General features: G+C 38.4%; 1 protein-coding gene and 1 pseudogene across 1 annotated transcript; one reads left to right on the forward strand and one right to left on the reverse strand.

Annotated features, from left to right (window-relative positions):
• Positions 1 to 20273: 20273 nt before the first annotated feature.
• CALCR (calcitonin receptor) lies at positions 20274 to 86628 on the reverse strand. The gene is made up of 12 exons (XM_022586040.3): positions 86554 to 86628; positions 80526 to 80682; positions 77070 to 77180; positions 72034 to 72146; positions 66281 to 66372; positions 58252 to 58378; positions 39710 to 39863; positions 33589 to 33649; positions 33443 to 33509; positions 30973 to 31191; positions 28511 to 28552; positions 20274 to 20972 (listed from the first exon to the last, which is right to left on the reverse strand). Exons 1-12 carry the CDS (start codon positions 86602 to 86604, stop codon positions 20652 to 20654), a joined length of 1515 nt encoding a protein of 504 aa, XP_022441748.2. The 5' UTR covers positions 86605 to 86628; the 3' UTR covers positions 20274 to 20651.
• On the forward strand, positions 36511 to 38929 carry LOC149748415 (ragulator complex protein LAMTOR3 pseudogene; annotated as a pseudogene).
• Positions 86629 to 144179: the final 57551 nt, after the last annotated feature.

Raw genomic sequence — 144179 nt, forward strand, 5'->3', positions numbered from 1 at the left:
GGATAGGGAGGGTGAGAGGGAGACGCAAGAGGGAGGAGATATGGGGATATATGTTTATGTATAGCTGATTCACTTTGTTATACAGCAGAATCTAACACACCGTTGTAAAGCAATTATACTCCAATAAAGATGTTAAAAAAATAAAGTGATCAAAGTGGAGAAAGACACTAGTACTCTTAATTCTCTATAAATTGGTCCAGATAAGCATGGGACACAGTAGACAATAAAAACCCAGTTATCCTCCTTTTATACTCCTTGGAATTTAGGAGATTTCAGAAAATAACTTCATTCACCAGAAGTATATACCAACTAATAACAGACTCTGGGCTTGATGCAATTTCTTTTCCTTATTGATTACTGGATCTGTTAGGAAATGCTCAAGATATATTGCATTCTTACCCTTACCTAGAGGGAGAAATTTTATCTGCCTGGTATCTATGACTTTAGTTACAATGTCATGTCACAACTAAAAGTTGACTATATGGACAGAAAGCTTAGTATTTTGATCATTATCTTAGAGGGATTTCTGACTGATTGAAAAGTCTTTAAGGAACTCTCTAAGGAATGTTAAATTAGAGGTCTTTTCTTTTTTATAAATTATTTATTTTTGGCTGCATTGGGTCTTCGTTGCTGCGCGCAGCTTTCTCTAGTTGAGGCGAGCGGGGGCTACTCTTCGTTGTGGTGCGCGGGCTTCTCATTGTGGTGGTTTCTCTTGTTGCAGAGCTCGGGCTCTAGGCACATGGGCTTCAGTAGTTGTGGCACGTGGGCTCAGTAGTTGTGGCTTGCGGGCTTTAGAGAGCAGGCTCAGTAGTTGTGGTGCACGGGCTTAGCTGCTCCGCGGCATGTGGGATCTTCCCGGACCAGGGCTCGAACCCGTGTCCCCTGCATTGGCAGGCGGATTCTTAACCACTGCACCACCAGGGAAGCCCTAGAGGTCTTTTTAAGCAACATAATTTGTCTTACTGTAGTTTCTTTGCTCTCTCCCTCTAAGATAAAAACGGGATGAAAGTGTGAGGAGTCAAAAGTCAGTGGTTTGGGGAAGGTGTGACACTTTATTTGGGGGAAATCTGTTCACTGATTAGCTGGAAACATACCCACCTAGGAAGTGGAACCTCCTGGGGGTAAAATTCTTCTTACAGAGTATGCAGGAAATTGCAGACTTTGGAACATTCTTGCAGATGTGCAGATCCAGTCACATTTATTGTCTGATCTCTTATGAACAATTTTTAGAAATACAATTGACCCTTGACATGTTAGATTTTAAAATGTGCCATTTGGACCACTCGCAAGCAACCCAAAGGATCAAAAATGTGTGGTTTGCTGAGGTACAAATTTGAGTGATTTTCCAAACAAAACATTTAGTGAGAAGGATGGCATTATTTTACATGTTTGCATATCTCTTTAGTGACTGGCTTAATGAAGGCAACTGGATTCTTATATCTGCCTCTGCCTTCAGTCTGTTGAAATATATTGCTTTCGATTGAAGTATGTAAAGAAAATCTAGTCTCACAGATATGTACTAGAACATGGAATAGTGTTTTAGTAACTCTTTTGGATGGTTGTAGATTGTTTTCTTTGATTCATAACCTCTGGAAGGTTAAGTGTAATGCAGTCATTGTATTTATAGTTTTTGATGTTTCATCATTGCTAAGAAAATTCTTCATATGGTCTTAGAATTATAAAGCCAGAAAGAGCTTCATTTCAGATGTGGAAATCAAGACATAGCATGTGACAGAGATAGGATTCAGACTCCAAATTCATGATCATTACAGCAGGCTACACCTCACCTCAGGTTTACCCGTCATTGTTTTTTGTTGAAAGATACCCTTGTTTTTCAAGAAAGTGAAAATGTTACTTGTCAATTGTAATTTTAAGAATAATAGATACAAAATTTTATTTTTCCTCTCTGTTTCCCCCAGGTGGTTTCATGTTTTTGAAGAAAGTGAGTAAGAGATTCGGTTGGCTATTGCAGAATGGAGCATGCAGGACCCTCCATTTCTCTAACAGATAAGAGGTGCAGTACCACCCTTTAACCCCTAGTAAGCACTCAAATATTCGCCAAGCTTAGTAAGACTTGCCATAAATACCTAACAGACTGAAATTACCATCTGCAAAATGTTTTCCTGTGAGAGTGCATTATGCAGTTAAATTTATTCTGTGAAATTCTGTCAACTAGTAATTAATGTAACTAAAGTAGAAAATTTTTGTGGAATCGAAAATTGCTTTTAGTTGTACTATTGTTCGGGAAGAACAATTTAAGAACATCTGGATTCTGTGTTCTTAGCTCATCGTCCTAGTTTATTGTGTTGCTTTTATTCTCCTGTAGGTGGTAAAATAGTGATTCAAAGACTAAGGTAAAAATATAAATGTGACTCTCCTTTTTAGGTCCTTACTAGTAGAGAGGGGTATCTTTTGGAGATATTTAAAGGGCTGGATTATCAGCAACTTTGTAAATGTTTAGGATTCAGTACAACTCAATTTGGGTTTGGCTGTTTACTTACATCTGTAATTTTTGACATCGCATCCATTTTAGGGCTAACATAATGTGTTGATTTATGAGCACTCAAAAATCCACAAACATTATAAATGAATAAATAAGACAGAATATCAAGCGTGAAAAGTGTTTCTATTAATAAGGATAAGAATTTTGCTTTCAGCAAATGAAGTATGGCATGGGTTTACTTCCCCCAGCATCTGTTCAGAAGTCTCAGAATTTGAACACTTTGTGCATTCTCTCTTTTGCTCTGTGTTCCTCTTGGGAAAATTCCTTGAACTGTGACCTAGAGAAGGTGAGAGGTGGACTGGTCTTCTATTCAGACTAGTACATTTCCTTCTACTTAGCTGATATTTAAAATCTTAACTGGAAATAAGAATAGCTGCCTTCTCCTAGTCGGAATGCCTTTTGCCACCTACTAGTTGTGTGACACTGAGCAAGTTAGCTGTCTGAGCCTTACTTTTGTGATCCATAAAGTGGGAATAATATCTTCCTTGATAACGGTGTTTAAGGGGACTAGAAGAAATAGTGTATGTAAAGTACTTAGCATAATGTATGACCAAAGTAAAACCTCATTTATCATTACTGAAGAAAATTCTCCAGATGAAGCCATGTTCCTCCTTCCCTCCAGAAAGCATTCTGGCAGATGCCCATGGAATGCTGAATGCTCAGGGCTAGAAGCTACTCAAGAAGGTGTGGTCGAGGACCAACAGCATTGGCATCACCTGGGTGATCACCTGGTATCACCTTGGTAGAAATGCAGATTTTTAGGTCTCAACCCCAGACCTACTGAATAGGAGTCTGTATTTCAGTGATCCCCAGGTGATTCGTAAACACATTAAAGTTTAAACAGCACTGTGACAAGTACACCTGCTTAACAAGTGTTTGCTCCAAAACCATTTGATACCAGTTGCTCTTGCTTTTGTAATTACATAATTTAACTATCACATAAAGCTAAATAAGAGTGTGAAAAGGGCGAGTTGTTGTTTTTAAGAAAACTAAGTTAAATGCTTTAGAACAATAATAGTGAAGTAAGTGTGGGTGAGGCAACCATAAAGATTGGAAAAATGGTAAAGATCTGTAAGATTGTGAGCTCTGAGTTCTTCTCTTGCATGTTTTAGTTTCTAGATTTCACTGTAAAGAAGTTTAATACCACTTAGTCAGTGGCTGGGGCCACCCAGAAAAGAGTGTGTGCTCAGCCCAAAAGATGAGGGGGACCTGGAATTGACAGCTGCCAGCTAACTGCACATCTGGGCAGCCAGTCCTTTCTTACAGGGGAGAATCAAGGGGCACTCACGATGTCTGCCAGCATCTCCATCTGTTTCTTAAAAATGCAAACCTATGAATACTTGCATGGTATAAATAAATAAGCCTACGAGACCAATTTCTTATTTACTTTATTGAATGAAAACACCTACAAATGTGAAGACTTCGAACATCCCAAGTGCAAAAATTTATACACTTTAATGATGGCGTTTGAAACTTGACAAATAATCGTGCTCTATGCACACCAGTCTATAAATATAGTCAACAGTCGTCCCCAGAGCTGTGAAGTGACTCTTGACTGATTTTCAAATTATTGTGAATTTGCTAACTAATCAAAATTCTGAACACAAATTGGCTCGGTCAGGATGCATGATGCACGGTGCACATCTAAACCACCAAGGAAATATCCGAGCGGCTTTAGGAATTCGTCTTCCATCATCTCTAGTACGTTTTACAGACCACAAATAACCAATGGAGAAGGGTGTTTCTCTGTAGCATCTATCACAATCTCAAGCTTTCTTACATAAAGGCAAACTGATGTGGTAAAAAAGAGTGATGCTTGAAGTGAGAAGGCCTGTGTTTGAGAATGGCCTCTGTCATTCAGTTCCTGAGTTAATGTCATTGGGGATTGGTGGTCACAACGTCTACCTCACAGAAACTTGGGAGGGATTAAGGAAGTGGATTTGTTGACTCCCTACAATAAGTCAGTAATGTTATTACATTTACTTATCATCTGGTTTAATTCTTGAAATGCTGTGAAGTTAGATATCTACATTTAATAGAAGAGGAATATGACACAGAGTTGCTAAGTGGCAGAGGTCAAATTTGAACCAGATTCTCTCCAATACTAGAAGGTGTGTTCTTTTCTTTATACCAGCCTGCCTCCAAATAAGTTTGTGAAATTCATGTACATATATGTTAGTTAGTATTATAAATTGAATGTCAAAATAGCACTCTTTATGTCTCAGTTTTGAGACAAGAACAATATGATAGGTGTCCAGTAACCCTACAGAATATCCTAAAGCACAAGGTTAGCTCACACTGGAGGTCCCAAGAGATTATAAATTAGTTTTCCAACAAGATAGTTTCTGTCACTTACTTTGAGAGTTTAAAAGAGTTGTGGTAGAGAGACCTTGGGAGAAAGGATTTATTTGGAGAGTTGTAAATATTCAAGACCCCCAGCTTCCCCCTGCCCGCCCCCACCAATGGCAGAAGGAAGATGGTTGTTTCCTCCCCATCAAAACCAAATTAGAAATGCTGAAAGGAGAACCATTCAGAGAAGAAAACTTGGTATGCTTAAAGAAGCTTAAGGAAAGAAGACTGAAGTCTGACCTTCACCAAAAATCCTATCATTGCGTGACTGCTTGAAGCTGTCCTGCCTGATGGCGGCAAAGAGGTTTCTGTGCTTTCACTTTTTTTTTTTTTTTTTTTTGCGGTACGCCGGCCTCTCACTGTTGTGGCCTCTCCCGTTGCGGAGCACAGGCTCTGGACGCGCAGGCCCAGCGGCCATGGCTCACGGGCCCAGCCGCTCTGCGGCATGTGGGATCTTCCCGGACCGGGGCACGAACCCGTGTCCCCTGCATCGGCAGGCGGACTCTCAACCACTGCGCCACCAGGGAAGCCTGTGCTTTCACTTTTAGTGGTGTGTGTTCTCCAGGAACCAATATGGACCTATATGGAAGGGAACCAGCCTGGGGTGAAGAAGTGACCCTACCAGAGGGAGTGGATGATGGGAGAATATCCATAAGCTGAGAGAATGTCAACCACTAAGAGAATGAATCCTCCAAGCCTTCCTCAACCCCCTGGTCCAGTAAAGGGAACCTCCAATAGAGGGTAGGGCCTCTGAGGAATCTGCACTAGAAATAACCAGAAAACTGTAGGCCCCACACATCCAGAGGCAATAAAGACAGATCACAGATGTGCCTACCATGAAAACCTCTTTTCACCAAACTCTGCCCTCCCTGGGCTCACAAACATCAGCTAGTGTGATGGTGGGGGAGAGATACTGATCAACAGCTGCCATGCCTTTGCTGTAATCTGCTCTGCCAGATTCCAGGACCGAGGGACTGTGATTATTACACTGTCCTGAACATTTTAATTCCTTAAATGTGATTACTCTTGTGAATGAAAAGGTACTTTCCTAAAGCATCATCCAGCAGTGGGGAAGAACCAGTTTAAAGAATGAGTTTAAAGGAAATGATAAGAAGGAGTGAAAGTGCTTGTGATTTTTCCCTACAGAGGGCAATTCATTCACATACAGGCTTTATTATTATCTAAATAATAGTGGACTATATAATATAGATCTCTATATAATAATAGTGGTCTAAATAAAAGTGGACTTGGTGCCGTTCCTCATTCATATTCAGCATGTTTGGGTGATGTAAAGGCCAGCTGATTGAGACTTCCTGGTGTGAAATTAGAGACCTGGAAAGAATGTTTATGATGACCCAGTGTCTAAGACCTAGCCCAGCGCCTGGCATCTTACAAATATCAAACATTCAATAAACACTTGTTGAATTGAATGTAGTCCAAGATCCTCGTTTTACAGTTTCAGAAAGGGATGTTCAGAGAGGTGAGGTGACAAGGTCAGATAACTAGTCAGGGACAGAACCGAGACCTTCTATCAAACAATGGCCCTCTTGTTGCTTCTCCCCTCTGGGGTAAGCTCCTTCAGAAAACTCAATTATAAGTCCAGGTAGATAATAAGCCTCCAAAACTTGGACTTAACAAAGTTTTATTTCTTGCATGTGCTACAGGGATGATGTGGGCTAGGTGGGGGCTGTGCTGTGGGGACACCAGGTTGTCAGAGGTTCCACCATATTAGGTTGCTGCCATCTCAACATGCTACTTCTAGAATTGCTGCAGCAGAGGAAGAGAGCAATGGAGAAGGCACACTGTCATTTAACCCTCTTGAACTGAAAGTGACACATGTCATTTTCCACTCTTAGGGCATTGGCCAGAATTAGCACATGGTCCCACTTTCCTACAAGAGTACTGGGAAATCTTCCAATGTACCCATAACAGAGAGGAGAAATTAATATGATGACATAGTAATTGTTACCACATCCAGAAGTGGAAACTCACTTTAACTTTTGTTCTCCTATCTAAAGTTTGTTTTCCTGTCAAAACTGAGAAATGATCTCTGTCAATTGCAAGGCCACAAGGGAGAATGGTTGCTGAATGGTGAAGTCAAAATATCTCTTTAGAAGGTTTCTGTGTGCTGTGTATAAGTTCATTCCTGCTGAAGAAATTGCTGCAAAAGACACATTGCAGCCACATACTAGAGCAATCTATTAGAGCAGTCTATAGTGCTGATCTGGCAAAAGGAAGTCCTGTGGTGAGACGTTTTGTTGACAGGTGTTATATCTTATTTGGAATGGAGGTTTTCCAGCCAAAAATAGGCCCAGTATTCTGATAACCAAATTGCCTCCCAGAAGGAAGAATGCATTTATTTTAACAAATAATATAGTCTCACAATGAATGGCTTCATTTCAAAACTTTCAAAATGTGGATCTTATTTATTTTTCTAAGGAAGAAACTTTCTGTAAAACAAACTCCTACTGCTTCAGTTACAATGACTAAACACTTTTGTTGTTTGAAAGTGTCATAGAGAGACATGAGACAAGAAATTAGGGGCTGAATGGAAATGTGATATGAATAAAATGGGGATGAGGATTGGGTTTTTCTCTTGCAATCTCTTTGAATCACAAACAGCTCAATATTTTTATTACAAACATCTTTTGGTGCTTATAAATATTTTTGATAAAGTGAAAAATAGAAACTTATCAATAGGAGCACCTAAATATGTAAAGCAAATATTAACACACCTCAAGGGAGAAATAGACAGCAATATAATAGTAGTGTGGGACTTTGATACCTCACTTAACTGATGGATAGACCATCCAGACAGAAAATCAATAAGGAAACATTGGACTTAAATGACAGGTAGATTTAACAGGCATATACAGACCATTCCATCCAAAAGCAACAGGACACATTCTTCTCAAGTGCACATGGAACATTCCCCAAGATAGATCATATGTTAGGCCACAAAACAAGTCTTAATAAATTTAAGAAGATTGAAATCATATCAAATATCTGTTCTGAACACAATGGTATGAAAATAGAAATCCATTAGAAAAAGAAAACTAGAAAATTCACAAATATATGGAGGTTAAACAATGTATTATGAACATATTACTGATCAAAGGATCAAAGAAGAAATCAAAAGAGAAATAAAAAATACTTTGAGACAAATGAAAATGGAAATACAGCATACCAAAACTTATGGGGTGCAGCAAAAGCAGTTCTAAGAGGGAATTTCATAGTGATAAATGCCTGCCTCAAGAAACAAAGATCTCAAGGAGCCTAACTTTACACCTTATGGAACTAGAAATATAAGAACAAATGAAGCCCAAAATTAGTAAAAGGAAGGAAATAGCAAAGATCAGAGCAGAATTAAATGAGATAGAGACTAAAAAGACAATAGAAAAGATCAATGAAACTAGGAGCTGTTTTGAAAAGATAAAGGAAATTGACAAAACTTTTGCTAGACCCATTAAGTAAAAAAGAGAGGATTTAAACAATCAGAAATAAAAGTGGAGTTATTACAATTGATACTACAGAAATACAAAGGATCATAAGAAACTAGTATGAACAATTATATGCCAACAAATTGGACAACCTGGGAAAAATGGATAAATTGCTAGAAACATACAACCTACCAAGACTGAATCAAGAAATAGAAAATCTGGACAGACTAATTACTAGTAAGAAGACTGAATCACTATCAAAAACCTTCAAAACAAAACAAACAAACAAAAAGGAAACAAAGTCCAGGACCAGAAGGCTTCACTGGTGAATTCTACCAAACATTTAAAGAAGAATTAATACCAATCTTTCTCAAACTCTTCCAAAAATAGAAGAGGAGGAAACACTTCCAAACTCATTTTACAAGGCCAGCATTACCCTGATACCAAAATCAGACAAGGATGCTGTAAGAAAAGAAAATTACAGACCAATATCTTTGATGAATATAGATGAAAAAATCCTCAACAAAATATTGACAAACTGAATCTAACAATACATTAAAAGGCTTCTACTCCAAAGAATAGTGAAGATGTGGAAATTGATTCTATTTTTTTTTCATTCTGTAGTATCCATGTATAGTTGAAGGTTCCTGAGGAATAATTAAATAATAATTGGGACTGTCATAATAGCTACAATAGAAAGCTTTATCACTGGGTTCCCTATATCTATTTTGAAGAAGAAGAAATCCTTGCCCATCAGATATCTGTACTTGCATAGTTTGTTAGAGATATTTGAGTTGCATTTCTTTTTTAGAGCAAAAAGAGTTGACAAGTCAAACTCATAGAAACAGTAGAATGGTGATTGCTGGGGACTGGGGGATGAAGGAAATGGGGAGATGTTGGTCAAAGGGTACAAACGTCCACCTATAAGATGAATAAATTCTAGTGTACAGCATGGTGGCTATAGTTAACCAACTATATTATGTACTTGAAAGTTGCTAAGTCTATGTGACTCTGCGAATTTCTTTTTATTTACTCTTCTTGGCTTTGTTGGGCTCCTTGTGTCTGTGGATTGATGTGTTTCAAGTTTATGGAAAATTCTAAGCCATTATCTCTTGAGATATTACTTGCAACCCATTCTCTTTCTCCATTTTGTTTGGTGGAGCTCTGGTTAAATATGTATTAGACCTTCTCACATTGCTTAGCTTCTCTTCTACCTGTTTCTTCTATCTATGTGTGAACTCTGGATATTTTCTTCTCACTTTTCTTTCAGTCCATGAATCCTCTATATCTATGCCTAATCTATCAAACTCATCTACTGTCTCTCAGATATTATTATCTTTTTTATCATAGAAATTATATTTGATTCTTTTTAAGAGGTAGAGATAAAGGCTTACCTTTATTTTTCTTCCAGTTTTATTGAGATATAATTGACATACAGCACTATAATTTTAAGGAGTATGCTTTTAATAATTTTTATTCCTTGCAGATATCTTCAACCTTTTATATACGTTTAAACAATGTCAGCGAAGTTGTTTTATAATCTACATAGCAAGTTCAACATCTAATGTCTTGGCAAGTCTGTTTTTTTCCCAGCTCTTCATGAAGTCTAGTCCCTACGTGCCTAGTCATCTTTGACTATGTGCTGTACAGCATATTTGATTTTTTTTTTTTGACTACTGACAAAGTTTGCACTTACACTTTTTAAAAATAGAACACTTGAGATTGCTTTTGCCAGGCACATGTGCATAAGTAAGGAACTCAAATATTTCTGGAGAACTAGGTTCAGGAGTTGAAATTCCCTAGTTTATCCTGATGAGTGGAATGGGATATAATTCCATAAGAGTTACTTTAATTCACCCTCATCCTGAATCCTGATGGTGTAGCCTTTTGGGGATGTCAGATCATTGTGGGGAGGGGTTTTTTCCTAATTATTAGTAATCTCTCTTCTTTGTATGTCAGAATTGAGGTTCACGTTGACAAATGCCCTCAGTGTGCAAGTGCCTTATTATCTTTCTGGGTTATTATTTTCCCTTCGCTTTTGATTTTGTGTTTTGTTTCTTTCTTGTTTTCACTTTTATGTTTTTAACAGATAATTTTAATATTTTATCAAGATTTTTATCTGTTTTCTGAGATAGACTTAACCTGAATTATCTAATCAACTATTAACAGAAATAAGAATTCCAGCTGTGCATATTTCTTCAAAATGTGCAGCATCTTGCTCAGAGAGCTTCATGGATACCAGGCTGATTTCTTTAGATGCTCTTTTTTCCCTTCCTCATGAGGTCCATTATTGGTTTTACAGGCAGATCAGTGATTTTTTCATACATTCTCAACATACAATTCTGGTCTTCCACTGCTTCAGTAGTTGAGCTTTTTAAAAAATATATATGAGGCATCACATCTTTCTATTGCTCTGGTCTCTCCAACTTTCTGTAACATCCATGTGACAGTACTTCTCTATTTGTGTTAATATTTCGATTCACTTTGTTACTCTTACACTTCACATCCTTGTAGGATATAAGAATTGTTTCTTTCTTCCCAGATAATTTCCCATGAAACATGGGAAACGTGTCCTCTTCTTCTCTTATGGTCTTGCTTTATCTGTCAGCCTGGGGTCCTCTGGAGAAAGTTTTGGAGCTGTATCTGGGCACTATTATCCCTCTCTTCCTCATTTTTCAGTTCAAAGATTTCTTGGTTTTGCCAGTAGGTTTTCTGCCCAATAGAATCCTCTCAGCCTTTAGGATGGGCAGGCAGGCCCTCAGTAGGGACCCAGTGTACTGATGCATTGATAATAAGATTCAGAAAACCAAATTCTATTTTTCATGGATATCCTCAAATTGAACTCTTCTCATTCTACCTTCTTTCTCTGAGAAAGCTACTACCATCATTTGGAAGAAGAAATGAAAATCACCAGTGCTTCCATGACCCTCAGCCTCTTACCTAAAACCTTCTGACAGGGAACATTTTTTATGACATTAGTATTCATTCCTATGGGAGTATGAGTATGTCTGATGCATTTAATGAGCCTTAGCAAGATTTTCTTCAGGGCTTAGACATATGCTCTAAGAAGCCAATTATCTTAGGGCACATTGCGATGTCAGGAAAGAAATCTACTGCAACTATTGCAAGGAAAAGAGGGATTAATTGTAAGAATACAAGGCAGTATTATAGAATCCAATCGGAAAAACAGCCAGGTCACTTGGAAGATAGAAAGTAACCAGGCGGCTACTTTTTCCATCTCTGTCTTGCTCTCTCTCATCATGGTCCCCTGTCTCCATTCTCTCAGCTTCTCTATTCTCCTGATGTTCTTTCTTATTTATCAGTGCATATATGGCTAAAAATGGCGGCTTAGTTTAGGTGTCTGCCTGCGTTTCTTTATTTTATTTTGTAATTAAAATTTTTAATTGAAGTATAGTTGCTGTACAATATTATATAAGTTACAGGTGTACAATATAGTGATTCACAAGTTTTAAAGGTTATACTCCATTTATAGTTATTATATAATATTGGCTATATTCCTTCTGTTGTACAATGTATCCTTGTAGCTTATTTTATACCTAATATTGATAGCTTGTACTTCTTAAACCCCCATAATGGCCCTCCCCTTTTCCCTCTCCCCACTGGTAACCACTAGTTTGTTCTCTATATCTGTGAATCTGCTTTTTTGTTGTATTCACTAGTTTGTTGTATTTTTTTAGATTCCACATATAAGTGATATGTGACTTATATTCCACATATGTCAGACAGAAAGACTTTGTCTTACTTATTTCACTTAGCATTATGCCCTCCAAGTCTACCCATGTTGCTGCAAATGGCCAAATTTCATTCCTTTTTATGGCTGAGTAATATTCGATTGTATACATATATACCACATCTTCTTTATCCATTCATCTGTTGATGGACACATAGGTTGCTTCCATATCTTGGCAATTGTAAATAGTACTGCTATGAACATTGGGGTGCATGTATCTTTTCGTATTAGTGTTTGGAGGGGGGGTGGATATAAACCCAGGAGTGGAATTGCTCAGTCATGTGGTAGTTCTATTTTTAGTTTTTTGAGAAACCTCCATACTGTTTTCCACAGTGACTGCACCAATTTACATTCCCACCAACAGTGTAGGAGGGTTCCCTTTTCTCCACATCCTTGCCAACATTTGTTATTTGTGTTCTTTTTGATGACAGCCATTCTCACAGAATGTGCTGTGGCAAAGACAGTGAGATCATCTGGTCTAAACATAGAAGACAGATTCTCTTAGATGGTAGTATAGATGAAGAGGTAGTGATTGGTTTATCAGTAGATCAACATATTCACTGTTATGGAATGTAGAGACACTTATCCACTTTTTAAATGCATGAAGTGTCTTCCTTGATTCAGTTATTTTAACACATATACTAAGGGCAGAGATAGGCAGGTTATTTCTTGTTATTAATTGACTTGTAGATTTGTGCGTTTTTAGGTTGTTGTCATTGCTGACTAAATGCTTCAGTTTCACCCTCCCTGACCACATGGCTATCACACAAATCAGATCAAGAGTTACCTTTTCTATGTGTGTTTTTCTAGTCACTAAGTTCTAAACTTTGTCTTTGCTTCCATTCTGAACTTTCAGGATTATTTTCTTCTTTCTAGTCTTCCAATGAACTGGAAGAGGGTTGCCTTCTCCCAAATAGGGGTACCTGCTTGCTCCTAAAATATATATTATCTGTGAGACTTTTGAATCAGACAAACCTAACACCCACTTTTCAGGTTCCCCTCTCACAAGATGCGGTGTGGATCCTGATGGTTCTCCCTGGAAACAGTCTTATTCCCATGTCTAATAGTGTCATTGTTCTAGTAACTACTTCTCTGCTAACTAAAGAGTCTGTGGATATCTTCATATGCTTTTTAACTTTTTGGATGACTTCTTCTATAACCTGCCTTTGCATAGCCCATGTCAATATTTTTCTTATTGATTTACTGGAGTTCTTTCTATGTTCTAGACATTAACTCACTATTAGTTTTATCTTCATTCTAACATTTGTCTGTTTAACAAGGGACACTATTCCTTATTGATCAGGTGTCTATTTTGATGTAAACAAATTCTTTTTTTTTGGTCTTTTGGTTTATGTTATTTGTTTAAGAAATCTTTTCTGCCCTCAAGCTATTTGTTTGTACATTGTTTTTGTAAATGCATGTATTTATCTTTCACAATTAGCTCTTGATCTCCCTGGAATCTACCTTTTTATGTAGGATTAGTAAGAGATCCAGTTTTATTTTTCTCCATGTTGTGAGCCAGTTTTTCCAACATTGTCAAGGTAATTTCTCACGCAACATTTTTCTTCGTGTGTGTGCGTGTGTGTGTCTGTGTGTGTATGCTTGCTTTTACTCCATTGCTCACCTTCTGTTTCTTGTAGAATAAACATATCTAAAGTTTAAGTATCCTTCAAGGAACAGCTTTCGGTGTGTCCCATAAAATTAGAGATGTAATGCTTTCCTTATCTAAATAGCATTAATAGTTAAAAACTAACATGGCACTAATATAAGACAGTCAACATTCTATAATCTTTATTTATTTATTTTGGCCACACCGTATGGCTTGCGGGATCTCAGTTCCCCAACCAGGGACTGAACCCAGGCCATGAAAGTGAAAGTCCGGAATCCTAACCACTAGGCCAGCAGGGAACTCTCTATAATCTTTAATATCCTTTTGAAAGTCAATATTGTACAGAAATATTTATTGTTTCCAACATCAGATTGTTTAACTTACAATTTTGTTATTAATTTTTAATTTTATTGCATTATGGTCAGAGATCCTCTGAGTGATGTTAATCCTTTGGAATTAATAGAGGTTTCCTTTGTAGTCTTAAATATGGCTGTTTTTGTAAGTATTCTGTGTGTACTCAAAAAAGAATGCATGTTTCCTGTTTGCTGAGCATATAGTTTGATATCTTTAATAGTTTGAGTTTGGTGATTGTATTTTCCAGATATTTTATAACACTTCTAATATTTTATTTGCATGATCTATTAGATTCTGAAACAAGGATGTTAAAATATTCAGCTACAATTGATAAGTCATCTATTTCTTCCTGAAGTTGTCTTAGTGTTGTTTGGTGTATTTTGCAGCTGTATTTTAAGGTGCATATGAGTTTATAATGGTTATAATCTTCTTGTTTGATTATCCCTTTTTCTAATACATAATTTTCTTTCTGTTCTTTATGCTTTTTTGCCTTATTAAATTCTACTTCGTCATATATATATATTTATCATTTAATATTTATATTTTAGTTCCTTTCATATTAGGCTCTTTAACCTTGTGATTTTTTTTTTTTTTTTTTTTGAGCAGCACTGTGCAGCATGTGGTATCTTAGTTCCCCGATCAGGGATGGAACCCGTGACCCCTGCAGTGGAAGCGTGCAGTCCTAACCACTGCGGAATGCCAGGGGATTCCGTTAGTCAGATATTGAGAGGATCTCACATTTCTTTTGGTTCATGTTTCCCTAGCATAACTTTCCCATCTATGTTTAATATTTAATTTTCTTTTTGTCTTAGGTGTGTCTCTTGTTGCCTGTACATTGTGGGGCTTTAGTTTTTCACTCCAATATGGGACTATCTGTTTTTAATTGGTGACCAAGCCCACTGTATTATAATTAATCTTATATTAAGATATTTCACACATTTTATGGCCCATAGTCATGTTTACTCACCCATATTGCTTTCTTAGCTATCCAGATCTCTATTTCCTCCCCTAAAAGAGAAAGCTTTAGGCTGCTCTCTTGTCATGTTGATCTTGCCCCAGTCTTGTCAATATTAATAAGATTTTAGTTTGGGGTATTTATTTGGCAATCTTTGAGTTTTTCTTATTTGAGGTCTTTTAATCTTTCTTTAATCCTGGAGGATTTAAACAGTATTTTTTCAAATATTCCCCCTCTCTATTTTCATTTTTTGGTCTCCTTTTGGGACTCCTTTTGTCCAGGTGTTGGATAGAGACACTTTCATAGCCACTTTGTAGAATTATGAGCCTACAGATCCATCTTACTGGCTTTGATTTCCCCTTTGGGCTATTCTAAATAATGCCCATTCTTTTTTTTGAGAACTACTAACTAGGTTTTACAAGTCATGCAGCAACATGTCAGGGGAAATCTTTGCCTGACTAATAGAGTAATGGTGGCTATAGCCTGTTTTGATTTACAAAAAGCTGTTGAAGATTCCAACTGAGCCTATTGGGAAAAAAAAATACTGGCTTATGTGGCTCTGGATGAAGGGAAGGAACTGACAGCTGTCTTACTCTGGGTATAGAATGTCCACCATTGAGGACAGGTCTTATTTAGCATTTTGCAGTAGAAAATTATTCCTGGTTTTCAGACTTAGTTTTTTAAAAAAATGAGTCACCTCTATCCCTTTCAGTGGGACCAGCCTCCCAACCCTGCACACCCTTTCACTAGGTGCCTGAGTGAAAGCTCAGCTGCAGGGTGAAGTCTCTTATCTCTGCTCCCAGTTAGATGACCCCTATCTGGCCAGTCTCCTCAGCTCTGACTCATTTGCTTGAGCAGGAAACAGTAATCAAGAATGAACTTGACAGATTTGACTTGGGCTCTGATGCTCACTTTGACCCTCCTTATTCCCAAGCCCCTTTGATACCAGCTTCTATGGCTTGGAGTACTATCCTCCTGACTCTGTAGTTCACCTAGGCCTCATTGCACCTACTATTCCAGGTACAAGTGCTCCTTGGGTCCCCTCTGGTGCACTGCGGCCAGGATCTAAACCAATCTGGTTAGCCCGGTTTGCATCTCCACCAGGGAAGGGCATCCTACAAAATGTGGCAACACTCTTAGTAGGAAACAAAAAGTACTGAACAAGAGCTTTTGCCAGTCCTGCAAGGTGGCAATTTAAAAAGCCAGAGGCATTGGGCACTCTTGATTCAAACCCTAGCTCAGCCACTTACTAGCTGTGTGACTGTGGTGGGCATGTTATTCGACTTGGCTTCCACTTAGTTTTCTCATACCTAAAATGGGGGTAAAATCAGGTTTGGCTGTTATAAAGAAGGGGTAAGCTAATGTCCATAGGTTTAATTGACTATGGTGTTTCAATGATTGGTGTTCTTGTTTTCTTCTCAAATCATCTCCATTTGAGGGATGTTCTTCATAAATTCTCTGTAACTTCATATTAAGCCTCACAATATCCCCCTTGTGACGAGCAGCATACAGAAGCTATAATGCTGCGTGCAGTGGAGAAGTGCTATATCCAGAGAAATGCTTGCTGCCCTGAGAATTAACCACCTATCCTGCTGGGTGAAGATTTCGAGGGCTTGCAGCTGGATGTCTGTTTCAGCCTGAGAGACCAATGTCCTAGTTTTGATTAGCCAGTCTGGCAGGGTTGGATGGAAACAGATGTCCTGACCTATTCTAAATGTTTTTTTTTTTCATTAGAGACTTCTCCGTTGGTTTTTATTGAATATGTACTTAGCACTTCACCAGTAACACTCTGAGATTTTATTTGGAGGTGATTTCTCCAAATTAAAATGAGATATTAAGTCTCTCAAGTAAAGGAGACTGCAGTGACATGCAGTGGCATTGCTGGTCAATCAGTGAAGAGTGAGACAGTTTTGAGTGTCAGTGGAAGGGTTTCTAGGTAGAATGCATTGGATGTCTGTGAATGGAAAATGGACATGGATTAGTGACCTAAGAGACTGGCTGGTCAATGCTGAAGATAATGGAAAATCTCTGAAATCTTTCAGAGGTGTTTGCTAATCCAAATGAAGGAAGATATGATATTAGAATCGCTTCCTGACCTAAGTTAGCTTAGTTTCAATGGCCATGTTTTCCCTCCTTCAATGCTTATTTTTCACAGATATTAAACATGTTAATTCTATGTCCAGAAGAACAAAAACCATCAAAAATACTGTTTTAAATTTTCAAATGTGGTTTCTTTCTTAGTCTTCACACGCACGTATTATCATCCTTTTTCTTTATGCTTCCAGCTAATTCCCCACCCTCCCTCCCCACCTCATACAAATTATCTATGGATTGGTTCAGTAAAATTAATTTTCCTAAGCTTAAGTTAGGAGCGAGGCACCTGTTTCCATTCTCAAAATAACAAATGACCATTTCTTTCTGAGCTTTCTAAATATGCTTTTCTAAATATGTCTTCTGATCCATCCTCTTCATGAATAACCTTATTTTAAACTCTAAGTGTTAACTCCAACCATAAGATGTTGAACTGTAACCTAGCCAATGAAAGAATTACTACTTTAGACCTTATCATCAAGAAAATGAGTCCTTGCTAAGGCTTTATGCAGAGATCTTGTTCTGAGAATACTACTTATAACTTAGCTGTCCCACCCAGCACTAATGTGGAGAAAAGGTCACACGCAGCTACCACCTCCAACCCCATGTGTGTGTGCTTCCGCTCCAAAGATATCAGTGGCTATGGTTTAAGGGTATGGGTTCACTTGGCAGGTTTGACACAAAGAACTCTGTCATGATGACTTATTGTATAGCCGAATGAAAGGTGTATGAAACATCTGTTGCATCAATGACAATGAATGCAGGAATGAATGAGAAGGGTTGGAGATCCATGATGACAGCATTTCTATCATTTCTTTTCCAACATCTTTCCCTCCTCCAGGAACCATGATATCCACGTGTATCCAAAGGCCAGTCTTGGATCAAAGCAGGTGGGCAGCTGACCCTCTGAGTTCCAGTTACCCTGTGGAAGAATCAGATTTTACGGTATGACGGGAAATTATTTTTGTTCTTCAGTATCACGAGGGTAAGGATATTTGTTTCTCCCAGTGGAACACAAAGGGAAAAATGTAGCCCTGATGTATCCTTTCTGAAAAAGTTCCCCAGATCTCCTGAGGCCAACAATTCTGGTTGCTGTCACGTAGTATGAAGACCCTACAAATTGCTCCTGTCCCCCTGTATTAATTCATCATAGTTCTCATTTATTCCTCATTTCCAGACCTGAAAATCTTTCCAGTAGTGGCCTTTATGCATTCTAATGATATTTAATTAGTTGCCTTTAATCCAGCCAAAACGATCTTAAAAATCAATGATTGTAACGATTCTAATGATCTGATGTGATGTTGAACAGTTCATGTCTGGTCCCACAATAGTGGAAAAAAAAAACCCAAACAAACAAAAACCCCAAGAATGATAAAAGAATGTGATATTTTCTTACCCTAGCTTTCTTTGCTGTGCTGCCCAAACTTATACAATATAGATTGCCACTTGCGTGTGGTTTTGCTTTAGCAAGGGTATGAGAACTGTGCTTTGGAGGGTCTAGTCAAATTGAAGACGGAAGATGGTTGCACTGACAAAGATAATAACCCTGATGTTTCGCATATGGTTTTCTAACCTATATTTTTGGATTATCTTGCCTTCTCCTGTAATACAAGCAGGATGTGATGTCAGCATCCCACGGCTGAAATGAAACAGAATATGGAATGAGTTTAAGAGATGAGATGAATGAATGAAAAGATGAAGAATGTTTCTTTAGAAAAATATGCACATATACAACTTTTTGCTTATCACATACTCTGTATTAATTCATACATGGATGTAGCATAAGCATTTCACATAATTTTGGCACTGTGCACATTTCTATAGTAAGCTGTTTGATTTTCTTCAGCCACTACTATATTAGCACAATAGCATCTAGAATATTTCAGCAAAATATTATCACATTTGTGCTAGAGCTGCCAAAAATACTCTGTTTTCCATGTTTGTAAACAAAAATAGGAACGCTATTACATAAACACTGTGATTGGAAAAATACCCTCTTTTCAAATCCTCCCTTACATTCAAAAGTAAAGGAGACTTAAGCTACTTTAGTATCCAAAATACATTTTCTGTGAAAGAATATAATTTTCTTTGGGTGCATTAAATATGCAACCAGAACAAATCAACTTTTTGTCTTTCCAAAACTATATCATTTCTGAAAGGCAGTGGCACAAGATGATGTACATGAGAGGAGGTTTGGAAGGCTTCAATGTATCCCTTCATTTAGCATACAAATTAACTAACATAACTGATTACTGTTGCAAATTCACAAATTAATTTCAGGTGCTAGTAATGATACTGGTTTACTCAGGGATTTTTGAAGATTTTATATTGCAGGAAGTAAAGAGAGGTATGGGAGTATAATATTGGATTTTAATGAGAAAGTCTATTTTTATTTTAAGTGAGTTGGTATATAGTTAAACTTGTAGCAGTAATTTTTTCCCCCTCCTGTTTCACTAATAGCAGCAAACAAGAGGTCAACTACAAACTGATATCTAATTAGTCCTACTGAATCTTCCTGGAAAAGGCTGAGATCTTGTTAAGTTTAGAAGCTGGGTGTAAAGCAGTTAATGGACTTGTATGGAGTCTTTTAATTACCAGTGTTAAACAAATTTATCTTTTACTGCTAGATAGCACCCAAGGGCAAGAGGTAATCTGCTTTATAAACCTTGGAATGATTTGCTTTATAAATCCTGGAGTTTAGGAAAGTGGAAAACTCTCTTTAAAGAGTATTCTCTTCCACTAGGAATTATATTTTTGGCAGTTTTGTGAAAAATTTAGTGATGGATTCTTTGTGACCTCCCAATTTATAAATGTTAGCAACATGAAGGCCAATTCCTCACAGCAGTTAGGGCCTGCGCAACAGATAGGATTATCCAAAACCAAGATGAGCGTCAGTATTAGTAAACCAATTAACAAATTGACCCATCTAAGGTTTAGAGCAAACTGACTCTAAATTTCTTTTTCACTTAAAGCATTACATTTTCCTGCCAAATGCAAATCTTTTCCCCCCCACACACTTGGTCATCTCATCTCTATATTAGAAAGCCACATTGTCTTGTGGAGGTCACATTGTAATTTGTGCAGTTTACATTGTGTGGATGGTAAAACATCTGAGTAACATCAGAATTGATAGAAATTAAAAAAAAATTAAGTCAGATCCATAGCCAAATACAGAAGTATCCTAATTCAAAGTTTAGAGTTAAAAAGAAAAACATTGACAGTGATTTTAATTTTTCAAAGGTATAAATGGCTCAAGATTAACAAGGAGCACCCTGTATCTGAACTAGGTCAATTTAACTGTGTTTTACTTGGACACTTTGCTTGCATTACTGTGACATTTTTATCTCAGTCCTGGATGAAAGATGGAATTCACAGGAGTTCACAAGTGTTACAGAGGGAGACTCCATTCTGAGACTGTCTCCCGGTAGCAACAGTACCAAGTAAAACTTTCTTCAGGTTCACTATGGACAAATGCACTTAATAATTCTCACAAATGAGATGTTTGCTCCTGGGAGGATGGAAATCACTTTAAAAGCATGGTTGGTCTTTCTCCCAGGAAATGAGGGCTCAGTGATCACGATGCTGTATTTGCGTCAGATTCAAGCGGATGACTCTTGCTCGATGATTTCCATGGCGATGACCTCAGCACCCTCCATAACGATGACCTCATCACCCTCCATAGCGATGACCTCAGCCCCCTCCATAGCGGTGACCTCAGCCCCCTCCTCGCCTAGGTTGTTGGTGGGCTCGTTCCTTGGCTCCTGATGGCAGATGTAGACAGGCATCTGAGGAGCCTCAGCCAGGGCGGCAGCGGCAGCAGCAGTGGCGGCGGCAGCGTTGGCGGCACGGGTGGCGCGGCGGCGGCCACTCCAGCGCTGGGCTTGGTATTGGTTCCATTGACGCTTCAGAGCAGCTTGGACCTGGAAGAGAAGAGAGAACCTTGTGTTCATACAATGGTCGGAAATGATCTGAGCCAAGTTCATGAGCACAGGTCTTGGAGCTTCTCAGAGGTTAGGGGAGGTTGAATTGTAATTCTCATCTAAAGGGCCGTGTGGTAAATGCTCTGCCTGTGGAATACACCATCTTGGAAGAAGAATTTGCGAACTGGAGAACTGAGTTACTTGCCTCAACTACCACTGCCAAGGTTATTTGCTGTTTTGAGCAAAGGTTTCTTCATTAGCTCTTACAGTCAATGAATGAAAATATGACTTGGTTTCACATTCAATATGGCATCCACGCCATATTAGGGAGACAATTTGAAACCCTTTTATCTGCTACAACCGCTGATACAGCAGAAGCTTTTATCTATACATTATTGGTCATGAAAAAAATATATGGAAACCATTGCACAGTTTTGGATTTTATGATAATGGCCTCATACTGTTGATTTTCCTTTATCCAATGTGGCTTGAGATGGGGTGTGCCCGATAAAGCTCTGGTTAGTGGTTAACTAACCATGTCTTATTCATTTTTGTATTACCACATGTCGTGGTGTTTGGCATAGAGCAGTTATTCAACAAATGTTTGTTGAATGGTTGTCAACATCCATTCTAGAATGATTTTCTCCCTCTTTAAGCCAAGAAAATGATCATCCATGACCGTATGGTAATTAGTGCCTTAGCGTCTGGTGGTATTAGGGTGGGATGCTAAAACTGGCTAGAGTGAATTTGAGGAAGAGACTTGAATTCCTCCCTGAGGTGAACTGTAAACCACTAGGTCATCTACAGTTGTGATTAGGTCTTCTCTCTCACGCCATGGTGTATGCTTTGGGGAATTACTCTTGAGCTCCAATGGGTTGCAATTTTGGAAATTATCAGAAGCAACCACTTGTAATATTGTACCAGCAACAAGCTGCGTGGGAGGCAATGGTTGTCACTGGGTAACATCACATCACCTTTCCTTTCCTTTTCCACTGATAAGGCCATTTCACTGGGTCTCATTTGATGCCATGAAAAAGTATTGAACTTTGGGTCAAGAAACTGATTCTGCCCACATTAGCCATGAAATCTTGGGTAGGATAGTTAACCCCTCCGAGACTCCTTTCTTCAGTACAACTCTTCTACCTCACCTAGCTGTTTGAAGGATTAAATTGTTGCACTATGAATCAAAGTGGCTTCTAAGATGTAAGTACCATACAAGGAGGCTATTATTCCTATTATTGTACTCTTATTATGGCAGGATGGTGGCCTCAGGTCTTTAGACTAAAGGAAACTCTTACGTCATATGTGTGGAGATATATATATATACATGTACATATATATATATATATTTGGAGGGTGGTGGTGTTAAGAAAATAAAAAAGAGCTCTTTATTACATAGTTTCTGATCTCATGTTCAGTTCTCTCTCATATATTCCAAGCTAGGTCTCCACAAAGAGTACTCTACAGCCTGGTAAAATATCTGATGCTAATGCAAATGAAAGTTTTCTTCACATTGTGATTTGCACTGGCAAAAGGGTGTTGTTGGATCTTTTGGGAAAAGGAAAGAAAATACTCTTGGTGGGAAGATCACCCTAGGAATATATTTTCAAATACAAAGGTGTTTATTAAAGGTATTAATGAATAAATAGTTCAGACTCTCCCCTTCCATCACTCACTTTGTCCTTCACTTCACTCCCCAAGAAGACAACTATGTTTCCCTATCAGTTTCTGGGCTTTTGCTTTGCAATCTGTGCAGTAGGGAGAGCTACAGAAGTGAAGAGAGACTAGACTGATTATATCAGAAAGGATTGATATGAAACCATAGCTGAATATATCTGGGAAAGAGCATCCCTACTGAGTTATACTTTCAGATAAAACATGAGTAAATTTTACTTTTTGCCATGCAATGAAATTTCTCTTTTAGTACCTCTTCATGAATCTAGTAAATATTTAAATTGCTTTCCAATTCTCTTTTGAACTTTGGATTTCTTTACAATGTATTTTCCTGTTGAGACTAACAAAGAGATAGTGATGCTTTATTTGGGTTGTACCGTCTATTAAACAGGTCCTTAAATGCCAGGTTTATATAATCTAGGAACTATCAAGTGCCCTGTTGAGGAATTAGGAAATACACTGGCTCAGCATAATTTTGGAGAAGCAGTGTCCCCAGACAAAGGGAACTGATAGTTTCAGTGGATTCAGCATCTCTTAAATACCAACATTGTCTTTATAGCTAAAATGCAACACAGATATTTAGAGGTATCCGAGGCAGACAGTGCCCAGCAGGGAAAAAAAAGGAAGTTTTTGTTTTGCCTCATCTGTCCTTTTAAAACAATCTCCATTGGATTATCCATGCATACTACTGAAGTACCCAGCATGAGGCCAAAGAGTTTGAAGTCTATTTCAGTTTTTAAAAATTGTTACAGAAATGTTCATAGCCTCCTATAATTGTATTCCAAAGTTATAACCTATCCTTTTGTGTGGAGATGGCAGTCTGCTTCCATTTGTAAACCACACATGTAAGAATAGGCCCTTAGCAGCATGTGAAAGACACTTCAATTTAATACAGTTTAATAAGGGCAATTATCTCCTGCAATACCACAGGTTGAGCCTAACGCTGCTTTGATCACAAGAATGTGGGCATTGAAACTGAAAAATACAGGGGAGACTCTGGTTGTTCCTGAAAAGCATCAGAAATGTAAGGAGTTGCCCATGGGGTAAGTATAATATACAAAGTTTTGAATTACATAAATTCATTGCTCGTTATAAAAGCAATTAACACAGATCACTTCACATTTCCTCGATTATGTCAATTTATTGCCAACTTTAAAAAATAGAGCCCTGGTCTGATGGCTTGAAGACATAATTATTACACCTGGCTCTATTATTAACTAACTGTATAAGGTTGGTAACATTTGGGGCCTCCATTTCTATATTTGTAAAAAAGAAACTCAGGTTGGAACGTTCGTGGTTGAATTTGGATGTTTTTATCTTTGGCCTTTGTTTTCCCGTTAAGTTCATTATGAGCACTTGCAGTTTCGTGCTGCTGAATGGAAAGTGGGATTTATCCTAGCAGTTCTGATTTTTTTTTCCTTTGTCTAGGACAAAGAAATCCTTGTTTAGCTTTGAGTCCCAAAGCTTTCTTGAGTCTTAGACAATATTTTTGAAAATTAAGTTTTATTGAGAGAAAAAATTTCTAAATAGAAAAACTTATTTTTGCATATGAAGTGGTCTGAAAATAGAACTTTACTAAAAGCAATAGTGTACAGCCACTATGGAGAACAGTATGGAAGTTCCTTAAAAAACTAAAAATAGAACTACCATACGACCCAGCAATCCCACTACTGGGCATTTACCCAGAGAAAACCATAATTCAAAAAGAGTCATGTACCACAATGTTCATTGCAGCACTATTTACAATAGCCAGGAGATGGAAACAACCTAAGTGTCCATCATCGGATGAATGGATAAAGAAGATGTGGCACATATATACAATGGAATATTACTCAGCCATAAAAAGAAACGAAATTGAGTTATTTGTAGTGAGGTGGATAGACCTAGAGTCTGTCATACAGAGTGAAGTAAGTCAGAAAGAGAAAGACAAATACCGTATGCTAATGCATGTATATGGAATCTAAAAAAAAAAAAAGGTTCTGAAGAACCTAGGGGCAGGACAGGAATAAAGACGCAGACCTACTAGAGAATGGACTTGAGGACACGGGGAGGGGGAAGGGTAAGTTGGGACGAAGTGAGAGAGTGGCATGGACATATGTACACTACCAAATGTAAAATCGATAGCTAGTGGGAAGCAGCCGCATAGCACAGGGAGATCAGCTCAGTGCTTTGTGACCACCTAAAGGGGTGGGATAGGGAGGGTGGGAGGGAGACGCAAGAGGGAGGAGATATGGGGATATATATATATATGTGTAGCTGATTCACTTTGTTTTAAAGCAGAAACTAACACACCATTTAAAAGCCATTATACGCCAATAAAAATGTTAAAGAAATAAAAGCAATAGTATAGCGAACATGCAGGATATGACATAGGGAGAGTCCCTTATAGACAGGAAGGGGAAGTGGTGAGTACAGAGCCCTTCCAGTCCCCCCCCACCAGAGGAAGAGGAGAGAGAGTTATAAAGAGACACAAATGACTTTGCATTTCCACTTCATGGAGGGGATACTTGAAAAAATGGAGAGAAGAAAGCAAGGAATAACAGAAACATTCCTGTATAGCAGGTCTGTTTCTCTTTGCTTCTGAGAGCACAGTCCTGAAAATTGATAGCCTTGTAAAGAAGTCCCACTCTTGGCCTGGTACCAGGTCCAACATGGTGCTTGAGCAGTGGAGTGGCAGTGACTATGGCACATACTAAAGACAGGTTCACAGGCCCTTCACAAAGGTGAAGAAAGGGGCCTGAGTTTCCAGGCTCCTCAGGTGGCCTGGAAGGGAGGACTGGTGTCTCAGGATAGGGCTGGGGCCCGCAGAGTGAAAGGATCTCTAGGGTCCTCAGAAGTGAGGGGAGCCACCATGAACTTCAACAGGGGGTGCCAGCATAATACTTGGAAACCAGCTGCCCATTTGTTCAAAGGCTTTTGAACTAAATATTTTCTAGAAAGAGACTGTTGTAAACTATTAGAGGCCTGGTGGAATGAGCTCTTCAAAGCAAGCTAAGTTATAGCAAATAAACAAAATTTTAGGCTTCACACATTTCAATTTGTGACTATTAAATTGAGATCCTTCTAGACCTTGCTGCTTTGATCCACAAACTATTTTATCCACAGTACATGGGCAAGAAAAATGAAAAAGGGAAAACCTGCACTGTGTTGTCAGTACTCCCAATTTTTAAATGAGCTACTGCTTAGAAAAACGGGGCCTTTCCATAGGTGTAACCATCTTTTTGTGGTCTCTTAGATACTTAATTAACAATTTACTGAAATGACTGGGTGGTCAATGTCCACACTCTTGGAAAAGTTGTGGGAAATGTCTGTTACATAAGCGTGCTCTCATGCTCATCTCCTGATTCCTTGTACTGTAATCCTCAAAATTCCTTTCCTGCTTTTAACCTACCCATTGACTATCTGATCCATTTCCATAGCAGGAGTCACTGATAACATATGGATAACAAACAAAAATTAAAACCTGTATCTTCATTGTAGAACTGACATATTAGCTCCCTAGATCTCTGCTAAAATGTAACATTCAGCCAGGCAAAGCCTGATCACAACCATGCGGCTGGAAATGACCTTCCGCATGTGTAAGTGCCCTGCCCATGTTCAGTGTTGTAAGACAGTAAGCTCACAGGAGGCCCAGATGCCTGCAATCCATGGGGCTGAGCTGATACGACATTTGGCACAGTACACAAGTTAGTGTTATTAGAAATGTCACACTGGTACATTCCCCCAGTAACATGATACTAACTAAAATGGGGATGGTTTCTTCCAAAAGCAGAGGTAACATACTTGAATTAGAGACTTTCAATTGTTAGGAGCACCTCTGGGCTTGCTTTCTACGCCTGCCACTTCAAAGATGGCATCATGGATAAGACACAATCAGTATTGAAGTATTTTTACAAATGCATGCAAGCCTTTCGTGTTTTCAAGGTATGCCCATCCTGAACCTGATTGTTATATTAGCCCTGTATCGATATTATTTTAGATGAAAACATTTATTTTGTATGCCACCTGAGCCAACTCAAAAGGCAGGGATATTCATTCACAGAAATTGATATAAAGATGGGGTGACTTAAGCCCTATTTATTTATTAGTTTTTACCGTTCTTAAAAGACACTTTAGGGCCTCCCTGGTGGTGCAGTGGTTGAGAGTCCGCCTGCCGATGCAGGGGACACGGGTTCGTGCCCCGGTCCGGGAAGATCCCACACGCCGCTGGGCGGCTGGGCCCGTGAGCCATGGCCGCTGAGCCTGCGCGTCTGGAGCCTGTGCTCCGCAACGGGAGAGGCCACAACAGTGAGAGGCCCGCGTACCGCAAAAAAAAAAAAAAAAAAAAAAGACACTTTAACAGCTGGTAACAGAAGGATGTCTTTTTATTTCTATCCCAGACTTTCAGTATAGTCCCTAGCAATACTGAATGCACAGTATATTTTTGTTTGATTAAGGAAAGAGTTGATGGATGGATGGATGGATGAATGAATGAAGCAATAAAGTGAATCAGTTAAAAGTGAGAGCGGGGCAACCATCTTGCAGTTTTGGGGTTGGAGAGGAGCAAGAGGTTTTAGAGTTGCAAAATATATTATTTATATTTTGAATATTATTTAACTGAAGAAATAAAGACTAGAAAATCCATTAGCTATCAATTAATAATGGTTAGAAAATCATTCTTATTACTAAATGGAAAATAATACATTTATCTTTTTTTTTTTTTGCGGTACGCGGGCCTCTCACTGTTGTGGCCTCTCCCGTTGCGGAGCACAGGCTCCGGACGTGCAGGCTCAGCGGCCATGGCTCACGGGCCCAGCCGCTCCGCGGCATGTGGGATCTTCCCGGACCGGGGCACGAACCTGTGTCCCCTGCATCGGCAGGCGAACTCTCAACCACTGTGCCACCAGGGAAGCCCCATTGATCTTTTAACAAAATGTGATTTGCCTTGGTATAAAATTATTCTTTATAGGATTTAAAATTATCACAAATACTTTTACATTTAAAGTTATGAGATGTATAACTCAAGAAAGCGTACTAATAAAACTTCAGGAAGGAGTCATAGACGTAATGCCGTGCAGTGGAAGATTTAGTCCATTTAATTGGAAATCAGGAAATCTGGGTTCTACTTCTGGTTATAAACTATGATTGTGACATTGGGCAAGTCACGTGATCTTTCCGGAGTTTAGATTTCTCACCTGAAAAATGAGGGAGCTTTCAAATCATGTTCTTTGAAGCCCTGGAAGTTCTTTGGTACAAATTTAAGCAGCTCCGCTTTTGTTTTACAAATTGGGCTCCCAGGCAAGATATCATTGGAAGAAAGGGAACTCTGGCTAAAAAAACCCTTAAAACACTGGCCATGTGGATCTCTAGATTTTACTGATCTAAATAGTCAGATAACAAATTACTTATTCCCTTTTGAGTCTTAACTCCAGGGTGATTTTCAAAGTGTTGAATAAGTAGTATGACATTGGCATCAAGCAACTGGAAAAGAGGGCAGTGAACCAGGACAAACTGGCTGGATATTGGTTCTGCCCTAGTGAGGAGCTGGGTCTTCCAAAGGGAATGGGGATGTGACTTCGATTCTACGGGAATCCAGAATAGCTTTCACTGTTGCTGCTCAGGGTGCCGACCAGCTTAAGGTACCATCCAAGGAAATGAGAATTTAGCTACCTGTCTGGATAATATCTTCAGTTGTTCCACACAAAAGCACAGGTAAGATTCAACTTGCAGTAGTGGAAAAAAAATATGATCCAGCTAGTCATGAAACCCTGTAAGGTCACCTGTAGAAGTGAGAGCAAATGAAAAGTGCACAGAGGCCCTTTGGAGACTGTAAAGTGCTGGCTTTATATACACGAGTGACGGTATTACACGTAACACACGCTTACCTCGTGGTTGCAGAAGCAGTAAATGACGGCAACAAAGAATCCCTAAAAAGAGGAGGAAAAAGAGAGTTGAAATTATTTTTGTGTGCATTGTGTTGTCAGTAATCCATATAAACAGACGACCTGGAGAGGAACATTTCACTACGGCAATAGCAAGTCAGGGCTCGATGAAAGTTACTACCACTCATGTTCAGTGCTTCACTACAAGAATATTCCATTAGAAATGCCTTTTTCTCGTTAGGATTCTATTGCTTGGCTAAAAAGACTACTCTCGTCAATCTGGTTAATATATTACGGCCTTTAACGTGGAGATTTATAGCAGAATATGCTGTTTACAGGGGATGTGAAAAGAATCTTTGTACCTAAAACACTTAAAAACTGAGATCTTGTAGCGTTTAGTAGAGAAAACTTTTGCAAGCACAAGTGTCACAGTCAGTGCATGGCTGTCGGCCTGACTCTGCCCTGTGTCCTCATGGTGAACTAGTGCAGTACTGTTCCCACAGCCAAGTCCATCTCTCCAATAAGGACGTGGACCAAGTAACTTCTGAGGTTCGGGTCACTACTCAGAAGACTCCTTGTGTCCAGGCTTTAACTGCCTATAGAAATGGCCAAAATAATAGATCAGATTATTAAAATAATTCCTAAACTTAATTTTAAGCCCTATTAATCTTGACCTCTTTCTTCACATTAAGCCTCAGCAGTAGAAAATACAACTAACTGGACATGAATAATTGAGACAGCAGAACTCTGGCCCAAGAGCCTGTAGCAGACCCGCTTCTGCCTTAGGACACGCCATGTCCCACCCTTGCTTTCAAAGTACCTCACACTGTGCCTTCAACGAGGCTTTGGATCTGAAGCAAAGTGAACGGAAACAAGGTAGCCACTCTCCACCCCTGTGTGGCAGACATGGGACCACCTGGGACGACCCCCAAGAGGCTGCTCCATTCTCTCCCACATGAGAAGAGACCTGGATACATTTCCCTATGTAGTCACTGAACTGTCAAAGATGGATTCCTGACATCCCTCTGACAGACGGAGGGTGACAGAGCAGGAGGCGTGGATGCTCTGTGCAAATTCATTACAGCTCCTGGAAAAACAATTCAATGTGTATTTATGAAAAGAGGGTCTGAAAATTACTGTATGGGAGACAGAGTATATGCGTGGGTGGGACCAGCTGAGGGTCCTGGGAGTAATGGGAAAGCAGAAGCAACAAAGTGCTCACAAAACCTGGTTTCCTTCACAGTTTTGGCTGTTGGCTTGGAGGCTGTAAGTTACGAGATTTTGGGTCAGCTTTAGAGTTATATCTCCTGACTTTGCCACTAACCAGAAAAGCCCATTTCCTTATCCTTAATAGGCATGAGAATACTTACCTCACACATGAAGTGCTACATATTAGTGAATGGTAGCTATAATTATGATGATTTCTGATTGGACAACGTGAGAGTGTCAGCCATACCCATTCTCTGTGGTCTGCCTGACATTGTAGGGATGGCTAAAATATAGGTATTCTAAGGTTCTGACCTCTCTAATCAGAGCCAAGGCAATGAATTGAAGTGACTGGAAACTGGCTTCCAGTTTAAGAGGGATATAGATGCCAGCTCGGGGTCCAGTGTTGGCATTTCACACTGATAGAAACATCTGCTTCTCTGCCCTGTGTTTTCATGGCATTAGCGACTACACTGATAATAATCCAGGTTGGGAAGCCAATTGGCATTGGTTACATTGGTCTTCAACAGTCCCCTCAATAAAGCAAAACCAAATGTGGCCCTCGGATGCTGGGGAGGGGAAGGAAAGGTCAAAAGCACTGTGGGAGGGACTTCCCTGGTGGCGCAGTGGTTAAGAATCCGCCTGCCAACGCAGGGGGACACGGGTTCGAGCCCTGGTCCTGGAAGATCCCACATGCCGTAGAGCAACTGAGCCCTTGTGCCACAACTGCTGAGCCTGCGCTCTAGAGCCCATGAGCCACAACTACTGAGCCTGAGTACCACAACTACTGAATCCCATGCGCCTAGAGCCCGTGCTCTGCAACAAGAGAAGCCACCGCAATGAGAAGCGTGCACATCTCAATGAAGAGTAGCCTCCGCTCACCGCAAGTAGAGAAAGCCTGCGCGCAGCAATGAAGACCCAACGCAGCCATAAATAAATAAGTGAATGAATGAGTGAATGAATGAATGAATAAAAAAAGCACTGTGGGAGTAGCTCTGCAGTGGGTCAGTGTCTGGACAAATATATTTGTTCTCTAAAGATGTATTCTCAAAGCTCATACCTCCTGTTTCCTGTCTCCTTGCCCAATTTTAAGATTCAAAACGTGGGAAAGCAGACAGTGAGAGAGACAGAGAAGGTAACGTGTTACCTTCGGGGTAACACATGTTCTAAAGGGTCATTCTCATCTCAGAGGAGCCCCAGAAAACTGGGGGCCCTGCACCAACTAGCTGAGTGAGTGGTTGAATAAGTGCTTCCCCTACCTGGAAGTGAATCAGAGAGTGCATCACGTAGTCGTAGATCCTTCCAAGCACTGGGTGGGAAGGTCTCCAGGGAAGGACAACGAACTGGACCCCCAGCAGGGGCACCAGGATCAGAGTGGCCCTCACCGCCTTCAGGTACATGTGCGATTCCTCCTCCTGGGATTCCTTCATTTTCTTCACAAGCACCCGGACGATGTTGAGCAAAAAGAAGAAGTTGATCTGCAAAGATATGATCGTTCTGAGCAAATTCTCCAGGTCAGCACCCCTGAAGGACACCCACTTCCCTCAGTTCTCGTTTATCCAGTGTGGGGAGCAGATAGCACCTACACGGGACACAAGTGACTGCCTGAGAGGTAATATAATCGGCTCCGTGTTACGAGAACACAGAGCATCAGTAGAGCCAAATACTCTTTTCAGATGTGAATTAACATTTCCCCCCCTTTTTCCCTATATGAGAAAATAATTTCCTGTATATGTAAGTAGATTAGGTTCAACTCTAAGGAAGGCATTTTATTCTTTATTTAGGTTTTTATAATTTTTACAAAGGAAGTCATAAATGACACTTTTAGATTTCTCTTCCTTATCTTTTCATTATGAAGATTTTTCCCTTAGGCAGGACTACTTAACTAAAAGTAAAATGAGGGCTGAAAAATTTATCTGTAAAGCTTATGCAGTGGAGAAAGCTAACCCAGACTTCTTTTTTTCTAATAACACTTTTCAAAAGAAATCACTTCATTGAGGTGTAATGTACGTTCAATAAAATGGAGATTTTAAGTTTACATTTGGGGAGTTTAGACAAATGTATGTACCTGTGTAACAAGCAATCCAAGCAAGAGAAGAGCATTTCCACCACCCCAAAAAGTCCCCTCTCGCCCCTTTGCAGTCAACAACTCCCGGACCCCACCTCCAGCAACTGGTGATTCCTATCATCACAGAAATGGAGTAATATATGGTGTGTGTTCTTTTGTGTGTGGTTTCTTTGGTTTAACATACTATCTGTGGGATTCATTTGTGTTGTGTGTATTGGCATTTCATTCATTTTTACTGCTGGGTAGTACTGCATTATATAAATAATACCTATACATAATTTGTTTACTCATTCTCCTGTTTATGGAAATTGGAATGGTTTCCAAAATTTGACTATTATGAATAAGCATGCTGTGAATACTTGTATCCAAGTCTTTGTGTGGGCATGTTTTCATTTCACTTGAATAAGTATCTAGGGGTGGAATGGCCTGTTCATATGGTAAGTGTATGTTTAACTTTGAGAAACTGCCACGCTGTTTCCCAGAGAGGTGGCTTCATGTTACGTTCCCTCCAGCATTGTATGAGAATTCCAGTTGCTCTTCACCCTTGCCAACACTTGGTACGGTCACTTTTTAATGTCAGCCATTCTAGTGGATCACAAATTACTTTTGGCTGTGAAGATTAGTTTTAAAACCAAGGTTGTTTTTAAAATTTAATTGATCATTTATTTTTAAATAATTAGAATAATTCTTCTACCTGGAATAGAAATAAATGTTATTACCCCAAAAATTCAAGAAAGGAAAGAGACCTTTAATAAAAATTGAATTCTTATGGGGTGTTGTGTCAGTATTCAAGACCCACGTTAGTAGGTCCTTGTGAGCGCAGTTGAACTAGTAAGTACACCACTACTCTGAAAAATGGCAAAAGAAATTGAATTTGCATTGGAAAGGCCAGGAAAGTTAGGAGACAGCCCGGGTGATAACCCAATTTGATCAGTTACTAATGGATGCTTCTTCAGTGCAGGAGCAGAATATGGTCTATGACTCCGACTGTTTTTATTTTTCTTACTCTTGCCTGAAGAAAACACTATCTTTGAGGTTAATGGGGAAAATAATGTCTAAATTTTAAATTTGATGGTTCTGATGATGGCCAACATACAGTAAACCATGGGTGGAAATAAAGAGCTTGCATATAGATTCAGACAGTCATATTTTCTCCTGGCCCAACTTCTTACTAGTCATGTGATCTTAAGTGAGTTTACTTGAGTCTTTGGGTCTAGTTTTCCTAATGAGTAACATGTCTCAATGTATCCACTTGGAAGGTCTGCTATTAGTGACAGCATGGCGAGGTATGTGAAGGGCCTGAAGTGCTTTAAGTGCATGTTCAGTAGTAGTTATGATGATGGCTCATGGACCAAAGGTGAAATGGAAGATGGTTTAGTTTGGCAAAGCCCAGGGAAAAATGCTGCAGGGGGACTTTGTGGTCTTTCGCTTTCTTATCAGCAACATCCTGACCTTTGGTCTTTAACTAGGAGAATTTATAGAATTGTTGAAAAAAAAAAAAAGAACACCTATATTGTTGCTATGGCTTGTATAGAAATGAGCTTATGCCCCTCCACCCAACTGTAGTAAATAAAAATCATTTTTAAAAAGACTCAAATTGTTCTTATTATAGATTATCATTGAATTAACTGTTAATAATGGATTTAAAAGGCAATTCTCACCACTAATGCCCCCATGACAGGACCATGGATGATGTAAAGCAGGTTGGTGTCCACACTCAGCCAGCAGCTAAAAAAAAGAGGAGGGAATACATCAATACAATTGCATTTTATTTTCAAATATGTTAACTAAGAACCACAATACTTACTTGTCATTGAATAACAGTGCCCTTGCGATAGCATGGGCAGTGGTTGGCACCAGCGGGAGCCCTAAAATGTGAAAAAGTACAAAAGCTATAACTACAGTTTTATAGAAATTGTAGTTTACTTTCAAGAATAGTGGCAAATTTAATGTCTTGTCAACATATTGCCCTGATGTTTTTGTGCAGATTATCTTTGGTCAAACCAGGTAAAAATGCTCTTAGTTAGAACATCATGTGCTGTCAGAGAGTTTGGTTAACAGCATCCAGATAATTAAAAGCCTGTCACAAATTATCCAGTGTGGTAGGTACATTATTACTCTCACTGTGACCATAATACCATTGTTATGTCTATGATGATGATGATGACTATTAATTGAGACCAGAATGCTTTCCATTGTGTGTGAACTGGGCTCTCTTACACAGGGGAGGTGGGTTGTCCTGAAGGGAAGGGACCTGAGATGGCATATGAAAGCCATAGTCTGATTGCTCCAAAGACTTCTTTGTGCTCTCAGTATTTCTTCCAGGCTTTTTGTTTTTCTGTTTATATCATGTGCATTGATCCTATTTTCTTTCAACAAGAACACTTCAGAGTAGCTAGTACCTACCCTACCCTCTGTAAGTTCTGGCTCCAGGACCTTTTATTAAAGCAGCTCAGAATCTACTTCCCTGAGTAAACTTGAAGTACGAGTCAAAAACAGGTTTGAGTTTATAAATGGAACGATGGAGATAGCTGCTGGCGATGCGTCCTGTCAGTCTGAATCTTTTAAAAGTCAACCTTTATTCTATAAAAGTAATCTAGAGTAAAGTTGTAACTTTTGTTAAAAAAAAATTCTTTTTCTCAAATATATCCATGCACCATAGAAAACTTTTTGATTTGGTTGACACATTTGTAGACAGAGTTTTTAAAACTATTATCAGTTAAGAAATGTGTCTCAGAAGTGAATCAGACCTCCACACTTTTATTTTCTGTGAATTATATGCAAAAAGAGACTCAAAACATTGAGTTTTCACCAAAGAACCATCTCAGCTTCTTAACCCATGAAGCATATAATTCAAAATAGGACCATCAAATGTTTGACTTCGAAGAATTATGAGTCTATTTAACACAAAACATGATTGTGTTTTATTCACAGCAGTTCTAACATCCCACTCAGGTTTAGAATCAGAAATTCACTCTCTGACTTTACTTTGAAATACACATTTTAGAATTAGCAAGAGAGGCAATATGGAGACTTCACTTCCACCTTGTCATTTTGTAGAAAGGAAAATGTGATTCTTACTTAATACAGAGAAGAGTATAGACCCATATCTGTTAATTCCTAGGGCTCTTCACCTGCCTCTAGCCATGATGTCACTTTTTACAGTTTATTTTTTCTTTCCTTTTCCTCTTCTTCCAGGCTTCAAGCGTCATAACAACCTTTCCCGCCCACTAAAGATGGTCAGAGTAAGAATAATCCTCTCTCCCCAGGATTCTTCTTCAGGAGTGCTGGATAAATTCTACTTGTTCATTATAAAAGCCCATGGGTGGGGGAGTTCCTTCTTTGATTTATAACAATGGGAGAAACAGCAAGGCGAAGAATCAATCTGAAGAGGGTTGTAAAATAAATGATTTTTCTGAGAACTAAACTTCAGTGTTTGAAGTTGCTTCGATCTGAGAGAAATTGACCAGTAAGCCATTCAGTGCAGACTTGTAAGGAAATAACTACTGAAAGAAGCCTTTTTTCATTTTCTGTTGGGGGGAAGTTCACCACCAGATACTTTTCACCCAGAGGGTGATGTTCATACTGTCTCTTATAATTCTTTGAGATGGAGTGGGTAATATTACAGCTGAAATGAATGGATGAGATGTACATCACCTGCAAACAAAGTTAGGTCTTAGGACGCAACTTTCTTGGGTCAAATTTTCTGCTGTCCCACTTTCAAACTCTTTTCAAAACATAGGTTACACCTTATTTCATGGCATTGGACCTAAATTTTAGGAGCCATCGTACTGTTTTGGTGTGAAAATAATTTCAAAAGGACAATAAAAATATCCACTAGAAATTTCTTCTTCTCTGCTCTATTAAATTCTTTAAAGTTTCTGTGAAACTATTTTTGTTGAGAATTTATTTTGGTTGTAATTTTACTTGTTTTCCTCCCATCCAAAGATAATGCTTGCCTGAAGTTCTAAGAGAAGGCATTGCTTTAAAAGAAGTCATCATAGCTGTCTTACAATTTTGTTCTCAGAAGTGAGATTTGGTACTGTGATTTTTGAATGGTAAGGAGTTTGGTGGAATTTTAGTGTGTGCAGGAGTGGAGAAAGATAGATTTAGCCCAGGCATGTTAAAAAAAATAATAATTACATTTTAGAACTATACTTGTTGACTATCTTTCTAAACATCTATGGGAATTTAAATCCTTCTCATTCTTTTAAATGGACGATTCTGTGCTTACCTTACTGAATGTGATGTTCCTTAGGATTCTACTTGAATCATTCTGATAAAGTTTTAAGTATTCTCTGATTAAGATATCCCATAAATATTTTACTTATTTTCATTACCTTCTTTTTGATACAACAGCTTGTTCTTTTTTCCCTTGAATTGTAACACACGTGAACATGTGTGTTAAGCAGATGTCTTCAAAGAGCTGACTACGATGACGCTAAAAGTTTTATAACGAATTCACAGTGCATCAGTATGGAAAGAGCAGTATAAATTGCTCCTTCCAGGGTGCTCTCATCTCTGCTGAATGTTACAAGCAAGAATAAATTTGCAGCCTTTTCCTTCCATGAGAAATTTTCTGAGTGTGGCAGACAGATGTTTTTAAACAGTCAAAATTGGGACAAGAAGTATGCCATACATTTTACTTCAAAGGAAATAAGTAAACTAGATCAGACAGGAATGGTGTCTGTGGGGGGGGTGGGGGCAGGGGGGATGTTATTTTCAGGTTTTCAGTTTGAAGGCATCTGACCAGTACCAATCATTATTATCGTGATAATCAGAATTGCTATTGGGGCCAATTAAATTGTAGCTAGTTGATTCCTGGCATGACCAGTTTCAGAAGACTAGAGATCACTGGGAGGGTATGTATGAAGCTGAGAAGGGCAGGGGAAGGAAAGGCTGGGACTAAAAGAAAAAACAACAAAAAACAAGTTTGATTGTATGCTGGCCTGTTTTGAGGACAGGGAGAAACAGGAGGACCTAGCACCTGAGGTGGGATGGGTGGATAGTCACAAGCTTGATTTCTAACCTTACTGGATGGTTAAAAAATCCAGGATGCTGGGCTGTTGCCAGGGTACAGCCCTTTTAGTAGTCCTGCTGCATTCTGGCTCTTGACTTCCATGAGATACTCTACAGAGTGTGAGAATTTCTCTTTCTGACTAAATTAGAATATCTTATTATCTGTTACTTACAACCAAAGAGCTGTAGCATCATCAGTTCAACTTTGAGGCAACCCAAATATCTGCCCTGCTGACCCGCCATTAAAGGATTATCCCATTGGGTTTGGGTAATGTATTGATACTTGGTTAAAATCCATGTGTTCCTATGAGGGAGGGTTGACCAGTAAATGAATATTGCACAGGGCCATCCCTGGAGTAAATTGTGGAGAAGACTTTGGGCCGCTTACATGGCTTCCCTGAGCCATTTCTTTACAGTTGGCAACAATAATTATCGGGCAGGGGTTTAACTACAAAGTGTGATGTTTTCAGAAAGTCTTCGGATTATCCTCCCTCCTCATGAAATTTTGCCTCTCTTATGGATATTTTTAGGGGCTCCCCCAAATGCTGCATTAAAAGTCAGGCTTAGCTGAAGGCAATTCACAGCTTCTGCTCCAAGAGTCATAGTCACCCTGTCAGTGGAGAGTAAGGGCAGCTCTTGGCTCTACAGACAGTGTGGAATGGCCCTCGGGATCCTCCTCCACTATGGAAGTTTCACTGCATGTGTTTTTGTCCCCGAGCTTTTTCCCTCTCACTGCCTTACTATCTGTCTGCTTCTCTTCCACCAGTGGAGCTGTTCTTTTAGCAGCCCTCGGGGAAAGGGAACAATTCTAGAGAGTCCCCAAGGACCTCAGCACCCTTAGTCCATTTGTACAGAAGTAGCCACACCTCACAAATCATGTGACAGCAGCTTTTAGAGGAAGCTGTCTCAGAAGCTGTCCTCTGAAGTGACAGCTCAGAGAAGCAGGCAGCCCAGAAACCCAGGCGTGGAGATTGATCCTGCCAGAGAAAGGGGTTCATGATGGCGGATTACCTACAACGATTCCTGTATAAAAAACTACCACGTGTTGAGGGGCTCCATGGTATTGTATCAGATACAGGTGGAGTGCCTTTCATTAAAGTGGCCAATGATAATGCTCCAGAGCATGCTTTGAGACCTGGTTTCTTGTCTACTTTTGCCCTTGCAACAGACCAAGGGAGCAAACTTTGATTTTCAAAAAATAAAAGTATCACCTGTTACTATAACACCTACCAGATTGGTTCAAGTCAATCGTTTACCTTTGGTGGTGAGTTTCATAGCCAGCAGCAATGCTAATACAGGACTAATCGTCAGCCTAGAAAAGGAACTTGCTCCATTATTTGAAGAATTGAGACAAGTTGTGGACGTTTCTTAATCTGGCAGTGGTTTCTAGGTATACCTTATCTTCATTATATCAGACACAGTGTCAATCCAGCAATCTTTAGACTACAGCAACACTTGTATCCATGTTCTCAAGAAAGGGCCCCTTTTTCCACCTTACACTAGAGAAAGAGCCTATAGATAGAATTTATGGACAGATTGATTGTCATTTTTTCTTGTGTAGGGCCTTTTCTTATTTGTGAGATCTGGGGATTCCACAGAAATGGTTCAATCTATCGCAGCTCCTATGGAGTTAGTCCAGTCACCAAATATGCATGAGATTCTATTCGGTGGCTCAGAATCAAAATGATACTTTGATCCACTTGAGCCATGAAGCGCTCTCTATTGTACAATATGCCAGGCCTGCAGAATGAAGCAGACTCTTTTTATTGTGAATGGTGAGAACATATTTTTCTTCATATTATTTTCTTTGCATTGAGTGTGAGGAAGATTAAAATGGCTTAGTAGAAGTAATAAAATCAGTACAATCACTAACTTTCCTTTGTATATATTACTTTGCAGTATAGGTGAGTATTACTAACTGATTTGATTCTTTTCAGAGATAGCTAATCGTTTTTTCTTCTATTCTGCCTTCTATAACCAATCGGTGTTTTTTAATGTTTGTGTATTCTTTATAAAATTTAGATGTGATTCATTATTGAATTGTTTCCAATATTGGTATGTATGTAAACATGGTAGTATAGCCCTTTTTTTCATACTTGAGTATAAATAAAATAGTATTTTTAAAAGTACAGTTTGCGCACTACATAGGTTTTTTCCCCCAGACTGTTTTTAAACGTTTAAAGACAACAATTAACTTAATTCACTCTTTCAACCACATGAATAAGTGACTTTCTCGTCTGGTATGGAGACTGTTTCACCTAACATAAACTGTCAATTGGAAAATAAACCTCATCCATGAACCTTGAAAAAAAAAAGAAGAAGTAGTAGCCACACCTCAAACAGTCCCACCATAAGCTTTTCAAAGCCATTGCCATGCACTGTGAGGTCAGGTAAGTTCTACTTGGAGGCCCATGTGGTTATTTATGTCTGTTGCTTAGCTGGACTCCACTTCCTGAACCTTCACTAGAGGAGTCCTGCTGATGGATTGACAGGAAGGAACACTCTTGAGGAAGGGAAGTGGGTCCAGGGTAGGGGAGTACAGAATTCAAAATGTGAAAGTCTCCTTTGCTCTACAAACAGGTGATCAATAAAACTGAAGGGGGTCTAATGAGATCTCTCAATCAGCACATGTTTTCAGTCCATCTGTTAGCTGGGTTTGTTTCCTGAAGACATTCTCATAGTCATACCCCTCCTTCGCTGCACTCGCTCTCCTGCTATCACAGTCCATGTGAACTTGTTAAAAAGCTTCTACCAGGTTCTCCTGGAGACTGAACTCCTGCCAGCACCTGTGTCCCGTCTCTCCTCAAAGGACCTCAGCCCCTGCCTGCTCTCTGACCAAGACTAGAAGAAGACTGAATATACAGACAGAGGTAAAGGTGGCTCAAAACTCAGCTGCAGAAAATACATACCCCAGCCCAGGACATAATACCACCACATGCGTTGTCTCTCAGCGAACACAGACACCACGATGAGAGTGTGAAGATAGACCCCTTCACAGAGCATCCAGAAATAGTTGCACGACATCATGTACTGGTGAAAAAAGTGCAAAATCTTGCAGATCGGCTGTTGGAAAGAAATGGAGATACTCAGTGGAAGACATCTGTAACAATTTGGCCAAGAACAGAGGGTGAACGTGAGAATGAACCAAAGTATCTGCATTCAGTCTGAAAGGCAGTTTCCCCAAACATCTATCAACGTGTCACCCTCTAGAATTGGAAATCAGAGTAATAGTTCATAGGTTCTTAGTATTACATGTAAACAAACAGCCAACTAGGGCAATGGAAGCCTAGTCTCCCAAATGTTCTTTTCGCATTACATCCTGGTTACTTATATAGACTAGACAGGTTTATTTTTCCTGTAGTGTGTCTGAGACCCATAATTTCTGATAGCATCCAAGGATTCGTCACATAACTTTTAGGGCCCCTTTTCTATGGCCGGTGAGGAGAATAACACAGAAATTGTTAATGCTTTCCTGAAGTTCACTGATCTGTTAGTGATGTTTACTTAGCAGTAAAAGAGGAGAGAACCAGGTGGTTAATTTCTCATATATGAGCCAGGAGCTATGCTGAGCCCAACTGATGTGATTTTGCTTTCATAAGGGAGCCTTAGTTTCTATATGGGGGTCCATGTGTTTGGGACTTAGAAGGATGGAAACCTCGCCTGGTACTCGGTACTGATGTGGGATCCACATTTCTGGAGCAATCAAGCTTAACTACATATTGTTGTCTGTACAGAAATAATTATTGCTTAAACTACATAACAGAACACCCTAAATAGTTTCCTAGTCACCTCTAGAGTAGGGCTTGTCATCTTGGCACTATCGATGTTTTGGACTGGATACTTTTTGTCGTGGGGCTGTCCTGTATGTTGATGGGTGTTTAGCAATATTCCTGACCTCTATCCCCTAGACGCCAGTAGCATCCCCTACCCAGTCATAACGATCAAAAATATTTCCACGGCTTCCCTGGTGGCGCAGTGGTTGGGAGTCCGCCTGCCGATGCAGGGGATGTGGGTTCGTGCCTCGGTACGGGAAGATCCCACATGCCGTGGAGTGGCTGGGCCCGTGAGCCGTGGCCGCTGAGCCTGCGCTTCTGGAGCCTGTGCTCCGCAGCGGGAGAGGCCACAGCAGTGAGTGGCCTGTGTACCGCAAAAAAAAAATATATATATATATATACATATATATATATATATATGTGTGTGTGTGTGTGTATGTATATATTTCCAGACATTACCAGATGTCCCCTGGAGAGGAAAATGTCCCTGGTTGAGGAACACTACCCTAAGGTATTTAGCTGTGCTTGACTCCCTCTAACAACAACAAAAATAAGAACAATTTAGCAAGACTTTACATATTAGGGATGATTATTTGCATTATTATTTTATCAAATGCTCTGCTTTACAGTTTGAATCTGACTGGATTTCAGGCCTTTTTTTTTTACAAAGCAAATTAGCCAGAAAGTGACTTTCAGTATTGCAGTAACCTTTTCAGGACCACTCATTTCTATTCAATGCGTAGCAATAGTAATTCACTTATTGGGAATCTGATGCACTGAGTCCTTTCAGAACTCATTGAACGTTAAGAAGCAGCCAGCTGTGTCCATGAGAAGGCAGAGAGTGTATTTTCAGAGATAGAATCAACCTCTGATTCTGACCAAAGTGGAACAGTAGTGCAGATAATTCAAAACATCAGGTAATCTGAAAGTAATTTATATTGGCTTACAAAGGCACTGACTTTGGCTTACAAAGGCACTGACTTTATCTGATTACCTTCCTAATTGGCATTAGTTAATATTATTAGTTTGCATTTGCTAAGCAAATACTTGCTATGTGCACATGACAAACAAGTAAAATAAGAAATTCAGTTGATACTCTGGATTCATTTTAAAGACTACTCTTACTTGAAAACCCTATTCCTTCTGGATCAAGAGGTCCAGAGCAGAAGCTTTGGTGGCTGCATTTGTAGAGGAAGGGATAAAAAGAGGGCAAAGATGATGGCCCAGGGAAAAGCTGGGGCTCTGTGTCATCCAAAGCAGCTTTGACTTCACATTTTATATGCAGCCAATCCTCATTATTCACTGTAGTTATGTTCTATATGGCTAGATACAGTAGCATACTAAGGAAAAAATTGTGAGATGTTTTGTTTTTGTTTGGCTTTAAAAAATTTGGCAAGGGAGAATTCAAAATAACAACCAACTATTTCTTAAAGGACATTCTGTTAGAGTTTGGTTAAACACATTATCTAAGATCCTTCGATTTTTCAAAATGGTGGCTAAATTTCATGAAGAAACTATGCTTATTTTTTTGTGTGTTCAATCCTGGACTAGGTCCTAGAATTGCGAAGACAAAGTTCAGTGCTTGCAATTGAGAAAGTCATCTTCTGGAGGGGAGATGAATACAGAAATACATAAATGTAGCCATGCACAATGACTTCTAAAAAAGGTGATTTCTGTAATCAACATTAATACCATTAAAAATTCTTTTCTCAGGTACATAAAGCCTGGCACCTAGATCATAGCAAATAAATGAATCAAACTAATGGGGTTTGTGTTATTAACATTAAATAATCCATTCAATTTGTGAGAAAATTAACAAGGAATGAATTAGTAGATTCTGCAAAAGTTGAACAAATTATTAAGCATTGTCAAGCATTCTGCCCTTCCTCCAATTTTTGCATTATTTGGGGGCTGCTATACAGACTTATAGTAAAAGAGGTGGCTAACTATAAATTTACTTCTCGAATTTGCATGAACAATATTGTAGCAAAATGAAGAGTATGCTAGGATGGTCTCTCTTTGGTTACTGGGGGCTATCAGAAGCGTGTTTGAAAACTTATGGCAAACAGTTAAACCACATCCTCCACTATACAAATATATTAATAAATAACTAAAAATAGTGAAAAATTAGTTTGAAATGGTCTAAAGAGTACTAACTCCATAATACTTTGTACCGAATCAAAGCTGCCAAGTTTATTTCTGATAAATCTTGTTTTAAAGCAGAAATAAACTTTGGTGTAGGTTCTGGTGATCTCCAGCACTGTGTCTATAGGTTGCTCTGCCTCTGTTTCAGCGGCGTGTATATCATTCCGCCTCATGTGGGCATACACTTTTGGGGAATGGAGGTTGCAACTCCATTATCTTCCCTGAACTGCTTAGAACTAGAGTGGGAAATACTGTGGAAAGAAACTACTTTTGTTTGTCTATAAAAGTGAATGGATCAAATGAGACTGATATTTGATTAGGTCAGTAATTTTTCCCAGCTCTCTTTTGAAGTGTGAGAGTGATTTTGATACACAGGGAACTAGAAAGGACATACGGCTTACCTTTTTCCTCTCCATTCCTTCATACATCTTACAAGCTCGAAATGCCCTTTCACCTACCACTTGAAATTACACTCTAAAGGGTGTGGGCATGGCTTATTGAAAGGAGTTCTTGAAAGCAGTGATGTAATAATGAATCCCTCCAAAAATATCCAGTTCAAATATAAATAATGAAAAAGTTTATAGTAGTGCTTTTTCAAATTTTAGCATGCATCAGAATCACTGGGAGAGCTTGTTAAAACACAGATTTTGGGTCCCATTAGTAGAGATTCTGATTCAGAAGATCTAGCATGGGGTGGTAAATTCTGCATTTCTAAGTTAAGTACCGAGTGATGCTAATGCTATTGGACGATGGAGCACACTTTGAATGGGTTTAGGGTACAGAGGGAGTTTACTCCGTACCTGACTCCTGTTTTGGTTACTTGCTGGCCTTTCAGTACTGATAACTCTAACCATCAAAGAGCACAAGCTTCTTGTTCCAGTAGACTCACAATGCAATGAGAAACGTCCTGACTTCGATGCACATGTATACTAAAACTTCATGAGGAGGAATTACAGAAATTTTTGTCAAGATGCCAGTGCAGTTGATAAACCAAAGGGCAAAAGGCTTTCATTTCAACTTGAAAACTGTCAACTTGTACAGTCTTTAAAGCTAGTTGAATGAAGGAGAAAAATCCCCCAGTCAGAAAGTCAGCATTAACTTTGTAGGAAACTACTGCAGTCCTTCTCTAGAGAAATTGAAAGATATAACGTTTTCAATTAAATGTGAGTCTGTCATGCAATCCTGGGCTGATTTCTGATAAAGCCTCAAAGAAAATAAGCTTGAATCTGTGCAACTGTAGTCACGATTGGGTGTGTTTAGAAAACAAAAAACAAACAAAAAAAAACACTGGAGAAAAAAGTCCCATTTGAGATAAATACACTGGAAAATGATGCAGAAATTGGCAAAGGAAATACTCCAGAAGTGTCCAGGAAACAAAGCCAGAGAAAACAGAAAACATGATGGGGGTGGGGGGGAAGCCTGTTAGAAATGTGGCAGGGGAATAAAAATTAACAGCTTGCTATACTCACAGGTCTTTGCCTACATGCTGTAATGAGGATATTATCATTCTTCACTGGGGATTTTCAAGCCATGACTGAATGAGTTTTATATGCTCAGACTTAGGCCACAGCCCTTTTTGGTTATTTCTGATTTAAAGCCTCTGAGCATGTGCATTCTGCTTTCACACTTAGTCCTTTTAGATTTAAGCAGTATTTTACACATGCTCTGAGTTTCCACACCTCCCATGGTGTGTTGACACAGAAATGGAACTGAGTACCACAGTTAGAAAATGATGAGTGCTTAAGTCGCTGACAATGGTAACAACTCTAGTATAAATAATAATAGCTAACATTTGAGAGTTCTGACTCTTAAATGGATTTATGGATCTTAGGTGTATTGGTTCATTTAATCCTCACAAGCAACTCTTTGAGAAAGGTACTATTATTACTGAGATCTCTATCAAGAAAGTGAAGCCCAGTGAGGTTAAGTAACTTGCTCAACATTAATCTGTAAGTAGAAGAGATGGGATCTGAGATCCTGCGGTTCAGCGAGAACAATGCTGTAGTATTTGGAGCAATCCACCTGAACACAGCTAATATCAAATTGATTATTGCTCCATAGCTTTCTAGCAATTAACCAACATACCCCAAGGGAGTGTACAAAACTTCTAGTAACTCAACTGAAATTTTGAGAATGAAAACACATCTATAAGAAGTGCTGCATGACATTCATAACAGCCTTCTCAAAGCAAGGGAAACAAGCTGCAAATGTTGAGATGAAGACTCACTACATAAACCATACCACAAGATACCATTTATAGGTGACTAATTTCTTGTGCAGAGGTATCCCCCAGATTGGTCAGGTGAGAGAAGCTGGAGATTGGGTTGATGTTTATAGCCATTTTAGGAATAAATTCTTCAAATCCATATGGAAACATGGTTGATTATAAATAGGAAATTTTAAAAGGAATAAAGAAATCCTCTATACTTTTCTGTACCATATGATCTTGGTTAAAAGACCATTTATTGGCTTTAAAATGTAAGTAAAGTGAAATAGCATAAATGACCAGGGTAAGATACCTCAATTCATTACCGTGTCTTGGCATTATTCTCTCTGCACTGTCCCTCAAAACCACCATACTTTTTCATTCTCAATCTAATGTCTTTCATAGGCTACCAAAATGGATAATTCCAATACAGTTTTATCTGCCATTTGATCTCTCATCTCAAAAACTCTGCTATCGCTGTCACCTCCCTCACATTTACATGCTCTCCCTCCCACCAGCCTCCTCTGGGCTAGGTGGGAGGAGTCAAGTTTCCACCCGTGGGTTCATCAGTTTCTAGTGCCTCACTTCTGAGCATCCATTCCAAGCAGATCTTCCCGTGACTAGGTTGACGTTCTGACATAGCCTATTGGCTCAACTGTCCTGAACAAGTGAGACTTAGAAGAAATTCACTTTGGTTTTCAGAACTTGGGACTCATTTGACTTTACTTATATAAGAGGCTGTAGAAAATGTGACCCAATTGTTTTGGCTTTTGAGGTAAATGCTCAGGTTCCCAGTAAAAACTAATCTCACTGTATTGTCCCTTTCAGACTCAAATAAAAAGTTCAGAGAAACATTTCTTTCTAGAAAATGACTAGTATGCTGCCAGCTTCCTTTAGATGCAGCAAGAACAATGCTTTTAATTCTGCCTCCTAACTCTCTACATGAAGATCATCGAATAAGCAGACAGAACAAGAAAATGAAATTTTAGATATTATGGAAATGAAATGTTCAAATGACACAAATGACAATGGGCAATTTTCACATCACTCAATAAACTGAGGATTTATTCAGCCCTTATTTATTCGATGAGTTATTTTGAGTTTAACTTTAAAAAAAAAAAGTTGTGTGAAGGAGTAAGATTCTCACCCTTGGTTTTACAGGAGAGAATCTGCCCAACCAAAAAACTTTCAAGGGAAGAGACTGACTACTTCGATGGGAAAGGGACCATAAACCCACTGGGATTCCCTGCTGAGAAGTGAGAACACTGTTTTCTTTTGCCCCCAACAAAATAAACCCTTACAGAAGTAGTGTGAAAGCACTGGGATAATGCAGCCTCCTTTTACAAGAAATAACTTTCTTTTTAATATATCCCCTTGGGCACTGGGAAGGAAAATATTTTTGCCTCTTAACTACTGATTCACTGACCTGAGAACTGGGTCAAAATGAAAAAAAACAACCCACAATTCTGTCTTTAGTTTGCTTAAGAAAGAGTCTTTAAAAATTATATATTCTTTTTTATATAGAAAATTATGTATTCTTTTTTATAGAAAAGAGATATATGCTTGAATCACAGAGATGAAGTGCTGATGGATGTGCTTTAGTTTATGACTTTGGTTATGTTTTTCATGTTAATTGCAATTTCAATAAATATTTGTAGACTGAAAATGTCTAATATCTTCCCTTTTTCAAAAATTTCTTCTGCTAATTTTTTTTTGTCTGTCTCTTCTTTCTTGCGTTTTTCTTTATTATCTCCACTTTTCTTGGCTAGGGAGGACCTTAATCTAGTGTTTTCTGGAATGTCAGTTTTTTAAGAAAAATGCAGTATTTCATATAATTTATTTAGAGTAATTTAAAATATCTGATGTTGCACATGACTTAGTAATACGTTGATGACATGACTCTCAATATTTGGCTGTTATTTTCTGTCTTTTTAAAGGTGGGGAATTTTATTGCTGGGAAAGATGGGGCTTTTCTAGTTAAACCTGGTTAAACCTTTCCTAGTTCTGTTTATCCCCTGGGTATTCAAATATATTACAACAGGGAAAATTCCTTTATTCTTAATGCCTGCATTTGTAGTTCCAACTGCAATTTACTTTAATAGTCTTCTGGATAGGAAAAGATCCTCAAGAAATTAGACTTCTATGATAGCATTTATGACAGAATATGCATTTTCAAGATAAGGTACAATACAAAGTTTAAGACCTATGTCTCTCTTGGAAATGGTAAATAAGCATTTTCAATAATGAATAACATATAAGATATATCTACTTGAGAGTTCTTTCCTACCCTTTACTTGAACTAATTTTGCCTGCCTAGAGAAAGCAGTCCTGTGTTGTATGTGGAGGATTAGATAAGAGATGTACCAAAATCTCACTGGAAAACAAAGACTGTTCAAATAGAGAAAGTACTAACAACAAATGTCCTAGTTTTTTTCCTTTGGGCCAGTTGTATGCTTCACAATTTACAAACGTCAATTAATTTTTGTCGTTGTGGTCTTTGGTTTTTAGCCTATGCTATTTACATGTATTTGGTGAAAGGCACGTTTCCAGATTTTGTCCTGTGGAAGAAAACAGACATTTGGAAATGTGGAAGAGGGCGAAGTGTGCTCACACATGCCCCGTTTTCCACTGTAAGTGGGCTGTGATTGGTGGCTTATTCTCATTTGAATCTTAGAGGAAAGGAGACTTCTCATTCAGGCACACAGAGCAAAATCAGACTTTTTGCTCCTTTGTTTTCCACTAAAAAAGAGACATACACACACTTTGAAATAGGTAGATAAATGACTGAGTCTCACATATATAGTTGCAAGACATAGGCAGCTCTTTCCATGTGAGGCTGGGCATATTCCTAGGGATTGTGAAGAGAATGTCATAAATAGATATATCCCGCAAATGATATGAATTTAGTTCAGCCTGAAGACTAAAATTTGAGTTTGGGGTGCTCAATAAACACTTGATTGATTGGATGAAGTTCTACCTTTCAAGAGTTTTATAGTTTTTTCCTAGGAAGTTTACTCTTGCATAGCTAAAAAAAAAAAAAAAACCCAAGTCTGTTAGGTTAAAAATATATTGATTAGGAGAACCCGGGGTTAGTCATGCCATAAAGATAAACTTCTTTTCAGTTTTTCAAACTTCTGTCACTTTGAGAATGCCTAATGTGAGCCAGCCACCCTCCCATCTCCATATCCAGAAGAAAGCTTCCTATTAATTTCTCTGACTCTCCTATGCTCACATTCTCCCAGGGAATCAGCTGCTTTGTGGCTAAGCCAGGTCCCTAGATACCTGCTTACAGGCTTTATTAAAGGTTTCAAGGCAATAGGGGAGCTGGCAGGCAGAGCCGAGCTGGCTGCTTGGTGGCTAGGAGGCAGCCTGTGTGCTGTGACTGCCAGAGTACCTAGGAATGTCTGTCCCTAAAGTACCTATGAAAGTGAAAACATCCGCCAATGATAACTTACCTGTCTAAGAAAACGAATAGAGTAACAGATTGGTTGGGAAAGTCATGTGCAGAGACCTAGGGAGCTAGCCACAGGGCAAGGGTTAGCAGTAACCTTGTGAGCAATCGTTTGCAATATCACGCTCTTGGGAATTTTTAAAAGCTTTATGCTTCTTTGGGACTCTGGGACAACCCCTTGGAAGTAAGAGCAGTTTCTATTACTCTCATTTGATGGATAAGGTTAAATGGCTTCTACAATTTAATAGTGAACTCAGAAAAAGTCCTGAATGTATACTATTTCAGGAGGATAACAGGTTTAGTATGATCTCATAATGGATGAAAAGCCCCCATTACCCTACATCCAGAGGGTGGGCTGGAGGCATAACATGTGGGTGTGAGACCCCGCACAAGAGAGATGGGAGAGAGTCTATTCAAGAATTACAAGACCTCTGCTCCCAGGTTGGTGGGCTGATTATTCAACAACTAAAGTGCCATTTCCTGGCCTACTTTGTACAGATAGTAACCTTCTCAGGGTTTTCATATTTAATGGGAAATGGGATGCTCCAAATTTGAGTTTTGCTGAGATATTCTTGGTTAATGGCTTCTACACCTGTTTTAATCTTAGTGGGAGTCAGCTTCCCTAATGAAATGGAGTGTGCTTGTCTAATTATGGTGAACCATTACTTTGAAATGGCTGAGCCAATATCTTTAAGAACAATCTTCCTAAGGAAAGAAATCAAGATAATCAAGAGCACCATGTGGTACAGAGGAGAGAGGATGGGCTTCTGCATGGGACAGGTCTGGGTGTGAATCTATCTATCTAACTATCCACCGTGTGTAGGACAACTATCTACGTCTAACTATCCATGGTGTGTAGGACACATGCCTTCAATGAGCCTCCATTTACTCAGTTAATAATGGGGGGACGAGGGGAAGATGGCGGAAGAGTAAGACGCGGAGATCACCTTCCTCCCCACAGATACAACAGAAATACATCTACACGTGGAACAACTCCTACAGAACACCTACTGAACGCTGGCAGAAGACCTCAGACCTCCCAGAAGGCAAGAAAGTCCCCAAGTACCTGGGTAGGGCAAAAGAAAAAATAAACAGAGACAAAAGAATAGGGATGGGACCTGCACCAGTGGGAGGGAGCTGTGAAGGAGGAAAGGTTTCCACACACTAGAAGCCCCTTCACGGGCGGACACTGCAGGTGGCGGAGGGGGGCAGCTTCGGGGCCGCGGAAGAGAGCGCAGCAACAGGGGTGCGGAGGGCAAAGCGGGGAGAGTCCTGCACAGAGGATCGGCGCCGACCAGCACGCACCAGCCCGAGAGGCTTGTCTGCTCACCCGCCGGGGCGGGCGGGGTTGCGAGCTGAGGCTCAGGCTTTGTTCGGAGCGCAGGGAGAGGAATGGGGTTTGCGGCGTGAACACAGCCTGCGGGGGGTTAGTGCACCACGGCTAGCCGGGAGGGAGTCCGGGAAAAGGTCTGGAGCTGCCGAAGAGGCAAGAGACTTTTTCTTCCCTCTTTGTTTCCTGGTGCGCGAGGGGAAGGGATTAAGAGCACTGCTTAAAGGAGCTCCAGAGACAGGCGCGAGCCGCGGCTAAAAGCGTGAACCCCAGAGACGGGCAGAAGACGCTAAGGCTGCTGCTGCCGCCGCCAAGAAGCCTGTGTGCGAGCACAGGTCACTATCCACACCTCCCCTCCCGGGAGCCAGTGCAGCCCGCCACTGCCAGGGTCCCGGGATCCAGGGACAAATTCCCCGGGAGAACGCACGGCGCGCCCCAGGCTGGTGCAACGTCACGCCGGCCTCTGCCGCAGCAGGCTCAACCCGCACTCCGTGCCCCTCCCTCCCCCCAAATCAGCGGCTCCTTTAACCCTGTCCTGTCTGAGCGGAAAAACAGACACCCTCCGGCGACCTACACGCAGAGGCAGGGCCAAATCCAAAACTGAGCCCCTGGTAGCTGTGAAAACAAAGAACAGAAAGGGAAATCTCTCCCAGCAGCTTCAGAAGCAGCAGATTAAAGCTCCACAATCAACTTGATGCACCCTGCATCTGTGGAATACATGAATAGACAACGAATCATCCCAAATTGAGGAGGTACACTTTGAGAGCAAGATTTATGATTTTTTCATCTTTTCCTCTTTTTGTGTGTATGTGTATGCTTCTGTGTGAGATTTTGTCTGTATAGCTTTGCTTCCACCATTTGTCCTAGGGTTCTATCCGTCCGTTTTTTTGTTTTTAATCTTTTTTCTTTCTTAATAATTAATTTTAATAACTCTATTTTATTTTACTTTATGTTTTCTTTCTTTCCTTCTTTCCTTCCTTCCTTCCCTCCTTTAGACAATGAATCATCCCAAATTGAGGAGGTGGACTTTGAGAGCAAGATTTATGATTTTTTCCTCTTTTCTTGAGTGTGTATGTGTATGCTTCTGTGTGAGATTTTGTCTGTATAGCTTTGCTTCCACCATTTGCCCTAAGGTTCTATCTGTCCGTTTTTTTGTTTTCTTAATAATTATTTTTTAATTTAATAACTTTATTATATTTTACTCTATTTTATTTTACTTTATCTTCCTTCTTGCTTTCTTTTTCCCTTCCTTCCCTCCTTTCTTCCTTCCTTCCTTCCTCCCACCATCCCTCTCTCCCTCCCTCCTTCCTTTCTTTCTTTCCTTCTCTCCTTCTTTTCTTCTTTCTTTCTTCCTTCCTTCCTTCCTTTCTTTCTTCCTACTTCTACTAATTCTTTCTCTCTACTTTTTCTCCCTTTTATTCTGAGCCGTGTGGAGGAAAGGCTCTTGGTGCTGCAGCCAGGTGTCAGTGCTGTGCCTCTGAGGTGGGAGAGCCAACTTCAGGACACTGGTCAACAACAGACCTCCCAGCTCCACATAATATCAAACAGCAAAAATCTCCCAGAGATCTCCATCTCAACACCAGCACCCAGCTTCACACAACGACCAGAAAGCTACAGTGCTGGACATCCTATGCCAAACAACTAGCAAGACAGGAACACAACCCCACCCATTAGCAGAGAGGCTGCCTAAAATCATAATAAGTCCGCAGACACCCCAAAACACACCACCAGACGTGGACCTGCGCACCAGAGAGACAAGATCCGGCCTCATCCACCAGAACACAGGAACTACTCCCCTCCACCAGGAAGCCTACACAACCCACTGAACCTTAGCCACTGGGGACAGACACCAAAAACAACGGGAACTATGAACCTGCAGCCTGCAAAAAGGAGACCCCCAAACACAGTAAGATAAGCAAAATGAGAAGACAGAAAAACACACAGCAGGTGAAGGAGCAAGATAAAAACCCACCAGACCTACCTAACAAATGAAGAGGAAATAGGCAGTCTACCTGACAAAGAATTCAGAATAATGATAGTAAAGATGATCCAAAATCTTGGAAATAGAATAGACAAAATGCAAGAAACATTTAACAAGGACCTAGAAGAACTAAAGGTGAAACAAACAATGATGAACAACACAATAAATGAAATGAAAAATACTCTAGATGGAATCACTACCAGAATAACTGAGACAGAAGAACGGATAAGTGACCTGGAAGAAAAAATAGTGGAAATAACTACAGCATAGAAGAATAAAGAAAAAAGAATGAAAAGAACTGTGGACAGTCTCAGAGACTTCTGGGACAACATTAAACGCACCAACATTCGAATTATAGGGGTACTAAAAGAAGAAGAGAAAAAGAAAGGGACTGAGAAGATATTTGAAGAGATTATAGTTGAAAACTTCCGTAATAAGGGAAAGGAAATAGTTAATCAAGTCCAGGAAGCACAGAGAGTCCCATACAGGATAAATCCAAGGAGAAACATGGCAAGACACATATTAATCAAACTGTCAAAAATTAAATACAAAGAAAACATATTAAAAGCAGCAAGGGAAAAACAACAAATAACACACAAGGGAATCCCCATAAGGTTAACAGCTGATCTTTCAGCAGAAACTCTGCAAGCCAGGAGGGACTGGCAGGACATATTTAAAGTGATGAAGGAGAAAAACCTGCAACCAAGATTACTCTACCCAGCAAGGATCTCATTCAGATTTGATGGAGAAATTAAAACCTTTACAGACAAGCAAAAGTTGAGAGACTTCAGCACCACCAAACCAGCTTTACAACAAATGCTAAAGGAACTTCTCTAGGCAAGAAACACAAGAGAAGGAAAAGACCTACAATAACGAACCCAAAACAATATAGAAAATGGGAATAGGAACATACATATCAATAATTACCTTAAATGTAAATGGACTAAATGCTCCCACCAAAAGACAAAGATTGGCTGAATGGATACGAAAACAAGACCCATATATATGCTGTCTACAACAGACGCACTTCAGACCTACAGACACATACAGACTGAAAGTAAGGGGATGGAAAAAGATATTCCATGCAAATGGAAACCAAAAGAAAGCTGGAGTAGCAATTCTCATATCAGACAAAATAGACTTTAAAATAAAGACTATTACAAGAGACAAAGAAGGACACTACATAATGATCAAGAGATCGATCCAAGAAGAAGATATAACAATTGTAAATATTTATGCACCCAACATAGGAGCACCTTAATATATAAGGCAAATGCTAACAGCCATAAAAGGGGAAATCAATAGTAACACATTCATAGTAGGGGACTTTAACACCCCACTTTCACCAATGGACAGATCATCCAAAATGAAAGTAAATAAGGAAACACAAGCTTTCAATGATACATTAAACAAGAGGGACTTAATTGATATTTATAGGACACTCCAACCAAAAACAACAGAGTACACATTTTTCTCAAGTGCTCATGGAACATTCTCCAGGATAGATCATATCTTGGGCTCACAAATCAAGCCTTGGTAAATTTAAGAAAATTGAAATTGTATCAAGTATCTTTTCCGACCACAACGCTATGAGACAAGATATCAATTACAGGAAAAGATCTGTAAAAAATACAAACACATGGAGGCTAAACAATACACTGCTTAATAACAAAGTGATCACTGAAGAAATCAAAGAGAAAATAAAAAAATACCTAGAAACAAATGACAGTGGAGACACGATGACCCAAAACCTATGGGATGCAGCAAAAGCAGTTCTAAGAGGGAAGTTTATAGCAATACAAGCCCACCTTAAGAAACAGGAAACATCTTGAACAAACAACCTAACCTTGCACCTAAAACAATTAGAGAAAAAACAAAAAAACCCCAAAGCTAGCAGAAGGAAAGAAATCATAAAAATCAGATCAGAAATAAATGAAAAAGAAATGAAGGAAACGATAGCAAAGATCAACAAAACTAAAAGCTGGTTCTTTGAGAAGATAAACAAAATAGATAAACCATTAGCCAGACTCATCAAAAAAAAAAAAAAGGGAGAAGACACAAATCAATAGAATTAGAAATGAAAAAGAAGAAGTAACAACTGACACTGCAGAAATACAAAAGATCATGAGAGATTACTACAAGCAACTCCATGCCAATAAAATGGACAACCTGGAAGAAATGGACAAATTCTTAGAAATGCACAACCTTCCAAGAATGAATCTGGAAGAAATAGAAAATATGAACAGACCAATCACAAGCACTGAAACTGAAACTGTGATTAAAAATCTTCCAACAAACAAAAGCCCAGGACCAGATGGCTTCACAGGCGAATTCTATCAAACATTTAGAGAAGAGCTAACACCTATCCTTCTCAAACTCTTCCAAAACATAGCAGAGGGAGGAACACTCCCAAATTCATTCTATGAGGCCACCATCACCTTGATACCAAAACAGGACAAGGATGTCACAAAGAAAGAAAACTACAGGCCAATATCACTGATGAACATAGATGCAAAAATCCTCAACAAAATACTAGCAAACAAAATCCAACAGCACATTAAAAGGATCATACACCATGATCAAGTGGGGTTTATTCCAGGAATGCAAGGATTCTTCAATATATGCAAATCAATGTGACAGACCATATTAACAAATTGAAGGAGAAAAAACATATGATCATCTCAATAGATGCAGAGAAAGCTTTCGACAAAATTCAACACCCATTTATGATAAAGACCCTGCAGAAAGTAGGCATAGAGGGAACTTTCTGCAACATAATAAAGGCCATATATGACAAACCCACAGCCAACATCATCCTCAATGGTGAAAAACTGAAAGCATTTCCACTAAGATCAGGAATAAGACAAGGTTGCCGACTCTCACCACTCTTATTCAACATAGTTTTGGAAGATTTAGCCACAGCAATCAGAGAAGAAAAGGAAATAAAAGGAATCCAAATCAGAAAAGAAGAAGTAAAGCTGTCACTGTTTGCAGATGACATGATACTATACATAGAGAATCCTAAAGATGCTACCAGAAAACTACTAGACCTAATCAATGAATTTGGTAAAGTAGCAGGATACAAAATTAATGCACAGAAACCTCTTGCATTCCTATACACTAATGATGAAAAATCTGAAAGTGAAATCAAGAAAACACTCCCATTTAACACTGCAACAAAAAGAATAAAATATCTAGGAATAAACCTACCTAAGGAGACAAAAGACCTGTATGCAGATAATTATAAGACACTGATGAAAGAAATTAAAGATGATACAAAAAAGATGGAGAGATATACCATGTTCTTGGATGGGAAGAATCCACATTGTGAAAATGACTCTACTACCCAAAGCAATCTACAGATTCAATGCAATCCCTATCAAACTACCAATGGCATTTTTCACAGAACTAGAACAAAAAATTTCACAATTTGTATGGAAACGCAAAAGACCCCGAATAGCCAAAGCAATCTTGAGAACGAAAAACGGAGCTGGAGGAATCAGGCTCCCTGACTTCAGACTATACTACAAAGCTACAGTAATCAAGACAGTATGGTCCTGGCACAAAAACAGAAAGATAGATCAATGGAACAGGATAGAAAGCCCAGAGATAAACCCACGCACATATGGTCACCTTATCTTTGATAAAGGAGGCAGGAATATACAGTGGAGAAGGGACAGCCTCTTCAATAAGTGGTGCTGGGAAAACTGGACAGGTACATGTAAAAGTATGAGATTAGATCACTCCCTAACACCATACACAAAAATAAGCTCAAAATGGATTAAAGACCTAAATCTAAGGCCAGAAACTATCAAACTTTTAGAGGAAAACATAGGCAGAACACTCTGTGACATAAATCACAGCAAGATCCTTTTTGACCCACCTCCTAGAGAAGTGGAAATACAAACAAAAATAAACAAATGGGACCTAATGAAACTTCAAAGCTTTTGCACAGCAAAGGAAACCATAAACAAGACCAAAAGACAACCCTCAGAATGGGAGAAAATATTTGCAAATGAAGCAACTGACAAAGGGTTAATTTCCAAAATTTACAAGCAGCTCTTCCAGCTCAATAACAAAAAAACAAAAAACCCAATCCAAAAATGGGCAGAAGACCTAAATAGACATTTCTCCAAAGAAGATATACAGACTGCCAACAAACACATGAAAGAATGCTCAACATCATTAATCATTAGAGAAATGCAAATCAAAACTACAATGAGATATCATCTCACACCAGTCAGAATGGCCATCATCAAAAAATCTAGAAACAATTAATGCTGCATAGGGTGTGGAGAAAAGGGAACACTCTTGCACTGCTGGTGGGAATGTGAATTGATTGGTACAGCCACTATGGAGAACAGTATGGAGGTTCCTTAATGAACTACAAATAGAACTACCATATGACCCAGCTACTGGGCATATACCCTGAGAAAACCATAATTCAAAGAAAGTCATGTACCAAAATGTTCATTGCAGCTCTATTTACAATAGCCCAGAGATGGAAACAACCTAAGTTTCCATCATCGGATAAATGGATAAAGAAGATGTGGCACATATATACAATGGAATATTACTCAGCCATAAAAAGAAACGAAATTGAGCTATTTGTAATGAGGTGGATAGACCTAGAGTCTGTCATACAGAGTGAAGTAAGTTAGAAAGAGAAAAACAAATACCGTATGCTAACACATATATATGGAATTTAAGGGAAAAAAATGTCATGAAGAACCTAGGGGTAAGACAGGAATAAAGACACAGACCTACTAGAGAACGGACTTGAGGATATGGGGAGGGGGAAGGGTGAGCTGTGACAAAGCGAGAGAGAGGCATGGACATATATACACTATCAAACGTAAGGTAGATAGCTAGTGGGAAGCAGCCGTATAGCACAGGGAGATCAGCTCGGTGCTTTGTGACCACCTAGAGGGGTGGGATAGGGAGGGTGGGAGGGAGGGAGATGCAAAAGGGAAGAGATATGGTAACATATGTATATGTATAACTGATTCACTTTGTTATAAAGCAGAAACTAACACACCATTGTAAAGCAATTATACCCCAATAAAGATGTTAAAAAAAAGAAAATAGAAGATAAGAAAATAATAATAATAATGGGGAGATTGCAGGACACGAATAAAGATGCAGAGAATGGACTTGGGACACGGGGAGGGGGAAGGGTAAGCTGGGACGAAGTGAGAGAGTGGCAGGGACATATATACACTACCAAATGTAAAATAGATAGCTAGTGGGAAGCAGCTGCATAGCACAGGGAGATCAGCTCAGTGCTTTGTGACCACCTAGAGGGGCGGGATAGGGAGGGTGTGAGGGAGATGCAAGAGGGAGGGGATATGGGGATATATGTATATGTGTAGGTGATTCACTTTGTTATAAAGCAGAAACTAACACACCATTGTAAAGCAATTATACTCCAATAAAGGTGTTAAAAAAAATAATGGGGAGAATATCCACCCTTCGCTGGGGTCTTGTGAGGATTAAGTGAAATGAGATTACTTTTATTAAAATCAGTTGACATGAAAGACGAAAACTCATCAAGGTAAACCCATTCTGCACCTAAGACAGGAATCTGTCTCAGTAACAGATGCCATGGTTTTAAAAGATGGATCACAATGCCTTTCTGGATGTATTCACACTGCAAAAATTATTAGCACTGTGGATCCATTAGAAGCCAAATTAAGCTGCTTTCCCATGCCATGCCACTGTCACGCAGGATGCACGCCCTGGGCAGATTTCACGCATTTTTGTCATTGGGTTGGCAGAGCTGTCAAATGCCAGTTTTGAAAGATGAGGCTATCTACAGATGCTTGCATAACACAGTTAAGCAGAGAGAAACAAAAATGAAAATATCCCTTGGCCATTCATTGTGTGCTGGATAACTTCTGTTTGTGCTTTCAAATGCACTCTCTACCCAGCTCCTGGGCCTGGAGAAATTGCTCTGCACATCTCCTTCAGGGCTTCCTCGCCCTCTGGTTTCTGGTTGAGCTCAGTTAATGGGGGCCATTAGCAGAGACTGGGAGATGACAGTGCCTGAACTAGGGACAATCTTTTTTCTAAGTCATGCAAACATAGAACATGATAAAATTTATATGAATAACTAGAGTAAATGCATAGCTACTTGCAGCTGAAGTGACTGGCCCAAGACCAGCTCGGCACCAGAATGCTGAGGGATTAATACCTATGCACACCTGTAACCCATTAGTGACACACTGGGGCCACTGCAAAGCACTGCTTTAGTACACCTAGTATATGTGCTCAGTGAACTTCCCATAGATGTTAATAAATTATTGATTAGTCATGAAAATTCATTATTTACAGTATGATTCTTATTGGGCTATAACTTTATTATTCCCAGCCCTTTACTATAGCATATAACCATTACTTCCAATAATTACACAGAAATGATGTGCCTTGTTAAATGCAAAACTCAACTGTAAAATATTATTATATATATAAGCAGCTGCTTAAGTAAGACAATGACACCATGTTCACTATTTATACTTATTATATCCTTGAAAATAGAATTAAAAACAAATCATGTAGTGCTTACCGGATCCCTTTTCACGAGCTCTCCGTTGGGCACAACTTCAACCAGGTGGATGATGATAATGATAGAATTCAGAACGTAAGTCAGAAACATGTTCTTGTGCAGAGTCACCCTTTGGCACTTAAGGCTCCTGGAAGGAAAAAGTAACAGAAAGCATTAACCAGTGCCAAAATGTTGACGTACCTGGAAAAAAAACCCACTTTGTAAATATTTTTAATATTTTCTTTAGCAACAGAGGAAAGAACATATAGAAATAAGTGAAGCTGTTTTCATCTTTAAGACTCATTACTACCTTTCTGCCTGATTTTTACAGTTTTCTGGTAGCTCATAGTTTTCAGTCCTCAGGGTGACTTCCTACAATAACTAAAAGAGTGAGTGATAAAAATCACTTTCAATGATAACAAATGTCATAAAATTAATTAAGAGAAGGACTTTTACAAGAGAAACTATTAGGGTTTGGAATTGTGCTTCAGATGAAATGTCGACTCTCCATTGATGTAACCTGGCAGAAATTGAGTGGCAAATGGGATAACAGAGCCTGAAGTCAGAAACAAGGCTGCCTGACAGCCTGACTGAATCCACGTCCTTGGCCCATCACATACACAGATTTTATTAAGTATCCTGTCATCCTTTTCTTTCACCATTTCTTTTAATACCTTCTTATTTCTTGTATTCCAACTGGAAATCAACCCTATGGCTCCTTCTTTCCATGTCCTCCTGATGGTGGAGCTCAGACACAGGCAGAGAATTCTAACTAGTCTCAAATCTGATCTCGTGCTGAGGCACCCTGTGGTTTGGACCTGGGACCTATCCAAATGCACTGCTTGTTGGAACAGCCATGTCCCACCTCTGGCGTACTAAACGGTTTGCTGCATTTTTCATTCCTTTCTCCTCCACTTCATAAATTTGTACTTGTGTGAATGTTCATCTAAATAAACATTAGTTTGAATATCCTATTTCAATTTTTTTTTTTTTTTTTTTTGCGGTACGCGGGCCTCTCACTGCTGTGGCCTCTCCCGTCGCGGAGCACAGGCTCCGGACGCGCAGGCTCAGCGGCCATGGCTCACGGGCCCAGCCGCTCCGCGGCATGTGGGATCTTCCCGGACCGGGGCACGAACCCGTGTCCCCTGCATCGGCAGGCGGACTCTTAACCACTGCGCCACCAGGGAAGCCCCTTTTATTTCACTTTTTGATGCAAATGTAGACAGCCTGCAGGACGGCTATAACAAAATTGGAGTGATTATCTTAGATGAATTAAAATCTCGTGTTTACCATATTTGATCCAGTCAAAAAATATTTAGCATAATGTGAGAAATTTAACGTTAACATTCACTTAATGATGCCAACGAGTGATCATAGTAACTACTCCTAAAAAATCTTCATGGAATAAAGCTAGAATCCCAGGCATTTTGACAAGAAAATTCTGGGGAAAAATGGGTCATGAAAATGCTTTCCTATATTTTCAAATCAAAGGAAAAATGAGTTGTCAATTATCTGTAGTAAAAAGTAACTTTAAGCAATAAGGGCAACTGTTAGAGCATATTTTGATTATTGTAGCTACCTTTTTCAACTCTTCAGGAAGCACAAGTATTAGTAAATAGTTAATACAGAATATTTTAAAATCCTCAACTTGTTGAGCAGGAGTAGAATGCAGGAGGCAGCCAATGGTAAAGATGGGGTTTAGAGGAGAACTTTCTCTCCCTCTCTCTCTTTTTCTCACACACACTACCATGTGCTACTTTATGTAGCAGCAGAAAATTTTGTTAAATAAACTGAACCTAGTTGGTTTTTTAACAGTACTATAGAAAGTAGGATGCAGGGGGCTTCCCTGGTGGCGCAGTGGTTGAGAGTCCGCCTGCCGATGCAGGGGACACGGGTTCGTGCCCCAGTCCGGGAGGATCCCACATGCCGTGGAGCGGCTGGGCCCGTGCGCCATGGCTGTTGAGCCTGCGCGTCCGGAGCCTGTGCTCCGCAATGGAAGAGGCTACAATAGTGAGAGGCTTGCATACCAGGAAAAAAAAAGAAAAATAGGATGCAAATTTAAGGCTTTAAAAAGAAAAAAATATTTATGTAAAACATCATGCCCATTTATACTGCATAAACTCTTCCCATAAAGTAACTGTTAAACATCTGACCTGCCATTTATTCATACAGTCGTAATAGCATTTTATAATTCTTCTCACTGGGAGGCAAATATCTGTGTTCTCATTATTGGATTCAGCCTGGCTTAAACCAACGACAGTTGACATTATGCATAACTAAGGAGTATGGATGAATGCATCATTCAGCATTGCTATTCTCATGCCTGATTTTCTTTGGATTGGGTAGGGTTCAATAATCTGTCAATGGATATTAGCTTACAGAACTGGTTAATGTTCAGTCTCCTGTGTAAACCAGAACTGCCCTAAATAAAATATACTTCCTCCACCTCCAGCTTACTCTTGGGTCCTTGTATCCCTGTTTTTTTTTTTCTTCTTAACACTTACTGCTTCCTGACATATCGTATATTTGTTTACTGCCTGTTATTTTCTCTTACTAGAATGGAAATGCCAAAGGAATTTGTTTTGTGTACCTAGCACAGCTTCTGACACACAGTAGGCCTTAATACTCTTTTTTGCATTAAAAATCTTTATATAATAGCAGTTTTCTTTGAGCCGTGACCACTAAACAGTTTTTCCAGTACAGAGAATTACATTAAATGCTAGATGATCTCCTATTTCATACTTTGTATCATACTGAACATTTGCCAGATTCTTAACTAATATTGGACATTATCCTGTTGTTCAACATTACGTAAAACCTATATACAGTACTGTGTTATGTACACAATGAGAAAGTGATGGTTTAAAGCTGGATAAACTGTCAGGTTCCAAAGGAAGAATATGACTAATATATGAGTCTCTGTTTCTTGAAGATTTCAATATAATTTCTCCTTATTGAGTTTTAAAATTTTTACTACACTTGATGACATTTACACTCAGCTTTTTGAAGCGAGTTAAATGTACTTTAAATTTATTAAAATTCTTTCAATAATCCAACACATATTACTGTGTATCCAACTCTGATTCAAACCCTCTTGTAGATGCTAGGGATATATGGGTAAACAAAACAGACAGCTTCTGCTTTCAGGGACCTTATACATTACATAATTATTTACTATTATAATAAATGTTCTGAAAGAGGTATAGGATGCTGACGAGGATTAACTGAACTTAAGAAATTATGTGTTTAATTGTTCTCAATACAAATATCCTGTTGCCTGAATGAACATGAGAGAAGCGGGCATTTTCCTGTCAGACCTGAAATGTCTTTAGTAGAAATGGCATGAACCAGATGTTAGCTCTACTTTATTTCTCTTGATAAAAACAAAAACCAAAAAAAACACAGGTATTTAGATGGACAGGATCTTGCTTACTCTGAGTGACAGGGAACTATAAGTACTATAGATTCTCCAAGAGTGGGAGGATAAGACAATATAATCTACTCCTGTCTTGGCCCAATCAAGGTGTCATTCACATGTGAGGATGAGGTAACGATTTACTTTCATATGAATCACAAGATGTCACACTTTAAAGTTAAAGCTAAATGTCATATTTATGATTTTAATTTACCTGGTGTAAATCTTTCACATTGAAAACTTTGTTTCAAGTTATTGGTATCCTATGCGTGTATATGTGTGCTTGCAGGATCTTGAAGTTGTATGAGAAGGTGCTTAATATTTGCCTTGAGTCTTGCAGATTGTATAGATCAGTTTGATATCACAGGACAAGGCACAACTTTAAGTTTTCCTTTACTTAGGTATCATACCTTGTTCATGATGGACAAGAGGAGTGAGGGAAGGAGGGAATGTGAAATGGATTGCATTAAAACTCCTAGAAAAATTCAGAACAGTATGTTATACATCTTTCCTATCTGACAAGGACTTTATATCTTTGGATTTAGCACAAAATCTTTATCCTTAAGGAACTCCCTTTCAATCATAACTCTCGCTTCTTTTCCTATTACTACTGTTCTATGAGTGAACATGTGCCAAGCGATGACCAACAGTTACCTTTGGTGTCCTGCCATGTCAAGGGTGGGTTGGGAGAAAGGAGGCTGTTTTTGCTGCCATTGATTTAATGGTTTCTCTGGAGGAACAGGAAGGCAGCCAGAGATGTATAATAGGATACTATATAAGATAGTTATCTATCCATCCTCTATAAAGATGTGAAATAGAATAATAGGGAGTACTGAGTAATAGAGGAATCAATATTCCTTTTAGAGGTCCCAGTGGAAAACTTTTTTTTTTTTTTGGCCAACGTGGTCAGTGTAATGTAATGTAGAAAATGTAATGCAATGAACACACTTCTCTTTCAGCATATATCTCTGTTAACTTTCAGGCAAGAGTAATTGATATTCACAATATTTAATCAGCAAGTAGTACTTTGGTACCAAGTAGTCAAAATGGATGTTAATGAATGTTCTATTATTGGACCTTCCTTAAGAAAAAACAGTGAGATATTTTAGTATTTAGAATTATTATGCAGAAATGTAAATTGATAAATTGTACATGGAACTGATAAGTGAACTTATTGCAAACTCGCTTAAAATGGCAGGAAACAAACACAAATGTCCACTTACGTGACTTTCTCAAGCCAGTATTCTGTAAAGGTATTTTTATTTTAACCCTCTTATTGACATTTAACACTTGGCATCTAGTCGTGAGGAGTCTTAAGTAATGTGATGGTTCTATTTAATTCCTCTCCATGTTACTACTCCTAACTATTTTTCCCAGTATAGGTCCTAAACCAAATATCCTAAAAAGGCTGTTTTCAACCTTTAATTGGTGGATCAGAAGTAACCTGTATATCATCCTGAATATTATTTTAACTCTGCCACTTTGTACAGTTAAGATCTTCAGTATTGCCTTTTCTATGATTTAAATCACTGAAAAAATTTTCCTTTATCCTGAAGAGGGCCTAGAAGTTCAATTTTATTCTTTTAAAATAACGAAGACTTTATATATATTTCTACAATCATTTTCCAATAGCACAGGGAGTGTGATTCTTATTTGTTTCAGGTTACACAGTCCTGCGTTTTATCTTCTCCTGAATGCTCACAGTAAAATCACATTAAGATTAGCGGCACGCCGTAATGATCTCATTCTGAGTAATACCCCAGGATTTTTAGCAAAGTATTGGCAGTTCTACAGCCTCCCATATATTCAGTAACTCCTCTGCAGGCCTTCCTGGCCTGCTGGTTTGAGAAGGACACCTGCAGGGTTATTCCTTTTCATAGACCCTAGAAGGCACATGTTAGGATTTTAGAGTGAGATTTCAATGGGATGATTATGAATGAGGCATTAGGTCTCAGAAGCAGAGCTGAGTGTAACTTCTCATTTTGGTTTCATGAACGTTTTATGAAATTGATTATTTGGATTTTGCAAAATAACTTAACCCTGGGCGTGCAGAATTAAGCAAGGGAGTGATGATTATTGCTTGCTCAGGTTTCACACCGATGATGCCATTTAAGTACATAAATTGTAAAACCTCCCCTTGTAATGTGCAGTAAATATCACAAGGGTGATGTTGAGTGTTTGAAAAGGACCTGGGAAAATATTTCTAATTAAAAGATAAAATGCAGTCATAAATCAGTTATTTTATTTTTATTTTCACAGTCACTTTGAATATTTCTGAAATCCAAATGTAAGAAAAAATGTGACGAATTAGAAACATACTTTAAGGGAAACAGATGGCATTGATAGTTTTAGTTTGGGCAGATCTTTAAGGTAAGATTAAGAACAGGTATAAAAATCAGACATGACTGCTTCTGGATTTGAATATTTAGCATCTCAGCATGTGTGTTTTTTGTATCCTAGTCACCTTTTACTGTGTGTACCCTAGAGAACCAACCGTTTCACTTTGTGTCCTCCCATTGTTATATTCAGATTCTACCTCAATAAGACATGTTTTTCCTCCCAAGACTTAAGTTACTGTTTGGAAGGTTCTTGAAACAGAGAGACAGTAAGGGCAAAATCTGTGCTTCCTAGATAGTATGCCCCCACTCCCAAGGATTTTACCAGATTAATTTTATTTTGGGACTAACTGGAATTGAGAAATATTTCACTTTGCCTATGTGCTACACTTTTTAAACACCCATCTTTAGTGGCTTAATAGAGAAATTATTTAAAGAACATTCTTACTTTCTTTGCTGATTTGGCTCTCAGACCTCATCACTTATTTAAGTGACTGGAGAAGAACTAAGAAATCTCCCTCGACATTTTTTTATCTTTAAAGTCCTGTGTACATTTATTAATTGCAGAGTTACAAATTTAAAGAATAGACTTTTAGTGACAGACTTTTTAATCAAAGTTATATGAGAGCCATGATGATGTACTTTTGCTCTGTGGTCAAGTGTAGTTGAAAAATGAATAGACATTCAAAGATTAATCATGCTATGTGTTTACTCTGCTGTATTCTGATTATAATTGAAAAAATTATTCTAATAATTAATCCTTCATGTCTTGTTGCTTTATCAGTCTTTCTCCTATTAAACCAAATATGGAAGAAGCTCACTCTCTGCTTATTTGTTATTATTTGCTATTCAGTTAAAAACTTGCTATTCAGTTATATTGTTTAATCAACATAAATTGATGATGTTGACATAATACAATATGTAATTATGATGTAAGTTATAGGCAAAGATTAAAAATAGGGTCAAGGAGGGCTTCCCTGGTGGCACAGTGGTTGAGAGTCCGCCTGCCGATGTAGGGGACACGGGTTTGTGCCCCAGCCCGGGAAGATCCCACATGCCGCGGAGCGGCTGGGCCCGTGAGCCATGGCTGCTGAGCCTGCGCGTCCGGAGCCTGTGCTCCGCAACGGGAGAGGCCACAACAGTGAGAGGCCTGCGTACCGCCAAAAAAAAAAAAAATAGGGTCAAGGGAAAGAATAATTGTAGTTGTATTAAGGGTGTGGTAAGTGTGATTCTCCCCTTGGTTTAATTTTTTCTAGTATTATCATGGCAATATTTTAACAAAAGTCAAATTAAGATTGTTATTTTATATAAATCACTATACATTTAATTACATATCACATCTTTTAAGTGTGGAGAATTATTTGTAGTCTGTGCCTATGAACTTTTCTTAATCATTTGTATAATATCACTAAAAAAAGTATCAGTGGAAGGAAATAGCACTGTAGCATGCCTCCTGCCTTTGATTTAAAAAAATGCCACGAAATTTAGGACATGTTTTTAGGATCAAATTTAACATGTTACTATCTCACATACATTGTGGTCATTCCTAAAACTATAGAATATTTTAAATTCTCCATTATTGTAAAATCAGTATCTATATCAACTTAATCATTTTGCAATAGGTAATGCAATCATTAGTATGGACACAGCCTCAGAATAGAAACCCTCATTGGAATTTTGTTTCTTATAGTTCTTAGAAGACACTTTCAGTTAACAATGGTAGGTGTGCAAGGGCAAAAAACTGACACTTGACAACAGGCCATCTTCTTCTAGAGGTTCTCCTTGACTCTGGCTGAGTTAGTTAAGGCCAAAAGAAACTTCCTTTTCTGGCTGAACATGATCATGGCCTTACCAGCCCCACTTCTCTTCTGGCCCAGTCCACTTACAGTACAGCTCATAATTAAGCAGGGTGTGTTTGAACCTGTGGCCACCTCCATATTTTAGAGTGAGGGTAAAAGAAGGAGGAGGATTATTTCCTCAATACTTCATGGAAGCTTAGCCATGGTAAGTGGAACTTTACCATGTTAATGCAGTGTATTTACGGGCTCACAGGATTATTTCATTTTGGGAAGGAGGCATATCGCCTTTGAAAATTATATGTATCCATCCTATTTTCCTCAAAGATAGGGTTAAAAAACATATTTTAATTAATTTCATTTTTCTTGCTACTTCATGACTCCCAGTGTTACATGTCTTGTAATCAGCAGACTTCTCCTTGCCCAACACTCTTGCAGAGTATACCATTTATTTTAGTGCCTAAGAGAAGAAAATAAAAGGCAGATGCTATAGGTGTACTTACCTAACAAGCATGAAAATCGCCAGAGAAATCACCAGTGTGAACATCGACATAGAATGACCCACAATAGCCAAGTAGTACAGAATGTATGCATTCTGCAACAACAACAACAAAACCAGTTACTAAAGCAGATAGGTGAATAAATTATTATAGAAGAGGGAAAACAGTTTATTTTTATTATTATTTTTTTCATCAGTGTATACATGTCAATCCCAATCGCCCAATTCATCACACCACCACCCCCAACGCTTTCCCCCCTTGGTGTCCATACGTTTGTTCTCTACATCTGTGTCTCAATTTCTGCCCGAAAACGTTTATTTTTAAATAGTGTAAATCAACAAATGTTTTTCTCCTTTAAAAAAATGACTAAAATGATAACAAATATTTCAGAGAATTAAATTATATGGAATTATAAATTGGATTAATAGATTAACTTTCCTAAGAATATCAGTTTTACTGGAATATGCATGACATGGTGGGAAGAATAGAAGATGGGATTCAATAGAGCGTTCTTTACTCAGAGTATTATCGTTAAGTGTTTGTGTGACACTCATAGGTCCAGTCACTTCAATTTTCCAGACTGCAGTAGTCCTCATGTGTAAAATCATGAGGTTGGAATAGATGATTTTTAAAGCAATTATATGTTGTAAGGAACATTATTTAATACAGGGATACAGAAATATTGGATGTGAAAGGATGAGAAAAGATGGCCCAGGTAAACACTAACCATAAGAAAACTGGTGTGATATCATACGAGTCCAGATGTTAAGTCAGGATGATACAGCAATGCTAAATGTCTATGCACCTAATAATATAAACTCAAACCACACAGAGCATAAAGCAAAAACTGACAGCTCCTAGTAATCAATAGAATGAACACAGGGAGGAAAAATCTAGCTATAGAAGATTTGAACAACATGCTCAACAAACTTCACTAATTCACATATAATAAGCATCGCACACAACATCTGCAGAATACCCATTCTTTTCAAATGCACAAAGAATATCCAAATTGACATACACTAGTCAGTAAAGCAAATGAATATATTTCAAGTAATTAAAATCTTAAATAGCATCTTCACTGACCATAATACTCTAGAAATCATTAATAAAAAGATAACTTAAAAAACACCTTCATATTGTTGAAAAGCAAACAGTATATTTCTAAATAAACACTGGATCAAAGAAGAACTCACAACGACACACCAAAACTTTTTGGATGTAGATGAAGCTGTGCATAGAGGGAAGTTTAAAGACTAAAATGCATATGTGAGAAAAGAAGATTGAAAATCAATGACCTAAATTTCCATCTAAAGAAAATTAAACTTTAAGAATGTAAAAGAAAGGAAATAGAAATGATAAAGAGAACTTGAATATATATTGAGTGGATCAAAGACAAAACCTAGTTCTTACAAAAAAAATAATTTCAATACCCCTTAACAAGACTGATCAAGAAAAAGACGACCCAAGATAAATGAAAACATATGTGCACACAAAAACTTGTACACAAAATGTTTAGGGGCTTCCCTGGTGGCGCAGTGGTTGAGAGTCTGCCTGCCAGTGCAGGGGACATGGGTTCGTGCCCCGGTCCGGACAGATCCCACATGCCGCGGAGCGGCTGGGCCCGTGAGCCAGGGCCGCTGAGCCTGCGCGTCCAGAGCCTGTGCTCCGCAACGGGAGAGGCCACAACAGTGAGAGGCCCGCGTACCGCAAAAAAAAAAAAAAAAAAAAGTGGAAATAACATAAATGTCCATCAACTGGTATATGTGGTTTGTCCACAGAATGGAATACTATTCAGCCATAGAAAGGAATGAAGTACTTACACATGCTATAACATGGACGAACATCGAAAACATCAAGCTAAGTGAAAGAAGCCAGTCACAAAAACCCACATATTGTATAATCCTATTAATATGAAATGTCCAGAAAAGGCAAATCTCTTAGAGACAGAAAGTAGATTAATTTAATGGCTACCTAGAAATCCATCTGTTATTATTTGCAGCTGATATAATACTATACATATAAAATATAAAATTTATAAATTACTAAAATTAATAAGTGAGTTTTATAAAAATTGTTGGATAAAAAAATGAGAACAGTTTTAATACATAAACAACAAATAATAAAATTTCAAATGTGGCATTTACAATTGCATTAAAAAATCAAATGCTTGAGAATAAATCTGCAGAAGGGGGACTTCCCTGGTGGCGCAGTGGTTAAGAATCCGCCTGCCAATGCAGGGGACATGGGTTTGAGCCCTGGCCCGGGAAGATCCCACATGCTGTGGAGCAACTAAGCCCGTGCACCACAACTACTGAGCCTGCGCTCTAGAGCCCGCAAGCCACAACTACTGAAGCCCGCATGCCTAGAACCCATGCTCCACAACAAGAGAAGCCACCACCATGAGAAGCCTGCGCACCACAAGGAAGAGTAGCCCCCGCTCGCCGCAACTACAGAAAGCCCGCACGCACCAACGAAGACCCAACGCAGCCAAAAATAAATAAATAACTTAAAAAAAAAATCTACAGAAGGATGCGTGTGAGCTCTACACAGAAATCTATAAAACATTATTGAGCGATATTAAAGACAGAGATGAATAGAGGGATATATTCTATTCAATGGTTGGAAGATAAAGATCTCAAAATTTTCAAACTGATCACAAGGTTTCTTTGCATGTAAAATTTGACAGACTGCTTCTAAAATTTGCACTGAAAATACAAAGAAAAAATATAGCCAAGACAATCTTGAAGAACACAGTGGTAAGACCTACTCTATGGAGCATCATTTGTTATAAAGCCACTGGAATCCAGCAGTGTGATACTGGTGCAAGGAGAGACAAATAGACCTGTGCAACGCAGTCCAGAAGCATGTAGTGACATGTATGGTCACTTGATATATGATAATGGTGATGTTATAGGGCAGTAGGGAAAGGATGGTCTTTTCAATAAATGTTGCTGGGTCAGTTGAACAGTGATATGGAAAAAAAATACAATGAATCCCTAACTCTAATTTTCAACAAACTAAAATGTGTGTTCCAAATTGAAAAGAAATAGCACCTCTTAGGTATAATCTTTGACCAGCAGTAGACATAGCTCAGCATTTAAATCTAAGTTCTTTACTTATGTTATTCCACATTGTTATATTTTCCAACGTTGCCTTTTATGTTTATGATGCCAATGGGAGAGACATTTAGGGGCAGGTGGACCTATGACACTTCTCTGACAATAGTGGATCATTTCCTTCTTTATTTACTGATAGGTAGAACTCTCTAAGCTCCTAACATGTTTTCAGAGTTGGGCACCCTGTATTCTATTTTGTCTGGGAGAAAGAGAGACTGTAATATCCATTTTGCGGGTGAAAAAAACAGAGACTCAGAGAGGGCAATGGCTTGAAAGGAGGACAACATAATCTCTGGGCTTCTGGTGTTAAGTTCCCTCCCACAACAGGTTATTGGGTTGTGGGAGGAACTTAAGGTATTTTCAGTAACTTATTGGGTCCTGGTATGAATGTGAATGCAGTGTAGATAAGCTGGAAAATTTCTATGGAGTTCTTTGAATTCCTGGGAGAAACGCACCATTTATGTACAAATCATTACCCTTGAACATTTTGATTCTTATCAATTTCTTTGTGAAGGGTCTGAGATTGAAACACTAATTCTGCTTAAAAGGCTCACAAAACAGAGCCCTTTGTTTGGTTATGTGCATTATTGCTAGACAGAAACAGGTATTGCCTTGTAGGCCTTAGAGTTTCAAAATGAATGTGTCAACTTATCCTGAATTGCGGTTGCATCATTTCACTAGGCATTTACATATTGTTCGTCAGTTTCATTGTTGATACTGCTCTGCTAACAGTGCTTTTTATCCTTGCAGGTAATGATAGTAAATCTGGAATAGTTGGTTTATACCTAGAACTGATAAAAACTTCAGTATAGCTTGTAGGTCCCTTCTTAGGAGGTATTTAGGAATCTTTGCAAGAAAACACTCAGCTCCTGTCTTTTTTCCCCAGGAATTCATTTTCTGGCTCTTTTTCTAACTTTACCACTAGACAAAAACAGGTGTAGCATTTTCTAACAGTTTTCCCTTTTAAATAGTTTACCATATTGAGTCCCCTTGCCATTTAAAGTACTGTTTTTAATTTGGATATATAGGAATGCCAGTATTTTATTTTTATCTCTGCATATTTTATTTGTAAGGAAATTTTATATAATTTAATACATTTTCTTTCAGTTGCCTCTAGAATACTTTAAAAAATATTTATGCTTCTGAAATAGAATTGTCTAACTGTGTAAGGTTAAATCAACAGCTCATAATTTATTTGCCATTTTTGTATCATTCTTAAGACTGATAAGTGTTTGTTTTTTTATTTAAATAAATTCTAGGTTGATTTCTTTTTTTTTTTTTTTTGCCTGTATATAGACGGAAGATTTGTGCATAGAATTTCAATCATTATGTTAGGTGCCTAGAGGGGAGTATTTATTCTTAAAATACTTTATTTCCTTCTCAGATGTGGCCAGAGTGTGTGAAGAGGTCAAATGTGGCAGCACTGAGAATTGTTTATTTTGATGTGCACTCTTTCTAACAATTCAGTTAAAAGAGTTAAATTTTTTTGCTGTAAAGTAATCAGCATTCATTCAGGAAATTCCTTACTCATTGACATGTCATTTCAATCAGACCTTATTAAATAAATAGCTCTAGGATGTAGGCATGTGTCTTGACTCTCAGGGGTGACTTAGCAATTTGTGGAAGCGGTAACTGGCTTTGGTGCCCTCAGCCTGTGCCTGTGACAAGATGTCCCTCTAGTCAACTGGTCTCTAAGCTATCTCTTCATCTTCTTTGTTTTTAATTGTTGTTTATTTTGTTTTTAATGGAAGGAAAAATTTCTATACTCATAAAGCTTCTTTATAGGAAACAAAAGCACTGATGTGCGTATAGCTTCCAACTTCGCAATAACTGAGCATACAGGCCTATCTTTGAAGGAAACAATAGGTTTCTCTTGCAGCCACCAGGGCTGTGCAGAGATGCCCTGTGTGCTAAACGCTGACCAACGGTTTCTCCCAGCTCTGTAGGGAGAGGAGGCTGGTGGTAGACTTAATGATCTTTTCAGATTTCTGAAGCATCTGAAGAAGGCAGTAGCTATCTGCCCCCCACTCCCCCGCCCCGCCCCACTGGCTTAAATGTTTCTAAGCTAAGATAGTAAAAATATTTAACAGCCAGTAAGACACAAGAAGTAGCAAGTTAGAATGGACTTCCACTGAAAATAATCTAAACAGCCACACGCTTATCAGTGGGCTGATGAGAAGCCCCATTCTTAGAGTTCCTTCAAGGCTTGATAGTAAAACTGTCATAGACATCTCAGGACAGGGATGCGGACAACCGTTAGCTGGTGACTTGTGGAGAAATCTGTAGTTTTGGAACTCTTCCAGGAGAAGAGATGTTAAGGCAGTTCCTGGAAATGCTGCCTAATGTCTGGCACTGCAGGGAATCCCATCATTTGCTCCATGGACATGTTCCCCTTGCCACAAATGGCCTGATTCCACATGCTCACAGAACTCTCACTGACTGAATGCCAACCAAGAAGTAAAACATCATTTTCTCTAGTGCCACTTCACAGAGTCCCTAGAATTGACAGGTCATTATCTGATTTCCTTCTACAAAATAGTTGGCGTCTTGGTAGCAGGTGTTTTACAATTAGGCATAAATTTCCATGCACAGATGATGGCATTCTCACCCAATACTGAAATTTGAAATAGAACCTACCTGCATCTTCTCAGGAGTGAAAGCGTTACACATAGTATAGTTGGACCAGGATATGTTGCTGTCAGGGTGCGTGTACCAAAGCCCGTCTTCCTCACAGTACTTTGTAACTTTTTCTGTTAATGAAACAAAACTTACTATCTCAAAATAACAAGAAGGAAAAACAATAAGTTAAAGCTTAAAAGCCATTCCAAAGTGTTAATCACTTTATAGAACTTGAACGTCAATAGAGACTACCTCGAATCCTGCATTATACAGGATGCTTTAATATGCATTGCTTCAATTTAGCTTCAGCAAAGTCATGTGAAGCATTGTTATCTCCATTTTGCTTTGCCAAACTTATTCTGAGTTATTCAGACTTTTTCTAGTTCTCCAAAGTACCTCTCCAATGCGTTTATTGTTTAGAGATCATATAACAATCCTGAACTGGTAAAATATGAAAAGAGATTTTACCAGTGTGTTTGCAATCCTCACATAGTTTTTATTTTTGATAGTTTCATAGGGATAATGTTTTTGAAGCATTGTTCTTCATTGGCAAAGGCAAAGAGCTATCACACCTATGGAAAACCCTTTTATATATGGTTTCTGGTGTTTTTCTTTTAGCACGAGGATATGGAAATCAGAATCATATACTAATATTTGTCATTGTTTTAAAGGCTAAGAAACAATTAATGTTAAAAAATTTATTTTGCTGAAATATTACTTAGATCTGATAACATTTAAAATAATTTTCTATCAGAAGTTGCTGTTAGTCAAATCAACATGCTAAGAGCTAGTATGAAAATTATTTTAACTTTGGCAGTTTTTAGGGTGAAATTCATAATTTTTCATCGTATGAATGAAACAGATACTACCAAACTCAGCACAAGATTTAAACTGAAAACTGTAGACTTGTTTGTAATATATCTACTCCAACAATGATTTAAAATGGATGAAAAAACACATTTTTCAAACAAAAGGTGTTTCAAAGCGCCTGTTAGAATCATCATTGCTTAATGTAAATCTGTTTCAATGTTAAGTAGAAAACTTTTAAATTGCGAATTTACTGTGACTGCCATTGGACAAAAACTATTTAAAGGATCACCACTGGACACCAACAATGTTTCCAAAAGGGTTAGCACTAACCAGCAGGGAAAAATTGATGTTGAAAACTGGTCAATGATTTAGTTAATGCTTTGTCAACGACCATTCTAAGCTTACTTGCAATTAAAAAAAAGTGGTTTGTAATGCAGCATTTTATCTTTAACGTATTGTTAGAAAGTAGTTTTGTTTTATTGAAATGAATATAATTTGGTTTTTACAAAGTTATGCAGCTATATAGGGTAATGTGTTCTACGGAAGAGGGTGTTCCTCCTGAGGAAGTCCTTTCCAATCACGGACGGCACTGTAGGAAATATTGTTTTGTTTGGATTTAACTCAGGTCTGGATCTAGGCATTTCCTGGCTCTAACTGTTGCAGCTATCAAGAAACTGTCATCCTCCACCTGGCAAATCTTTCAATATTTGACGGAAGGCTACATCTACTCTAACTTCCCTCTCTAAACCAAACACCCCTATTCACTCTCACCACACATGCTGTCCCCTCACAGCCTGAAGCCTCTCTGCACGTGCTCTGAGATTGGCACTTCCCTCTAAAATAGTCTAAGTTTGAACTGCCCGGTGAAGAGGCAGCATGCTTCCTTCAGTCTAGATTCACATGGAGGAGCTTTTTCCAGATGCTCAAAACCCAGTCCCCAGAGATTTGTGTTCCATTAATCTGAAGAGGTGCCAGACACCGGCATCTTTAAGAAGCTCATTGATTCCAAAGGGTATCAGGGTTGAGAATCACTGTCCTCAACCATATGTTGGCCACCTTGGCTCTGTCCCATTACTGCTGATTGAGTGTTTGACTCCTGCCCTTAAATCCCTCCTAATAAGGATTTGCTTTTTATACTCTAGCATATTCCTTCAGACTCAGCCTCTTTGGAATTTCAATACTGTTATACACTCTTTCATTACCTACCTGTCTTTTACCAAGCACTTTGTTTAAAATGAAATCTGTCATTTCATTAAACTGTTGTATGTATCATCAAGGTACAGCTTGGGTCAATGGTAAAATACTAAAGAATTTAAATTTGTTGAATATAGGTATTTTTAAGGTTTGCCTTTCTTTTAAAGTGGATTTGTCCCCCAGCTGAGAGGAATCTAAAAATCAGGCTGAAAAAATGGATCTATGCCTGGAAATCCCTGTTTTGTGACCCCAAACTTGCCTTTTAGTTAATAATTACAGCCACTTTGGCAAGGGCCCATTGCTGCTTTGGAACTGGCCTTGCAGCCTTGATTGCAAGACAGCTCTTTGTGCCACTCATGTTACCTCTAATGTGGCTGTCAGATCAAGATTAATGAAGCATCATTTATTGGGAACAGTCGATAAAGACCTGGGGGACTACTATCAAATAGCATTTAGTTAGAGTTTACAGGAAGGTAGTGCTGAGCAGGGCATAGCACTAAGTCCTTTCTCTCTTCACATCCCAACTCTTCCAACAAAATGAGAATTCCTAGAAGTGGCTGGCCTGAGCTGGTTTTAAAAGTGCCCCACTGCAATCCCATTTCCATTATCTCTTCTCACTGGGGTTGCACTTTGTATCTCATTCTTGAAGGAAGCACAAAAAGCATCTCCCAAACATTGTCTCAGGGATAGACTAATTGCTCTAATCTGGATTCCAGAAACTTTCTTGCATAAATTTTATTGTATGACTGCTGTTTTCCATCTTAACTCATGTCCTCACTTTCAGTCTGCGGGAAATAACCTCTCGTCATTCACAGACAATAAGTGTGGGTAACCAGATGGGTTGGTTAACCCTGAAATGTGGTAGAAAGTCTGACCCAACAAGTCTTGGAAAAATCTGAAAGAGAAGGTTGATTTTTCCATCTTAAGCAAAAAAAAAAAAAAACAAAACACTGAGTCTTCTCTTCAAAATGCTACTTCTAGTCCAGACCAGATAATTCAAAGATGATCCTCTCTTGTCAGGACCCTGGCGTCCCCTTCCTCTAATTGGGTGTTCTAGCTCTCTCCCCGGCCCTATTCCCTAGAGGTCACTGAAGGAAGGAGGAAGAAGATGAGCACCGTGAGGGGCGGCGGGGTTACTGTGCTCTGTTATTCCACATCTTATTAGAAGAGATACGGAGCTTGAGGTGGAATGACCTGTGTTCTGGGAGCTCAGTCCCCACACCAGTCAACTAGTGGCTCTAGTTTCAACATCTAGAGCCACCTGGACGCTTCCTGCAGGCTCAGGCTTGCTGTACTCTCAGGAACAAATCTCACCCCTTAACAGGGACTTATGCAATGTGTCTGTATCTGGACCCACTTAGTTCCAGCATCAGGATCTCCTTTGTAATGAAGATTATATTCCTTTTTAAGTATCTTAATCCCAGGTTTATTTCAATGGGACAGATTTTCTATCCAGTCTCCTAGAACGGAACTTTTCTGGCCCTGATACCTACAGTTCCTGGAGCTGGGCAGCTACTACCTTTTATTCCTCGGGGACCCTCTTTCCACTATGGCTTGTATCAGTCTCATCGGATAATGTGCTCTGCCTCTTACTGGAAGAGCTACTAAGTGCACTTTGCTGGTACCAGCCACTTTCTTATCTGGACTTTATTGTTTAACACAGTTTCATCTTGGCTGCACAATTTAGTCACAAGAACATTTAAACATCTTGATGTCCAGGTTGCACTCCAAACTAACTAAATCAGAATATCTGGGATGGTACCAGGGATCAGGATTATTTTTTAAAGCTCCCCAGCTTCTCAGCCAAGTTGAGAATCACTTACTACTAGCAGCTATCCAATGCCATTTCCCAGCCCCAAGTGCCTAATCTCTGGATTGAGGCTGTTGAACAACCTCATACCTACTTTTCATACATCCCTTTGCCTTGGCTCCCGACCACTCACCACTGAGCATCTTGGATTCCAGACTTCCATTCTATTTGGATAGATGACAATACTAAGACGCATAACTTCGGCCCCTAGCTTCTCACTTCACTTGGCACCTGGTACTCCTGCCTAAGCATCGCCGCCCAACTTCTAACCATAACAGTGAGGCTAGACTGAGGCCTGAAGGAAAACGATGTTCCCCCTTGAAAGTTCTGAAAGTACTTCAACCTGCATAAGTTTGTATGGTGATTTAGAAATATTATTTCTCAAATGCTTTTCTAAGACTGTTGCCCTTACTTAGAAAGAAAGGGATAGGTAAGAGCTCAGGAGACTTGGGTTCACTTGTGGTTTTATGTCAAATATTATGTGAGTATAAAATGAGATACTATATATGAAAATGTTTTGGAAAGTTAAAAAATGATAGTCAATGAAAATATTCCCATGTTACTAATTAACTTTAGTTGTAAAAGTAACACCAAATTCACTTAACACACATCTGTTGGCTGTTCATGTTGGGCTGGGCACACAGCTGGGTTACTACAATCCATTTTAATTTAACTGGTCTTATTTACTGAGCATATTTTAATAATCTACTGTTGGAGCAGAAATCTGGTAAATGTCTGGAGTTACCACTTTCTAATTTATCTTCCCTACACATGACAGTTTTATACAATTTTCAAGGTTACATCAAATTTCCATTATGCTTGTTTTACCAGCCCAGTACGCACAAACTCTACATCAAGCATTTGCATAAGTCATCAAATGTGAGACAACTGAAAAATTTTAAAAACTACACATTTAAATAAAACTGTTCAGTTTTAGAAATATTACTTTTATTAAAATTTAATATTAAATATTTAAAATATATAAAATTTTCATTTTTATCTAACATTTAATATAATTTATGACTAAGGGGCATAACTGATCAGCAATGTGACTTAAAAAATAAGGGCAGCTTGCAATCTTAGACAACTGGGTAATATTTCATTTATGGAAATTCTTCAGAATGTGCTAAACTGCATAGAATATGACTTGGTAGTATATTTTGTATCTGATTTTCTTTTCAGAACTAGAAAAATGCTAAAAGATTCATAGCAAAATATACAATAAAAATAAATACTCTACCTGCTACATCAAAGTCCGGAAAATAATCTGGGCAGTGCTGTTGGGCGAGCACTCCAGCCGGTGTGTCATCCCAGCAGGACCATCCATCCCAGGTACGGTTGCAATACAGACCTGGCCATTTAGAAAGAAATTATATTACAGTTGTCAAAAACTGTAGAATCCTCAGCAGGATTTAACAGTGCATAGACAGTTATTCTGGGACTCTCCACTTGGACATGGAAATATTAAAACAACAGTAGCAGCAGCAGCAACAAAATAAAGGTATTAACTTTTCCAAGTACTAAGGAATTTCCTTTTTTTTCTTTTGTAGGACATTCTCCATTTGTTCCTCAAAAGGCATATTTGTCATCTGTATGGAATATTTCCTCCAAAATCTTTCCTTTAAAATATCTCCAGAAATGCTATGAAAAAAGTCTTGTGAAAGTATATGCAATATTACCCCTGGATAAAAGGCTTTGGAACATTTGTAGCCTACTAACCATTAACCTTCAAAGGGGTTGCCTTAGGTAGTTCTATTGTTAATCCAAGGGTGATGCACTTGTTTAGGAGATGCATTTGCAGCCAGTTAATGGGCTACATATAAAAACAGTCTTATTAGTTTAGAATCACACCATTACTGACTAAAATAATACTTAGTTTGATCACTTTATGTATTCTTCAACATTGGCTCCAAGTGGTTTCTCACTGCTTTCAAAAATTAAATCTACTCTTGAAGGGGGAAACTTTTAGTGCAATTGTAAAAGTATCTATTTTTTCATACACCTTCTTATTGATACTAGTGTGAGGCTGGGGTCAGATCATGAGGTGTCTTAAATGCCATCCTAAGGAGTCTGGGTTGTTTTTTTTTTTCCTGTAGGCAAGGTGGAACCATTGGGAATGACATGAACAAATCTAGATTTTAGTGAGAATAAGAAGGCTTTTAAGGATAAGATTAAAAAGAGAGACAAACTAGGTGACTATTGTAACAGTCCAGGTAAGAGATATTAAATGTCTAAAATAAGGCACTATTAGTGTATTTAGGAATATTAATGAAATGTAATTAACGGGGTGTGGATGTAAAGCAGGAAAATACAAGGATGACTCATAAATATTAATCCTGAGGGTGGGGATAATGGCCGACTCCAGGAGGGCTCAAGCCAAGGAGTACTTCCCAGAACTTCCACTGCCCCTGTCCCCGCGGTGAGCCACAGCCTCCCCCCAGCTCTGCAGGAGACCCTCCAACACTAGCAGATACACCAGAAATACATCTACACGTGGAACAACTCCTACAGAACACCTACTGAACACTGGCAGAAGACCTCACACCTCCCAAAAGGCAAGAAACCCCCCACGTACCTGGGTAGGGCAAAAGAAAAAAGATCCCACTACTGGGCATATACCCTGAGAAAACCATAATTCAAAAAGAGTCATGTACCAAAATGTTCATTGCAGCTCAATTTACAATAGCCCTGAGATGGAAACAACCTAAGTGCCCATCATCGGATGAATGGATAAAGAAGATGTGGCACATATATACAATGGAATATTACTCAGCCATAAAAAGAAATGAAATTGAGCTATTTGTAATGAGGTGGATAGACCTAGAGTCTGTCATACAGAGTGAAGTAAGTCAGAAAGAGAAAGATAAATACTGTATGCTAACACATATATATGGAATTTAAGAAAAAAAATATGTCATGAAGAACCTAGGGGTAAGACAGGAATAAAGACACAGACCTACTAGAGAATGGACTTGCGGATATGGGGAGGAGGAAGGGTAAGCTGTGACAAAGCGAGAGAGTGGCATGGACTTATATGTACTACCAAACGTAAAATAGATAGCTAGTGGGAAGCAGCTGCATAGCACAGGGAGATCAGCTCGGTGCTCTGTGACCACCTAGAGGGGTGGGATAGGGAGGGTGGGAGGGAGGGAGACGCAAGAGGGAAGAGATATGGGAACATATGTATATGTATAACTGATTCACTTTGTTATAAAGCAGAAACTAACACACCATTGTAAAGCAATTATACTCCAATAAAGATGTAAAAAAAATAAAATAAATAAATAAATATTAATCCTGAGTAAATGGCTCAGTGGCGGTGTCACATACCGAAGTGAGTATCCAGGAGGGATGAGTTTATGAGTAAGGTAATGGTGGGACTTGAAAATATTGTACTTGCGAAATGGCCAAGTGGAAATGTGTAGTAAATGTATGGGAGATGGACGGAGAGGATTAGGTGAAAGAATAACTGCATTTAAGGTGTTTCATTGCATAGAAGCCTGGTGTAAATTCTCAATTTCAAATAAAGGAATATTTTTTCTTTGAAAAAAATTAAATCTACCCTAAAACGTAAAGCTATTCAAAAGAACGAGCTTCAGGCTTTGAAGGCAGTTCTCAAAATAAAAAAAGTTTTAAATAATGATCGTAGCACAAAAGTTCATCCTCCCAAGATGACTAAGACCAAAGCAAAGGAGACTGCACTCACTCGGTTTCTAAAAGTATCAATTTTGTGTTTCTGTTGTTTCACTTAGCTTCAGAGAAAGGGTTTGTTTGGGCAGTTACACATAATGCCTTTTCAGGTTCTTAAACACTGAAACCGCTGCAGACAGAAGAATGACATGTGTCTTTCAATTGATTCACTTTTTTGTTTGAAGGAAAATGCTAAAAATAGGAACTACAAATTAAAACCTTAACTGTTTGATGGCAAACCATGTGTAGTAAATAGAGTATATTCAACTAATTTTCCCCCTAGGAAGCAGTGTGTTGTCTTAGAATACAGTGGGGTGTAAAAGATCTTGTTGGGTCTTTTCAAGTGCTTTAGGGGTCAGGGGAGAGAATTTAAATGAATGTAGCAATGCTTGGTCATCACATCCTCTCTTTTGTTTTCCCCTGGGCCCTCTGTAGCTAATAGAATATGCTTGGCGCTAAGAATAGTTGGGCAGTCACACAGAGCATTCTAGAGAAGGTGATAGATAAACAACGTCTGCCCAGGAGATATCTTTTTCTAATTCCTCTGGGAACTGGGGGTAGAAAAGGAGAAGGATTAGCATGAGTTGCCACCCAATTGACAGGTAAGGGAAGATACTACCTAATTAACCCAAGCAAGACAGAGTTTTGATAGGCTCTGCCTCAGGCTAATTCTCTGCCCAGTATTTTCCAACTCTCCTCCTGTTATTCTCTACTTCCTTCCCTCACATAGTCCTATATTGTTCCTGCTTGCCATGGGTGAATACTGGGCTATGTGTAGTAATTTTGTCGTAAATGCAGATATTCGCCAAAAAGCAGTCAGGTGAACTTGAGCAAAGAAACTAGGCATGTCTGCTGTATGAAATACTCAAACATACCACGGTATGAAAGCCACTGTTAAAACTATTGGCATATTAAATTAAAATTAGTCAACACATATTTACCCACAGAAGAAAATAAGCCTTTCCTGATGTTTGAAACACACATTCACATACGTCCTTTCTTTTACCTTCTCCTTGGTATGGGGGTAACTTTTGCATTCGGTCATAGCATCTGTGCTGTGCCTCCAACAGTCTCTGCTTTCCTAAAAGGTAGAGAAATGGCTCCGGCTCTATTGTTGGAGGGTGGGTGACCTCTGAAGTGGCAGGAAGAACCGGAATTGGGCGCTGTATTAGAAAGGAAACTGAGTTACTTATGGGGAGTAGAGATGGGTGAATACATAATGAAACAATCAAAAAATATGAAAACGTTTATTTTTCCTTCTGTAAGCAACAATTATGCATGGTCTCCATGTGGAATATTTTTGCTTTATAATTAAAAAGTGTACTTACATTTCATCTATAAATTCTACCTAAAATTTTCCTATTTGCCTTCATTCTGTTCACTCTTGAAAATATATAGCACCCACACAAACTCATGCACCTCTTTACAAGATTGTTTTAATTTTATCAGTGTAAAGTTTAGAAGTAAACAAAGCAAATAACCTGATTTCCAAAATATGAATATTAAATCAACTTTGTTTTGTTTGGAACCCCTAAGAATCATGAATCATGTTATTTAAAGTAGCTATATTAGTGCAATAAATACGTTTTAATTGGATTCTTTCAGCTGATTTGTTTGTACTTAGATTGCACACACTGCCAAAAATTTACCCCATTTATTCCATAGAATAAAATCTGTTCTTCTGAAATAGTCTGCTTTAGGTAATTGGCCTTAATCTCTTTAAATTGGTTTCATCAGTCGATGACCTGTACAAGGTATCATTTTCACTGCTGAAAATCAATGTAAATCTTAAATATTTCTCTTAGAGCTTTTGAATCTTCAGTACAGACTGACATTAGGTTTGTCAGTCTGTTAGTTTTCACTACCATCGTAGGTCCCATTAATCTAAGTTGTGTGTGTATGTATCTGAAAAGATGAATGTCTGACAAATTGTCCTAAGTTGTGTTTAGATAGATTTCAATTTCTTTTGTGGCTCTGATGTTTTTAGTAGTGCTTGAATCTGATTTTTTATATCCATGTTCTGTATAGAGTTTTTTGGAGAAGACTTGCAAGCTTCAGCCTGCATTGACTTTTTCTGAAGTTAGAAATTCTCCTTGCTTTCTATTATACCTGTTGAAACACTTTTAATTGGCCTTATTCTGTTTAAATTATTCTAAGACTGAAGTTTCCCCAATGTACTGATAGCAGAAATAGTGTTATGTACCTTTCTCTATTCTCTACAGTCTCTAAAATAAACATCTTTATTAAGTTGACCTGTATACCCCAGGATATTCCCGGTAGAGCCTCACTGTTTTCCAGTGTATCTCATTGTGTAGACAGGGCATCCTGTCCTATGAGACAGCCTATCACTAAAGGCTAAACTATACAGAGCACTAAACAATAAAAATTCAGAGTAGAGAGAGAGCGTGGGGGAAGAATAGTTGGGAATGACTACAGGTACAAGGTAGAATTTGAATTGGATCTTGAGTATATGTACCATCACATAGGCAGAGAGGAGAGGGAAGGCTTTGTGGATGGTAGGAAAGGCATGCAGGTAAGTCCAGAGGAAGGAAATGGTGTGTGAAACACTGTACTGAAACCATACTGCCTGGAGGGGAGCATATTTGAGGGTAAGATATGAAATCAAGGAAAATCAGATAATACAGGGCCCTGTGAGAACGAATACAAAACGTCTGGGACATGAAAGGCTCAATATATTTTAGCAAATATTTTAAAAACATGATGAAATAAAGCTGTCTTGCAGTTTTTTGATCAGTGAAGGTTGCGAAAGGAGAATGTTAATAAAATTCATGTGGTGGGCATCAGATGTCCACAGATTAGTGCTGGGGAGGCCAGCCAGGCAGCTGAAGGCATGGACTAGATCACCTTAAGATGGAACAAGAGAGAGCAACTCAGCACTTTCTCAAGTAATAAAAGCACCGAGGTATATTTGAATATAAGGAATGGAGAACAGTTAGGAGTCAAATAGCCCAGATATTTTAGCCTATATGGCTAGAAAAAAAAAAATGGTAGCGTCTTGAGAAAGAGAAGACATTAAGAAAGGAAAACCTTACTCGGAGGAGAAGGTAAGTTCTCTTTTGGACTAGATCTGGGGGTGGCAGCAAGTCATCTGAGCAGAAATCACTTGCAAACAGAAGAGGGTGAATACTTATTGTTATAACATTACTGTTATAACTGTAGATGAATACTTATTGTGAATATATTTGACACTAAGTGTTAGGATTATTTCTAATTTTAACGCCTCTAGAATTTGTGACAAGAAATTAATGAACCGACAAAGATTATTAAAGGTGTACAAATCCTTTACCAATGTAGCTGAACAACATTATGTTGTAATATGACCCCTTTCCCACTGGTTTTAAGATCAGTCAGTCAGCAAATAGTCATTGAACTTGATGAGCCAAGTATCGAGCTAGAGGCTGAGGATACGGTGCTGAGTAAAACAAGCACAGATCCTGCCCTCGTGGAACTTACACTCCAGCAAGAAAGACCAACACTATAACTATTTCCAGACACCAGAAACTGTGAAAGGTAAAGAATTATTAATCGTTAAATGCTCAGATATTCCATTAGGAATTGAGAGATGGTTTGGGAGTAAGGAAAAGTATTTTGAAGACATTTAATGTAAAGGCTTCTTGTTGGATTTTATTAGCCTACATTTGTATGAATGTGTGTTTTAATAATTTGACTAAAGACCATGTAACCATGATCTTTAATTGATTACAGTGTCCTCACAATAAGATACAAATGATTGGTTCAGCTTATGCATCTATTTGATTCTTTGTGGCTCTGTTCTTAGAATCTTGAGTTGATATGAAAATCATCATTTGATATTATTTCTGGGTCATTTCCCCACCATCTTCAAGTCAAATTAGAAGATGTATTATGATGTTATATATAAATCTTTTCTGTCACTTATTAGATATTTTAGACATTAGGAACTACTTTGCTTAAGTTTGACACTCTTTCCAGAAGTAACATTCTGAATTCTACTTTTAAACAGACTAAGCAACCAATTAAATGTTCCTCTGTTAGTTGGAAATACATGGAGGCCATGGGGAGGCAGTATGTGCAAGAATAGCCAACTGGAAACCCTATACCTGTATTTTCAATGACAACATTATTTGGTTTAATGCAGTTTTAACACCAGTAATAGCGGAGATATGACCATCTCAAAAAGTAGGTGTAGTTCACGTAGACGACAGTAGCATCGATCTTATCGTTCCACCAATGTTGAAACAACTCCAGTGAACTTCCTGTAACCTGGTTCAGCAGAGATTGTTTCAACACTGAGGGAATGAGGAATCAGAACTTCTGCCCTTAGAAGAACCATAATAATCTGAGGCCGCTCCTGGTCTGGTTCATGTTTGAGCATTGACGATGCAATTTTTCCAGTGGTAGCTGAATGTTTCAGTGATTTTCTTCGGAAAATAACATATACACTGAGGCATTCTGTTATGTATATAACATCCAGATATATGTAGATATAAATATATAGCCATTACATCTATATAATTCTGATCATGGAATTACTACTGCTTAAAGTAACATGTAAATTTCATAAAGTTCATTGATTAACTTTATGCTAATTATTTCATAGTTAAAAATAGCTAGTGAGGTGGTATAATTTTCAGCAGTAAAGGGGTAAAACAGAAGCAGTAGTGATTAAGCCACCAAGCAATGTGAAAAACAATATTCAGCTTATCATAAGTGTTATGTTTATTCTATGTATTTCTGGAATGTAAATATATAATTTTATGCTCACATGAAAATAGAAATGAGACATTAAGGGCATGTTGCTTTTCTGAATAAAGACTGAAATTCAAAGTTTTGCATTCAAGCCATCTTGCATGATTCTTCCAAAATCAAACAAAAACCACCTCTTAATTGTTGTCCTACGTAGCAGTTTAGCCACCGTATATGTGATGTCACTCCTAAAGGTTCCAGTAGATGGCGCCACACATACGACCACCAAGCTGCCACTGACAGCTGTAGTCCGCAGCCGAAACATCACTGTTCTTTCAGTTAATATTTTGAGTGCCTCCCACATGCCAGGCACTGTTCTAGGTTCTGAAGATTCAGCAGTGAACAAAACTGGCAAGGTCCCTGCCCTCATGGAGCTTACATTCTAGAAAGTTTCATCCACACTAATCATGGGGTCCAGAGGTAAAGCAATCTATTTGAATGGCCGTGTGCTTAAGCAATTCCTACTTTGATTAAGACAATCAGCCTTCTTGTGTGTTACAGGTGGTTTCTAGAAGTACAGAGACAGAACAAGTAGAGAGCTGTTCTGTGTAGAACTTTGAGGAATGGTCCAAACCTACTGAATGTGGGGATCCATGCTACTGGGTTGAAGGGAGACATTCCTATTGATTGCCACAGACAGAACTGCTCTAACAGGACTATGAATCCAGAATCCACAAGCTGATGTAAACGACTTTCCATGTCACCATTCTTAATAATGATAATGTCTACGTTCAGATTACTTGTAGCTTTCAGTTACTCATACCTTTCAAAATAACAAAGTATAAAATGGAGCTCTGTAAAGTGTTAGCCCTGCTTTTTCCAGGTAGGATCAGATGCCTGGTTGGTGTCCTACGTACTTTCTACCTGAGCATTATATAAACAGAACTGCCGTATATTATCATAAACTCAACACAAATAGGGGACTACAGCTAAGTGAACAACAACAACATAAAGTAGGTTCTTCTGAGAAGCATTATGTCTTCATCATTGTTGTCATTGTCATCGTCATCACTACCATCTTTTTAGCACTCACTAAGTGCCAAGCACTGTTCTAAGCCTATTGTATTACCGCAGGTAAGAAGAGAAAGTGAGTGGGTAGTTTTGGTAAAAGTAGATGAGGCTAATGGAATGCAGTGACACAAACTGATAGTTTTTAAAGGCCATTTGGAAATCAGGTCGGTAGAATTCAATAAATATATTGGTAGTGGTTAGTAATGTATCCAAGAAGTGACATTTTAGAATAATTAAAGTCAGCGTCGTTTAAAAATTTCCTTTTCTCTAGAGAGCATCAATGTGGAACATAACGAGTGTTTTAGAAGGAAACTGATGTATGAAATTTTTTATGGACAAATCCTCCAAATCCAATAGGTAACCCAAACACACAGAAGCAAAATTTATGTTACAATGAAGAGAGCACAAAGCCATTTAAGTACCCTATGCAATGTTTGCTAGTAAAAAAAAAATGCCCACAAACCATAAGACACCTGTTGTGCTCATGCAAATATATGAAATTCTTTCAGTCTTTGAATTTTAAAATTAGGTAAGAGTTTTGAAAAGTGACTTTTTTTAAACATACAAAAAGTTATATACTCTTTGTAAAAGAAACAAAAAACAAAAAACGGTGACTGGATAATACTCAAACTTTCTTATTATCTAGTAGTTACTTTATGATTTCTTCTATCTATGTCTAGTTATATGCTTTATGAAATTTAAAAATATTTACACATAGTTGATCACATAGGATTTCATTTGAGATGAATAACAATATCAGTATGAATAGAATATACCAATATTTCTGCACCTATAGAATACGACATAAGGCTTAGACATTTACAGACGAAATAAAATATTCCAGTAGTTTCTACAATATTCTTGCTGAAAATTTATTTCGAAGAGCATGAAGGTACCTACATTTCCAAGTACTGGATTACTTTTAGCAAATTATACTGTACTTTTATCTGAAGATTAAAATAACATGACAGTCTTACATAATAAAATAAACTATCCTCATTCAAACAGGTACAGAAGGGCTACATTAGCAATCATTCCCGTAAACTTTGACGTATAACATTACAAAATGTAAATTCCCTTAAAATTAAGTTAACATGTATGAAATGTTAGTAATAGTTTTCCTTGAATAATATTAAGAGGAGATTTGTTAACAAAACATTAAAGAAAATTATAGTTTGGTTTTTGGAGAACAATGTCTACCCTTGCAAATGCCCAATCATAATCGTACTACTTCAGCATTCTTGACTAACAGCTTAAAATAACTTCGTTTCACTTACATTCAGAAAGAAGAAGAGGGTCAAGCACCAGCGTGTAAGTGTGAACCTCATCTTGGGCTTTTGAAGACGGTCTTCTAAGACCTAGAAAAATATAAAAGTAACAAAGACATTTAAATTAATACAGCTCTAACATTGACTGTGGCCTTTTTTTCTTGTCTATTTGACTTGAAGAAGATCAATGCCCAAAGACACCCTAAATACAATCCATGTAAACACAGTAAGCTTGTGAGGCAAATGCGGCAGCATGTTCCATTGCCCTTCCTCTCAGCCAGGAAGACTTGTCTGGTTGTTGTCTAAAGTTCTCCCATTAAGAAATTCTGGAGCCCCCTTTACATATCAGGACATAAGAGATTCTGAGAAATCAAGAGTAATCAATGTGGACTTCAGTTAACACATGGCATCAGAAGAACTGCTGAAAATTTTCAATGGAAACATCCACAAAAGTCACCTCAATGGACATGAATAAAATCTGTGCTTTGTAAAGGACTAATAGCTATGCCTTCCAGGTAATCAAAAGCCAACTTTTATTTAAGCAGTCTTACTTGCAGCCTTGAGTATTTTTCTTTCCTACAAATTCTTCAAGCGTCAAGTTGCTATTAAAAATAAATTTATTCCATAGTAAGGCTTGTTTGTTCCCTAAGAGGTCACCAGTCCTACTCAAGAGCACAACAGTCAGAAACAGGCTGCTTTGTCACAAATAAGAGTTCTTGGTTACTCTGCAGGTAATTTTACACAAGGAAAAATAAAGGAGTGAAATTTTAAATATATACATTTCATCAGCGGGATTTGTGTGAAAACGATTTCAACTAGGGGTGAATGGTTATCATTGCATCTAACACTCTACTCATTGCACCACTTTTAGGTTTTACATATTCTGCTAAGTTTCAGTTAGTATCTACACTGTAAGCCTGTTGGGCTGCACCTTGCAGGCCTGCAAGCCTTGAGACCAAAGAAATGGCCTGGAGACAGCGGTGGAAACATCCATGGTTTACTGGAGAGGGTATCTTAAGCAAAAGGTCCTGGAGCAATATCCCACGTTTTACAGCAGATGGCAGGCAGGACATGACAGCAAGCTTTGCAACTTGCAGGAGAAGGAGGCTACCATTTATAAGGGGAATTGATATCAGGTTGGCTCAGTTACCAGGGGAACCAGCAGCTGGGGCAGGGAGCAAACACATAGGCAGGTACTACTTAAGCTCTATAATTAAGAGGATTGGAGAGTCACCTGAGAGAAGCAGAGCCTGCTCGAGCAGGGGATGTACAGAGAGCAAGAGAGCAGCCATCTTGAATGGCCTGACGATATACTCCACTCCTACACACCCTGTAGGAGCCTTACAATCTTGATCCGCCCCTTTTCCGTGATATCCCTGGGGTCAGGAATACAGAGGCACACTCCAACCAAATACCACACATGCAATACAGATACCAGAGGCTTAAGAGTATCACGAGTCCAAGAGGTGGGCAAACTTTGGAGCCAGGCGCTTATCAGGTCAATTTTTCATGGAAGTCCAGATGAGGATGAAAATGTCCTCTCGCGACAGGGACCCAATCAAACTCATTTCACAGTGAGGCTACCACTATCACCCAGTCCACAGATTCCTTCCACTTAGACTAAGGAGGGAAGGCAAGATGTTTAACAGGCACAACACAGGGTAGATCATGACTATTAAGCAAAATACAAGCAGTAAGAGCACGCTGAGATCACATTGCCCCTGCATGTGGTTTTCGTCCTGGCCTGCAGTACCCCACCACCTCTCCATCCTCAGTCCCCACAGCCAGTGCCGAACACTGGAGAGGCCTGTAGCAACGGACCACAGGGTTAATATGATGGTGCCTTTCTCCAGTAGGGGGCCTGGATTAATTACCTCAGTAGTTTTAGTTGGGGCTGGGTAGAAGACAGGTGAGACCTGTAAATCCCTTTCTAATCCTCTTCCCCACAAGGCAGCAAACCCAAACCACTGGGGACTTGCCTGCCAGTCCTAGGGTCATTTATCATGTGTTCCCCTGGGGGTAGATCCTGTGTCAAGGGCAAAAGCAAGTTATTGGCCTGACCGACCATTTGGCAGCAGTCGTTAGGTGGTCGACAGTTGAGCTTGGATTGTGTTGACTAGTTGCCTCTGGGTTAACAGGGCGTCAGCACTGGGACGATTGCTCCTGGGACATGTCCTGATGTTGGAAGAGAGAGTTTTCTGTGTCAGTTGCTGAGTAGCCCCTTCATCCTTTCAATTAGCCCAGCAGCACAGGGGCTGTAGGGCGGGGGAAATGTCAGTGTACGGCATTTGTATTGGCCCATTCCTGAACTTCATGACCAGTAAAGTAGGGGGTTTTGGGTTTTTTTTGGCCGCGTTGGGTCTTCATTGCTGCATGCAGGCTTTTCTCTGGTTGCGGCGAGCGGGGGCTACTCTTCGTTGTGGTGCGCGGGCTTCTCATCACAGTGCCTTCTCTTGTTGCGGAGCACGGGCTATAGGTGCGCAGGCTTCAGTAGTTGTGGCGCACGGGCTTAGTTGCTCCACGGCATGTGGGATCTTCCCGGACCAGGGCTTGAACCTGTGTCCCCTGCATTGGCAGGTGAATTCTTAACCACTGTGTCACCAGGGAAGCCCCTAAAGTGGGGTTTTTTGCATTACTCTATGACTCCGTAGACCTCGAGTAATGACTTCCACCTGTTGTAACACACTGTAGACTGCACACAGCTGTTCCAAGAAACAATACTGTTGCTCTGCCCCCTTCCGCAGCTGAACCAGAAGCCAAGGACATTCTGCCGTTGCCACATGCCCCAGCCAAACCCTCTGGTGAACTGGCCACCTCCAACTGACAAGCCTGTCCCGAGGTAACACCCCTAAAGCCTGTGTCTGTAGTTGTTTAGGGGTGGTGGGTCGGGGGTATGCTCGTCTTACCCGACCAGCTAACATCCAAGTACCTGATAGATAATCCAAGTTCTTACACTTTGTATTCACCAGCCATCCCCATGCAGTCAGATGAGCCACGAGCACGGGGCTGCTACTTTCACATCGGAAGAAGGCTCTAAGGTTAACAGGATGTCATCAGTATGACGGAAGAGAAAAACATCTCGCATGGTAGTCAGCTGCCACAGAGCCCCACATGCTAGTGGACGGCCTCCTCAGGATCACCTCTGCAACTTTCCATACCCCAGCCTTATTTTCCGACATCTCAGCACTCACGGGAGTTTCTTCGGCCTCCTGGTTGGCTCACCAGTGGTTGGGCTGCACTTCGCAGGCCTGCAAGCCTTATAGCTGCCCAGCCTTGGGACCAAAGAGCCTGGAGACAGCAACAGAGACTCAGTGGTTTTTTGGACGGGGACTCTTAAGCAAAAGGTCCTGGAGCGACACCCCCCTGTTTACAGCAGACGGCGAGCAGACAGGCCGTGGTAGCGTCCTTCACTACCGGGTGGGGCGGGGTGGGACGGGGCGGGGCGGGCAGAGAAAGAGGCTACCATTTATAGGGGAACTGACGTCATGTTGGCTCAGTTACCAGGGAAATCAGCAGCTGGGGCAGGGGGTGAGCACGTAGGCAGTTACTAATTAGGCCCTATAATTAAGGGGATTGGATATTCATGTGAGAGAAGCAGGACTTGGTGGATCAGGAGATGTACAGAGCAAGAAAACAACCATCTTGAGTGGCCTGACCATACAATGCCTAATATACTTGTCCCCAAGAGTAAATTGTATTCAATTCACATATTAGCATGCCAGGAAATTGAGAAAGTATAACTTTCAAGTGTCATCTTATATGCTGATCATTACCCCTTGTTTCTGACACTTCAAGCCCACTAGTAAGTTGAAAACACATACATGTATTGACAGCCGAGGCATTACAAGGGACGCAAATATGGGTGAGACGGATGAGATGTGGTTTCAGTACAAGAAACAGCATGGTGGGGGGGATGGGGGCAGGGAGCAGTACGAATGATGTAAGACATGTGCTAAAGTAACTATCATACAGCCTGGGTAAAAAGTTCAATAAAATGGCACAAATACAGAGCTTTATAAAGGATCATTTCTGATTGGGGGAACGAGAGAAGGATTTGTATTTTGACCTAAAATTTGAGAACTGAATAGGGTTTTAAGAAACAAAGACCTACATAGGCAGAGAAAGCAGATTTAAAACAAGATGTGGAGATAGAAAAATGTAGGGGTAGCCGAAGAATAAGGAATACAAAACTTTAATTTAGCTGGAGCTTAGAGCTTCTCAGGAAGTGAAAATAAGGGTAGAAAAGTAGGTTTTGAGTGCCTAGAAAATTTATTACCCAAACCACCTTTTGGCACTTTGTGTGCCTGCCACACATTTTCATCTATGTATGTACACAACTTAACAACCTGGCCTGATGAGAAACCTCTTTCAGAAAAGGATTATGTTTTAGCTATCTATAAATCTCTGGCACGGCACACAATCACTCACACGTGATTGTTATTTTTGATAATAATGGTGGTTTGTGGTCTGATGAATTCTAGGAAGCACAGAACTCTCTTGAATGTATTATTTTTCCCTTTTTGATTCCTTGTACTCCCATGTCAGTGACTTCCACAATTATCCATGAACTGTCCAAATAGGAAACCAGGGATGGTCCTTGATTCCACCCACTTCCTTATACCTGACATCTAGTCTCTATGACTCCCATTCTATCAGCCCTTGGTATCTTGTTAAAGTGTTCACCCTTCTCCACCACCTTAGTTCAGAGCTCCATCTTTCTCATCAGGACCCTAGCAACAGCCTCATGACCAGTTTCCCTACTTCAAGTCGCCATCCCTCCAACCCATTTCCTATACCAAAATGAGTGTAATTGTATCTTCCTTCAGTGATTGCCTCCAGACTTTAAGTAAATGCATAAAACCCTTGGCTAGGAATGTAGTAATACAGGGCCCCCTTTAGCAACAAGCACCAATATGATCGTGGAGGGGAATAAAAAGGGAGAAATTAAAGTTGTCTCCTAGATAGCTAGCTTTGGTACAAGGACAGATAATAAAGGAATTCAGCAAGGGGAAGTAGGGAAGAGGAGGAGCTCTTCTCCCTTAACTGGGAATATTATTACCTGCGTACTGGATGAGACTTATTTCCTGATGTGAAAGGTAGGACTTTTGAAGTGTTCACATACCTGTGAAATTGGTACAGCTTTCCTTAGTTAGATCCTACTTTTTATTTATTTATTTATTTTTGCTGTACGCGGGCCTCTCACTGTTGTGGCCTCTCCCGTTGCGGAGCACAGGCTCCGGACGCGCAGGCTCAGCGGCCATGGCTCACGGGCTCAGCGGCCATGGCTCACGGGCCCAGCTGCTCCGCGGCATGTGGGATCTTCCCGGACCGGGGCACGAACCCGCGTCCCCTGCATCGGCAGGCGGTCTCTCAACCAGTGCGTGACCAGGGAAGCCCCCTACTTTTTAAGAAGGAAATCATAGACATACAATGAATTTCTAAGGGTCTGTTGAGTATGATAGTCCTAGCATTGCGTCCCTGAGAGAAGCAGGATGTATGGAACATTACAGGTGTTAAGAATTAAAAACCAGATCTGTTCTTCCCATGAAAGTCCTGCTCATTAATTCCAAATGTGAGAGCTAAGCACAGTGAGAAGCCAGCTTCTCTATGACGGTGAATATGGGGCGATTAGGCAGTTAACTGGCTTATTCTATCTATGTCACATATGTGATGTCACTTGATATTTTACAAAGTATCAGTTGCTTGGTTTTGACTAAACGGTATCATTACAATGCAGAGCAATAGAAACGGTGGGAGACTTGTCACCCTTAAGGTGAGTGGAGCTGTGTAGTCATCTTGGCCTAGGAAAGGGGAGGTCCAGGCTTTCAAAGCCCCACATACCGCGTTTACATTTGTACCATGAACAACTAAGGTGAATGAAAATAGATCTGAGACTGAACACTTGGAAATGACAGAGAGGTTTAGCCAAGAAACAAAGTCCTTTCTTTTTTCCTATTAATTGAAGAGGTCTGTAATTTTAAATGGTCTTGCATTATTTTGAACTCTTAACAAATTCCTCATGTGTAACTTTATAGTATATCTGGGCTGTACTGCACCTGCCTCTAGTCAGAAAATTTCAACTGTAATTGTCCAGGTTTAAACAGTACCTTGTAGATATGCCTCTCTTTGAGAAGAATGTTTTTTTAAAAATATTTATTTATTATTTATTTATTTATTTTGGCTGTGCTGGGTCTTAGCTGCAGCACACGGGATTTTTGTTGTGGTGTTTCACGGTGATTTGTGAAGATAGGAGAAAGAATGCATAGGTAGAGTTGTGAAGAAAGACAGGGCTTTAAGAATTTAAGGGACATAAACAAGGCAAAAAAGAGTAGAACCAGAATGAGGAATGAAGTAATTCACCTTCTCTAGGATTCTTCAAAAAAAGAGAAAAAAGAGTGAAGAAAGTTAATAAGAGTAACAGCTGTGGAAAACCCAAAATGAGCCCTAATATTAGCTGAACAGATTATTAAAGGATGGGTAGGTTTCAGGGTGGAATCTAGAGAAAGACTAATGTGGAATTTTTGATAGGCAGGAATTTTCTAATTCAGTTTTTTAGAAGCTAGAAATTTTCTAACTTTCTAAGCTTAGTAAGTTGAACCTGGACCCAGGTAGAAAAGGACAAAATCAGGCAAACAGTAGCTAATGGAGATAAAAATGCAACTTAGAAACTTTCAAATTGTAATGGGAACAGGTGAGACAGAGAACTTGTGATCAGACAGTCATATGGTACACCTGGAAGATGACTCCAAGAAAACCAGAACAGAGCTTAACTTTGACATCAGATTATTTACTTGCTTCTTGATATTTCTCCTATTTCTTCTCTACAACAAGGACATTGTTTAGTCTTGTAACCCTAGAACCTAGAAAAGAGTCTGGAACATAGTAAATGGTCAGTAAATATTGGTTGCTTTGTTTAAGGGATGAATTAGGGTCAGAATTTGGTAAGGCAGGGAGGATTATTCTTTACCCAAAGAGCCCTAATTACGGAGCCAAGAGGTTCTTATTTTGGCTTCTGCTTTTATTATTTCTTTAGTTTTGGGCAAAAAGCTTCACTTCTATGCCAGTTTCATACCGATTCCGTATCCATATCCTCCTTGAATAGGAGAAGAATACACTTCCATATGTAAAGCAAATTGATCCCCCTGGATCTGTCTCAGTAGTTTAGCTACTTAGGGCAGTGGTTTCCAAAATGTCTTTTAACCATTTTTTTTTTTTTAAACAAAAGCTCTTGTGGAAGCCCACATATAAGCCAGATGGACGTGGAATCTAAACACCTGATTGGGGAGCCTGGTTTAGAATACAGAAATAAGGTAACCTTGGACAGTGGTTCAGTCACTGAGTGGGACAAGAGAACATTCATTGCTCTGAATCCACAAATGAGCACCCATCACTCATCTCAGCTGTAGAAAATTGTATCCCTGTGTTGCAGGGGTGTGCTGGTTAGCGGAAACCACTCCTCCAGTGAATAAATAGCATCTAAATCGCTAATACAATGATGGTGATTAAATAGACTACTCTTCATTTAAAGAGAACAGATTTCCTTGGAAAGTAAAGTTACACTATTTCTATTTTGGGGGAAGAATATGAAACGTCAATGTCTGAAAATAATGTATCTATTCTCATAGATCAGCATTTCCAAAAGTGTACTCCATAGAATAGTGGGAATCCCATGAGAAGCAGCATAAAATAAAGTTTCCATGGCCAAAGAAGTTTAGAAAACTAAGCGTTTTCTATATTCCTCTTAGAGATGTACCAGAGACATGAGCACTTTAAAGTAGCTAATTTTCCTGTACCGAAAACACTAGTTTGACTTTAACTCTTCATTCTCCAAACCTGTTTGACCCTGAAAAACATTTTTAATAATAACAATTATTGATCCATGTACAGAATGTCCTTTGGAAAATGCTCTTTTGGCTCAATGGCAATTTCTAACCCACCATAGTGAATGAAACCTGCAAGTCATGAACAAAGAGCTGCCCTTTTACTTAAAATTGTCTTTTTTTCTTCTCCATGGAGCAAAAGTGGAATTTCTGAGGTCTTAAATATTCCCCAGCCTTGGTACAAAGCCCAAAGCTATAAAAGGCATCTCAGAGGCGATTGCTCCTCTGGAACATTATTTGTCAAGAGCCTCTGCTTTACTTCTCTGGCTATGAGAACAAGGAGTAAGATGGAGGGGTATGGGCAAAGAGTAGAAAAGAGGAGGAAGGCATTGCTTATCTAAAAACAGCTGTGGGGGCTTCCCTGGTGGCGCAGTGGTTGAGAGTCCGCCTGCTGATGCAGGGGACGCGGGTTCGTGCCCCGGTCCGGGAAGATCCCACATGCCGCAGAGCGGCTGGGCCCGTGAGCCATAGCCGATGAGCCTGCGCGTCCGGAGCCTGTGCTCCACAACGGGAGAGGCCACAACAGTGAGAGGTCCGCGTACCGCAAAAAAACCCAAAAAACAAAAAGAAATAAAAAAAATAAAAACAGCTGTGGCATTCTGTCCCCCAAGGCCTAGAGCCTGTTTCAGATTTGAAATTTGGCATTTCTTTTGAAGACAACTTGATTTAATATGGTCCTGTACATACAATCCAAGTGAGTAGGTAAGTGAATTTTGTGGAACCCTGGAACCACAGGGTATGATGGTTTGCTGCCTCACCAGTGCCTTCTGTTTGGACAACTCCTTGATTATATAACCTACTAGAAAATCATTCTTCACTAGTACAGGAACTAACTTGCCAAGGCATAATGTGGTCATACCCAATTTATGTGGCTCCATTAAGCAAAACAGAGTGCCTTGCTGCTGCTCATCATGACTTTAAAATCCCATCTAAATCCAGGCTCCTAGTCTAGCCGGTAAAAACTGGCACCCTCTGAATAGGGAAGGTTTTTTTGGTAAATAGGTTTGCACACAATGTAAAAGGAAGAATCTAGATGAGAAGTGAAGCAGAATAAAAATGATGCCATATTGAAAAAAATTAAGACTTTTTCTTTCGCTCACATCAATGACCTGACATAGTAAGTGCTCAACAAACATTTATTGACTGAAACAGAGAATAGTCTCTAAGCAGTCAGCTAGGCAACATTAATAAATAGAGAGATCTTGGAGAAATGGTTCCGAATCTTGTGCAGTTCGGAAGTGTGCCACTACTCAAATGGATATTAATGGATAATTAGATAAAATTAGGCCAACTAAAATTAATTTAAGGGAAGGGCACTGGAATCTCGTGGATACTTTCTAGTACTGGATCTCCAGTAGCAGCCGTGAGAGGGAAAGGGGAGATAGAAACTGTTTGGTTTAATTAAATTTAATTAAAAATACATCATGAACTTATTACATGTGCTTTAATGCCATCTCAAGATATTTAATTTCAATATGTGAGAGGTTGGGAGAAAAACAATTCAGTCTAAAGGGTCAGTATGAACAAAGACGAGGATGCGGGAATCGCTGAATATATTGAAGAAGATCTAAGTGAGTTGTTTCCAAACTCCACGTTCTTATTCCTTACATATACACTGCCGTATAACAAGAAAGGAGCAAACTCAGTTTTGGACACATGGAATTTGAACTGTCAGCAGGGTCTTCTATTTGGAGACCCTAAAATGCACCTGATTGTTATTAGCGTCTTCATATGTTCTTTATAAGCACTTCTGTTGAGATCAGCGACGACAGATATGGGAAGAGGACTCAGTGAAGTGTAATGGAAAAAAAATACTGGGCTAAGGAATAAAGGCTCTATACTCCAATCCTAGACCCACCTCAAACTCACTACATGACACTTAAGCACATTACTGCACCTTTCTGGACATCAATATAAAATTAGACAACTGGATCATAATTAAGAGTTTTTACTCCAATACTGGCTCTGAGTTGCAATAAAATAAAAAACGTTTTTTGCTGACAGAGATAGCATAACAATTAGATAAATATTGGGTCTGTTTGACCCTTCAATAGAAAATTAATATATACAGCATTTCCCACATTGTGTTTTCTAAAATATGATCCCTGTGACCACTTATTTAATAACTCATAAATAAAAGGAAGGAATAGTTCACTGGGAAAAGGTTTGAGAAATGTGAAATACCATGTGCTCTTTTCTGGAAAAGTTTTATGTTTATGTTAGGATATTAAAGGTTCTGAGAAGTCCTGCAACAATGGATCCTTTAAATTCATTTAAATCAGCTGTTGTTACTAATTATATCTACCAATAATAATGTGCAATCAATACTCAAGGAATGAACAGGCAAGCTTGGCTAATAGTTGGCTTTTGATTTCAGTGAATGAAAGGTGTGTTGCTTTCTCTTTATGTGCAGAAAAGACTGTAGTTATAGGCAAATGTTGCAGACTTATTAGCATTTCTTTGTTATATTGGAATAGAAATTGCAGGACTTTGCCATAACTTGTCTGGATTATTGAAAATCTGATGATTAGATGACTGAGTTGGTGCTTTGTTTTGAAAGTCCACTTTCACAAATAACTCTTTAAGTCAAACTTTAAAATATTTAGGTAGAATTCAATGTCATACACATATCAAACCATTCTACAAATACCAACAGGAGTTTAAAATGGTAGGTTTATGATTTTAGTCCTTATATACATATTACTGTGTCCTTATACACACTATTGAAAAAAATCCTCTTTTAGAAAAAGATACGCCTGATTTGATTAGATGATGGAACTGGAAGGGATTCTAAAGTTCAAATTTTCCAAACTTTTCACTGAAAACCCACTGAAATGACTTCCCTTAAATTGGTTAGAAAGTTCGTGAAAGAGCTCTGGTTAAACTTAAACCATAGATTCCCAAACTAGTGTACACTCTAACTTACTACCCTGCCCCCTATCAAAGGTTTTCCCTAGCTGGATTCAACCTTCCGCCAGTGAAGCCTCTAGGGCTTGGTCTAGTTGGGATAGAAGTAACCCATGACCACAGTTCATTCTCCTGCCCAGTTCAATTTCTCTTAATTACCTTCAGGAATTCTGTTTGGTTCTGATCTCAAGGATATCTTAGGGTAGAAGGTGCTTAGCCTGGAACAAAACGGGTTAAATAAAGAAATAACCTGTGCTGTTATTCAACATATTTAACAACTGTTGCTACTTAAACATCCACCAGTCAGAACAGTTGCTGGCTGTTAACCACGGGCACTGTTATACCGATGCTCACAAGCTGTAAACCAGCCCTGGCGTTCTCCACTTCCCTCCTCTCTTCCATAACCTTGCTATTCATTGTGCATGTATCTCTACATTTGTGTTTGCAAAAATGGAGGTGGGGTGGAATGAGGCAGAGAGCATTATTTTTTTTAATTAAAAATTTTAAATTTTAATTGCTCTGATTCTAGTGATTAAGAATATTTTTCTTTTAGTTATTTATTTTTAATTAAAAATTTTAATACAATTTTAAAGGTTACTTTCCATTTATAGTTATTACAAAATATTGCCTATATTCCTCATGTTGTAAAGAGAGCACTTTTTGTATTTATAAATTCACTCATTAAATATTACTAAGCCAGATGTATTTCTTGCTCTTATGAGCCATTATGCACTACAGAGAATGCCTGAGTGAGAGCTACCCTTATGCACCCACATTCCTGAGATTCCATACAAAGATATTTTACCTACCACCTTACAAGGGACAAGCTTGCCCCTGTATTTCCAATTCCAGTAGCATATATTTACTGATAGAGAAAAGTGCCATCAAATGTAATTTAATCATTACAAAGCTTTCCTTTTCTTATTAAATTATTTAAGGATCCATTTCCCTGACATTTGAGCACCTTGGAAATTATCCATTTTGCATGACTGTGTAAGCAGTTCAAAAGGTTCTGTAAAATTAGCTGGATTCCCTTGAAAAAGCAGGGAGATTAAGCAGGATTAATGACATCAGGGATGGTCAGCCAAACTGGATCCCTAACTGTCAGCCATGATGATATAGTTTCCATCATAGCAGCTGTTTCCCACCATGACCCCAACAGCTAATGTTCAAGGTTCTGATCTAAAGAATACTTATCTACATAGATGGTGTCCAAGTCAATTTCAATGTGGCGATCTAATATTTCAGGTGAAGAGAACATTTTGCAACCTGCTTTATTAAAGAAAGTTTGGTCTTTGTGATGAACTTGTTTATGACTTGCTTTGCCAGTTCACTTTTAAAAAATTAAGTATATAAAGAAGTTATGGTACATAAAACAAGACTTATCTAATCATAAATTTAATTAGGAACACCAAAGAAGTAAACTTAACGAATGTGATTTGGTTTAGGAATGTAGGTTCCGGGTTTTATTTAGTCTTGCTAATAGGAACGTTCCCTGGGGTGGAGCTTTGGAGCACAGAATAAGAAAGCTGTAGAGAGGAGGGAAAGTTATGCTCATCACACCTTAACTGTTTGGCCCTGCTTTCAATCTGTCTTCCAGTAACTGGAAGTATAATTAAAAAATGTTTGACAATAATCCCCCAAAAGGAATACTCCATAAATTAAAAGAAGGCACTTAAATCAATGGGAGTGCCATTTCAGCGAGGACCATTCTCTACAATTAAAGCTCCATTCATGATACCAATAGCAAGTTGCAATAAAAAAAAAATGAGTTAGTACTAAATTAGCAATACAGTTAAGACAGAATGTCTGATGGTCTTTCTAATTTCATCTCTTAAGAGTGCCCTGATGGTGATTAGGTGTTAAAAATATATTTCACAAATGTAATTACTAAACTATAAAGGGAAATGAACCACAATGACTAGTGAAAAAATAGTCATAATACACCGATAAAAACAACTCCTAACAAAACACAAACAAAGGCAGAGCAGGTTCAGTGATGTTATAGAATATGGCCCAAGTTTTCCATTTTACTTCTTATGACCGTTTTGCTTTTTGGAAATTCCCACCAGCAGGGGAGAGAACAACACATTCTTAACATTCACATTTGCCTTTACTAATATACACTATCATTGTAACATTATTTAAATGTAGCTGAGTAGTTAAATTTTGCAATATCTGTGTTTGAAATAAAGGCAAAATAACAGACTATAAGGTAGTTACCATATTTAACCTCAGCAATATCTGGTACGCAAAGAATGTCAGAAAGAATTCTTTTTTTTTTCGGTACGCGGGCCTCTCACTGTTGTGGCCTCTCGCGTTGCGGACCACAGGCTCCAGACGCGCAGGCTCAGCGGCCATGGCTCACGGGCCCAGCCGCTCTGCGGCATGTGGGATCTTCCTGGACCGGGGCATGAGTCCGTGTCCCCTGCCGCGGCAGGCGGACTCTCAACCACTGCGCCACCAGGGAAGCACCAGAAAGAATTCTTTAACCACATATTATTTCCTCTGTTCAGTAATTTTTTTTTCTTTCTCCCACTGTATGTGAAATCTGTGATCTGCCATCTTGAGCAGACACTCAAATAGTACTTGTAAAAAAGATAGGCCTCTATGTCTACCATAATCCTTACATTTTAAGATGTAAGAAAGATAAATGCTTAAACTGTTCAGTGACTAGGCTTGTAATCTATCTTTGATAAAAAATGCCAGATTGGCAACTCTATGTAAATTACACCCATGTTATATCTTGAAATTATATCTTTTTTTTAGCATGACATTTCTCAGGAAGAGACAAGTGTTATATAAGTTATCCAAGAATAAGTAAATAAATAAAAACCAAAACCCTCAACAAGAAAAAACTACATTAAAATTTGGGCAAAGAGCTTGAATAGAACGTCTCCAAAGAAGATACACAAATGGCCAATAAGCACTTGAAAAGATGCTCGACATCGCTAATCATAAGGGAAACATAAATAAAAACCACAGTGAGATACCACCACAGTGGGAAGGCATGGGGCAGGGGGCAGTAACTGTTTAATGGGTATGATTTTCAGTTTTGCGAGATGAAAAATGTTCTGGAGGTAGATGCTTGTGCAACAATGTGAAGGTACTTAAGGACACTGAATTATATACTTAAAAATGGTTAAGATGGAAAATTTTATGATCCTTGTATCTTACCACAATTAAAAATAGAAATAAAAAATGATAAAGACACCAAAAAAAAGCTCTAAATGACTGGCATCATTCAGAGCTCATCACTGACACAGTGGGAAAGGATAAAGTAGCTGACTGCGGTGGGGCTGAGGGGGAATAACTTGAATGGGAGTCTGGAGATACGGATTCAAGTCCCAGCCCTGCTACTTGTGGGAAATTTGGTGAGATGTGGAAAATGAGAGACTACTATAAGCTCCCTAACTTTCAGTAACTCTACAATTCTATAAAGATGGAGGATGGTGACAACAGAATGGAGTATTAGGCACTGCAACACTCAGTATTCAGGGATGAAAGGAGGAGGAAACTGAAGGGACTTTTCTGTGGGAGAAAACTGCTGACAGACCATTCCTGTGTTCTAACCTGTAGTCAGGATCTTGGGATCCAGAGGATACATTTTGTACTCTTCTGTCTCCCACTGGGGCAAGATAACGGCTCTCCTCTGAATGGCAGTGTGCCAAACAACAAAAGCTCCATTTAATAATACTGCTTAGAGAGGGAAAGATACCTTATTTCTTTGGAGAATTTTCTTGGAAAGAAGTCATTAAGGACATCCATTCCTGGATAGCTCCAGAATGTGGCCAAGAAATAGAAGACTGCATCAGGGCTCTCAGCTATTTAATAGCTCTTCTCTTTTCCTTGGGACATCGCACAATTCCTTGTGAAAGAGCACTAAGAACAAGCTGCCTTGCGCTACCATCAAAAACAGAGTGCTAGGGCTTCCCTGGTGGCGCAGTGGTTGAGAGTCCGCCTGCCGATGCAGGGGACGCCCGTTCGTGCCCCGGTCCGGGAAGATCCCACATGCCGCGGAGCGGCTGGGCCCGTGAGCCATGGCCGCTGAGCCTGTGCGTCCGGAGCCTGTGCTCCGCAACGGGAGAGGCCACAACAGTGCGGGGCCCGCGTACCGCAAAAAAAAAAAAAAAAACAAGAAAAAACAGAGTGCTGTCATTAAAATGCTTCACTATGGTGATTTTGCCCCAGTAGTAAGCACATGTGTGGTGAGTATTGAAATCATCATAGAAAGGCAAAAAGAAAAAGCATAAGACAAAATTGAATCATAAACTAAGACAAAGAAACACATAATAAGATTTTCAATGGAAATAAGTTAAATGGCCAGAGGTCATGAATGAACTACTAGCAATTATTACAGATGTACTGCCTATGTGGGAACCAAATAATGGTGAAATGTATACCATTATGGGACAGGTATTAGATTTTGGTCACAACTAAAGATTTCTGTATTAAGTCTTTGTTTGATCTCTTACTCAGGGTTGTATACGATCTGGAGGGTCTCGGCTTTCTACCTTACTTTCCTAAGCAAGAACTTCTCCAGAAAGTGGCTAATATCAGAAAAGAATAAAGTCCCAAAGAGCCAAATTAGGGTTAGTTTAGTGAAAATGAAGAGTAAGCAGTGTAACTAGAAGGCAGCCGAACACTCCCTTGTTGAGCACACACACAGTTAACATACAATAGGGTGAGGAAGTGGTAAAAAGTGGATGCGTGAAGCTGTTACGTCAGTTAACACCTGACTGAGAAAGCATTAGTGTAACAGCAGCATTTCAGAAGGGCCACCAGCTGGCAGAGCAATGAAAAGCAGGAAGGGTAGTGAGCTAGGATTGAGAGGGGCAGAGTGAATGGTCAGGTAAGGCAGGCCTATACACGCTCTTAATGTTGGGGTTCTTGAGACAGACTGGAAGTTGAATCAGGTCCCAAGGAAAGAAAGAATTACCGAGAAAGCAAGCACAAGAAACCACCCCTACATCATTGTTTGTGCAGGAATGGAATCAGGATGATGACGTTTGCATTCCCGCGTGCAATTGTTCGCATGGACAAGATGAAGACAACTACTTCTTCTCCAGTTTTATCTATAAGAATCAATGCTCCAAATTTCACAAAACCTCGAATCTCTGATTAGCTTAAGAGTTCCAGGATTAAAGCTACAATATGTCATTGGATACCCTCAAAGAATCTTATGGAAGCATAGATGCTAATAAGTACAATGAAAACTTCTATTGCCATTTGGAATATACCCAAATAAATTTTTTCAGTCAGCAGAAGGGGGGGTAATGAGTTAAAGCAAAATGGAATATATTTTCCAGTTGGATATACTACAATCTCAGAAGTGTGGCTGTCAGAAGGCATGTGGACTCAGAAAGGAGGGTGGGCTTTTCAACAGACTCCAATTAAAGCATAAATGCAATTGTTTTTTAATACAATTGAGTTGAATTTAAACCTAAATTCTGCTTCTGTTGACACTGTATTCTAACGTGACAGTTAGAAAGTCAAACAAAACGAAAGCCACGACTGTAAATAGTAGTTGAGCGGTCTACTGAGTTGGGTCACAAATATTTTTACTTAACCCGTTTAAAATGAAAGTCCAGGTCTTAGGGCATCACAGGTAGAGTACTGCTTTTGTGAAGACCTATTTGTATGATAATAGTTGTGTGCCTAGAATGGTGGGTGCTTGAGGCCTTATTCTCATCACGTAAATTAATTCTCTCAAAACAATCCTAAGAGAGAAGGTTTGCAGGTGAGAAAGTGGCAGAGCAGGGATTCAATATCAGATCTCGAAGGTCTTGTAGTCCATGTACTTAGCGACTATGCAGTAATGTCTTCCTGATTTTAATTTCTATAGAGCTGGCTTAAAAATTTGGGATTTGGGTTCCTCTTTCCTACTCCCTTGTTCAAAATTAAATAAACTAGGTACTCAGTACAGAAAAAACTAAGACTTTCCTACTTCTCACGACTCACAAAGTGACTAACATACCTATGCACTCAGCAATCATGAATATTTTGGGAAATAATTTCAAAGAGACTGCACTTATATTATACCAAAACAGGTGCCAGAAGAGAGTGAATCAATTAATGAAGTGAAAATTTCAGGCAAAAAGGAATTAGATATTGTGTAGATATGTGGTTCTCACACTTTCAGTTTATGGGTAACTTGAGTGGCAAAGGAATTCAAGAATCACTTGTCCCATCCATTTATGCCTTCTACTGCATGTATGTGTACACTCAATAAATACATATTCTGTTTTGGACTCGACAGAAAAAAATGTTATTAGTTCATGCTAAGAATAAAATTGTGGACAGTGATTATAGACAAACAGATCATAAACACTGATACTACAAGAAAAATTTTCATAAACCATCCATAAAAGCCTTGTGACTTTCATTTGTAGGCTAACAATACCAGATATTTTTCCAAACAGGTCTTTCAGCTTTAGGTACATCATAATTATGGAGTACAGCACTCTGAAAAATTGGTGGTAAGACACATATAACATGATCCAAGATTTTCATTTTTATAGGATATAATATATAATTGTCATGATTGGGAAATGTATAAATATTTCCACATTGCCTTTGTAGTGCTATAACATCAAGAAAATTTTTATACATGTATTCCTTTAGGAATGTACTTTAGAATTCAAGTTAGTTTTAAAGGACTCTTCAGTTGGGGTTTGACTTAAGGGTTATTCAATTAATGATACTTGAATCAAGGACTCTGTTCCAGCTATATTTTTAATTCAAGGACTATGTTTAAAATTCTAAAAATATTTAGAAAATAATTCCCAAGTAAATTGATAGAGTTTTGAAAATTAGAAGAACAAGGACTTAGACCATCTACATGTTCAGTGGTTAGAAAGGATGAATTAATAAGGATGTCCTTCCTTTGGGACCTATACAACAAATTAACTTTGACATTAAATTGAAAGGCTTAGAGAGGTTTTTTCATCTTACCTTTTAATGCTATCTTTATGCATTCACTTAAGTTATTACATGCAATATGATAGATGGTCCCTAAATAAGATAATAACAGCGGCTCCCTGAACTAGTAACTGCAAGTTGAAGCAGTTTAAATCTGCTAAATTATGTTGATATTTGCTCAACTGACAAAAACAAAATATTTTCCAAAACAAGGTGTCAATGTAGTAAGTTTTAAAAATAAAAAGTAAAACTAAGATTTTCTGTCATGAAATCAGATTAAATGATTTTAAATGTTTTAACCACTCTGGTTATTTTGTGTTAATCACAACAGAAAATAATTCCTATTAGGTTTAAAGTTTGTCAATGATTCCTGTCTCTTAACATTCAGAAATATATTCTAAAATAATGGGAGATTTTCTAATATGAATTTATATAATAAATCTCCAGATATAATTTTTTTCTGATTTCTTGAGGGTCCATATGATGGGACTAAAGTTCCTCCCACTTTCCAAACACTGTGGAAAATAATAAAGAGTTCTTGTTCATTTTTTCAAGGATCTTACTACTAACATTCATGTAGCATTAATAAGCATGAAGATGTAGTATAAACTCAGAATATTAAATGTGGAGGGGATATATGTATATAGTGTGTGTGTGTCTGTGTGTGCGTGTGTGTGTGTGTCTGTGTGTGTGTATGTTTGAGATATGTTGTCAAAGCATGATTGGCTTTCAGCTTTTCAGGGATGTATTCTTGATGGAGTTGTGTTGTCTTGCCCTTTTACAGAAAAAAGTGATGGACGTGGTTTTCAAATTGTACCAGGCTCCCATAAATAAGCTCTGACTTGTGAAAGATTGTATTCTCCCAAATGGCAGCTCCAATATAAATCTCATCCCGCATCATTTTATGATGGATGTGGACACTCCTCCTTCAAGAGGTTGTGTCTATATTCATTCCTTTTCAATTTGGGGATACCTTAGTAGTTGACTTGACCTTCAGAGTATGGCAGAAATGATTCTTCATGACTTCATAGGCTCAGCTATAAAAGGCTATTGGTTTCTCCTTGGCTCTCTCTTTTTCTTGAGACACTTGCCCTTGGAACCCAGCCACCATGTTGTAAGGAAGCTCAGCTTATAACACATAGAAGGGCCAAGTACGGGTGTTCTGATTGACAGTCCAAGCATCAACTGCCATGCATGTGATGAAAGAGGCTTGACATGATTGTCGTCCCCTACCTATAAGTCTTCAGGCTGAAGCCCCAGACATCAAGGAACAAGTCAAATTGTTTCCCCTGTGCTCTGTCTAAATTCCTGACGCAGTAACAGCCAGAGATAATAAATGATGATTATTGCTTTAAGCTACTAAATGTTGGGGTAATATTTTATGCAACAACAGGTAACTGTAATAAAATATGCCTTAAGGGCTCAGGAAAAAGATTGAGGAAGAGTATTTGGGTCTAGTTCCAGCTCTGCCACTAAGTAGGTGTGTTAGTCTAATGTAACTAGTCACGAATAAGATACAATACCCTCCAGATCTCAGTTTTTCCATCTTCTAATTGGGAAAAATTGGACTAGGTCCCTTTCAGTCCTAGGATCCATGATTCTGTGATGGGCCATTCTACATAAGGGTATATCATGAGGTATACCCAATAGATATTTGTTGAATGAATGAATGAAAAATTTAAAAATAATATAATAGCCATTAACTAAATACTCTGGGAGCTTTAGTTCTAAACAGAGTGAATGGGATGGAAATGATGTACTGATTATCCTAATCACATTGCTGCATTTTACAATATCTTCAAACAGAATGAATTGCTATATGGAAGATAAATGTTTTTGCTTGTGGTTTTCATGATGAAGAAATATAGAGCAGCCATCACCACTCACCATATCCACTTTACATATATGAAAACAGGATAGACAGTATTAAAAGTCACATAGGTAATACGTGGTAGCAAGTGCAAGCTGGGGACAGGAGAGGTATTCAATATTGCTTCAGAATTGGACACACTAGGTCTTCTCAAGTTTGGATGCATATTAGAATCACCTAGGGAGCTATAAAAACACACTGGTTTCCTGGCCTCTCATTCAAGATTCTGATTCACTGGGTGTGGCCCAGGTGTGGGTAAGGAAACATCCCTTTAAGTTCCTAAGGAGAAGTATGGCTAGAAATTAACTTTAGCTCTTCATTTTACACTTGCCTCTCACTTTCCCTGAGATCTCTACCTGAAGAGAAACAGAGAAGAGAGAAAAGAGGGACTTCTCTGAGGAGGCATTTGGTATGCTTTTAATTTTAATTTCTAAAAACAAAATGATCCTTAACTGAATAAGGGAAATAGTTATTTTAAGGGAGGAAAATTACATGAATGTTTCTTTCCTATATGACTCTTCTTTCTGGATCATAGAAAATCCAACTTTTATGTTAAAAATCCTGTGTGGCAGAAATGAACAATGACATAAGGAAAGCACTACACTGAGAAGATGTAACTCAACTGAACCTGAATGAAGATCCACTCCAGGTAAGTTGGCATCAATGTGTCAATCTCAGAAACACCAGCCCATCTGCCCAGGAAATATTAAGATGACCTTCAGCAAATTAGACTGAATGTTTTCACTTGAAGGGTGACCTGGTCTTGATGAGAGAGAAGAAGTTTTGTTTCTAGGAGTTGGAACCTGCCTTTGAGAATCTGTGACTGAGCTGAGGGCAGAGCGAGGCACAGTGGTGCATGTTGGTTCAGATAAAAGCGTGGCAGAGAGGGATCCCATAAGATTCCCAGGCAAAATTCTTTCCCCCAAATCTCTTAAATTGTCGCAACAATATTGGTTTTTAGACAAGAAATGATGGTCTTTTCTTGCATATTACTGAAAATCTAATAATTTGGGGAGTCATTCTCAAGAGTTGCTGGCAACTCTGAGACTCAAGTTATTTGAAATATGATATTGTTATCTGGGAAAGAGAAGATCCTAATAGTGTATTTAAGAACTAACAGGCTTCCTAACATTATATAATATAAATAAACAGATGCTCTAGGTCCTTTTGGACCTTTTAGTACATATGACAAAAAGAAAACAAAATGAAGAAACTTTCAAGACAACTCAGCAAAAATTTCCAATTTAGAATCAATCTAAAACTTTTGAGGTCAACTGCTTTCAAAGCACAAACTAGTGGGCTTCCCTGGTGGCGCACTGGTTGAGAGTCCACCTGCCAATGCAGAGGACACGGGTTCGTGCCCCGGTCCGGGAAGATCCCACATGCCGCGGAGCGGCTGCGCCCGTGAGCCATGGCCGCTGAGCCTGCGCATCCGGAGCCTGTGCTCCGCAATGGGAGAGGCCGCAATAGTGAGAGGCCCGCGAACTGCAAAAAAAAAAAAAAAACAAAACAAAGCACAAACTAGTTTTATTTTCTTCCTAAAGACTTTGTCCAGAGCAACATTTGGAATACTTGCATTTGGAGACTAACTTTCCGACAAATGCAGAAGTCTCCAGTTTATTTCTTCAATGGAAATCATTCCATCAAGTGAATCTTATTTATTCCAGGCACAATGTTGCATTTCTAGACTATGTCCCTGACTAAGGACTCAGCATCAAGTAAATTATATATATGACATCAGTATATCATGAAAGTATAAATATAGAATTAAAAAATCTCTATGGTAAAATTAGTAATATTTAATTCTAATTCCAAAATGTGGACACTTACAGGCTGAATACAAAAAACTACTTTCCCTACATCATTAGTTTGACCTAAAGCTTCCCTGTAATCATATTAGTTAGGTATTATTTTTATATGCTTTTACTAATTTTTTAATATAGAAGGGATTTTCAGAGATGATTTGAAATGACCTATATCTTAAAAAAAACTTTTCTAAAGGCTTATGAGACTTTTTTTCTCCCTCTAATTTTCGCTGTCATGAGCAAAGGCATTCATTTACATTATTTCACTGATCAAGTGGAACTCAGAGTAATGAGTACTCTGTAATTATTTGCACCAATGACATAAAAATGTATCTTCCCCTAAAACTAAATTTTGAAGTCAGAGTAGGTCAGCATTTCTCTGTTCCACATTTTCCTGGTTCAGAGGAACATCAGGAGCTAAAGATCTGTCCAATAGCCATGGGGAGAAGGTCCCAGTAAATAGTAAGGTGGGGTTCATCTTTCACTGTCGGAAAGCATCCAGGCCTCTCTGGGACAGGTCTATGAAGACTCCACCTCTCCTAGAGGGCCAGGGAGGCGTCCATCAGGGAGTAGCAAGGCTTTCCCAAGGGGGGCTTTAATCAGTCTTTTAAGAAAACCTAGGAATAACACTGTGGTTTGCATGTGTTGCATCAACTCCTTTATCTCTAAGCATGGACCAGGAGAACAGGGGAGTCTCTAGAGTTGATTGGGAGAGTGACAGGATTCTATTTGGAGAATGGGTTGGGGAAGAGCAATCCTAGAGGCAGGGACAGTCAGGGAGCTGGGCCTGGGGAACTGAGGAAGACTTCATGAAGATGACCTTGAGCTGAGAATAGAAAGATAAGTGAAAATATACAAGGTGGAAAAAAATATATATGTATTGCTCAGGGACACAAAACATGTAATTAAGTTAAGTCATGGTGATAGAAATTCTAGGATAACAAATAATAGTTGCCTCTCAGTGGGAAGGGAATGGAGTGAGATTGGGGAAGAATTCATAGGGTACTACTAACGACTGCCTTAAACTCAAAATTGTTGGAGACCTGGTATGACCAGGCATCACACTCTTGACTTTCACAACAACCCTATGTGGTACGTGGCATCTTCATTTTTGAGGAAGAAACTGCATCCCAGAGAGATTAAGAGACTTATTCAAAGTCTTCCATTTAGTAAGAGGTAGAGTCTAAATTCAAACCTAAATTTTTCTGAATCTACACTCTATGTTTTCATTTTATCAGTACTTCATGATAATCTCCTCACTTTAGAAAAGCACGTCTTTTGTTTGATGGTATCATAATTGGCAATAAAATTAATTCAGAGTCTTAAAAACATACATAAGACTTTCATAAAATTTACATGGAACTGACAACCATTTGGTGAGCATAAACACGGGGGTCGGGGGACCCTCTTGCTTAATTAAATCCAGCTGGAGATCCTAAAATATTTAAGATAATTTTATTCTTGATAGTATGAATTACTATGACTTATACAGATAATCTGAGAATTATTAAAAAGCAACTCTCTTTCAAAATGGATGAGGCTCTTCAGTAGGTCTTGAAGAGCTCCACGCAGTTTGATTGCATCTGCCCCTTTATATACACAAGAGTACCATATGATTCCACAGAACATTTCTGGTTCTAAATAGCAGTTGTAAAATATTTTTCCTCAATAAATGGCAACACTGACATGCTTTATGATAACCACTATATGATTACTGTATGTGGGAACTGGCATCTAAATATTACCAGGCAGTAGAGCCTGCTACGTAAAAAAAAAAAAAAAAAATTAAGGCAAACCAAAGGCCCCATGAAGGCCAGGAGTGACCATTAACACTCTCCAAATACATGTCCATTCTCAAATCCAGACACAGAGCTGCTGTAGGAGGCTGCTACTCTTCCATGATGCTCTGTGCTTCCTGGAAAACCCAGAGATGTGGTCTTTACCTGCATATGAATCCTGACTCCCCCTCCTCTCACTATGCTTCTAGGATGTTCCTAAAGTAATACTGGCTTTAAAGGAAACTGGGATACAAGTAATCCCAAAGGACAATTAGAAGTCTCAAATGCTCCACAAAAAATATTTTCAAAATTTATTTTCAAGGAAGATCAAGTTAATCATTCATGTTAATAAATGTTAAAATGAAAAATAAATCTAACAACATCTGCTGCTCAGAGTAAAAGTACATACACATATTTTTATCTGCTGTTAAATACTGCAATATAGAACCACTGGTTTCTCACAGAACAGCTGGTTTAAAAAGATATTTCTTCCGTTTTTATATTTCCATTCATTTCTCTCTTATGTTTTATTCATAATATTTCCATATATGTTTTAAAAGATAATAGTTTCAGAGTCTTTTTCAATAAAGCCCCTTCAACTTTCCACATGGCAAATGACCAAGCTAGGTTTGAAACTCTGTTATGGCCTTCATGAGCTGTGTAACCTTGGGAAAGTCAGTCAATCTCTCTGAGGCTCCATTTTCTCATTTGAAAAATGAGGATCATAATGCCTGTCTTGCAGTGTTAAGATGAACTTCAAGGAGGTTGGGTTCATAAAACATTTGACATGCAGTAACATTCACTACATAGACACTTATTTTTATTGTTGTCTGGGCAAGTTCCATTTCGTTTTGAGAATAAACTGTAATTCAATAGTGAAGCCTCTAGAAAGTCCAGTAAATCAGGGATAGGGCCCAGATACAGTCAGAGAAGTGGAAAGTCCTTAGAAAGCTTATAGAATTATGATAAAACCTTTATCTCTGTGTGCAATAAGATTATTAGGAGAGATTCACACATTTATGGGATTGTTTTTGTACATTGCTGGTAAACTTTTTCCTTTTGTAACCTAATTTAAAATTTTACACATTAAAAAAATTCTGTTCATACACATAGTATCCCTTATGCCATCGTCTGTCATTCTAATTATAAGAAACAATCTTCAATGGGATTTGAAAATTATTCTGCTCTTAAACTGGCTTTTAAAAACAATCTCAAATAATATATCGAGGCTATCTGGCCAGATTTTTCCATGTGCCCTGTGAATAGCCTTATTACCTTAAAAAGTGGTATTTCATTGACAGTGTCTGAAGAAAAGTTTTAGCAAATAACAATAATAACAGTGGTCATAATAATAGCTAATATTATTAGCATTTACTATGTATTAGCAATGTTCAAAATGCTTTATATATGTTGTCTCTTTTAATTCTCACAGATGGGGTACTACTGTCACCCTCATTTTATAGATGAAAAAAATGAGGCACAGAGAGATTAAGAAGAGAAGAAAGAGTAATTGACATGGCATGTCCTGAGAACATCAATATTAAAGCATGTTGCCTTAGACATACTGGATGCAGCTGAGCAAAGACCTTTTGAATTAAAGAAATAAGAAGAAAGGGAGAGTGACAATAAAAGCAATAGAATCACAGCATTCCTATCTCTGTTCTCTCTCCTCTCCATGGAAAGCTTCCTTTGAGTATGTAATCCATATATTGAACCAGTTCTGCGTCCTAGGCAGATGAAGAAAGCATTTTAGGGAGTGCCCTAAGTATTTACGAAGCAGTATTTATAACTACAATTGGAAGGAAACAAAGAGTGTAAATAATTACTGAAGTTACAAATATTAATATTCAAATGATATTATTGACCCATACTTTTGTTCTGGTTTTAACACTCACTGTACCCATATCATCTTAGGCTAATCAACACACTACTCTAGTTTCCCATCTGTAAAATGAAAGGGCTTTATTAACAGATGTCTAAGGTCTCTTGAAACTTGACATTTTCTAGTTCTTGTAAGAGCTCAGGGAACTTCATCCTAATCTTTTATATGATGTTCTGATCTTTAATATATTTTGAGACCAAGGTCCTTATCAAATTGCACTTGACCTCCACCCACAAGGCCAGCTTCTTGTCTTAGTCATTGAAACAAAGGCATGAGAGATTCCATTTGCCTTGAAAACAGAGAAAATGATACTGACATCCTATAGATTTAATCAGCTCCGCTCTGTTTGCTGACTGGGTTATTTCTGCTGTGATACTGGCCTAATAAAAAAATTAGTTCCAGTTGTGGCCAAGACAAAGAAGTCCTATTTTAGGGGAGTTATGCCCACCTTTGACATAATGAGAATAAACTGTTGGTTAACTCATAGAGCAAGGGAAGAGATGGAAAGCTTCTTTGTTATTCCATGTTATAATAATGGAATTTTCACTTTAAAGGCCCAGTGCTTCTGCAGAATAATTAGCACATTTGTTTGTGTCAGTCTCAATCTCCATACATGCCAAGAGTAGATCCCTCACACCAATAGAGACCAGAAAAGTATGAGCAGGATTCCTACAAACATTAGCATCCTTAAGAGTGCCTGTTCTAAATCTTTGAATCTTAACGCTGCATTATATTTTGCAATTGATTTCTATACACATGCTCTCAATTGTACTTCACAACAACGCTTAATGAGGACAGCAAATGCAAATATATTCATGTTATAGATAAAGAAATAAGGCTTAGATAAGTGGAACTGAAGATTTTTGTCCTACCACATAATACCTATTGTAGTGCCAGGCACAAAGCCCAAACTCTGAAAATGCTTCTAACTCTAGGAAATTTGAAGTACTAGAAAGAGCTTCGAATTAGTGTCAAAAGATCTGAGTTTGATTTGAGATCTCTTTTTGTTATTTGCTAGCCATTTAGTCCTGGGCTAATGACTTGCATCTCTGAGACAGATATCCATCCTATAAAATTTAGATGGTATTAATAATTACAATGCCTCTTCACATAGTTGGGAAGATCAAATAATTATTATTATAAACTATGATGAGTACACATAAATGATTACTGTTTCTATTTTTGAAAAAGTCCTTTTAAATATAACATTATAATAATTGATAACAATATTAAACATAGACACACACACTGGACTTCTTTGTGTCTATGAAGGCAGCCTGACTCATTGACTCCTTAGGACTACTTTCTATCTCATGGCTTTAATGAGGATATATTTTCTATCCAAGATAAGGAAACCTCGTTGAGCACAATATTGACCCAAGGAGAAATTTAAAAGGGAATAGTTTTATATAATTATATAGAAAATCCAGAAATAAGTCTAACTCCCATGGGAATTTATTGTAGGGTAAATGTAGCATCTTATATTGGTAGGGAAAAGATGGATTACTTAATAAGTGATGCTGGAACAACTGTAAAGCCACTTGGGAAAAATTTTGGTTTCTTCTTCATTCCCAATATGTAAATAAGTCAGATGCATTATTAATGTTAATATTTTAAATTAGCATTACTAAAAATGTTGCTTCATAACACCGATCTCCTTGAAATGTAATAGAATATAGTAATTTAAAAGTTATTTGTTAAAATGAATGTGCGAGAACACTTCATCCATGAGGTTGTCCCTGGCTTAATCAGGTTCTAATATATTTCTCTTCTTATTACTTAAAACCTAGAAGAATTGAGAATTGATTTAAGTTTTCTCTCCAATAGTTCCAAATGAAAACAGTTGCCTACTTCATTCTACATAGTAAATTTCTCTCCATCAGGACTTCAAATAGACTGAGAACTCTTTGAGGACAGGACGTATTCTATTGATCTTGGTAAGCCACAATCACTGCTTAGCAGAGTACCTTGAAAAAAGCTGCACTTTAAAAGTACTAGTGAGGGGCTTCCTTGGTGGCGCAGTGGTTGAAAGTCCGCCTGCCGATGCAGGGCACACGGGTTCGTGCCCTGGTTCAGGAAGATCCCACATGCCGCGGAGCGGCTGGGCCCGTGAGCCATGGCCGCTGAGCCTGCGCGTCCGGAGCCTGTGCTCCGCAACGGGAGAGGCCACAACAGTGAGAGACACACCTACTGCAAAAAAAAAAAAAAAAAAAAAAGTGGGACTTCCCTGGTGGCACAGTGGTTAAGAATCCACCTGCCAATGCAGGGGACACGGGTTCCAGCCCTGGTCTGGGAAGATCCCACATGCCACAGAGCAACTAAGCCTGTGCACCACAACTACTGAGCCTGCACTCTAGAGCTCGCGAGCCACAACTACTGAGCCCGTATGCCACAACTACTGAAGCCCATGCGCCTAGAGCCCGTGCTCCGCAACTAGAGAAGCCGCTGCAATGAGAAGCCCGCACATTGCAATGAAGAGTAGCCCCAGCTCGCCACAGCTAGAGAAAAGCCCACACACAGCAACGAAGACCTAATGCAGACAAAAATAAATAAGTAAAATTGAAAAAAAAAAAAAGAGAAAAAAAAGTACTAGTAAAGCAGCAAAACATTCCTTTTGATTGCTTTTTTAAACCTAGGGATTGTTTCTATATTTTTAAGTCTAAACCACAATAGTGAAATAAAATTTAGGTCAATATAAAGAAGTTTCCAATAAGTAGATATTAAAAATCTAATATGTAGTTACAATATCTAATATTTTGATAATGAGATAGGTTTCCTTCTGAAGTAGTGAGTTTCTAAGATCCCAAATCTAACAAATGTGCTTATTAATGCCTAGAAATTTCTATAATGGATGCCCATATTTTATAGAAATTTATTTTAATAATATATTTGTAACTCTAGGACTCTCATTATAGCCTTAGGTAATTACATTTCCTATTTCCATACTTAAATATTTTTCATCATAGGGGTAACAATCACTCATTAAATAAAACGGAAAATATGTGTAGAATAAAGAAGAAAATTGGCTAGAGTCCTACCACCCCAAGACAATCACCTCCAATATTTTGGTCTATTTTTTTCCCAAATTTTTGGTACATATATTTATAATTTTTTCTTCCAAGTTATAGTCAGATTATAACCTTATATCTCATATATCTTATTTATTAGTTTTATTTCTGTTTGAGGAGAAAAATGCTTTCTAGTACTAAGTAAGCAAACAATTCCAATTTGTTCCATAAACGTACTGATTATGTTCTCCTCTTAAAAGGAGCTCACATATGCAACTGATCTCACAGAATTATCAAAATATTAGGCTTGGGAACAAAATAAATAAAGATGAAAATGATGTATGTGTGTATGTCTGAATGTGTATAATTTTTATAAATATCGGTACTTTAGCCCTTTGTCCCTAAGTAGATAATGAGACTCTACAGCCTTTTTCAGAAAATTCATTCCAAAGACACTCATGATAACATAACCTTTAAAGTCAATTTTGTGTCCCTATTGGTTTACACTATAAAACTGAAAATTTTAGGGCAAGTCATATCACTTCTGCAAGCATCAGTCTTTTCATCTTTAAAAATAAAAGGCTAATATAAATATTTGCCTTACAGGGTTGTTTGTAGAATTAAAGCAATTAACACATACATACATAGAGAGTGCCTTAGCACACAGAAATTGTTTCATAAATGTCATTTATGATTATCACTCTTGGGAAAGTCTTATAGTCAAACCTCAAAGTAATCTCAAAATCTTGAGGCTGAAAATTTTTTTCTTTTCCAGGCTTCGGTTAAATAGAAAATGATAATCAATTTTTTGGAAATAATAATCTTTTAGAAATCACTTAACATATCTATCATGCTCCTGTTCTACACATTCCTATCTTCTCATTTGACCAATTCAAAAAATACTGAAAAATATGACCTTTTAACACTGACTCTCTGCTGTACTTTTCTCCAATTCTTTGACTGTCTTATAGAACCTGGATTTAGTATAACAGAAGTTGTAGGCCTACTAGGGACTTGCAGGCTACCTTAGAAGCTACCTGGTAGGATGTCTTAGAACTATGTTCAGACTAATAACATAAAATAACTAGCCCATCACAGGCAGAGAGCCTTTCAAGTTAAGGTTGAGGGCAGAAGATGACGTAGAGCAGGTCGTAGTGTATATATTAAACACAAAGCGAAAGGAGCCAGGATCTAGGAACTTAATTTGCTTTGCCAGACAGCAATCTATCCCTTCTGGATATCAGTACCACAGTTTACTCATTGAGATCAAGGCTGGAGATTTTATTCTAGGGATTTACATCTTGAATTTATCAATTTGAAAGTTTAACTGCCAGTTAGGAATTAGACTGACAATGTGTTTATTTCTTCCTTCTTCCTTGGTTTCCTTCCTTCCTCCCTTTCTTTCTTGCTTTCTAAGAAACATCCTTATTACAAGTGTTCTTAAACATTACATGCATTGTAGAATGTGTATAACTTCCATTCACTGATTATTTCTTTGACTATAGAATTTTTTTTTGTAATGTCTTTATGTGCTTTAGAGACTTTTTCATGTTAAGTTAATTTAAAAGCGACTGAGTGCTCTTGGGAAAAGAATTATTGTGTATGGGGAAAAAAATCAGTGCTTAATCCTAGGAGAGATTATGAGATTAAGGAGAGAGAGTCTGTGTTTGACAGTTTAAGATTATGAACAAGTATAAGATACCAAAATTCTAGTTTGGATCACTCCATTCCAGAATACATGGCATTAGGTTAGCTATCTTTTGATACAAGGTTAATGAAATTGTTCCAAAGAGCATAAAACTATGGGTCAGAATAAAATAGTTTTTAGAAAAATCTATTTTTTCTTCAAAATTGCTTTTTTTCTTCAAATTTGGATTTGTATTATGAAATGTATTTTTCTTTATAAGGAGTGATTGTATACAAACGTAGCTCTAAAGCTTTTAACAGAACTTCAAATTCGCTTGATAACATATCTTCTTCCTTCTCTGTCAAATAGGTGGCTTGGCAAATGAATGAATTTCAGAGGAGATATATATATATATGTATGTATGTATGTATATGATAATATTTATGTCATATCTTTACATATACTAAAATAAACGTAAGTACATATTTATACAACTTTATATGTATGATATATGTTTTATAAGTTAATATGTATTCATTAAAAGGTATACACTTATATTTAAATTTTATATTTAAATATTACCCATTTCTCCATTTACAGGGTATCCTAAGGATCTTCATATAATTTTAAACTTTAATGATTTCCAAACTATAAATGCTATGAACTTATAAAAACGTCATTTGAAAATTTAATTACTTAAATTTATTTTATACTTATTTAGTTTTGTGATTTTTGAGTAATAAATTTTTTATTTCAAAAAATTGTCAACTGATTAAACATGACAAGCAACTGAAGTAGGTAGACATCTTCAGAAAATGACTGAATGGTTCTCAAAGGAGAGTATCCAAAACAATCTTTGCCCACTTCAAAATATTGTCTAGGGATAGCTCTATATATAAGCTTCTGGGACAAAACAGTGGCCCACAGCTATTATAAAAGATAAGCATGAACAACAGAAGCACTTCACTAAATAAAAGCCCATTACATGAGGGCAGAATTCAGTGCTACTTCATGTGGGTTTGCCCTAGTGGGAAAGGAAATGCTATCTTCAGGGTTAAAATGATTAAAGCTGAGGCATCTTTGGAGAAAACAGACCTTCTCAGTTTTAATTACAGAGGTGAAGTTTTTGTTATTCATTGCCTCAAAGTGTGAACAATTAAAATTCAATTTAGTAAGCTTATTAAAGAAGCATAGTAATCTAACCTCTTATTTTAGGTTCCAGAGTATAAGATACCATTGTCTACTGCTCTGCAATATTAGGGTTTTTTTCTCAAAGAGTCTAAAACTGATCAGTAAATGCTCTGATACCTCTGATTAGTCCAAAAGTTAAGTCTATGTTTATATAAATTCTGTACACTACCAACAAAGGTTAACACTAGCCTGATCACTTTCAGGTCCCCTCCAGACACTGCTCATTTTTGTATAACCAGCGCCTTACACAGTGTTTGGTTCAAAGTACACCTTCAATAATGTTTGGGAAATTGCTGTGAAATTTTAAATTTTATGATATAATATAAAAATAAGCTCTAAAACATTATTCTCCATTTAAATATATCAAAATTGATTATTTTATTTGAAAATGTAATATAATCTTAAAAGACTTTACTGAGAAAAGAATTAGAAATACATCTTACTCAAATTTAGCCTTTAAGGAACAAATTAAACACACAAAAAAAGTTACTCTGAAATTTACTAAAGTCACAGTTCATTAACACTAATGTTCTATTTTACCCCAAAATACTTGGCCTCATGAATGAGGCTTCTGATTTACCCTCACTCAAGTTGCTAACTTAGGCTGAAACTGATATATAGTATTTATCCAACTTTATTGGAGATTTTGTGAAAGAGGAATGTTTGGCTTTATTTCTACAGGAAACCTTGGTCTCCAATTTCTCTTGGAGGAATGTTGTGTTTTACAGCTGTAGGAACTGGCTTGTAATATGACTGTGGGAAGATTAGTTTATTTTAATGCCTGTTGCATACATGGATAAATAGATTAATGAATGAAATCTGACAAATGGACATACAGTAAAGATGTAGGTACGTATTTAGTTTCAAAATAAAGCAACAATTTGAAGAGCCACAAAGCTGCATATTTAATACGATTTTTCATTTATTTTTAAATCACCCCATAAATGCTGGGTATCTTTTCATGTTTCTTTTAAATTTCTTTTAATTTCATGTTTGAACATCTTGTATCTTGGACTTACATAACTTTGATAGAATGTAGGGTCAAGGCACAGTTCCAACCACAGTTCAAACAGAACACTAGGTATTAGTGTTTGTTCAATGAGTGAATGAATCAATGAATGGAAGGACGACTAAGGTTTGGGCAGAGTCAGTGCTACCAGTCTAAAACATTTACAGTAGTCATTGGAAAGACAGTACAATAAAATTAGTGTTAATATATGTGAAGGTAAAATTTTCCTTGGTGTTTAGGTTAACCATTCAATTTACCCTCCTTTTATAATAGCAAAGTCTCACAAACATCACTATTTCTACATTTCTACCTGTAAAACAGAGTTCTTTTTTTTTTTTTTCACTGCTCTGTATCAGTGCTCATCTTTTACAGCATAAACTCTCAGGTAAACTGGTTAACCAACTTGAGCAAAGATATACTAATAAGTATTTTGACCATTATTTATATTCTAGAAAGTTAAGTTTGAAAAGAGCTCTTTTCCATTAATGGGGTTCTCATGTAATTATGTGGCAGGTCAATATAATTGTCCCTTACTATGGAACTGAGAAAATACAGTGTCTGAGAGGTTAAGTGGTCCTCACAGGAATTCAGTGGCAGACAGAGGTTGTAAATCTATAAATCAAAATATTCAGATTTTTGCTTAGTGTAAGCTATGACCAATTCTGCTAATTTTATATTGGAACATTAGATATATGCTGTCCTGACAGTGGAGAATACTCCTTAGTCCCTTCCTGACTGCTAGACCTATTTGGGGACTCAGCAGGTGGACCAGTTTTTACATTCTAGAAACTATATAGATTATGTAACTATAGACTTTATTCTCACCTTTTAATTTAACTTTAATGTTACATTACACAAAAGGGTTGGCTCAATTTCATTTATTTGGATCAATGTAATATATTAGACAGGAGGTCCATAATTTCCTTTATATAAAAAGTGCTTAAGATTATCCATAAGTGGTGCATTTAAAAATTCATTAAAGATCCTGACATGTTCTATTAGCAAGTTTCCAGGGAGCACAGATGGCAATTAATCACACAGGTGTTGGTGATTGAAGAGAGCAGTACCATCTATGAAAAGAACTTCTGAATCTCCAGAAACAAATAGTACTATTATTAAAGTCATCTCCTATCAATACTCCAACTTTCTTAGATCTTTATATAAATTCTTTGGCTATTAAGCAACACATTGTACACCTTAAACTTACACAATGTTATATGTCAATTATATCTCAATAAAGCTGGGAAAAAATAAAAATTTTTGCTCATTTTAGAGTTTTCCAAATGGCTGAGTGATGGAAAATCCATCCTAGCAAGTGGTCCTCCAAGTGTAGTCCCTGGACCAGCAGAATCCTCATTGCTTGGGAGCTTGTTAGAGATGCAAATTATCTGGCTCCACCCCAGACCTACTGAGCCAAAAACTGGTGGTGAGGCCAAGCAATTAGTGTTTTTACAAAACCCTCCAGATGATTCCCATGCAAGCTAAATTTTGAGAACCTTTACCGTAAGCTACGTGGAGGTGCCTGGAAAAAAAGGCTCCCCAGAGAGAACACAGTGGAATGTAACAATTAAAGTATTATAACTTATATTATATTTAAATTATAAAACATCATTTGGTCATGGACAGTGTTTCTTCATTTTGAGCTCATTAGAATGTATTTAAATTAATAATTCATCAACATAGAACTATATGGATGCTAAGTGCAATTTCATTCTGTGAAGAAGAATTTGCTTTAGGCAATGGTGGAATGGAAGTTATTGAATGTGGTAACCTAGGTTGAGTTACTGTGAAAGTCTTTGCAGGCTGGCAGGGACCTGAGATGCTAAATTATAGCCGTTGGTGTTCCATATGTCCATCTTGCATGCTCTATGACTTCAGGAATATTTCCCTGAATCATACATTTCCTTTACATATCAAAAAACCAGGGCTGAAAATTATAAACCATCTTGGAAGATGAAGAAATTAGCAAATTGCCAATCTAGAGAGCCAATATGAAAAATAGTTCTTTTACTTGAATTTATTTTATCTTTATATATTCTTAAAAGCAATTCCAGAATTTCATGGACATATAAATATATATGGTCATACAATTATATCTGCATTCTTTTAATCCTACTTCTTTTATTCTGTTCATTCTTTATATTGGTTTCCATGTCAGCAGTGCCAATTGTAAAAGCCACTGCTAATGGAAGCTTAAAAGCAAACCAACTAAAAGAACTCTCTAGCTTTAGGTTAATTGAAACAACCCAAAGATTTGGTGGCCAAAGTCTTAATCAAAATTCCTTCCCCAGTGTGGATAGGGGAGGGGGGGCAATATAGAGGTAGGGGATTAAGAGTACAAACTGTTATGTATAAAATAAGCTACAAGGATATACTGTGCAACACAGGGAATATAGCCAACATTTTAAAACAACTATAAACAGAGTATAACCTTTAAAAAGTGTGAATCACTATATTGTACAGCTGTAACTTACATAGTATTGTACATCAACTATACTTCAATAAGAATTCCATTGTAGCTAAATTTTTTATATGATGAAATCATCAATGAATTATCACAAAAGTTGATTTTAAATTATAGCTGAAGAATATTTAGTATACTGAATAAATAAATCAGCAAAGCTAATAATATGGTTAACATTCACACTGTATTAAAAATATCATTCTTTCTGAGGTTTTAGAAAAACAACTTATACAAACTGTAGAAGGAATATGAGTTTTGTTAGTATGACCCCTGTTGAATACTCTCAAATACTATCTATAGGTAGCCATGCAGAAATAATTCCCATAACTGTGTGATATGAATAAAAGAAAGTAGTGGTAAATTAATCAAAGTGCTCATTATTTCAATATTTTCCTCCTTGTCAGTTTTGGGAAGGATACTGCATGAGTAAGTCTCTCTAAAGGCAAGTGCAGGCTCTATAACAAATAGCTATACACACAAGCCCCAAAGAGATTATATCCGGTGTTGGAAGGGTTTAGCTCCAAGAGTGGGATGGTGCTGAAGACAGAAAGGGACCTCTTTTCAGTCTTTCACAGTCTCCTTCACTATCCACTAGTCATTAATGTATCTGTATAAGTGCTTCTGTTGTATGGGCCACCGTTTGCTGCATCTCCTTTTACCTTAGGCAGATATTCAGGAGGTTGGGTTTAAAAAGATCTCAAGCAGCAGAGAATGTAGTTTATTGACAGGATGCTTTACAGATAGATAATGATAGTAATGAGAAAGCTGCATAATTGCTCTTCGTGGTGGGCCAAAACCTCAGTCAATGGCTGATACATATGGAACAAAATTAAGGCACTTTGTTTCAGAACTGGAATGGTTCCCAAATTAGAACAGATCCACTAACAGTCCATCTGGCTAGGTTTTGGAATGGTGGACAGATTGTGGCCTATGGAAGCAATTCTTTAGAATAAAAATGGCAGGGGTGTTCCTTTGCCAATAAACCCAGAGGACTTTGTAGGAATTCAATACATATCTATATCAGAGAGCCTTGATTGCTCACATCCAAAGTAGAAAAATCTCAAAAAAAGACGTGAGTATTCAATGTCATTGGTGTGAAAGATAATTTCCCATTTCCTGGTCAATGCAGGAATGCTTGTCAAACTACATGTAGGATCAACTCATTTAGCTGATATGCTTTATAAAAGATAAATGTACTGCCAAACTAGTGGGGAAAACAGTGCTCTGGCTTCCCTTCATATGACTCTGGTAATACACAGGAGCCTCAGAGAACCAAGGCTTCTTTGGATCATGGTTAAAATTAGGGCTGGGCTTAAAATTTAGAAAGAAAGTGATCATATGTTCATAAAGGACTAGCAACTCCTTTAGTTAGTTGAGCCAGTTTCAAATACTACCTTTCTGCTTAAAGAACCAACACGGAATAAAAGCCTCCAAAGGATTTACAGTTCTAGGATCAAAGAGAAGAGCTTTGATTTTTTTTTTTCTCTCTTAGGCACATGCAATCTAACCCAGGGAACACAGCCAGGGAGATCACCCAGCATGGACCGGGTCTCCTGGGCTTTGTGGTGTAACGTAAATTGGAGGAGCGAAAATCCTCTTTCTCCTTGGTCAACTCATGGCATTAGTGTAATTAAATGTTGCAACGCTCTGCCAAACCAAGGACAAGCAGACAGGAAATCCTGCAATAATAGAGGAAAGCCCAGCAGCATTGGGTGGTAGGGGACCTGGGTCATAATAGTCACTCAGTAAATAGTCTACTGAATAGAATAAATTAATTCTAAACTCAGCTCTGCTGATAACTACCTATTCAACCTTAACTATTTTTCTTTCCTGAACTTTCACAAAACAAGTGTGATAATGGTGCTTACTTCCCAGGACTCTGACATTCTAGAGGGACAATACCTAGAAACACATCTTGTGAAGGGTGAGGGATTAAAGATGGTATTTCTCTAAGGGTCACCTGGGGACTAACATTTTAGGGGATAAAAGTGGTGCCAATTTTTTCATTTTTATTCTTGTTTTATTTAACAAAATTTAGGTAATCTAAATCGAAGAATACTCCCTTTTCCAAGGGACTCAGTTACATGATTTTCATTTGAACAAGCCAAAAGTGTGTCTGATGGACACTCATTTTTATTATATTAAGTAAAATGCCCAAGAGATGACTCAGCACTAATTATCCAATATGACTTTATTTTTGCAGGAAGTTCTAATCACCTTCCTAATCTGGCACTCTTTCCTCCAGAAGCCTGACACGTTTTACAAATTATGCTTCATATTTTCAACTGAAATACTGGCCTTTGACCGCTGTTGAAATGCCAAGACCAATGGGAGGGATAAAGTGCTAAGTGGCTATTGGTTTTTATGTTTTTGCGTTAATGAAACATCAAAGCTGAGGTTTCAGTGGGGGGATCAAAAAGACTTGGCATTGCTGATGCTTGGACACAAACTGGGAAGTTAGGGTGAGGAAATACACTGATATAAAAGGGTGTTCATTTCATCATTTTACTGTGGGTTCACTCTGAATGAAAAAGAGTAGGAAGATAGGGGCCTTTGCTCATGAGGTTTAAGTAGATCTAAAATCTACAGAGATAAGCCACCAACATTTTAGTCTTTTTCCCCCTTGTCCAGTAAATTTTCAAAGTACTCAACTTTTTTTTCTGCCACAAATGTTATTTCTTTGAGAAATAAATCTGGGGGTCATTGCTCACAAATTTGGTGGCAGTCTGCTTTTACCTTCCTGATGTCTATTTAGCAGTTGGTATAGATACACTTGTTACCCTAGAGACTAGCTCTCTGTCCCACATTTCAAAGTGGAAAACAAATCAAGCACCGCTGGTTAACAAAAGATCCCTCTATCTAATAGAGGGATGATTTTGAAGATGCCACTTTAAATAGAATGATCTAAAGAAGAAAGCTGACTATGGACATTTTCTCAATGTCATAAAGTTCTGTATCAAAATAGCTAAATACAAAACAAAGAAACACAACTTAGTACACACCCATCAAATGTCTGGCAAGTATTTCACATTATCTCTAATATTTACAACAGCCCCCAAAAGTAGGTATTAGTAGTTCCTGTTGAGTAAAGCACAGGAGTAAATAAATGAGCCAGGATTTGTAAACTAGGAGAAGCCCATTCACTTCCCTCTGTACCATGATGCCTCTTAAGATGGGGTCTCCTCAGTCACAAGTGCTCAGAGACTGCAAACCTGACTCATTCAAAAATAACTGTCATTCTTTTGAATAAAGATGTAAATACAGTTAGACATTATTTGTTTCTATCCATGTTAGTACCCCTCCCCCCGAAATTCCTAAGTTTAACTAATTATGGTATCAAGATAAACTATTCTTTTGAAGAGTCTGCATTTCTTTTTTGCTGTACGCGGGCCTCTCACTGTTGCGGCCTCTCCCGCTGCGGAGCACAGGCTCCGGACACGCAGGCTCAGCGGCCATGGCTCACGGGCCCAGCCGCACCGCGGCATGTGGGATCCTCCCGGACCGGGGCACGAGCCCGCGTCCCCTGCATCAGCAGGCAGACTCTCAACCACTGCACCACCACGGAAGCCCGAGTCTGCATTTCTGATGATGATAATGAGGGATTAGTAAACACCTATAGAACAGTGGTTGCAGAACTGAGCACAATATGGAGGTCAAACAAGTTTTATTACATTTTCTCTTCCTCCCTCATTCTTCAGTAAAATTATTGTATTCACAAGGCTTTACTGAAGAGAGACACAGATGCTACAATAAATATTTACCCTTACACAAGTCCAGAGAGCCTACTGGGTGTTTAGAGTGTTTAGAAATAGATAAATAATCCCATACAAAACTATTCAAATACACAAAAGAGAGAACACTTCCTGAGTTATACTAGGTATTTTATGTATACTGTCTCAATCTATATAAAAACCAAGAGAGAGAGATTGATTACTTCATCTTATACACGAGAAAAATGAGATTCAGGGAATCTTACTAATATCATTAAATTAGTCAGTGATAGAGCTGTGATGCTAATCTTCCTAACAGTAAACTATGTTGCCTCTCAACATTATTTACAGATTATTTTACGGCTATTCATAGTAATTCGCCCATAATTCCTCATGTGAATACATAGAAAAATAAGTGTTAAGTTTCACTGTCATTGAATCTTGCTGACCTGTGATTTTTAATTCTATGCTTATGCTCTATTTCTCCACATACAATCAGCATTTCTTCTAATTATAAGACATAGCTTATATGAAATCCTGGCAATTGCATAATTGAAATCTATTGGATAATTTATACCAAACAAGCTGAAATGCAAATTTTATTCTTCATATTAAAAAAAATTCCACCTGGCTGGGTACTTCACCATGGAAGCTTAAATTTCTTAAGTGCATAGGCCTGTCTTGTTTAACATACACTCAAGTTTGCGGTTTTTGAATGAGTGAATGAACTAATGTCCTCACTGAGACCAAAAGGTACCTCTCCTTGGCTTAGTAGTTGTCACTTGAGGTATACAGAAAATTGCCAAAGAATTTCAAAATTGAAAGAATTTCATATTGAAAACCAGAAGTAAATAAACTTGCTTTACCTACTCAGGGCTGGATATGCTCCTTAAGCAGTTGCCCTTGGCCTAAGAGGCAGCTTGATTATTTCTCTGATCTAATTATGAAGTTAGGCATAAACTGAGCCAGTGTGGGACTTTTGAACTGCTAAACCATACTGAACTCTGTCTGCTAATGCCATGATATTAAAAGTTCTCTGGTTAGAAACAGAATTTTCAATTTTTTTTTTAACTTTGGAATAGTTATTTGCATCCTCTCAAATCTTTCAAGGTACCTTATTAACCCTTGCTGTATTAAATAATTTTACCTATTTATTTAATATCATATGTGTTTATATGCATCTACCAAAACAGAAAATGCATCCAGGGTAGTATTTTGCTATTCTGAGGAGAAGGAATAAGTTAGTTGGTAAAGCTGTCCAGAAGTTCTTTCTCGCTTGTAGTCATTGATTTTAAGCTTCGAGTGTGTGGAGGAAGTATAAGAGCATTTTAAAAGTGCAAAATAAATCTAGAGCTGTTTTCTATGCTAAAGGCTTTCTGCCCTCAGACAGTCACATTCTATTTCATGGAAGTGAGTGGCACACTTTGTCACTAGTCCTGGACATTAGTTTTTTTCTTGCTCTACTGATCAGCTTAGAGATCACTCTTTTTTAAATTTTTATTTTATTTTTTTAACATCTGTATTGGAGTATAATTGCCTTTCAATGGTGTGTTGGTTTCTGCTTTACTTTTTTTTTTTTTTTTTTTTGCGGTACGCGGGCCTCTCACTGCTGTGGCCTCTCCCGTTGCGGAGCACAGGCTCCAGACGCGCAGGCTCAGCAGCCATAGCTAACGAGCCCAGCCGCTCCGTGGCATGTGGGATCCTCCCGGACCGGGGCACGAACCCGTGTCCCCTACATCGGCAAGCGGACTCTCAACCACTGTGCCACCAGGGAAGCCCTCTGCTTTACTTTTTTATAAAGATATCATTCTTACTGTGCCACGCACCTCTATTTAAGAAATGTTTCCTGTTAACTGATTTTGGAAGGAAAACCTGGAGACTTTGAGAAAATTCTGAGCTCTTCTCACAGTATGGAAAAAAAACAATCTCTAAAAATTATAGAGAATAGTAGAGAGCATCATCTTTTATTTTTTTCCCCAAGAGGAAAGCTTTTTGTTTCTCTTATATATGTTTAGTGATTTCTTAACTCTCTTGTATTTTTTCATGAAGTTTCTTTTGAGCTATTCTTGATATAAAATATTAGTGATGGGATATAAATATGGACTGTGGATTAAATAATAGTTTTGTATCATTATTAAATGTCCTGATTTTGAGAACTCAGATGCAGTTATGTAAGAGGATATCCTTATTCTTAGAAAATATACACTGAAGTATTTCAGGGTGATGAGGCATAAATGTTTCTAACTTACCCTTAAATGGTCCAAAAAATAATCATAAAATAATGATGAAGCCAATGGATTGGTAAATCTGGGTAAACGATATATAGGAATTCCTTGTACTATTCTTGCCACTTTTTATACATTTGAAAGTCTATGAAAATAAGTTTAAAATTAATATTAAAATAGTTGTGAAACAATTTTCATCATTTTAAATGAGCAACCGTAAAACATTTATTAAACTGTGAAGTAATGAAAGATTTTTTTCCCTTAAGTTCTGTTCCAGGTTTCAGGTTAAAATGAAATGCCCTCATTGACACCATTTTCTAATATGTTTAGTGCTTTAGAGGAGAAGAATATAATTTAGCACTTTGAGTGAGAAAGTGCTCATTTGTTAGGTTATCCATAGAACCACAGTGTATAGGAATGGATTAAGACAAAAGCTGGTGGTGCAAGGGGCCACAGAGCCCATGTTTCCGAACAGGCTTTTGTCTCTTTATGATGCTGCACTGGACAATGTCCTGCAGGTTTGTGGATATCAACTTTGTATAGCGTTTTATTAGTCTAGTCTTACATTATACTTTTTCAACTTTTCACCTTTTCTTTTTGGTAGTAATACAATTGAATGTTTTTCCTATCTAAAACATAAATGAGTACTTATAGGTATAACTATATGTCTCTTATCCCTTTTTCACTTTGAAGAACCCCATGCTTTCCAACTTAAATATTTTCTCTAGTTTTTCCTATTATTATTACTTTTAGCTTAGTCTATGTAACTAGCTTCTTATTTGATCATTTTAAAATAATTTTGTTTTTAAAATTAACAAATATAATTCTCCTATCAATCATGTAACCAGATTGTTACAATTCTTTCCATGAATCACTTTCTACAAACCTCTTGTCCTTGTTTATAATCCTATGCTATGCTTTAAACCATTTTTTACTATACATATGTATATATGTATAATATTCAAATATATATAAAATTTATAATATATGAATTCAAACCATCTGGATGACAAGTCAACATTTTTATTCTCTTACATAAGGTCAAATAACATGTTTGATAGTTTTTTTCTGCCTTACCAAATTAATGAAGTTGACTAGTTGTTATGGGACTCTTTTAGTTAGGGCCTAAGACAATTCATACTATTCCATTCATAAATGTAAATTTACTTTATTTAGAATGGGTACTATTAAATATAAAACTTTTCAATTTTTGTCTAGTAGAATATTAGCCAGGTAGTATGTGCTTAACATGTGCCTTAAAAAAAATAACTGATTTACTAAATTGTAGCAGTGATCACTTTGCTATGATGATGGATAATTAATGAAGGACATGGAAAACGTAATAGGGTACTTACAATTTAATTTTTAATAAACCTAAACATTCAAAATACGTAAATGTCATAAAGTCTCTTCCTTCATTGGGACAATTGTGGTTACTGTAATAACAAAAACAATCAAGAATGTATAATTAGAGGGGGACCTTGAAGATGGCGGAAGAGTAAGACGCGGAGATCACCTTCCTCCCCACGGATACACCAGAAATACATCTACACGTGGAACAACTCCTACAGAACACCTACTGAAGGCTGGCAGAAGACCTCAGACCTCCCAAAAGGCAAGAAACTCCCCACGTACCTGGGTAGGGCAAAAGAAAAAAAAGAAAAAACAGAGACAAAAGAATAAGGACGGAACCTGCACCAGTGGGAGGGAGCTGTGAAGGAGGAAAAGTTTCCACACACTAGGAAGCCCCTCCGCGGGCGGACACTGCAGGTGGCGGAGGGGGGAGCTTCGGAACCGCGGAGGAGTGCACAGCGACGGGTGCGGAGGGCAAAGCGGAGGGCAAAGCGGAGAGATTCCCGCACAGAGGATCGGTGCCGACCGGCACTCACCAGCCCGAGAGGCTTGTCTGCTCACCCGCCGGGGCGGGCGGGGCTGCGAGCTGAGGCTCGGGTTTCGGTTTTGGACTGAGCGGAGAGGACTGGGGTTGGCGGCTTGAACATAGCCTGAAGGGGTTAGTGCACCACGACTAGCCGGGAGGGAGTTCGGGGAAAAGCCTGCACCTGCCGAAGAGGCAAGAGACTTTTTCTTCCCTCTTTGTTTCCTGGTGCGCGAGGAGAGGGGTTTAAGAGCGCTGCTTAAAGGAACTCCAGAGACGGGCGCGAGCCGCGGCTAAAAGCGCGAACCCCAGAGACGGGCGCGAGCCGCGGCTAAAAGCGCGGACCCCAGAGACGGGCGGGAGACGCTAAGGCTGCTGCTGCCGCCACCAAGGGGCCTGTGTGCGAGCACAGGTCACTCTCCACACCCCTCTTCCGCGGAGCCTGTGCAGCCCGCCACTGCCAGGTTCCCGGGAACCAGGGACAACTTCCCCGGGAGAACGCACGGCGGGCCTCAGGCTGGTGCTACGTCACGCCGGCCTCTGCCTCAACGTCATGCCGCCTCTGACGCCGCAGGCCCGCCCCGCACGCAGTGCCCCTCCTTCCGCCCCCCACCCCCGGCCTGAGTGAGCCAGAGCCCCCGAATCAGCGGCTCCTTTAACCCTGTCCTGTCTGAGCAAAAAACAGACGCCCTCCAGCGACCTACACGCAGAAGCAGGGCCAAATCCAAAGCTGAGCTCCTGTGAGCTGTGAGAACAAAGAAGAGAAAGGGAAATCTCTCCCAGCAGCCTCAGAAGCAGCGGATTAAAGCTCCACAATCAATTTGATATACCCTGCATCTGTGGAATACCTGAATAGACAAGGAATGATCCCAAACTGAAGAGGTGGAATTTAGGAGCGAGATCTATGATTTTTTTCCCTTTTCCTCTTTTTGTGAATGTGTACGTGTATGCTTCTGTGTGAGATCTTGTCTGTATACTCTTGCTTCCACCATTTGTCCTAGGGCTCTATCCGTCCATGGTTTTTAAAAAAAATTTTTTTTCTCAATAATTAATTTTAATTGTAATAACTTTATTATACTTTACCTTCGTTCTTTCTTTCTTTCTTTCCTTCCTTCCTTCCCTCCTTTAGACAACAAATCACCCCAAATTGAGGAGGTGGTCTCTGAGAGCAAGATTTATGGTTTTTCCCCCTTTACCTCTTTTTGTGAAGGTGTATGTGTATGCTTCTGTGTAAGATTTTCTCTGTATAGCTTTGCTTCCAACATTTGTCCTAAGGTTCTATCCGTCCCTTTTTTTTTTTTCCTAAATATTTTTTAATTCAATAACTATATTATACTTTATTTTATTTTTACTGTATCTTCTTTCTTTCTGTCTTTTTTCCTTCTTTCCCTCCTTCCTTCCTTCCTCCCTCCCTCCCTCCCTCCTTTCTTTCCTTCTTTGCTTCTTTCTTCCTTCCTTCCTTTCCTCCTTTCCTTCTTTCTTTCCTCATACTTCTACTAATTCTCTCTACTTTTTCTCCCTTTTATTCTGAGCCGTGTGGATGAAAGGCTCTTCGTGCTCCAGCCAGGAGTCAGGGCTCTGCCTCTGAGGTAGGAGAGCCAACTTCAGGACACTGGTCAACAAGAGACCTCCCAGCTCCACATAATATTAAACGGCAGAAATCTCCCAGTGACCTCCATCTTAACACCAGCACCCAGCTTCACTCAACGACCAGCAAGCCACAGTGCTAGACAACCTATGCCAAACAACTAGCAAAACAGGAACACAAACCCACCCATTAGCAGAGAGGCTGCCTAAAATCATAATAAGGCCACAGACACCCCAAAACACACCACCAGACGTGAACCTGCCCACTAAAGAGACAAGATCCAGCCTCATCCACCACAACACAGGCACTAGTCCCCTCCACCAGGAAGCCTACACAACCCACTGAAACAACCTTAGCCACTGGAGACAGACATCAAAAACAACGGGAACTACGAACGTGCAGCCTGCAAAAAGGAGACCCCAAACACAGTAAGATAAGCAAAATGAGAAGACAGAAAAACACACAGCAGATGAAGGAGCAAGATAAAAATGCACCAGACCTAACAAATGAAGAGGAAATAGGCAGTCTACCTGAGAAAGAATTCAGAATAATGATAGTAAGGATGATCCGAAATCTTGGAAGTAGAATGGACAAAATGCAAGAAACAGTTAACAAGGACCTAGAAGAAATAAAGATGAAACAAGCAATGATGAACGCAATAAATGAAATTAAAAGTACTCTAGATGGGATCAATAACAGAATAACTGAGGCAGAAGAACGGATAAGTGACCTGGAAGATAAAATAGTGGAAATAACTACTGCAGAGCAGAATAAAGAAAAAAGAATGAAAAGAACTGAGGACAGTCTCAGAGACCTCTGGGACAACATTAAATGCACCAACATTCGAATTATAGGGGTTCCAGAAGAAGAAGAGAAAAAGAAAGGGACTGAGAAAATATTTGAAGAGATTATAGTTGAAAACTTCCCTAATATGGGAAAGGAAATAGTTAATCAAGTCCAGGAAGCACAGAGAGTCCCATACAGGATAAATACAAGGAGAAATACGCCAAGACACATATTAATCAAACTGTCAAAAATTAAATACAAAGAAAGCATATTAAAAGCAGCAAGGGAAAAACAACAAATAACACACAAGGGAATCCCCATAAGGTTAACAGCTGATCTCTCAGCAGAAACCCTACAAGCCAGAAGGGAGTGGCAGGACATACTGAAAGTGATGAAGGAGAAAAACCTGCAACCAAGACTACTCTACCCAGCAAGGATCTCATTCAGATTTGATGCAGAAATTAAAACCTTTACAGACAAGCAAAAGCTGAGAGAGTTCAGCACCACCAAACCAGCTTTACAACAAATGCTAAAGGAACTTCTCTAGACAAGGAACACAAGAGAAGGAAAAGACCTATAATAACGAACCCAAAACAATATAGAAAATGGGAATAGGAACATACATATCGATAATTACCTTAAATGTAAATGGACTAAATGCTCCCACCAAAAGACACAGATTGGCTGAATGGATACGAAAACAAGACCCTTATATATGCTGTCTACAAGAGACCCACTTCAGACCTAGAGACACATACAGACTGAAAATAAGGGGATGGAAAAAGATATTCCATGCAAATGGAAACCAAAAGAAAACTGGAGTAGCAATTCTCATATCAGACAAAATAGACTTTAAAATAAGGACTATTACAAGAGACAAAGAAGGACACTACATAATGATCAAGGGATCGATCCAAGAAGAAGATATAACAATTGTAAATATTTATGCACCCAACATAGGAGCACCTCAATACATAAGGCAAATACTAACAGCCATAAAAGGGGAGATCGACAGTAACACATTCATAGTAGGGGACTTTAACACCCCACTTTCACCCATGGACAGATCATCCAAAATGAAAATAAATAAGGAAACACAAGCTTTAAATGATACATTAAACAAGATGGACTTAATTGATATTTATAGGACACTCCATCCAAAAACAACAGAATACACATTTTTCTCAAGTGCTCTTGGAACATTCTCCAGGATAGATCATATCTTGGGTCACAAATCAAGCCTTGGTAAATTTAAGAAAATTGAAATTGTATCAAGTATCTTTTCTGACCACAACGCCATGAGACTAGATATCAATTACAGGAAAAGATCTGTAAAAAATACAAACACATGGAGGCTAAACAATACACTACTTAATAATGAAGTGATCACTGAAGAAATCAAAGAGGAAATAAAAAAATACCTAGAAACAAATGACAATGGAGACACGACGACCCAAAACCTATGGGATGCAGCAAAAGCAGTTCTAAGGGGGAAGTTTATAGCAATACCAGCCCACCTTAAGAAGCAGGAAACATCTCGAATAAACAACCTAACCTTGCACCTCAAGCAATTAGAGAAAGAAGAACAAAAAAACCCCAAAGCTAGCAGAAGGAAAGAAATCATAAAAATCAGATCAGAAATAAATGAAAAAGAAATGAAGGAAACGATAGCAAAGATCAATAAAACTAAAAGCTGGTTCTTTGAGAAGATAAACAAAATAGATAAACCACTAGCCAGACTCATCAAGAAAAAAAGGGAGAAGACTCAAATCAATAGAATTAGAAATGAAAAAGGAGAAGTAACAACTGACACTGCAGAAATAAAAAAAACATGAGAGATTACTACAAGCAACTCTATGCCAATAAAATGGACAATCTGGAAGAAATGGACAAATTCTTAGAAATGCACTACCTGCCAAGACTGAATCAGGAAGAAATAGAAAATATGAACAGACCAATCACAAGCACTGAAATTGAAACTGTGATTAAAAATCTTCCAACAAACAAAAGCCCAGGACCAGATGGCTTCACAGGTGAATTCTATCAAACGTTTAGAGAAGAGCTAACACCTATCCTTCTCAAACTCTTCCAAAATATAGCAGAGGGAGGAACACTCCCAAATTCCTTCTACGAGGCCACCATCACCTTGATACCAAAACCAGACAAGGATGTCACAAAGAAAGAAAACTACAGGCCAATATCACTGATGAACATAGATGCAAAAATCCTCAACAAAATACTAGCAAACAGAATCCAACAGCACATTAAACGGATCATACACCATGATCAAGTGGGGTTTATTCCAGGAATGCAAGGATTCTTCAATATACGCAAATCTATCAATGTGATAAACCATATTAACAAACTGAAGGAGAAAAACCATATGATCATCTCAATAGATGCAGAGAAAGCTTTCGACAAAATTCAACACCCATTTATGATAAAGACCCTGCAGAAAGTAGGCATAGAGGGAACTTTCCTGAACATAATAAAGGCCATATATGACAAGCCCACAGCAAACATCATCCTCAATGGTGAAAAACTGAAAGCATTTCCACTAAGATCAGGAACAAGACAAGGTTGCCCACTCTTACCACTCTTATTCAACATAGTTTTGGAAGTTTTAGCCACAGCAATCAGAGAAGAAAAGGAAATAAAAGGAATCCAAATCGGAAAAGAAGAAGTAAAGCTGTCACTGTTTGCAGATGACGTGATACTATACATAGAGAATCCTAAAGATGCTACCAGAAAACTACTAGAGCTAATCAATGAATTCGGTAAAGTAGCAGGATACAAAATTAATGCACAGAAATCTCTGGCATTCCTATATACTAATGATGAAAAATCTGAAAGTGAAAACAAGAAAACACTCCCATTTACCACTGCAACAAAAAGAATAAAATATCTAGGAATAAACCTACCTAAGGAGACGAAAGACCTGTATGCAGAAAATTATAAGACACTGATGAAAGAAATTAAAGATGATACAAATAGATGGAGAGATATACCATGTTCTTGGATGGGAAGAATCCACATTGTGAAAATGACTCTACTACCCAAAGCAATTTACAGATTCAATGCAATCCCTATCAAACTACCAATGGCATTTTTCACAGAACTAGAACAAAAAATTTCACAATTTGTATGGAAACACAAAAGACCCCGAATAGCCAAAGCAATCTTGAGAACGAAAAAAGGAGCTGGAGGAATCAGGCTCCCTGACTTCAGACTATACTACAAAGCTACAGTAATCAAGACAGTATGGTACTGGCACAAAAACAGAAAGATAGATCAATGGAACAGGATAGAAAGCCCAGAGATAAACCCACGCACATATGGACACCTTATCTTTGATAAAGGTGGCAGGAATGTACAGTGGAGAAAGGACAGCCTCTTCAATAAATGGTGCTGGGAAAACTGGACAGGTACATGTAAAAGTATGAGATTAGATCACTCCCTAACATCATACACAAAAATAAGCTCAAAATGGATTAAAGACCTAAATGTAAGGCCAGACACTATCAAACTCTTAGAGGAAAACATAGGCAGAACACTCTATGACATAAATCACAGCAAGATCCTTTCTGACCCACCTCCTAGAGTAATGGAAATAAAAACAAAAATAAACAAATGGGACCTAATGAAACTTCAAAGCTTTTGCACAGCAAAGGAAACCATAATCAAGACCAAAAGACATCCCTCAGAATGGGAGAAGATATTTGCAAATGAAGCAACTGACAAAGGATTAATCTCCAAAATTTACAAGCAGCTCATGCAGCTCAATAACAAAAAAACAAACAACCCAATCCAAAAATGGGCAGAAGACCTAAATAAACATTTCTCCAAAGAAGATATAGAGACTGCCAACAAACACATGAAAGAATGCTCAACATCATTAATCATTAGAGAAATGCAAATCAAAACTACAATGAGATATCATCTCACACCAGTCAGAATGGCCATCATCAAAAAATCTAGAAACAATAAATGCTGGAGAGGGTGTGGAGAAAAGGGAACACTCTTGCACTGCTGGTGGGAATGTGAATTGGTTCAGCCACTATGGAGAACAGTACGGAGGTTCCTTAAAAAACTACAAATAGAATTACCATATGACCCAGCAATCCCACTACTGGGCATATACCCTGAGAAAACCAAAATTCAAAAAGAGTCATGTACCAAAATGTTCATTGCAGCTCTATTTACAATAGCCCGGAGATGGACACAACCTAAGCGCCCATCATCGGATGAAAGGATAAAGAAGATGTGGCACATATATACAATGGAATATTACTCAGCCTTAAAAAGAAATGAAATTGAGCTATTTGTAATGAGATGGATAGACCTAGAGTCTGTCATACAGAGTGAAGTAAGTCAGAAAGAAAAAGACAAATACCGTATGCTAACACATATATATGGAATTTAAGGGGGAAAAAAATGTCCTGAAGAACCTAGGGGTAAGACAGGAATAAAGACGCAGACCTACTGGAGAACGGACTTGAGGATATGGGGAGGGGGAAGGGTGAGCTTTGACAGGGCGAGAGAGAGTCATGGACATATACACACTAACAAACGTAGTAAGGTAGATAGCTAGGGGGAAGCAACTGCAAGGCACAGGGATATTAGCTCGGTGCTTTGTGACAGCCTGGAGGGGTGGGATAGGGAGAGTGGGAGGGAGGGAGACGCAAGAGGGAAGACATATGGGAACATATGTATATGTATAACTGATTCACTTTGTTATAAAGCAGAAACTAACACACCATTGTAAAGCAATTATACCCCAATAAAGATGTTTAAAAAAAAAGAAAAAGAATGTATAATTATATGTTCTGATGAAAAAGCAGACAGACCTGGATAAACTTTTAGTGTGTTTGATTTTCTGGATAGGTGATTATATGGTTTATTCTTGCCCTCTGGGATATTCCTAGCATTTTTAGTGCAAAGAAGTGTTTATCTCCTGTCTGAATTCCTTCTGCTACAGTTTTATGACAGTTATTCTTCTTGCACCTTCAGTAGAGGTGGTGAACATTTGGTTAGCATTATCAATCCATTTGACATCACTGTGTGCTCAGATCCACCCTCAGGTTAGTGTTTCTCTCCTGGAGTAGACAGTTCTGATCTGCTTAATGTTAGGTGTCTCTATCTTTAAAATACGTTAGTCTTCTCTCCTGTACTCTAATGGTTCTTAATCTTTTCTTGTTTTGCAGACCCTTTTGAGAACCTGATGGAAGCCATGGAGTCTCTCTCCAGGCAGATAGGCAACCATTCAAGAGTCTGTGCACATTTCAGGATATAGTGCACATTGATGATGGCTATTGAAATAAGAATCTCCTCAGGTGGTTGTGTAAATAGTAGATTCCTGAGGCTAACTCCCTGAGTACTAATTGGCGACAACTGAATAAGCACCTAGAATCTGCATTTTAATAAACTCTAGGTGACAATGGTGTTTGAAGATTGTGCCATACTCTGAGACATATGAAGACTGCACCGTACTCCTCTAGAGTCTAGGAGCCTCAGATGAAGAATTTCCACTCTATGTTCTCTCCAGGTTTTACGTTTCTTAGCTCCTAGAAGAATTTAAACTTAGAGACCTTACATACTTTATTTAGTATATAACATGTTAATCCAAATCTCCAGGGTAAGGATTTATGAAATCCCAATCACATACCAAAGTCCCATTTCCTCTCTGAAGTTTTCTGTGAATTTTTAAGCTCCTAATGGTTTACATTTATTGACTGTATCACTTGTTTGGCAAAGCTATTATGTTTATGTATTTAAGATCTTGGTTGCTATTTAGAGGAGGCATATGATTATCTTATTTCTCCCATTTTGATCACAAGCTTTTGAGGACAAGGATCTAGTACAGATCCGTATAACCACTGATTGCTCAGCCCAGTGTCCCAGGAAAAGTAAAAAACTTAATAAATCTTTGCTGGTTGATAAATGCATGATTAAAGGAATACATGTTCTTCTGAAATCAATAATTCTCCTTAAGAGTCTTTGACAATGTACTCTTTGGCCAATGACATCCAAGGAGTCATTTCCACATGGCACAGGTCTCTGGAATCAGATATATGTGACCTAGGATAACATTCCAGATCTGATATTTGTTTGTTGTGTGTTCTTGGGCAAGCTACTGAATGCCTCTAAAAGGCTCAGTTTTCCCATATGTAAAACAAGGATAATGAGAACGTTTCCATCACAGGATTGTTGTGAGTATCAAAATGAATTAATAGAGGCAAAATGCCCAGCACAGTGCTGGCATATGGCAAGTACTCAGTAAGAGTTAGTTGTTTTTTGATTTCTTGGTGATGCTGGCCCCCAAATTTCTGCCCCCAAGTGTACTGTCCTGGTATAATCCATTGTCACTGAGTTGGGGCAGGACTGTGAATAAATTCTAATTCACTCCCATGATTAGGCTATGTTATATGGCAAGAGCAAAGGGTTTTTACAAATATAACTAAGGTCTCAAATCTATTGACTTTAGTTAATCAAATGGGAGATTTCCTGGGTGGGCTTAGTTAATCAGGTGGGTCTTTAAAGGAATTGTACCCTTCCAGAAATTGAAAATTTAAAGAATAAAGGGACTTATGGCCATGGCTACATGACAAGAAACTATAGGTAGCTTCTAGGAGCTAAGAGCAGTCCCTGCCAATAGTTAGCAAGAAAATGGGGACATCAGTCCTACAACCAACAAGAAAACAGGACCCTCTATCCTACAACTACAAGAAATTAAATTCTGCCAACAACCTTGAAACATCCTTGGAAGAGAACTCCAACTCTGATGAGATCAGAGCAGGACTGATACCACGATTTCAACCTTGGGAGACCCCACCCAAGCAGAGTACCCACAGCAGCAATAGAAAACTAATACATTGCATTAAAAAGCTTGTGAGTGCTGACTGAAGTTGGATAAAGCACGAATTACACCTTAAGTTTTCAAATCTGAAAAAAAGTTACTTGCAAATAAGAGAAAGGAATAGGTAAATGAACCACTTTCTGTTTCTGTATATGCTTCCTTTAAAGTTCCTATTGTGATTTGGCATTCCAAGCTGGTTTTCCTAACACCAGAACCAAATATATGTCAATTATTCATTGTATACAACATCACAGTGTTTCATTAAGAAATAGTTTATGGGCCCCCTTTTCCGTGACACACAATCAATACATTTTGAAGCATTTTTGTATGTTTAATACGTTTTCACAATGGAACATATTTCTGAATGCGCTTCTATAATGGAATCATGACATGTCTTAGCTGTGTGTACAAACAGTCTCTACTTAAAGACATTCTTTTCAACATAACACAGCTAATAAAATTTCTAAATATGGATCATTTTATATTATTAACCACAAAAACCAAACCCAGAGTTAAATTCTTGCTTTGCCATCTCAGTGATTTACACATATAAATTAAAAAGGGAAAATAATCAGTCAAACAGAGACAGCTAGAGTTTGTCTTCCATATTAAACTGAAATAGATTGAAGTTGGGAAGTGTTGATTAAGCTTGTACCAGCCCTTATGAAACTCTCTGAGAAGCCACCGTCTTTTAGAAGAGGGGCAGGAAGCAAGAGAATGTTAGAGTTTATAGCAGAATGCCAGATATTTAGAATTTCTCCAGGTCCTTTGTCTATGTTAATAAAGATATGCATCACTCCAAAAGTAGAATAGCTGCAATTCTAACCAAGCCTTTTGAAAAGATAGAGTATATAAGTGTAATTTAGAGCTGTGAATGTATAATTTGGCCACTACTAACTTAAACATTTTCAGTTCAGCAACTTAATAAAGAAAAGCATTTACAGTGTTTCACTTTACTAAATAAAGTACATGAGTCCACTGAGAAGTACCTCCCCAGGGAACCTAATATATATTTAGGCTATAAAGTAGGTGTAAAGATGGATCCTTATTTTATTTTCTCCTGCCTTGTCAGATATTGAACATACACCAAAACATATGAGAATGCAAAAAAATAGCATTAAAGGAAAACCGTGGAAGATCTAGTGAATTTCATTATATTCTTTAGTCCTAATTGCTGAAGAAAAAAATCCAAAAAGAGTATATTTATGTCCTTTATGTAGAACATTAAGCTAGAACTAATTTTGCACAACTCCATTTGAGCTTTCAATTCAGCTCAGCTTTGATTTTGACAGTTTTAAGTGTCTGAGTGGGTGTCTTTTTTTCTTAATGTTTTCCCTTTGTAACTGACAATTGTCACTTCAAGGTATTTTTCAAATAATTTTTTCTAGGATTTAATTATTAGATACATCAAAATAATGTGGGATTTTTTTTATCATCAAGATTTACAAAAATGTGACTGATAATTGATAGAAAATGGTCATAAACAATCCCAGGTATCACTAGTCTCATAGAGGAAAAGTTAAGGGGGAATATGATGGGAATTCCTTTGATAAAGAAAAATACTACACAGCATACACACATGAGCTAGGAATAATATATTTTAAAAGAAAAAAACAGGGCTTCCCTGGTGGCGCAGTGGTTGAGAGTCCACCTGCCGCTGCAGGGGACACGGGTTCGTGCCCTGGTCCGGGAAGATCTCACATGCCGCGGAGCGGCTGGGCCCGTGAGCCATGACCGCTGGGCCTGCGCGTCCAGAGCCTGTGCTCCGCAACATTAGAGACCACAACAGTGAGAGGCCCGTGTACCGCAAAAAAAAAAAGAAAAGAAAAAAACACAATTAGCTGTAACCCTGAAAACAATATTATTATTTGTATTTAAATGTTTTATAGGAAGACCATCACTTAGCTGAGATGTGTTAGACTTAGGTTTAAAAATTTGAGAGACATTGGTCCAGGTAGTTTTAAAAATATATTATTTGTCTAGATCAGATGCAGGGGCTACATACTGAGTTAGAATTTTACTGAAAGCAGTGAAGGTACGGATGTGGCAAATTACACTGATATGGAAAACTTGTATAAAAAGAAGGAAAAATTAACAATCAATTCTGAGAATATATGTATGAGATTGAAAGATGTAAAACTTTTAAGGGCATTTATTTTAAGTTATCTCCTTATATAAATAATTTGGGAGCATTTACTATCCAGAGAAATGAAATGGCCAGCCTACAATAAGGCCGAGCAATTGATTTCAGTTCTTATGACTATCTTGAGCTGGATTCTACTGTGGCTCCAGGATTTCACTCAGCTCTTTCCACTATATTAGCAACCTCAATGACTTTAAATATTGCATTAGGTGTTTTCACAGATCCACAGAAACAGAATGCACAAAAGCCAGTCCAATTTTTTCTAGTGCCTTCCAAATGGAATTCTGGGGACTGGCAAGAAGCATAAATTTCTGAATCTGACCTAAGTGTGGAGTTTGGAGTACTGCCCTGCCTAATGTATTAAAATTTTTAAAAAGATAATTAAAATATTCTACCAGTCAAACAAAATGTACCCGTAGCCAAATCTTTTGTGCTGGTCACTAATGGTTCACCTCTACTCCACCACCTTTTTTGGGGGTGATCTCATTTTCTGTCATGGCCACTCTCCAGTTCATGTTCTCAGTGTCTTGCGGGACACTGGCCTCCCTTCAATTCTTCAAATGCACCATAGAGCTGGTGCATGTTCTGATTCCTTTCTTTGGATCAGAACCCTGATTTGTCCTTCAGAGGGCTCAGCTGAAGTATCATCTCTTCAGGTAGGCCTTCTCTGACCACCCTATTATTCTTTATCCTATTGCTTTCCTCTATTGCATTTATTATCATGTATATTTAAATATTCCTCACAGACAGACCAGTGTTCATCCAGTCCCAGTACTACGTGTGGCCTATAGCAGGTGCTCAGTAAGGTTTTGTTGAGTGAATGAATGAATGGATGCTCTAAGAGTTAAGGGAAGGTCTCCTGGAGGAAATGATTTTTAAGTTGAAAGCCCAAGAGATCTAAGAGTTAGTTAGGCAAAGGCTTGCTGGGTGGGGAACATTCCATGGCAAAGGCTATGATGGGGAGAGAGCATGGTGTGCTCTGGGAACTGCAAGCTTTCCTGTGACAAGATTCTGGAGAGTAAGAAGAAAGAGGCAGTCCCATGTCTTTGTATGGCCTGAACTGGAGGACCCATGTCAAAGAAGGGCAGTTGTTCTGTGCCACGGACATCACAGGTCTGCAGGGGAAGAAAGCAGACAAGCAGAGAGCTGCAGAGATGAGAGCTAGAAAGTACTGCTAGGCTTCTTGCAAATTTTCAATGTCTAGTTCCATTCCCTAGAGGGCGGGGTGGGAGCAGGGAGAGGGTAGCTGCTTTCAGTTTCTGTAAGCTGCCCTAGGAGGCTTCCAACAAAATACTAGTTGCTAAGGAGACTGCAAATTAGCTTCTGTTGTGTGCAATCAAAAATACTGATGAATTCAGCAGGATTTGAGGGGCTAATAGTTCAGTTTTGGACTTGGTGAGTTTTTGGTAGCTGTGAAACAGTCCCATGAGTACAGTAAGTAAGAAGACAAGAGTCAACAGTTAGAATACGGTTCTCTTGCATGGAGGGCAGGTGAATACACTGTCCACTTAAATACAGTCACCCTATCTTTGGTAAAACTGTAGTTGAAAGTATTTTGTACTGAAGCTCAACATTTTTCAGAAATGGAACCATGAGATAAAATTTTGTTTGAAGTGAGATCCGGTAAAAAGTTTATCTTTGCTGATAGAGTTTCTAACTTTTTTTGATCTTTATGTAACCCAATGTGTTTCTTTATTTCATTTATTTACAGGAAAATTGGGGGCAAATTTGGTTTCCAATGATAATTTATTTTAAATGCCTAGTAAAGTCTACTTTTTCTTGTTCCTTTAAAACAATTTGTATTCCGCTTTATCCCCACTTGTCCACTTTTTAAAAAACAAATGCTCAAACTTGAAGACAACTCTAAAGAAAAGATATACATCTTCTTTATATTTAAGTGGTATAACAGAGAATGGGAATATATAAACACCAGCATTCCTCTGTAAATCAACTTAATTCAACCTCTCTCTTCCCCATTTATCATCAATCAGGAAGGATTTAATAGAAAACAGTTCAATATCAGTAGCAAAAAATTCAATTTCATTAAGAAAAATAACAAGTGATTTGGCATTAAAACTCACTGTAGCCTTGTAAAGGCTGCAAAACTTCAGATGTGTGTTGAGTTTATAATTAACCTGTGATTGCCATGCAAATTGCATGTGCAAATTTGCAGTGCAAATTCACTCTGGGCTGAACAATAGATACAGATTGGATTATAAACTCCAAATTAGCAAAATCAAATTACTGCTTGTAAATGAAACAGGAAACTGAGCACTGAATTCTTTTTAAGATAAAAGAGCAACAGAATTTAAGTTAACTTATAGAAACTGGGGGAAGATACATTTATTGCTGCATTTGCATTAAATATTGACTTCAGAACAATATATCAAATACTTTTATAATTAAAAAATGAGCTGCATAGAACCACCATATGACCCAGCAATCCCACTACTGGGCATATACCCTGAGAAAACCAAAATTCATAAAGAGTCATGTACCAAAATGTTCATTGCAGCTCTATTTACAATAGCCCGGAGATGGAAACAACCTAAGTGCCCATCATCGGATGAATGGATAAAGAAGATGTGGCACATGTATACAATGGAATATTACTCAGCCATAAAAAGAAACGAAATTGAGCTATTTGTAATGAGGTGGATAGACCTAGAGTCTGTCATACAGAGTGAAGTAAGTCAGAAAGAGAAAGACAAATACCGTATGCTAACACATATATACGGAATTTAAGAAAAAAAAATGTCATGAAGAACCTAGGGGTAAGACAGGAATAAAGACACAGACCTACTGGAGAATGGACTTGAGGAGATGGGGAGGGGGAAGGGTGAGCTGTGACAAAGCGAGAGAGAGGCATGGACACATATACACTACCAAACGTAAGGTAGATAGCTAGTGGGAAGCAGCCGCATAGCACAGGGATATCAGCTCGGTGCTTTGTGACGGGCCTGGAGGGGTGGGATAGGGAGGGTTGGAGGGAGGGAGATGCAAGAGGGAAGAGATATGGGAACATATGTATATGTATAACTGATTCACTTTGTTATAAAGCAGAAACTAACCATTGTAAAGCAATTATACCCCAATAAAGATGTTTAAAAAAAAATGAGCTGCTGGAGTGTTTTGTTTTATGTTCTCTGGGTATCTGTCAGACAATCTATGGGCTAGAGGGTATCTCAAGGTTGTGACTTGTATGCTAACACATGAAAACAGTTTGGCAAAGTGCAAGTCAAGTTCTATTCCATCCATTCGTCTATCCACAAATATGGAGTTTACTGTGTGGCTGGAACTAGCCACTCCTCTGAAAGGGCTTGGCCTGTGCCCATCCACTATAAATGGGATCTCTGGAATTCTAAACAATCCCCATAGTCTGCTACAAGGCATTAGAAGAGTTTCTTTTTTAAAAAAATTTTTTAATTTTAATTTTTTTCATCTTTTTTTTTATTGGAGTATAGTTGCTTTACAATATTGTGTTAGTTTATACTGTACAGCAAAGTAATCAGCTATATGTATACATATATCCCCTCTTTGTTTGGATTTCCTTCTCATTTAGGTTACCACAGAGCACTGAGTAGAGAGTTCCCTGTGCTATACAGTAGGTTCTCATTAGTTATCTATTTTATACATAGTATCAATAGTGTAAATATGTCAATCCCAATCTCCCAGTTCATCCCACCCCCACAAGAGTTTCTAATGTTTGTGCTTTCTGAGAAGCTCATTGATAAGCATTATGTTAAATTTTACTTTAGTGGTTATTTTTGGATTATAAAAACAGTATGAACTCATTACATAAAATTTGGAAAATTAAAAAATGTACAATAGAGAAAAAATCACCCATACTGATAAATAACCATTGTTGACATTTTGATGTATTTACTTCTCAGTCTTTTTTCTATGAATACAAATACATATGTATATGTACATACATATATATGTATATACACACATGCGCACACTTGTGGTCATACTATACTAGTTTTTTGTCAAGTTTTTATTATAATGTGAGATTTTTTCCATGCCAATTTTTTAAAATAAAAAATTACTAATAAATACTCTGTCAAACCTGCTATATTTAATATTTTTATTATTGGTTACTTGCA

Source organism: Delphinapterus leucas, chromosome 9, assembly GCF_059928025.1.
Source record: "Delphinapterus leucas isolate spDelLeu-1000000601 "Yukka" chromosome 9, BTC_Dleu_Yukka2, whole genome shotgun sequence".
In the NCBI taxonomy this organism is placed as follows: Eukaryota; Metazoa; Chordata; class Mammalia; order Artiodactyla; family Monodontidae; genus Delphinapterus; species Delphinapterus leucas.

Excerpts from the sequence above, each read along its gene's own strand:
- CALCR (XM_022586040.3), bottom strand. The coding sequence starts at position 86,604 with ATGAGGTTCACACTTACACGCTGGTGCTTGACCCTCTTCTTCTTTCTG. Across the intron at positions 66,373-72,033 it reads TCACTCCTGAGAAGATGCAG|AATGCATACATTCTGTACTA; the intron begins GTAGGTTCTATT and ends TTGTTGTTGCAG. Across the intron at positions 33,510-33,588 it reads GCACTGTTATTCAATGACAA|CTGCTGGCTGAGTGTGGACA; the intron begins GTAAGTATTGTG and ends TCTTTTTTTTAG.